Raw genomic sequence first — 144,179 nt, forward strand, 5'->3', positions numbered from 1 at the left:
ACACAATCAATCATGTCACGATTTGAGAATTGAGCAGAACACCTGAGACCTTTGCTCTGTGCAGACTGACATTTTCCTTCCCAGCTCTGTCTGTTTAATCAGTTTTCTTGCTGTTACCTGATTTATGACAGGTATTGCCACTCTGAGTTTGTTCAGTCAACTGATATATTCTAGAACCATCTGTGAGCCACTCCAGTGTGCATGAGACTCCAGAGCTAGAAGTGAGGACAAGCATTTGGCAAAATGCTTTCTGTAGGACTTTTTGAAGAAGAGTGTTTTTCATTCATTCATTCATTCACTCGTTCATTCATTCATATTTCCATTAATTCTTAATCTACCCATATGTCCAGCTTCCCATTATTAAGTTTAATTTTGCAGCAGGAGTGGTGATTGGCAATGAGTCAGGTTCTTTAATTTGGAAGTAAAGGTCATGAAGCAAAGAGGGGATAAGCTTTTCATTTTCCTGTCAGGTGGAGCTGCACCACAGGGGGGACATGTGGATTTCAGATGCTTCTCTTTGAGAGGAAGTAGCTGTTGTGAGCACCAGTCTGGACTAGTTTGCTCTTCATGCCTCTGGGGACATGAAAGAGTAGGAAAGCTGCTCCCAGGAAGAGTAGCAACCAGGGAGATCCTCCCCATATTCTAGGCTTGGGAGGCAGCTTTGGGGACTTTATAGTGAACACACAGCTCCCTGGTAACCCTTTGATAGTGGTCTTCTACTGCACATTCTTCAATGAGATGCTAGAGTAATGTGAAGCAAAATAAACACACTTCCTCTGAAGGGAGCATCTACATAAAACTCTAAACATTCCTGCCTATAATCAAAGCATTTACCTATAGTGTTACTCTCTGCATGCCAGTCTTTGATCTGCTTCCTCAAGCACAAGTTTATACTTTTATTCAAGGTATTATAGATTTGTATTTAGCTTTTTCAAAGGCCAGTCCTTTGCTGACCTGGCACCAGCACACTTGAGACCAACATGCATGGCCCTCTGGAATGGAGCTATTGTAAATCACCTTAGCAAAACATCAGGTAAAAAGGAACTTCAAGTGCATTGCCAAGTCAGCCAAAGTCCAGGTCTTAATGGAAAAAATGCATTTGGGTTCTGAGAAAAGCCCTAAGCCTAGTCTGAATTCCATTGGGAACCAGGCATGATTTGCTGGGCTATCACCTGAGGAGTGGAACATGAAGGGTGTAAGAGGGGAGGAGATTTGGATGATAGATACTGACTTTCCTCAGGTAGATGGCCTTCTGAAAGAATGTCACTCTTGTCCCTGAAAATAAAAGTAATGCAGGATAGTTTATCAGCCATGTTTGTCCAGCAGAGGTGTGTCCAGGCTCCTCAGGTCTCTGATATATGGAAGCTATAGGTGCCATGATTTGGAGTCAGGTATCCAGTTAGGACAAGAAGCCCCAGTGTTCTGGGATGGCTTCCTGCTTCAGAATACCATGAAGCACCAGGTTGGGGGCTTCTGCAGTCCCTGAATCATCAACCCATAGTATCTGGCCCACGCTGTGGAAGAACATGGCCAATAGAAATGTTGGAGCCCACCCCCGCCACCATAGCATGCCCACACAGGGTGGTTAGGAGTATTTTGCATTATTACTGATTTTCACTCAACTTTCTTTGCTTTATCATGGGAATAGGAATGCCAAAGTAATATTGCATGATAATTGTTAGTCTTTTGGCAGCCTACAAGGCAATTCCTCTGGCAGGCTTTCTCTGCCTACCTTTTCCAGAATTCTCCCCTAATCCCGCCTATCTCCCTGCCTCATTGGCTGAATAGTGTTTTGTTCATTAACCAGTAAGAGAAACATATATGAGAAGAACTTTCCCCCAGTTCTTGAGTCTCAACAAGAATTCAATACATGATAGTTACTGTGTATATTTTGAATTTTCATGTCATGATTTTCTCTTGTGCAAACCATGGAAATTAAAAACTTTATTGGCTGAAAGAAGAAAATGTTTACAAAGCCACCTATGTAGTTGGTCACTTAGAAAGACCTCTTGGGTTGTCCTGACTTACCTTTCAGTCAGAGTCACCTTCATGGTATTGAGAAACATCAGAAGCTAAGGGCAAAACACTTGGTGCTTACACACTAGGGCAGTGCTGCCTGATATCTGGTTATATCTCTTGCTACATCATCCTTGCCCTTCCTCTGATTTCTAACACTGGCATCTTCATCTTTCCTTCTAGATTTGCCTGAAGGCAGGCTGTATTTCAGGTAGGACAACTCTAAAGGAACTGTTTCCTTTCCCTGAGAAGTCCCCTGGGCCCCTTGCATCTGTTCCTGGTGGTCTCTGGAGTGGCTAGGCAGAGCTTCAGAGTGCCTAGTATTCCCTTGAGTGATTTTTGCATGAGCTGTCTTTTCTTATCTGGTGCACATCTCCTCTCATCTTCCACTGAAGCCCTGTATCATGAGATAAAGCCCAGGGAAGAACACCCATCAGCTCTGTGTCAGGCAATCACTAAAGGAATGAGAGACAGAGGCAGTGGCTTTGTCTACTTATTTATCTTCATTTTTTAAACATTTTATTTTTATTTTACTATTTACTTTTTACTTTTATTTCTTAAGGAAATTGATATAGATGTAAGCATGGGGGCTGATAGAACAGGGGGATGTAATTTAAGAAAAGAACATATTTCTAGAGTAGTTGTGGCTTCTGCAGAAAAAGTCATATACATGTGTCTTAAAAAATATTTTTGCAGGTGTTGGTAAGTCCAAGTGGCCAGATGTTCAGTGAGGTTTCAATGGAACTGTATCTTAGCACCTCTGGTGGGCACAACGCTCCCATGCAAGCAAGGTCATGAAGCTGTGGTTGGTCCATGAGGTCTCAGACATAACCTCTGAACTCTGTCATTGTAATTTGAAAGTAACCATAGGCACAGAAGGAGCATGACTGTCACCACAGTAAAGAAGTAACTAAAAGTCAGTGTGGAGGTGGTCTGAGCTTGCTGCTTTACTTATACTGTATACATACATACAGACAGACAGACTTACAAATATATGACTTATGTTTATAATTTTTAATGACTTGCTTTATGATAAGTAAGGCTTAGCTCTCTGAATAATCAGAGTTCTTTTGTATGTGTGATGGCAGATAAATGAATATTCACACAGAGCAAGATAAATAGTAAAAAAATGGGTATTTGTATAGTTTAGGGTATCTGAATATGTTATTGAATTGCATTCCCTTCTGTTGATTATAAACTTGTACAAAGTCATTAGTACAATTGTGAATTTGTTCATGTCTCTTTGAATCCTTGGTTACATTTTGCTTTGTGTATCTTGAAGGAGACAACCTTAAGTGACTAGAATGTTAAATTTGTATCAAACTAGTGGATTGAATTTTTTTTTATAATACTACAGTTCCCTGTCCTGCAAGATAATGTTTGCACTGAAGTCTTTATTTCAGGATATGAAGCAAGTTACGTCAAATTTACGTGTGTATTTGGCTTGTTGACAGTTCCATATATTGAACTTCTTTTTCTGCCGCCTGCAGTGCTGTTATGTCATGCACTATTTCACATATGAGCGGCACACAGTTGGAGCTTTAAATTCACAAACTCTCTAGAATGTGTATGTTTCTTGTTACTACTGATGTACTGGGGCTAAATATGTCGTCTTATTTTGTGCTTTAAAAATAGCATTATGTGTGTACATATTGTATGTGTGTATGTGTGTGTGAGAGAGAGAGAGATAGTTGTATATCTGTCTGCACATGTGTATGTGGGTACATTGTGCAAATGTGTGTATGTGCACGTAGTGGCCAGAAAGTAACCTTGGGTGTTAGTCTTCAGAAACCCTCTGCTTTAGATCTTTTTTTATTAGATCATATCTCTTACTGGGCTGGAGCTTGCAACACAGACTAGGATGGCCAGCAGTCTCCAGGGATATGTCTGTCTCTGTCTCACCAGTGTTAAGATTGCAAGTGTGTGCCACCATGCTTAACTTCTCATATCTTTATTATAGTTCATGTCATCATGTTGATGATAGTCAAACTTCCATTTTCTGAGATGATTTCATGCCAAGCAGACTCAGCTTGTCTGGGGATCAGAATTCTCAACCAGTAGAGGAGCACTTCAGCCCTTAGGGAAGCAAAGACGGATTTACACAATGAACAATTTAGAATTTTAGAAGGCAATTTCGTAATACCTCCCACAGGTATGGACAACTCTGTTTTTGCAGATGGAGAGTCCCAGAGCTAACTTGTTTAGGATACTGTAGATAGCAATCCCAGAAGCCCTTTGTGCATCCATCTATCCAAGCATTTGTGCTAGTATCTACCACTAGCCCATGGAAAGACATGTCCAGCTGACCTGTTTTAGCCAGATTGCCTTTTTCCTCCCTCTGAGCTCCTCTGGAGTGCAAAGATGGACTCTGAGAACTCAGTATTCATCTTCAAATATTCTTAATCATAAGAGGAATCATCTTATTCTCAAACCATATTCTGTAAAACAGGTTTTAAAAGGTTTATTTTGTTTTATATGTCTGAATTTTTTTTACAAGTATGTATTCATGCTATGTGTGTGTCTGGAGAGGTTAGAAGAAAATGTTAGATCTCCTGTATTGGAATTAGAAATGGTGAGTAGTCACCACATGGGTTCTGGGAACGGAACCCAGGTCCTCTAAAGCAGCAAAAAATGCTCTTAACTACTGAGACATCTCTCCAGCTCCACATCCTATTCTTAAAGAGGTTGGTGATCCAAGGGAAGAACCAGGATCCATGTGGTTGCTTCAGAGTATCTTACAGTTTAAGAACACTTCCAAGAACAGGGAATTCACCTGTTTCTACTAATTTTACCATCATTTTTGGAGTTTTGGAAAATCTAAGATTTCTTGCTGGACATAAGCACGCCTCATTTTCTCTTCCTTCCTCTCTCTCCTTCTTCCCCTTTCCTTTGCCCCTCCTTTAATTCATTCATTCCTTTTCCTACTTAATGGGAGATATCATTCTGTAAATATGTTTCACTTATTGGTTAATGAATAAAGCCCTGCTGGCTAAAAGGAAAGCAAGATATGGGGGACTAGGAGACTAGAAGGAGAGAGGAAGAAGAATAGGAGGAGATTCAACATGTAGGACTTGAGAGAATAGAGGTCTGGATCCTCTCTCCAGTAAGATAGACCACATAGAAATACTTAGATTAATAGAAATGGGTTAATATTTAAGACAGAGCTAGCCAATAAGAAATGCTAGTAACAGGCCAACAGCTTTATATCTAATACAGCATCTCTGTGTGTTATTTGGGGCTGGCATGGCTGCTGGGAAAACCTGCTTGTAACACCTACTCCCCTTACCTTTTGAATCAAGACAGATCACCCTAGCTTCCCAAATGTGCATGCACACATTTGCCTGTGTGTCTGAATTAATTTACGGCTCTCCAGCGTTGGACAGCAGTCAGCCATTCTATATTATGCTGCATCAATTCTGCCTGTCTTTGGAACTATGCAGTGAAACAGGACCAATTTCATTTTCCAAATGTTTCCTTCACCCTAGCCTTGTGAACACCATAAATTCCACTTGAAATGTGGTCTCCAAGACTTCTCCCAGCTAAAAGCCTAACATTCCTTCCAGGCACAACTAGATGTTGAGTCATTTTGTCTTAGCACAGGGCATGTAATGATATCTCACACTTGCAATATTCTGGGCATGATTCTGAGAAAAATTTAGCAAATATTTACTTGTTCTTTTTTTTTTTTTTTTTTTTTTTTGCATACATGTGAGTGTGTGTCCATATGTGTGCATATGGGGCCTGGAATTTAAATGGACATTGATGTCTTCCTTTGTCATTCTTTGCTTTATTTATTGAGATGGGGTCTTTTGCTGAACCAGGAGATTATCATTCCCAGATAGTATAACTAGCCAGCTTGCCTCAAGGATCCCCTGTGCGTGCCTCCTGTGTTGTGGGATAATAGACAGACACCATGCCTGTCCAGCTTTTACATGAGTTCTGGGAACCCAAACTCCAGTCTTCATACTCACCCAGCAAACAATTAATCTGTGAAGTGGCCTTTCTGTTTTGCCACTCTACAATGTTTAGTAAATGCCTTCCCTCTAAGCCATCATGGTCAAGAATAAATCATGGCACATGGGAAGTTTATGCAGATGCTTATTTCCATGGGCTAACTGTAATCATACCGTTGTGCAGTGTAAACAAGTCTGTGCCAAGGAAGCTCTCATTTGCACTGTCTAACTGTAGTCATATAGTTGTACAGTGTAAACAAGTCTCTGTTGAGGAAGCTAAAATGGAGGAAATTTAGAAGCCCCTGCCACAAAGCCATATTTCACAGTCATGGATTGAATGTGCACCTTGAAAGTAGTATGCTGAACTTAAGCTCAACACTGACAGAATTTTTGGAAGGACGTTTTGGAGGTGACCAGACCAGGAGATGTGGAATCCCCGTGACTAGGATTAGTGCTCTTATCAAGGAGGCCTCTGTCACCCACGCTTCCATGTAAGGGGTCAGAGGTTGTGGCTTATGAAGTTGAAGCAGGCACTCACTAGATAATGGCCTGCAGAATGCTGAGAAATAAGCATTTATTTACAAGACGCTACTAATCCATAGGCTTGTTATAACCATCTGAACAGACCAAGACTGCAATTAAAAGGAATGTCAATGATGAGCTCTATCCAAGCCTTGGCTACTGGAACCTAGAAGCAGTTAAGAAGCCCCACGATCTGCTGTCTTCTGGGAAGGCACAGGTCCTTAAGGTTTCCAAACTTTGGTAGGCCCTCAGGGGTAAGTGTAATATAATCCTGCTTAGTCTCTTGTCCTGAGAAGAGGCTGGCCTTACAGTGGATGGACATAATGTCTACTCTCAGCACACGGACCCTCTGCACATGTTACATCCATCCCACTAATGAAGTTCTTCCCTTACTCTTTAACTTTGAGACACTGGAAGATATGAGGTCATCTTGCCATGGCTACAGCCTGTCTCTCCCTCCTCAATGACATTTTAGAATAAAGTATCTGCCCCAGCTTCTTATTTGACTACAGAGATATGGACCCAGAAGTTCAAAGGTGCACTCACCTTCATATTGTCTGTGAGTGGTCCCTAGTCTTTCCAGCAGAGCAGTTATGCTGAGGCCGGGGTACCTAGCCAGGCACTGTAGCTTTCAGCTGCTTGCTTTTAAGGAATGCCCCTGGATGCAGTGTGACATTCCAAGCAAACTGAACAAGTGCCCAGCGTGCCTTTCCCTGGTGGTTGTTCTCTCAAGAGAACTTGGAAGATGCCAGCATAAAAAATGGAAGCACTTGCTGTTATTGTTTTGAGAAGAGGCACCCCAAAGAGCCACGAGAGCAGACAATTGCATACACACAGCAACAGGAACTCACTAATAGCAAACACGTGTGATGTGCTGAGACCTGGACATGTACTCCCTACACAGATGCCTTTGTGCTCTGAGCTTCCTTCTCAGCACCTGGGAGGCTTGCAGTGGACTGCAGCTAGGTTTATCACCAGTCTTTCCCAACATGTACATGCTCATGATAAATTCAGGCTATCAGGATACAAGATTGAGCAATTTCATTGGATTGACTGTTCAGACTGCATAAAAGATCAGTCATATTTTCAAAACAATTTTTTCACACAGGGAGGACAGATTAATTTTTATTATCCATGATCACGAGTATAAAACATTCTAGGAAATTAGGCTTACCATTACTTTTAATCTCATCACATTTCTTACCACATTTGTCTATTTTATGCTAAAATTTCTATCCATATTTACAGCCTTAGTATATGTACATTTTGTTACTTTGTTATTTTATTTTATAGCATATTAATTATTTGCTTGCTGTCACTTTGCCTCCATAACTATTATTTTTAATCCTCTTTATTGGAGTAGAAATGACATGATTGATGGATGTGTTTTTGATGCTCACTGTCAGATTTAGCCTCAATAAAACCCCAATGCATAAATTATTTTCACTTATTTATTCATGTCATTTCCCTGGGATAAATCTTCAAATGTAATATGACTACATCAAAGAGTGTGAATATTTTCATTGCAGCTGATAGGTTCTTTCCAAATTCCTTCTAGAGGACTTGTGCCTGCTGACAGAGAATTACTGTGTTCTTGCTAACATGATGAAGAATGGAACATTTTACTGTGACTTACATAAAATATCTCCTTGTTTTACACCACATTTTTGATTACTTGGAAGAGTGATGCCTATATATTTCCTTAGTTATGTCTTCTCTTGAGGATTTGCTATTTCTATCCATTGTAATCATTGCTAAACTCAGGAAAATTACTGTGCCAAGCAATGTGGTGGAAGATACAGCAGAAAGCAAGAATAAGATGGTGCTGTGGATAATAAATGTTCAGAGAGCAGACAGAAGGAAAACCACTGAGCAAACAAATGAATGACAGTGAAACTCTGAGCAAACAAATGAATGACAGTGAAACTCGTGCTTAGCTAGGGCTTTATGTAAGGTTGCTGAAGAATACTCCCTGAAAAGGAGATTTAGCTGTGACCCTAAAGTTATCACTGGTATAGAACCCCATGGCATTGGATGAGGATTGTGAGTGGAAACAAGAAAGTATAGAGATGCTGGAATGCAGTTAGTCATGGTATATTTTGGAGGCAGGGAGAAGTAGCTGGAGCACTGTGGGATCTGAGAACAACGGAGACATGGAGGAGAGGCTGTGGTGCTGGGCTCAAGCTGGGGCATCAAAGGATCCATAGGCAATGATAAGAAATGTGGGGTTATTTTAGCATAGACAGAAACAACTGAAAATTCAGGGATGTGATCACATTGAACACTGTGTGGAGAATAAAATTTGAGCGAAAATGTATTAGCAGGCCATTGCAGTGTCCTTAGCAAGAGATGATTAATCGTGGGTTAGGGTGATGAGGAGAGAGAGAGAGAGAGAGAGAGAGAGAGAGAGAGAGAGAGAGAGAGAGAGAGAGAGAGAGAGAAAAGAAGAAGTGCATGTATTCTTTTAGGTTGTACCTGGAGCAGAGACAGACAAGACCCAGAGCCAGAGAATTCCCAGAGAAGGGCCCTAGCAAGTGAAATGGGCAGCACAAGAAGAGAGATGGGAGGTGGCGAGTCCAGAAGGACGCTTTGGACCACAGCTGCAGCAAGCAGGACCTGGTGGCTGCTCTTACATCTTGTGGGTATAGAACACCCCCAATGGAGCCCATCCACCCCAACACCCCAACACTGCAGCAGTGTCACTCCTCTGCTGGCTTCAGACCTCCTGCTTTTTGCTGAAGATGGTTCATGCAACAGCCCGTGGGCATCTGATAAGCCACGTAGAGTAGAATTATAAAGCATTGGAGAAAAGCCTGGGGTGAAAAACTGAACAGAGGCAGCTGGCTAGTGAGACAACATGCTGCCAGGATGCAGATAGCTGTCCATCACAGAGGCCTGTTAAACCGGAGGTGACCTGAGTGCGTGTAACATGCGACACCGAAGAGACCTATGCATACATAAGGAGATGAGAAACATTTTTCATAGCAAAACATCTTTTCTTTTATCATTAGGAGTAGAAACTGCTAAGTGAGTCAGTCACATTAAAAGCAGATATCATAAACTAATGATGTCATCTATATGGTTGGTGTCTAGATTTTTGAATCACTTTTAAATACTCAAAAGTAAGATAAATAGACAAAGATTGGCTAACACACAACTATGTGAAAAAGCAAACAGTAAGATATTGGTAGAATGTTTATGTTTAGTATTAAAATATTTAGTGTATAATCTTACTTTTGTCCAGTTTCAAATTTTTTCATAGAGATAATATTGGAAAGAATCTTAAACTCTGAGGTTCTGTAGTTTCAGTGAAGACACCTAGAGATGGTAAATTTATATGTAACACTTTGGTCTTTGTTATTATCCTAAATATTTTTTTCCTTATGCAAAGGGAAAACATTGATCACCCATATGAAGGCATTTGAAAGGGTAAGCCACAAGGCAGGGGTTTTGCTTGATTTCTGTGGTATTGGGACAGTGGTCTCTTAAAGACGTCCATGTTTTGAGCTCTGATGTTGGCAAGTATGTTTGCTTGCACAGGGGAAAATCATCATGGATGTCATTGTATTAAGGATTGTGGAGTAAGGGATCAGTCTACATCAGTGCAGAACCACAGGGGTCCTTCTAAGTGAGAGGAGGGAGCATATCAGTCAGTGAAGATGTCATGAGGGTTGCTGATTGGAGATAAGACTAAGGGTCAAGTGTAAAAGAGTTGATTGGGAAGGTGAGTGGGCTTTCTTCTCAGGCCCCTAGAAGGGGCAAAGCCCTGGGGTTAGATTACTGAGAACTGTGTCAGACCATCAGATGTATCATGGGATAAATCTGTGCCTTTAAAGCCACTCAGCTATGGTAATCCACAATATGAAGTGAAATTGTTCCCATTCTCAGGACTCCAAAGCATTATGGGGGACAGTGAGTGACAACAAGTGGCACAGATGTTTCTAATTGATGTTTATTTTAGAGAGGCTCTGGGTTGACTCCATGGGCAAGCTCACAGCATAAGTTTTTGGTGATTTAATTTTAATGGATAAATAAAAAAATGATGATAGCAGGATTCTTAGCTACACCTCATAGAAACCCAGTTCAGCTTGATGCTCAGGCTTTGTGGAGGCACACCTGTGGTGGGTATTTTCATGTCAACTTGACACAAGATAAAGTCATGAGAAATGCAAGAAAATGCCCCTCTAAGAGCAGGCTATACACAGGTCTGTAAGGCAACTTCCTAATTAGTGGTCACCATGGGAAGGCCCAGCCCATTGTGGGTGGTGCCACCTCTTGCCTACTGGCCCTGGGCCCTATAATAAAGCAGACTAAGAAAGTCATGGGGAGCAAGCTGATAAGCAGCAACCTGCCAAGACCACTGCATCAGTTCCTGCCTCCAGGTTCCTGTGCTGTTTGAGTTCCTGTCCTGGCTTCCTTTGGTGATGGACCACAGTGTGTAAGTATAAGCCAAATCAACCCTTGCCTCTTCTACTTGCTGTTTGGTCATGGTGTTTTATCATAGCAATAGAAACCCTGACTAGGACAATCCCCATCAAAGAAGGCCCAGGTCTATGATGTATGGACAGGAGGTCACTTGGTTCTCAGGAAAGCATGATGCCGTCATCTCACATCACATACAGGACCTAACCTAGACCTTTCCTGTATTCAATCTTAGACTTCAACTACTTTCTTCTTCTGGGCACAGATGTTCCTACTGGACACTGAATTTTCATCAAGTGACCTCACCAGATGTTGTAGACACACTAATTTCCTGTCCACTGAATCTTTAGCTTCTGTCTTCTATCCCTATACTCCTTGCTTCTCAAGGCTTCTGACATCTGGTGCTCTTGTTTCTTTATAACCTTAGCCCATGTGCTTCTCTGAGTTTAGGTTTTCAATGTGAATTAAAAAAAAATCTTTCAACTACTTGATTTTCAAATTGCTCCTGTTTGATTTATAGAAGCAGGATTTTAATTTATTAAGTTGCTCTCTGTTTGGGAAGAACCTTCTGTCCTAAAGGATGTTATCAACACACAGGCTCAGCGGCTTCAGGATCAGGATCTCATCTTTGGTTTGACACAAATAATGAATTATTTGGGGAAAGGGAGAGGACCTTGAGGAGGCAGGGCAGCAGCTGCCATACCTGGCTTAGGCTTCAGCTGCGGTAGGTATATTTATATTCATATTTTGCTCCTCTTCAATGAGAATTTGGGAAGGTACAAGCAAAATTGGAACCAAGCATGTGTGCTGCTGAAATCCAGACAAAAATATGAATAAGACAATTGAAGAAGACCTCAAGGGACCAGAGAGAAAAGAGCACACGATTATATTAGAATCGTCGGTGTAGTGGCTTAATTGGGAAGGTAATTGTTTGTGTGCTTCCTTGTAATGAAATAAATAAAAAAACCAAATAAACAAATAAGCTTTGTTACAGGAAAGGAAAGGATTGTGTGCATTTCTCAATTTTTCCACACTTCCAGGATCATAAGCAGTTTCAGATTATCCTCATCTACATGAGCAACCAGTTTTGATGTAGGAAAGCTCTAAAGCATCTTATATTTATTAATTACTCCAAGTCCAGGGCTTGGTGATGGGGAGAGTGCTGACCTAAGCGTCAGGAGGGTGGGACTCAGCGCCTGCATCACCTTAGAGTATGATTTTGAGGAACATGAAGGCTGTCTCAGCATTTCAGAGAGCATGACCCAGAATAGTCCTTGTGAAGATACAGATTCAAAGCCTGCATTCCAGCCCTTCCAAGTGATGGTCACTGGGAGTGAGTCTCAGCTCTTCATTTTTTTAAACAGATACTGGAGTACTTAAAATTGCTATTCAATTTTTAAGTCATAATCTCAACTGTATGATTTATGGTTAATTTTTAACCTTCAGATGTTCTCTGGTGCACATTCAAGTTTGGAAATCTTTCTATTTGGCAACTTGCTAGAATCTTTCCTGCTCAATATAATTGGATCCACATTTCTGATTGTGTCTTTCATCCTGGTAGAATTTTCCAACTGTACAGTACTAGAAAGGGTTACAGAGTTAAGTAGATAAAGAGGATTTTCTTCCTTTTTAGATGTATAGCCAATTACTTTTTCACAACACTATCTCCCTCAAACTTCCAGGTAGATTTTGCATTGTTATTTTGGGTAGCTTCCATAATTGAAAGTTTCCTATTTGAAATATTAAGACAATGAGTATCTAGATGCTTGATACAAGGAGGTACTAAATGGAAGGTACTGCAGAAATGTTAAAAAACAATACAAGCCTAAAGACCCGCGAGAACCAATCTGGTTACCTACAGATGGTAACTGTGAGAGTCATTGTGATTACCCACAGGTAGATGATCATAGCCCCACAATCCTGAGGTCTTGCTCCCTTCTGCAGGCTGGGACTCTAGCTCTAGGGGAATTATGACCAATTTCCACAAAAGAAACTATGTACATGATCAAATAAATCAAATACATAATAAAACTAACAAAATGCATGATTTATATCTGTTTGCCCAGTTTATTGGATACCCTGTGGTAAGCAAGACTTGCTTTTTTGGGTTAATGTTCTTAAATTCATTTGAATACATAGTTTTCCCTTTATTTCTCTTTCAAAGACAAAAAAGACATCTACTCAAGACACTTTGAAGAATACTGTATTACACAATTTTAATGTGTTAAGCCCTATAATGTTTTTCAGTGGCTCCTGATGGTTGGGCAGGGCTTAGTATGGAGTGTAGGATAGACAGCATAAACCATTGCAGAGGCCAAGTAAGAACACAGTGGGTGTCTAACTAAGGATAGCCTTTCTGAGACACAGGAACCCAATTTGTGTTGGAACTGAAAACCTACAGAGTTTTCTTTTCTCTGATTGCCAGGAAACAGCTAACACTCCCAGATTGGCACTGAAAAATAAATAAAAAAGTCTGTCCTCTTGTGTGGACCACATCTCTGAAAAGATCTCTTCTCACCACAGCCCTGAGTCAAGCCCTGCAACCCTCTGCCCCTCAGAGGGAACTAGAAGTGCACCTGCATGGTTTTATCTTTTTTGGCAACAAACATGTTTAATGTTCAAGATTTAAAAACCAAATACCATCTCTCATAAAAGAGGTAGAGAATGAATCACAGTTTGTTTATGTAACAGATGGGACTCCAGGCATTAATATGCCATGTGGAGGACCACTTAGGACCAAAGGAATTTTCTGGTTTTCCACAGCAAGCTTCTCATCAGGTTTAAGTACAAATTAGGGAGAACTCTTAGGAGTGGATACAGACACACCATATCCAACCATATGGATGGAACTGAATGGATGCAGACACACCATATCCAACCATATGGATGGGACTGAATGGATGCAGACACACCACATCCAACCACACGGATGGGACTGAATGGATATAGACACACCATGTCCATCCATATGGATGGGACTGAATGGATGCAGACACACCATATCCAACCACAAAGATGGAACTGAATGGATGCAAACATACCACATCCAACCATAAAGATGGAACTGAATGGATGCAGACACACCATACCCATCCACAGGGATGGGACTTTGCTGCTTTGCTGAGTTTTAGCCCTAGTTCCAGTAGAAAGGATGTAGCTGCTGCTGTGTGGGTTAAGCCAAGGTCAGGTAGTGTGCCTGGGAAACGTGATCACCATGCACCACTGTCCTAAACAGAGTCATTAGAGATGGGTCACACATCCTATGTCCTAACATGCTGCCAAGCTCTTCAGTGGAAAACACTAGAGATGGTGAGAACCATAAAATAAGAAATGGTGCATTAGATTTGATGATGTCTAAATTGTCCCCATAAAGGAAATGAAAAAAGTGGGAGGAAGCAACTATAATTTGAGAGAAAATACTTGCAAAATATGTACCTGATGAAGGTCTCACATCTCTACATAAAGTTAACTACTCCAAGTTAACACTCAAATATTTAGCAAAACAGTAAATCTACAATTTAGAAAAATAGGCAAAGCATTTGAACAGGCAAGTCTCAGAAGAAAACACAGTATTATTAGGCATCAAGGAAAAAAAGAAGAAAATCCAAAGTGTAATGAGATTCTACTACACCTCTCAGCCAGGTTAAAATGGAAAAGATTCATAAAGTTTGATGAATACCTGGAGTGAATCATGCCCTTATGGTTTTTCACTGATGAGACTATAAAATGGTACAACTGTTATTAGAAAAGGTCTAGAAGATTATTATAGAACTAAGCATGCATCTTTCCAATGACCCAACAATTCCATGCCTATGTATTTTCCAAAATAATGTAAACATATCCCACAGAATACTTGCATGGCTATATTCATATTAGGTTCATGGCAAGCAAGCAGAACACTCCATTTCAAGTGGAAGAGTGAGCTTCATTTCTTCAACAACCACTAGCCACTCCCTGTTTTTATTGAAACATGACCCAGGAACAGGAGGCAGGAGTTTGAGTGGTCCTGAATTGGCTTCGAATGCAGGTGTGATAAAGAAAAATGTATCCTGTGAACTGTTAGGCACCATCTTATGCCTCTGCATAATTAAACATACATGTATTAAAACCAGATGCATCATAAGGAGAGAAATGCACTGTGAGTAAAATTTACATAATCCCAGGCTGTCAATCAAAGACAGGAACTACCCACACTATATACTCCTTGGCAACCTCCTTCCCTCAGAGCCCATAAGGAAAGGCTTTCAGTTATACTGGTGCTTCTGAGGACATCAATTCCAGGCACCCACTGCTTGCTGCAGTGTGTCTGACACACACTGTTGGTTTGCTTTGTAATACTGTTCCTTGCCACCTTGCAATTCTGTGTACTTCTTCAATGCTTTGAACAAGACACCATGAACCTGGAAGCACCCAGTTCAGGCAGTGACCCTGAATAGCAGAGTTGTTTACAGTATTTAAATCAGGAAATCATCTAAAAATACATCAACAACTAAGTGTATGCTTAGCTTTGCAGTGCGATACTCTTCAGCAATGAACAGAAACAAACCACGAACACACATGACAACATGGATGAATCCCCAAAACATCTTGCTGAGTGGAAAAACCCTGCACAAGTGAATACATGCCATAAGATCTAACTCATGTGAAACTCTAGAAAGGCAAATGAAAAAATGTGTTGAAACGTTCAGAACAATGGCTGCTCTGTGGGTGTGTGCGTGTGCTCACATGTGTGTTGGATAGGAGGGTGCCTCTGTGCATGTGTGTGTTTGTGTGCCTGTGTGTCGGTGCCTATGTATGGCTGTGAGAGGGTACCTGTGTGTGTGTGCTTGTCTACGTATGACTGTGTGTGGGTGTGGCTGTATGTGTGCGGGTACCTGGGAAGAGGCAGGAGGAAAAGTTTTGTGATGATGCGAGCATTCTAAATCTTAGTAGGATTTGGGTTACACAGTGTGAATCTGTTGGTAAAAAAGTAGTTCTCTTACATATGAATTATATCTAAAGTGTGTGTTAAATATTGAGCTATAGTTAGTGATGTACATAGTATTTGTGGTGAAACACATTGATATAGCTTACTTTGAAATTTATAAGAGGACTGCTGTTTATAGTGAACTAGGGATAAAAGTAGATATTTGATAAGGCAAACATGGTCTTTTTATTTTTATTCTTTGTTTCATACATGTATATATAGTGAATTTCAGAAAATTTCAGTCCTTCCATGAACATTTTATCTCCATTCTTCTCTCATTGAAACACTCCTAATAAATCCTCCTTCTACTTCCATGTCCTAGTGTCCTGTGTGTGTGTGTGTGTGTGTGTGTGTGTGTGTGTGTATCCCTCTCTGTGTCCCACTGGGTTTAATTAGTGTTGCCGTATGATCATAGGTGAGATGTTATTTACTGGAATGTAGCTGATTTATCAGTAGCTACAACACAGAAGAAACTGACATCCTTCCTCCAGTGAACACTAACAATCTGCAGCCCCTCAAGGAGGGTGGCTTCATGAGCTCCTTCCACGTTGAAAGGTTCACAGATCTAATTGTGTGCAGGTCTTGTGACAGCAATCACAGCTGCAAGGTGTTCATGAGTGCCACACCCATGTCAGGTCCCAAAGAAGTCTTTATAACATATCTCCCATTCTCTAGCTCTTATATCTTTCTGCTTCCTCTTCCGTGATATCCCCTGAGCCACATAGGGGATGGTATAGACCACTCACTCACTTAGGACTAAGGCGTTCTTAGCCTTTCAAAAGTTGAATTTTTTGTTTGTTTTCTTGTTTGGTTGGTGTTTTTTTTTTTTTTTTTTTTTTTTTTTAAACAGTGCTGGCTGTCCTGAAACTGGCTTTGTAGACCAGGCTAACATCAGACTCACAGAGATCCTTCTGCCTCTGCCTTCCCAGGGCTAGGAAGAAAGGTTTGTGCTACTGCTTCCCAGCTAAGTTGAGTCTTCTCATTAACTTCCACCAGCCACTGCAATATGGAGTTTTTCTGACAAGGTGGAGAGCAGCACTAATCTGTGGTTACAAACACAAGTATTTAAGAAGAAGTAGTTTGGCCACATGGCCATTTAGAGAAACAATAGTCACCAGCTCTTAGCCAACTTCCTATTATCAGGAACGAGTTTACTCCTGTGGAGTACACCTTGAATGCAAATCAGAAATCAGTCAGTTACCTACATAAAATTCATGCTACTATCACACTGCTGGATACAGCTTGCCATGCCAGTCATGACTAAAGCTCCCAGGATTCACAGCTGGGTAAGATGGTGGCTGACTATTTCCCACAGCAGCTTGGATACCACCTTGCAACACTACGAAAACTAATCAGTAGGGAGAATGCACGGTAATTCTTATTTGTAGATTCAAGGTGAAGAGCAAATGGTATTGACATTTGTAGTTATTCATTAACACTTTGGTTTTTTAAACCTTTATTGTTAAATGTAGTTGATTAAAAACCTCATTCAAAAGGGGCTTTGTATGATTAGTATAGTGAGGATAGGCTCTGTTATGCTGTAGTAGCAAGGAAGCCCCTAAAACTCTAGAGCAGTGGTCCTCAACCTTCCTAATTCTGTGACCCTTTAATACAGTTCCTCATGTTGTAATGATCCCCAACCATACAATTATTTTATTGCTGCTTCATAACTGTAATTTGCTATTGGTATGAATTGTAATGTAAATATCTGGTGTGCAGGATATTTGATGTACAGGATATCTGATGTATGGGATATCTGATAAGCAGGGTATTTGATATGCATGATATCTGATGTGTGACCCCTTTGCATCCCACAAGTTGAGAATCACTGCTCTAGTGTCTCCTTGCAGCAGAAATGGAATTCTCACAGCTGTCTCAGCCTGAGATGAGCCACATGGCGTTTTTTGATATGTCCTGTCCCTGGTTGATTCCTGGACTTTAGCTACTTTATTATTGCCATTGAAGAGTACCTTGCTTCTACTCCTGGCCTTAGCCATCTTACCACAAATGCAACATTCCTAATGGCAAAGGCAACAATAAGATCCCATCTCAACTTCATTTAATAGTACAACTGGGAAATAAAAATTTGCTGAGTGTATATGAAGAAGCAATACCATAAGTAAGCAAAATTACTGCAAAAATTGTAAACTCTGTTAATTAAGCTTATTTAAATATTTTAAATAGAATCTATGCATTTAATATATACTATTTCCTCTTAAGTACCTCAATTAAGTGTTTAAATTATTCTTATGAATTCAATAACTTAAATTTCTATGTATGATGACTCTTAAATATTAATTTAATGATCTAAAAGTTCAGAATATTTTAGTAAGCTTTTGATTTAAAATTATTAGTCAATGGGTATATAAACAAAGTCTTATTATTCTTCTAGAGGATAGAAAACAAGGTTAGTTTATGGAATAAGAACATTGGGAGAATATTATTTCTTAATGTATTTATTTTATACTTTAAAAGTTAACATTTTTTCCATAAAAATAACCATTAGGAGCCAATAACTGAGTTACACATTGATTTTTGAGTTAAAATGACAAATCAAAATTATTACTTTCATATACCAAATTTTGTTCATTATAAATTCTCATGTATATCAAATGCATATAAATTAAAAAATAATTCTCTGCCTTGGGTTTTCTTAAATCTTGCTGCATTTAGTTTCAGATTTTCTCTATGTTGAAAGATGAAACCAGCTAATGACATAATTATGCTAGGAGGAAATATTTAGTGTTTAGTAATTCTCGAGGTTATGCTCTTGGTTGGCTGAGTCTTTCACGTTGGTTCTCTGCACCCATCAGGCAAGTATGCTCCAGGCTTATGTGGCCTGATGCGCTGGTTTGCACTGGCTTCTCCAGCTTGGCTCAGTTCAGCCTCCTTGTGGATTCACTGTCACCATGTGTGCTTCTGTGGCTACCGCTGGCTGTCACTTAGACTTAGCCAACTTACTTTCTGTCCTCTATTGTTTCTGTGATGGTGACACACACCATTCAATATTTAAGAGTTTACATATCATATCACAATTATCTCTCAGACTTTGTGGAAGATGAACCCCAGCAGATTCCAAAATCCACGGATATTGGTGTCTCACACTTTAAAATAGAGTAGTATCTGCATGTAGCCTACACATTCTTTGCTATACTTTAGCTCATCTGTGAGTAACTTATAACAGTTAGTACAATGTAAATGCTAATGTAAGTAGGCATGGCATTGTTTAGACAATAATGGCAGGTGGGCAAGTCTGCACCTTCTCAGATCTGATGAATTTCCCTTTCTATTTTTGATTCATGGCTTGGTTGTATCTGAGGATGAAGAGAGCTTCCCTGTGTCCTGTCCACTCAGCTCTCAGTCTCAAACCAAGTCCAAGTGTGCTTGTCTTGGTTATAGTTTGGGAACACATGGCAGACAGGGTAAGCTAACAGTCCCCATCTCCCACCTGAAGCTGCTCCTGATGCACTTCTGATGAGCAGGCATTAGACCCCTCTCACAGGAGAGTACTCCAGGTCCCACACGTGCTCCAGGTCCCACACTGGAGGAAGATGCAGTCAGGAATCCCCACTGTGATTATTGCAGCCACTGCTCAGCTCTGTGTTGTCCTTCTGGAAGGGACATTTACCTCAGGCAGATACCTGGAGAGAGATGAGCAGACAGAAGAGGACCGCTAAGGCAAACATGTCTCCCATTCCTAACCAGGAAGGAATGCTCACACAGCCCACTCTCTGAGGGAGTCCAGTTCTCAGTCTTTGGACATAGACAATTCCAAGTTCACTTTGCTTTTCTTCCCCAAACAAAAACATGTTTCTTTAACTCAGACCTTGGGAGGAGGGTTACTAAAGACTCATTGAGAGAAGTCAATCATTTATTTTGACAACTAGGACTGCATGGAGAGACCCTGTCTCAAAAACATTTTTTTAAAAAAAGTATGTCTGAAATTCTACCACAATGCAGGAATTCAGGTGTGTGTGTGTGTGTGTGTGTGTGTGTGTGTGTGTGTGTGTGTGTGTGTGAGAGAGAGAGAGAGAGAGAGATCTCATATATATTTAATTTTTGTTTTGTTTTGTTTTTTTTGAGACAGAGTTTTTCTGTGTAGTCCTGGCTGTCCTGGAACTCTGTAGACTAGGCTGGTCTGGAATTCAGAGATCCATCTGCCTCTACCTCTCAAATGCTAAGATTAAAGATGTGTACCATCATACCTGGCTCGTACTAATATGTGTTTAATCATTTGAAACAATAAGCAAAAGACCTGTTTGTTCAAAAGAAAAGAAAAAGAATACAATTTCACAATTTTAATACCTTAGATACAGATGTTTAAAAATATTACACAATACTTAAAAGATGTTAAGGAAAAATCTTTTGAAATATGTAACAAATAATGTGAAAAATTCCCACAATTTATGAGAGAATCATTTAAGACATGGCTGGCCAGGTGCCTCTTTTTAACATAACATTCATAGCAACTGACATCACTGTGGTGTGTTTACTTCCTCTCACTGACAAGATCGCCACAAGCACAGTCCTGAACACCAATGTGTTCCCTCACACCCGCCCTGAAAGACCCTCACAAGACCTTACTGGGCTGACACAGCAGCTCTGTTCCCATTTCATGGCCTGGGAGAGACTCCATTTGTCCGTATTTATTATTTGTTTGTTGCCTTTTGCAACTGGCAGGCTCACCATGATGCTTCCTGCTCCCTCAAAGCAAGCAAAGCAGCATGCATCTACATTCCTGTGCTTGCCTCTCCTTCTGGCTATATCCAGGAAAACGTCTTCATTCTCCAGGAAACTTGGCTAGATTGGACCCTCCTGGGTAAGACATACATTTTTTATTTCAGTGTCATCAATCACATTGTCAAAGTTTTTATTCCTTTGGCCTCGTATTATAGATATCTGTCCCATAGTGACTAATTGGACATTATAACCTAGGATAAAGGAATGTTCTTTTGTTGGGCACACCCAGTACTGGCTTTATTCAGGCTGAAGGAGTGATTTGCAAGTCACTCTGGAGGTAGGAATTTTTGCTTCGAGGCTTGCAAGTTTGACTGTCCTCAAGGACTGACTGTGTTACATTACTGCCTCCATGGAGCTACTGTGCTGTGGTCCCACACTCTGGAGGACATGCTGCCTTTCTAGCTGGCTTCAGAGGCTGTGGGCCTTCAGGGACAGAGCGTTCTGCTACACTGATTCACATTCATTGGCAGACTGGGAGTTGACAGTGTCATTGCCTGATCTCAAATTAGCATTCTCATTTTCTGAAGCTGTTTTTTTGTAATCTTTATCTGCTGAAGCTTCCCAGGGCTGGAACAATGGGGGACACAGACAAGACAGGAATTTTCTAGTTTCTAAACCAAGTAAATAGTCAGTTATAGAACATAGAATTTTTTTTAATGTTCTTTATAGAAATTTGTTTTCAATGAGACATCCATGAGGTATGAAGCAAAGTTTTCTAAATGTCTATGATGGTTAGTTTTAGATATCAACTTGCTGTAACCTAAAATCAGCAGTCAAGAGAGTCTCAACTGAGGAGTTATGTAGACCAGGTTTACTTGTGTGCAGTCTGTGAGGAATTGTCTTGATTCTTACCAGTTTCTCGATTACCAATTGTCTTGATGTGTAGGAAGCCCCAGCCTATTGTAGGTGGTACCCTTTCCTGGGTAGGAGGTCCTGAACTATGCTGGACAGGAAAAATCTAGATGATGCAAGCAGGCAGAATTGGTACATTCTTTTCTCTCTGCTTTCACTGTAGATGCATCTGCTTTGGGTTTCTACTTTGATTTTCCTTCAGTTATGGACTGTGGCCTGGAACTATAAGTTCAATAAACCCTTTCTTCCACGAGTAGCTTTTTGTGGGGGTATCTTGTCATAGCAACAGAAATGAAATTAGAACAATGTCCTACGAACACATTTTTTTCAAATGTTAAAAGCACTTATTTAAAATTCATTAGAGAAAAAAACTAATACAGAATGTCTTGATTGTCTTGTTGATTTTAGAATTTAGTTTGAAGTTATTTTAAAAAGTGGATTATTTCAATAAAAAAGTAATCAAATCACCAAGTGGATAGCATATAGAAGTGCCAAAAATAATGAATAACAAATCCATGGTTAAGCTCTTGGGGGCATTGAATCAGGGTGTGGTGACTCTGAATACTGATGAGATGATGGAGTCAAGATTTACATATGGAAACAAAGAAGGAAAAAATGTCAGATACAGAAGTGTGTGTGTGTGTGTACCTAACTATCTAATTAATGTATCATGGTATTAGGAATGAGTTTAATGTTATAAAGAATGAGTAAAAGGGGTCACATTGGTCTTCTGCTACTAACAATGTTGACTTAGAGTTAGTGAGATGAGTTCATTTACTGAAAAATCTACACCTACTGCTATGGTTTGGATATGGTATGTCCCCAGTAATTCATAAGCAGAATCTTGGTCCCTGTTCAGTGATGGAGAGGAATGTTGGAGCCTTCAGAAGAGGTGTCTGAAAGGAAGATAATGTGGTCATGGGGCATTGCCTGTGATGGCATTAACATGGATCTCAAGCATCACTTAGCTCTTTCTCACAAAGGTTGCTGCAAGGTGAGACTACTGCATGTTGCTGGCTCACATTCAGCTACTTTGCCATCTTGTGACCCAGTGAAGGGTACCCAGAGACGCAGGAGATGAAGGGAACCAATCTTGGACTTTTAGCCTCACGAACTATAACTAAATGAAAGTACTTTTAAAAAGGGGTGTATAGGTTCTTATGCACACAGTGACGTATCCTGCAAGGAACCATAGCAAGGCCCCCACTCCCAAGGCCAAGGCTCAGAATCTGCCAGCAGTCACCAAACTCTTATTCTCAAAATGACAAGATATGTGGTGAGAGATTTTGGCTAGCTAGTACCACATGCTGATATGCAGATAAATGGCCAAAGGGTGACCCAGAGAGATCCACATTTCAAGGAGCACAAAGACCTGAAAACATGGTTATAATACACCTAGAAATGGGCTGTCTTCACAGCCACATTGGTCTGGACTCTTGGTGCATTCATCCAATCATTTTAATCCACTCAAGTCATTAAATCAAAATCAAAGCCTTTTATGTGATCCTAAGCTGCTGATTTTATGCATGCTCTGAAAAAAATAATGAGCAAAAACTTTCAACACCCATTTCATCCTTTGGCATAGCTAATTCTCTGCTTACTCTTCTTCATTGTTGTAGGAACTTGGATGGAGGCAAAGACAGGGAATTGACATCAATAGGAAGTGACATGTTGCTTGCAATAGATGCATAAACCACTGAGCATGGTTGCCATCAAGCTTGGGTCATTTTACTATTAGAACTTGAGTTATTAGGAGAAAGGGCAGCAGAGATGGCTCAGTGGTTAAGAGCACCTTTTTTTGCAGAGGGCCTGGATTCCCATATTGTGGCTCACAACTGTTCTTAGCTTTAGTACCAGGGGACATGATACCCTCTGCTGCTGCTGACTTTCATGGGCACCAGACATGCGCATGGTGCATAGACATACATGTGAATAAAACACTCATATGAAACATACAAAAACCTAAAAGAAAAATCAGAAAAAAAAAATAAATAAAAGAAAATGAAGGAACCTTGCAGACAGATTCCTGTTTTACCTTGGCATATTAGTCACTTTTCTCATTACTGTGAATACATACCTGAGAAGCAGTAACTAAAGAAAATAGGGGTCCATTGTGGTTCAGTGTGAGTGGACAGTTCATCCTAGCAGGGAAGCATGACATAACGACCATACTGCAAGTGTAGCCAGGAAGCAAGGAGAGGGAAATGCTGGCACTCAGCCTGCTTTCTCCTTTGTGTTCAGTCTGGGACCTCAGTCCACAGAATGGTGCTATCCACATTCGGGATGACCTTTCCTCCTCACTTAAGTCACATGCCAGGGGTCCGTCACTATAGTGATTGTGATGATGAATGTTAATTTTCAACCCCATAGAACCTAGAACCACCTGGAAGAAGGGCTCAGCAGTCTGGCCTATGGGGATTCTCTTAATGGTGCTAATTGGGAAGACCTGTTCACTGAGGGTGGTGCACTTCCCTGGCTTAGTCTCTTGGCAGTGTGAAGAAGAGAACTAATCATCAGCTCTGTTTTCTGACTGGGGCTGTGATGTGACCATTTACTTCATGCTCCTGTCCCTTAACTTCCCTACCATAATAGACTGGACCCTGGAAGTGTCATCCAGAATAAAGCCTTTGCCCCTGATGTGCTCAGAGTCTGGTCCCCTGAAGACCACCAAGAGACCACCAGATCTGATGCGAAAGCAAAGAGTCTTTTTAATTGTGAGTTCGAACATGGGTTTCTTGTCGGTCAAATGTAGCGCTGGAGCAGGAGAGACCTCAAATTGCATTGGAGCAGGGCATTTATTGGGCATAGAGCAAGGGGGGCCTGGGAGTCTGTAAGTTGCATAGTAACAGTCTCAGGATTGTTGCACCTCCAGATTGAGGGTGCCTGTCCTAAGTTGATTGATTAACTACAGCGGCAGGAAAATTGTTATGCATTGTGGCATTGCTGTGGTTACTGCATTCCATCCTTATCAGAAAACTGTGTCCAGGCCTGCTAGCTTATCCTCTGATTGGTCTTTACCAGATATTGTGTGTGTGTGTGTGTGTTTTGTTTGTTCTTTTGTTTGTTTGTTTTTGAGTAACTAGAGCAAGGTTGCAGACACAGCACATCCTGCTGAGTCAGGGGTCTACATCCTGCAGGGTCTTTTCTGCAGCCTGTGAAGTCTGCAGAATTGTCAATTGAGGGCCTGGGCCTGTCAGTCCCTAAGTTGCATTTGCAAGAGAGTTGGGTTTTTTTTTTTTTTGTTTGTTTGTTTGTTTGTAGGCAACAGCAGAAGAAATTAAGAGAGTGAAGACATTCCAAATCCAGTCATCACACTGGTAGAACATTTACAACTCCATGCAGATATTAGTTTAGATTGACACTTTTCTCTGTCAAGAAGTTTTTAATATTTGAGAAGTATTTTTAAATACTCAAAATCTGGGGTGACTTTATGGTGGGAAGGGAAGAAAAATCAAGCCAGGAGCATGCTAACTGTTTTAAAGGTCAAGAAGGAAGTTCTCATAGCATTGTTGAGCTTGGTTACTTGGGAAATCCTTGAGCCCAGAGCAACTAAAAGTTTTGAAAGTAAAGGTAACCTGATCTTTCTCAGCACCCAAGATGGCTGCTCCAGAGAAGAGAGTGGAAGAGCTGAACCTGGTTTCTGACAGGATCTTGGAGACAAAGAGAAGGAAAATAATGTTTTTGGACCATCAAAGGAGAAGTAACCATAGTTCTCAAGACTTTATTTGGGATTCACTACGTTTTTCTTCAAGAGTAAGAAGAAGTAAACACAAGATGTAAAAGTAACCAAATCAGCCACAGCTTCTGCCCAGACAGTCTTCTCCTACCTGCCAAACTGCAGGGGTGTTCCCTAGAGGAAGGTAGCCCTCAGGCTCCCACTTTCTCAGCACATTCATGATGTAGTCCAGACCTGGACCACAAATGAAAAACCAGGCACACACGGAGAACAGGTGGCAGTAAAGGAAGCAAAACCTCAGCTAGGCATGATCAGGTGATATTTAGCTCATCATGGGTGTTAACTGTCATCTGTGTTCACAGACTGAAAAGGTCTATCTCGGCAGAAAATTGGAAAGTGTAAGAATAGTAAAAAGGACATCTGAGAAATAAAATTGTCAGAGTGGAAATTTACAAATTCAAACAAAAGCTTTAATGCAAGATCCACAGCTAGCAAAAAATGAGCTAGAAGATAAATGTGGTTGTTGGAAATGCTGAGGAAAGGCTCTTTCATTGTGGTGAATTAGCTTAATGAATGAGTTGGTTGGCAAACTTACAACCTTCCGTACAGCTGTTGCCTGGAGTGCACACTAACTCACTCATGTTTGGTCTTGGAGTGAGGTAGCACAGGTTCGAGAATCATGTCCACTCAGTCCAGCACTGTAACACAGAACTGGGATGGTTTCTGTAGTCATTACACTTACAGCTTTGAATGTCACAGACGACCATGGGAACAGTGAGATGCTTGTTTGCCTCTGGCGACTGTTACAACTCACTACCTGCACAGGTCTTCCTTGTTTTTTCTCTTAGAACTTATGAAAGGAAATGGTCAGAAAATCTTCCCTGCCAGCCACACCCTTCTCTAACACAGTTGGTACCACCTTCTGCTTTTGAGATGTGGAGTCCATACCAGGTCCTAACTTTTTTGATATTAAAAAAACAAAACAAAACAAACAAACAAAAAAACCAAAAAACAAAACAGACAAACAAACAATAAAACCAGAACACTCTTGATGAACTCAAATTGCATTCCTTTATAACAAGTCCATTTGAGACAGTTACAGTTCTTCCTTGAATGCCACATCACTGAAACTCACTGGGGATGCCTTTTTATAGTTTTGATATCTTCCCTCAGGCAAATCCCTGGCCCACCAAACCCAGGAACCATTATTTTGTTTTAGGGCTGTCCTGATTTCCCCTTGAACTCAGAAAACATTTAGACAACTTGCAGCAAACATACTCATAATAAGTGAAGATCTTCCTGGGCATGTGGGGTCATTGACCAACTGTAAAATATTTCAATCATAAACTCCAAAAAGATGCAAAGGTTGTTGCTTGCTACTGTTTAACATTGAATTTATTTGGGAACAAGGTACAAGGGAGAGGTTTGGGTAACTGTGTACCCATGTAATTCGTAAAAGACAACATTCTATCAGAGCTATGTTCCAAAGCAGACCTCAGTAGAGATTATCCTCTAGCATTTACTACTGGTGACATCTTCCCAGGGTTGACGGACAACTAATGGGAGAGTCTAATGCACTGACCTGCCTGCATTGTGTGGGCGATCTGTCAATCATGTTTGCTAGCAGGTAAATGGTGCAGAAATAAATGACAATTTTAGTATTCTTCCCATTGTCCATCTCCTGAAAGATGGATGACAGTGGTCAGAATCATTTTTATCTTGCTGATATGATACAGCTGTTATGATAAGCACACTTCCATAAACTTCCTAGACTCCAGCACTCTATGACCTCCCAATTACAAAACATGAAGAAAACACATTTAACTTGTTTTAATTGAACTACATGTTATTTCTAAGTCTAAATAGATTCAATGCATCCCAAAGGGGCATTGAGTACTTTGTCACAAGGCTCCTGATCATGAGGAAGTGGCATGCACTTAGGATTCTGAGGACTGGAGTTGAATCTCAAATAGTTCCAGAATGCATGATTTGTGTGATTTGTTTTACTCTAGGAAAATCAGTCTTCTGAAATTTGAAACTCTATAGCACAGATTCATGGATTATTTTGAAAATTAATTAAAGATTGCATTTAAATCCACAGTGTGTGTTTTTGGGATAATGATTCTCCCATTTACTTTTCTTTATGGGGCTGTAGAGGTTATACCCTTTGTCTCAGAGAGAGCATATATCTGTACGTTTTGACTCACATACCTGTCACTAAACCAAGGCCAGTTGGTTGCTTCACAGAGGTTAATGGATGTGCTTGAGATGAAAACGAAGAATTAATCTTAGTGATGTACATGTGACACTTTATCCTGAGGCTCAGTTTGCTCCTCTGTTAATAAATGAAGCCAATGGCTGGGGTTAATGACACTACATACCAGAGTGTCAACAAATGGTCTGTACTTCAGTCACTTTCTCTCTTAGGAGAATTGGGACATGTTGCAATTTAGATCATTTCCCCTGAGTAACAATTTTAAGCCTGCTATTCAAGGGCATTCTCTTTTGTTGGAAATAACAAAACATTCTAAAACAACATACAGAATTCAAGATGGAAAACTGAATACAGATATCCATTTCCACCCATTAATATAACAGAAAGGGGATTTGAAACTGAAGTAGACACATAGAGTAGAAGCTGTTAGTGACCTTCCCAAATCAGGTTAGGCAGAGGATGTCTCCCCACTCCTCTGTGAAGAGTTATTGTCTGGGCTGGGTGTTTCCAGGTTCGTGGTGCTCTATCCAAAGAATGAAAATTTGTAAAGTGGCAACATTCAAAATCAAAGCCACAGTCAATGTCAGACACCCTGGAAATCTGGGCTTGGGCTATCCCTTTTAGGGGAGAAGTTAGTTGCCAGGGGTGTAGCTTGGTTAGTTCTCTGCTGCACATGCCATTTCCCACCATGCCTTTGATTTTAGTCATATGCCTGTCCAATTATGTATAAGTATAAGATGTCAAATTGAAGACTGTGGTGGCTTGAATGAGAAATATCTCCCATAGGCTTGGGTATTTAACACTTGCTTGCCAGCTGGTGGCACTGGTTGGAAAGGTGTAGGTAGTACCACCTGCTGGAGGAGGTGAGTCATTGGGGGTGTGCATTGAGCTTATTCATCCTCACCCTTTATGCTTGCAGTTGAAGGTGTGATTTCTGCTCTGATCACCTGCTGCCATGCCACGCTCCACCGTTATAGATTCTTGAACTGAAACCATAAGTCACAATAAACACTTTCTTCCCTAGGCTGCATTTGCTCTTACTATTTTATCACAGCAAGAGAAAAGCATCCAGCATGGGAATCTTTATCTCCTTCAGAGTATAGTTGGTCTTACCACAGATGCACCCCTAAACAAGTCAGGACTTGAGGTTCTCATTGCCCTTGTTTCCAGGACATGTTCTGAAATCACATATTTGAATAAAACAGTGTCATTAGGAGTTACTAAAGGTAGAAACCCAGTTCTACTCTTTAGGGCAGGTATGCAGCCAAACACAGGTAGGAGTCCAAAGTTGCCAACAGGTTTGCTGGCTGTGGGTATAGTCCAAGCCAAGCAGAATCCCAGGATGCTTGCTTGCCATTTCCCAGAGGTCAGCCTGATATATTATTTGTTTTTCCAGTGCTGTGACCTATGAAAAGCAACCCAAGGGAAGAGACGGTTGATGCTTACTTGAGAGGATACAGTCCATTATATGAGGGCAGGCCAAGCACAAGGGCCAGGCTGCACAGATCAGGAGGCAGCTTGATTGGAAGCAGGTGCTCAGCAGGCTGTGACCCCCTTTCCCTTATATAGGTATTTCTCTTGGATTTAATCTTCTCTGGAAACACCCTCCCAGAGGGTGGTCTACATTCAGTCAAGTTGACAATTGAAAGCACATCTGTTTAGGTCATCAGTTGATGGCAACTTCTAGTAAGGTTCTCAAAACAGAAAGTATATTAATAAGCTGAATCCAGTTGAAGCCAGCCCTGGGGAGATATTCTGGGGCTTAGTGTTGACAGGAGACAAGTGAGAGGAGAAAGGGCTGCTAACACAAAGACTGCATCCGTAAGAGCTGAGGGCCTCCCCATTCCCAGTGTTCCTTCCATCCTGTAGCATCCACAGCATCAGGGATGTTGGCATTTTTACCTGACCAAAACCACAGGGCTTCTCTAGAAACAAGATCCTTCACAGAAGAGCCACCCCTAGGGGCTCCTTGCTCCTAGCCTTGTACCTGCTTCCTGCCAATGTGTGTATGTCAATACAAGAAACTACTCTCTCTTGCTTATGTTAACCAACTTTGTCCTTTCTTTTAAGTATGATGGTGCAAAGATCACCAGACATCAGAGTGCTCCAGTAAATAAGTGTAAAATATGTCTGCAGGGAAATAATTGGATGGTAGAAGCAGAAAGAAACAGAACAACACCTGTCTTCAGTATGTGCTGATGTGTGTAGGATTAGTAAGCAAGCCTTACACAGCACCCAACATTTCCTGCTTAAAAGTAGCAACACAACAGAAAATTTCTGAGTGATTCCAAAAATAAAACAACCAGTAGGATGCTTGTGGGGCAATCTTTTGATGTTCTTCTAAGAGAGGAAACAGAAGGAAAAACTCAAGAAAAAGATTCATATTGTGTCCCATGCTGCTAAATGTTGCAGCCAACAGCCACACGTAGCTGATACAAATGAGGCCAGTCCTCTAAATGAAGCTAGTCCAAAGTAGAGTGTACTTCAGTCACAGGATATTTGCCAAATTTTGAAGTTTTAATACAAACTAAATTAAGTAGTGACATAATATCTTGGATAAAGTTATAAAAACAATATATGAAAGTAACATCATTAAAATGATTTTCTGTTCCTCTCAATTTTGTACAGTGAGATATACATGTAATCTCAGCCCTGGGGAGACAGAGACAGGAATTTGAGCCCAGCCAGAGTGACATAGCAAGATCCTGTCTCAGTAAACCAAAAGAATATAGAAAAGGAAAAGCTAAAATTCCATATGCAGTTCACTTGTGGTCTATACTCTCTTCCTGTTGGATGTTGTTAGGGATGGGGTGGGAAAATGGCAATTCCACAAGTGATGGAAGTTAAGATTCTGGGGCTAATTAAAAGTATCACTGTAGAAAGTTAAAAATGTCTTGATGAGAAAGGGGGGCTATTACAAACTGCAGGGGGAAGATGACACCTACAGAGCCACATAGAAAAACCAACTGCAAAGGCATCAAACTTACTTCTTTCTAGGGTGTGCCAGGAGATGAACTTCAAATCACAGGAAAAACTCAATGGAGCTTTAAAACTTGCCTCCCAGTAAGTCAAGGATGAGAAGATGAAAATTGTGTTTTGGCATGGCAAAGGTTCATAAAGTTTCTCACTTCATACTATTTTCCAGGGAGCTATGTAAAGATGGAAGTCACTAAACCAGAAAAGAAGAAGATCTCCCATGGTAGAGAGATGTGGGAAAAGGGGAGCTATGGAATCAGGTCAAAGCCCACTTGGAATCAGCTGTGAGCCATGCCTTTAAATCAAACAGGAAACACACACTTAAGTAGAAGATTAAGTTATATTCAAGTAAAAGCAGAATGGACTTGAAATTATCAACACAACACAGAAATAGGTGAAGCCAGTTCTGCTCTGGGGTGGAAAACACACTTCTATTCAGAACAAAAACTAAGGTGCACACTCCACAGGGCGCGCGCGCGCGCGCACACACACACACACACACACACACACACACACACACACACACACACACACGAGACTGAAGCTTGATATGTCAGAGCAATGAGAATGTTCTAGATCTATCTCCACAGGAAGAACTTTCTCCCCTCCAGCTGGATGATGGTGGACCATCTGTCACAGAGAGAAGGAACTTGGCTTTAACTTATTACATAACTAATTAATACTAATATAAACTGTATTTATCAATTTTAATTCCAAGGCTGAACCTCTAGACAGTAGGTGCTTTGAAGAGTTAATCATGGTGATGGCATAGAATCTTTATGTTATTTAACAACACAGAAGCTGATATATCGGGTGGTCCATGGGAGGTGGATGGAAAAAAATTGTAAAATGACTGAGGCTTCAAATTAGTGTTAAGCACCTTGCTTGTAGTAGTGACTTCAAGGCTCTCTTGAGAGACCATCAGCTTTCATCCAGGATGCCAGAGCTAAAACTGGGCTGGGGTGCCACCAGGTGTATGATTTCAATGATGTTAGGCAAGAGGTATCCCTGTGCAGAGGGTCTGGACCCATGTTTCCTTCCAGGCAGGAATCAGCAACTTCAAAACCTCCATCCACATCTCAGCTCATAAGACTGTCTGTGCCTTTTTTTTTTTTTTTTTTCATCATCAAAATTTTGACTTGAGAGCTAAATTTAAACCCAGGAAAGCACAGAACTTCTGTTTTTCCACCCTTGTGTGGCCCCAGGAGAGATGGCACCCTCAAACATTTTGGCATCACCAAATTCCATTTTCTACTTGAGGAAAACACAGCTCCCCAGAGCAGGGGCCCACCACTTGTGTAATAAAATGAAGGGTGTTATGAATGCCAGAATGGTCAATTTCAGGACAGAGCCAGGTTGCTTGGTTTGGTTGGTTTGTATTCAGTTTGCATTCTCCAGAATTTAATTTTTATTTCTGGAATGAATAACTTATTTTGAAGGTAGTCTTTTGTAGCCCTCAGACAGGCATTTCACTGGAGGTTCCTGATGTATCTGCTTCAGAGTGCTGACCATCAGCATTGTGTCTGGGCAAGCTGAGATCCCAGGGGTACTGAGACCTGCAAGGTTGTATCCAAATCAAATCATTGTCCTGACTCCCACAGTACTGGTTCCTATTTCAGACATAAATTGCTCCATGGTCTCTCACTCATTCTCAAGTCTCTTGCTCTCACAGTCCCTTAAGGCAACACTGATGTATAGGCCTTGTCTTCATCTTGCTGTGCATCCTGCCTGTTACTAACACCACGTGGTCCAGCCCACATTTACAGCCCTCATCATGCCGGGGCTCCTAGGACATTTGTATGGATGCCTGCTTATTGCTTTGCTCGTTAAGGAAAAAACTGAGTTGTGTTTGTAAGTGCAATTTCCCTCGTTAGGCATTGTTGGAGACTCTAATTTTTTTCTGCAGCTGTTTACTCCTGCGTCCTTTTCTTCAACCATCATACATTTTTCAGTGGCTGGACACCTAATGAGACAGTCAGAAGATGTCTCCAAGCGATCTGACTTCCCAGGCTGTGACATGCCAGGCTTGGATTTTCAATTAAAAGAAAGTTGAAAAGAGAGAGAAGAAAGCAAGCAAGTAATTAAGTAGCACCAGGGTCTTGGCAGAAGTTGTTAAATGAATTATTTAATGAACCAGTTTGATGCAAGAAACGTGGCTCCCCTGGCTTTCCCTTCCTGTGCAGCCGGGGTGGCAGCTTCCTGGAGCTTTGTTGTGCACTCATGGGAGGGGGGCACCATATCTGTGGGGGCATGAGGAATTTGCAAGATGAATGTTTTATAGCACAATGTGAATTGGGCGAAGGCTCTGTTTGGAAATGGCCTCTCTGTGTGAAGACCCTGTGCTTGGGAATGCCTGATATCCCAAATGATCCAATAAACTTAAGCAGCTGGAAATGAATAAGGCAGCATCTGGATCTCTGGATTTCTTGTTTAATCTCCCCCTTCTTTAGAAACAAATGCAAAACATGTTATCATACTCTCTGGCTGCCTGTTTGATTTGCAACCTCTTGGGTCAAGCATGTGACTAGAGGACAATGGGGAAAGAAACAGAAATCAGGAGGATCAGATGGTACATGGTGCTGAGTTTGAGCAACAGTGTCCACTGGTTTTGCATCTCAGCTGCTTCACCAAGAGCACCGCACCATACATGTGACAAATCTTACCACCGTGTCAGAGAAGATTCTTTCAGTGTAGTTGGGATGCCATATGACTGGCAGAGGAGGGAATGCTTTTGTAGGCTATTTTATCTGATCTAGAGGGATGTAGTCTGTGCAGATAGGGAAGTCAGGGAGCAGGAGGCTGGCTGGAAACATCCCATGAATGCTTAAGATGCACAGGAAGAGGGGTGGGCTATACTATCTCAAGGTCCACCCACATGACCCAATTCCTCCAGCAAGGCTCCAACTACTCAAGGGGACACAACTTTCCCCAACAGTCCACCAGTTAGGAACCAAGTGTCCAAACACAAAAGCCCTTGGGATATTTTGCATTCAACCAGAACAGGACCAACCCATCATCTTCTTAGCTTTTGATTTCAGATTTCTTTAGTTCCACACAAAAGTTTAGAATCACTTCAGCCCTTCCTTCCTTCCTTCCTTCCTTCCTTCCTTCCTTCCTTCCTTCCTTCCTTCCTTCCTTTCTTTCTTTCTTTCTTTCTTTCTTTCTTTCTTTCTCTAGGTGTGGCCTCTGTTAAAACTTAACCACCAAATGAAGTAACAGTTGCATGGCATGGGTCCCCCTGAGTCAGCCTTTCTGTTGCCATGGTTTCCCACCTGACCTGAGTCTGCCCCCTTCTACCTTCCAGGCTATTATAATAGCCCTGTTGGCCCTCTGCTCACTAGGAGTCCATTTCCAACGCACTTTGCACCTCTTGTAGTTGTGCAGGACCCAGGTAACCCAGATGCAACTTCATCTTTCTCTAAATGAGCCATGTGGACTCCCATTTGGACTCTGGCTCCAAGCCTCAGTCCGTCCTGCTTCCCAGTTGTCTCTGCAGTTTCTCCATCTCTGTCAGTCACATATATGCTTCCTGGCAAATACACTTTAAATTCAAGCTGGTTTCCTTTTCTAAAACACACCTTAAATCCCCCTCTTAAAATCTTATTCTCCTAAGTTCCTTTCAAAATGTCAGTTCCTTTGCTGGGCCTCATTTTTACTTTGGAATAGAGCTCTCTCCCTAGACTCTGAGCTTTTAAGATTTTTTTTCACAGCCTTTTAAAAATATATTGTGAAAGAGCCAGTTTCCTCTCTCCCAATCCAGTGTGACATGATGCACCTAAAAGTTACAATGAAAACAAAATCCTGAAAAATAAGATGAAGAGATTTACAGGGCATTAACCCCTGATTCTTGCTATTACTCTCATCATCTCGGTAGCCCATCTCATGGAATGCTTCACCAATGCTACACGGTTGTCCTCGCTTTCCCCGCCTCACTGACCGCAGGGGGCAATACTATCCATACTGGCCTGGCTCTGTGGACTCTACTGGAGGAAGGAGTCCTTCAAGACTGGATCCGCCAATTATCACAGTAACAGTGAACTAAAGGTGTATTTTGTGTATATTCCCTGCTGGATAAGTCATCAAAAGTGACATGAACTGGGTCGTAAAGATTTTATCTTGACACAGAATCTCCTGGTCTCATAAAGTTGGCCTTGAAGTCACGATCATCATTCCTCCAACTCCCATCACACTTGCTCTCAAACACTTGTTATAGCCCACATAATCCAGTGAATGCCCTATGACTCGTATTTTTAAAGTTATTGATAAACTGAAAGACTGACATAGACAGATAAAGATATGACAATGCCTGTTATTTGACACACACACAACTCCAAGAGAGATTTTACATCTCAGTGTTTACTTTGAACTTCATTACACATTTATTTTTTTCTGGTTTCTGAATTTCTTCCCTCCTCTGCTTAAATTAGGTTATTGTTCACCTCTCCCCCACCAGGTCAGGCTGTTTTTTTTTTTTTTTTTTTTTTCAGTCCTCACAGACACATCACATATTTATGTTTTTACTTGGAAAACAAATTTTAGTAAATGAAGTCTGATTTCTATTACAACCAGCATGTGGTGGATATTAATAGCAAATAAGAAAGAGTCTTTGCTTTGCTTTGCATCTATTCTTTTCAATTTCTATTATTTTTCCATTAAAATTCTTAATGCATTTGTGTTATGCAGCTATAGGCATTTATTCTTGCGTGCTCTAAGCAAGCACTGGCTCTTTCCTCTTCTCTTTGCGATGTGGAATAATGCTTTTGTACACTGTAAAGATTCGTCACTTCTATTGGTTTAATAAAATGCTCATTGGCCAGTAGCCAGGCAGGTAGTGTAGGCCGCGCAGCCAGACTAGGAGAACTCTGGGAAGAGGAGAGCCAGACACAGAGGAAACAAGACGAGAATGCCTTACTGAGAAAAGGTACAAGCCACGTGGCTAAAGATAGATAAGAACTATGGGCTAATTTAAGTTGTAAGAGTTTATTAATAATAAGCCTGAGCAATAGGCCAAACAGTTAATAATATAAGCCTCTGTATGTTTATTTGGAACTAAAGGTCTGCAGGACCAGACAGGATAGAAAATTCCATCACCACCTTCTAAAATATTTTAATGAGGTTTTAGGCTAGCATACACATTCCTGGTTTCAATATGGATCTTCACTTAGATGCTATTATCCTTTTATCTTATTTGCCTTGCCCTGACCATCCCTATGCTCCTTTCCCTACTCAAACTTATTTCCTTCTTCCAAGTAGTCCTCACATTGGCTTTTTTAAAAAATGCATGTATTGCATTCCAATACTATCTATTTTACTTAAGACTTTCTCTTCTTTCCTGAAGCCTTTTCTAGTTTCTTCATCATCATTATCATCAACACACACACACACACACACACACACACACACACACACATACACACACACACACACACAATTTAGTCTGTGACATTTATCTGCATCTGGTTTATGTCACTTAACATAATGATTGCTAGATGCACACATTTCCTGCAGATGTCAAGATTTTTCTTTACTTTTAAAACAGACTTCATTGGAAAGAGAAATTACAGATTTCCAGTAAAATTGAATGGCTAGCTACCAATGCTAGAAATCCACTTGTATCACCCTACTGTCCTTTTACTCTGTTAAAAGACAGGCTAATGGTGGTCAGTGTTTGTGCCCCACCCCCAAATCTCTGGAATAGTGATCCCAGTTCACATGTCTTTCTGTTTATCCCACTCACTTTTTCTTTAACTTTTCCATTATATGTTTTGAATACATAAAATAGAATATTTTTTTTACCTTCCAAACTTTGATTTACAAATAACTTCTGAAATAGAATAGTAGTATAATTTGGGAAATATGTATGCAGTTTTCAGTCAAGTAGTGAACATGGCTAGAATATACATAATTTTTTAGTATGATGGAAATATAGAGGAAGATAAATTTAGAGCACAGTGACAAGTTGCTCAGGACATCCTACACAGCAATGATTGCATAAAGTATGAATTATCTGTTAGCTCCTGGGCAAAAGTTGAACAATGACAATGATACATGTATTCTAGATGTGGTGAATGTTTTATGAGAAGATAAAATTACTGTGCATTGACAAAATAAGGTTCTTTTTATTTCTTTGGGCAGTTAATTCAGTTCTGATGAATATTCTTATACTTCTGGAAGCTATTTTTGACACTGGCCTCCAATAAAGACATGTCACCATTAATTATTTGACAGTTTCATAATTAATACACTGTTAATTTGTAATCAACCCTTTCATCACTCTTCCTATCTATTTCTAATCATGACAATGAATCCATGGTTTTTTCATAAAGTAATAATCATTTAAAAACCATACATACAAGCCAGGCATGGTGGCTCACACATGCAATTCTAGCCCTTAGGAGACTGAAGCATGAGGACTGTCCTGAGTTTGATAATAGCCTAGGCTCCTTGACAAATCACAGGACAGACTGGCTGTGAACTTAACAAACAAACAAATCTCAAAACAAAATTTTTTAATATTATGGTGGTTTTAAGGTAGGATGAAATAAAAAAAAATAGAAGTTTTTCACATTGTTATTTCCTTTGTGTTTAGGAATGTTGTAAGGAAGATTAAGTTTTGTTTGTGTGTTTGACAATCCCAGTGTGAATAAGGTTTACTGTATATAACTTTACTTCAGGTCACCTACTTCCCCTCAACCTGGATGTTGTACAAGTGATAAAAAAAAAAAGTGGAATGTGTGTCGGGCATTGGTGGTGCACGCCTTTAATCCCAGCACTCAGGAGGCAGAGGCAGGTGGATTTCTGTGAGTTCCAGTCAAGCCTGGTCTAAAGAGCTAGTTCCAGGACAGGCTGCAAAGCTACAGAGAAACCCTGTCTTGAAAAACAAAACAAACAAAAAGAAGTTATTGTTCCCTGGATCAGACCAAAAAGCCTCTAAGCCTTTGAGGACATTGTTCCTAGACTCTCATTAATAGGAGGTAGGGACAAGAGTGAAGATTTGCTATGGAATTAAGTTGCGGGGAGGTTGTTCTCAGCCATTATCCCATGCTTCACAAAACCATGTGCCTGGTGTCAGAGTCCAGGTTCAAATGCACTGTTCACATTTTCTTTTTCAGGCGAGAAAATAGTGTCACTTGATGTCTGTCTTATTTTCTCTGATAATGGTAGAGCAATGATTAATTTCTCTCCCATAAGTGGAAATGCATATGGATTTAAAGAGATAATTGGGAAATTAATGATAATTTTGATCCACATAATATTTGATTAATGATAATATAGCCAAATTAAGATAATTTTCAACACCATTAACAATTCTCATTTTCACCAATAAAGTCAAAATTTAATAGAAAAAAATTCTAGGCTGATAGTACCAAGTTGGAGGCCCACACAATTCCCCAATGCAAGACTGAAGATGCTAGTAACTTCTAAGCAGATGTCTACAGCTTGAGTCTGAAATGTGCCCCCACATGCTCAAGTCTTTATTTGCTCATCTACAGTATGTGCTATTTTGAGATCTTTGCAATCAGTGGGAGGTGAGGACTGGCTGGAAGAGATGGATCACTGGAGATAGGACAGTGAGACCTGAAGCCTGGTCCTGATACCACTCCTATCCCTGCCTCCTCATCTTCCAATATGTGAGTCAGATGCACTGCCAGCTCCTGCTGCGAAGCCACTCCGTCTGCCACCAAGTCTGCCCCAACAAATGAGCTGTAACCTCTGAAATAGTGAATGAAAATACACCTTTCTCCCCTTAAGTTACTACCATATTTCAACAAGAAAAGTAACTAACACACATAGCAAAACAATAAACTATCACAGTTTGAATCACTTGCTGACAAATGTCAGAGTTAAAGAGTAGATTTTAAAATTCAAAATTGACAACAAACCAAATCCAGATTTTGACCCAACCATACCTACAAAATGGAAAAGACTTTCTACCTAAATTAGCTTCAGTGTTCTTCGTGCTTTTATTATAGAACTTCTTGATTTAAACAAGCCAACATTTGTACTGAATGCATTTCAGAATTTAAAATATGTGGGCATGGGTTATGCAGAATTCCATCCTGTTTTCGGTTTTATGCTCTATAAGGTTCTTTGCCAGGGTAAGAGGAGGCCAGCACTGCTCCCCAAAAGCCCACATTCTGGATCCATCTAGTTCGCTTATACTGCCATCAGAGACAACGTAGGAATGCATGTAACTGTGAACATACAGCTGAGAAGCTATCCAAAATGAGCAGCCGTAGCAGAAATTGGTGCTATCTGTGGTTCTTGGCAAGGTCCCCACGTTATTGGAACTGGATATGAAGTGGACAGAGACATAAAGATGTGGACTTTATTTCCTTCTTTCATGCTTCCTTCTATTCATCCATTGTCTTAGTTTCTTCTCTCTTCCTTTTTTTTTCCTCTTCTCTCCCCACAACCCTTGACTAAATTCTCAGTTAGTTTAAGAAATTCTTTCAGATGTGACAGACCTTATAAAAGCGTGAATCATGGCTTAAGAGTAAAGTCTTAGTTTTTAATTTGGAGTAAGCATATGCTATCTCCATTTGCCATGACACCTGTCATTACGGTAGGAAAGGAATGTTATTCTGGGCTCTGGTAATGTTCTCTATCTGCAAGTGACTAGACTCACATGAACAATCTCTGTTCAAATGTGATCTCTATCATTCAATAGTGACATGGCCATCGCAGCTGGTGTTTGTGTCTCAGTTTCTGAGATAACACAGTTCTTGCAGTGTTGTTCTCAATGGGACAGCATGAAGACCCTGGCAAGGTGTCTTGTCCTTGGGAGGCTTTGGCTAAATAGTAGCTCACTCTTGTCCCCTCACCATTGTTGTCTCGGATAAGGAATTCTGAGCTTGATTGGCATAGAAGATGCCTAGGATAAGATGTGTGTCTTTGAAATCATTTTGAGAAGACAGTAGTATTTCAACTGGTGAACTCTGCAAAACAGATGTCATCCTTCATGTGGGGATGAAGTCTCAAACAGAACCCAAAGATAGAAGAATGGTGACTGCCCTTTCTCTAACTGATTTGACACATCACCTTCTGCTCCTCTAGGTTCCTTGGCTTTTGACTTGTCCTATCGGTCCCTGCCTCTCATGTCTTTGTACATGGCTCCAGACATGCCACATGTGCTCTTGTTTATCCAGCTTGCATTTTTTTGGTCTCTATAATGGCATTAATCTCTTATAGCATGTGATTGTGTCTATCCTATTGGTTCTGTTTCTTTGAAAAGTTCTAGTATTCCCCACTATCCATTTCTACCCCTCCCCTTTTGACACCCTTGACTATTTTAAGGAGTACTGATCAGATAATTTGTATTTGTCTAGCATCCTGTGGTTGTATGGCAGTTATAACTATAAGGAGTAATGTCTGGAGATGCCCTTCTCATCGGGTCACAGTGAAGGTGACATATCATGGCTGGTATCAACTGTGGTACCTGACTAACTTTGTTCATCTGTTTGGCGCTGACCAATAGAAGGATCAAGTGCAGATGTGATGAGGGTTAATCCCTCTGCAAACCCCAGGCTTCCTATGGTGACACTACTCCTTGAGATCCCCTTGTGTGTATTTTGGCTTCTGGCTTCTGCTTTGGGCATGGAGCATCTCAGTGTGTCCTGTACAAAGCCTCAGTCTATACTGCCAGAAAAACCAAAGTGGAACTTGTCTGTTAGTAGGTACATCTGTTCTCACTGCATAGTCCTATGGTGAAACAAACTAAGTTTAAATTTCCAGTTTCCATTTATGACATGATTTCCATCATATCCTCTTTGGCAGGCAAGCTATAATAATATCTGTTCTCAGAAATTAACACCAGCTTAGCGATTTCTTCATTCAATCTATGACATCAGAGCATGCCTCATTTCTCAATGCAGAGTTATAGAAATCAGTGGTTTTAGTGCTGCAGGTCACATGACTCTATCCTACTAGAGGATTTAACAGGATGGTGCTGTGCCACTCATCCCTCTCTAAAGCTATTTACTTGTCCCCTTCTACCAAATAGACCAGGTTTGCTACAAACAGTCATGACTCATGCCACTGCCTTGTCTTCTCAACAAGCTCAATGTTGCTGTCAATAAGAGGCTAATGCGAGAGAAAGTAATCCTTTCCTTTAGCAGGGAAATAACCGTTTTAAATTATAATTAGTCTAGTGACCAGATGAGTGGTGTATTTATGGCAGGAACGACAACCAGCTGAAACGAAGAAAACTAAAGTGTTTTTTTTGTTCCTAAAGAAAAATATCCCAGAATATTCATTTTCATCTTCATATGCTTATTTTTTCCCAATTTTATTGGAGTATGATTGACAAACGATGTATATTTAAGATGAAGAATACATACACAGAGTGAAATGTTTATCACTAACACATCAATCATTTTCCAACATTGATTTTCTTTGTGGTGAGAGTTCTTTAGGTCTACCCTTTCAAAAAATTTCAAGTGTGCATTGTATAAGTCCCAATGTTATAAATTAGGTCTAAAGAATATAATTATCTCATACATCTGTGCCCTTTAATAATCCTCTCCCCATTTCTCCACCACTATACCCAGTTCTTCACCATTCTTCTGTCTCTATGATGCTTTGTGAGTTATTCCTCCCAGTGGTACATGTATATTCCCCATAGAGTCATTATTTTTCCCATTTTCTTCGTGTCTTTTTTTAAAATCTAAGAAATAATGTGATTAATTTCTTATTACAATGGAAATATACACATAGCTTGGGCTGGAATATTCCTAAGTACATAGAAATTTAGCAATACATTTCTGGATCACCAATAGGTTAAAAGAGAAACCAAAAGAAAAATGTAAAAATCATTTTATGCTATTAATATGGTATGCACAGTCTTATGAGAAGCGAGCATTTGAGAAAAAAAAAAAAAAAAAAAGAAGAAGAAGAAAACTACCACAACCTTTCAGAGAGCTATGCAAAAATCACTCTAATCTCAACACCAGCAGGAGAAAGGCCTTAACAGGCTAGAATAGAGATAAATAAGACTGAGCACAAAAGCTATCATAAAGATCAGAGCATTTAATATTGGCTCTAAGAATCTAAAAACAAAATTGATGTTTATTAAAGTAAGTAACTCAAAAAGAGAGCCTAAGAGAGCAAAATCAAAAATAAAAGTAATAAATTTGAACTGACACCACAGAAAAGGAAGGTCTGGAAACAATTGTCAATATCTTGGGTAAATTAAAGAAAGTAGATAAATGCCTAGACACAAACAATCTACAAATACGGACTCATGGAGAGACAGAAAATGCATACAGAATACAATGAGCAGTAATATTGAATCAATAATAATAGTCTCCTATCACATAAAAGCTTATGGTTTCCCTGTTTGAATGCACTAAACTTGCAACAAAGAACTCCATCTATCCTTTTATAATATTCTTCCAAAAAGCTGAAGAGATTGCTTTAAAAATCATTCAATAAAACTTTGGAATACAAAATGAACACACAAAGCCTAGGATTTATGTTATGGAGCTTTCTTTGATTAACTACTTAGTTGGGTGAAGAAAAGAATCCACTACAATGAATTATGAATCGTAAATAAGAGACCTTATCTAAAGCACACAGTCAAGTATCTTGTTTTTTTTTTTTTTCCTCTCTTCCTGTTACTGTAATGTAATACCATGACAAAGTAAATTTAAAAAGGTTTGGTCTTCAGCATACAGTTCATCATGAGGAAAGTCAAGACAGCAAAAGCCTGAAGCAGTTGCTCACATCACATCCACAATGGGAAAGCAGAGATGATGAATGTTTGTGCTCAGGTCATTTTCTCCTGGACTCAAGCCCAGGAAATGGTGCCGTGATGGGAGATGTCATTCTGTATGTTTCTCATACTGGTTAATAATAAAGCACTGTTGGCCAATAGGAAAGGAAGATAGGAGGGACTAGGAGACAAGGAGGAAATAGGAAGTAGGAAGGAGGAGGCAAGATGGAAAGTCTGGAGAAAGCAGTATGCCTCCCGCTCCCCAGTAAGAGAAATACATAGGTCAACAGAAATGGGTTAATAATTAAGATAGACCTAGCCGATAAGAAACTAGTAACTGGCCAACAAGATAATATCAAATACAGAGTTTCTGTGTGTTATTTGGGGCTGGCGTGGCAGCAGGACAAGACCAGTTGGCGGGAGGAAAAACAGTACTCGTTACAAAAAGGCTTGAGTCCAGGAGACTATCAAGGAAGACAAGGAAGAGTCTTACAAATGGAGGCAGCAAGCAGACTTCACTTCTGTCTATATCAGTGAAACCCTAGACTAAATTTGCACTCTCTCTTGAGAGGTGTGTGGAGAGAAGTCTTAGCAATCATGTCTGTCCAGATGTAGGAAATACTAAATAAATTGTGGAGACATGACCTCATCTTGGAATTTAATTGAATACAAATAGATTGTGTGATATGACTACATGTTTCCAGGACTTGGGCCTTAACAAGCTACACAGGGCTTACTTAGTTCCCACAGTGGCCATGACCACTTTGCACAGAGCTTCCCCCTGCATCTCATCACTCAGATCTTGTTAAGCAGAGACTCTGTGGGAAGAATACTTGACTGAGTGATGCTGCCCCTTAAAAATTAGGATGAACTGGAAAATCCAGTTGCCTCTGTCCCCTAACTTTAGAGGGAGAAAAGAAGTTCAAGCCTCTTATCAGCCTGAAGTAGAATTACCTGATACTGATGAATAGAAGGCATGGATAAGGATGAAAATTGGGGCATTTTATGTAAATAAATATAATATTCATATGTAAATAAGTGTATATTTTATGTAATATAAAATACATGTCTATAAAATAAAATATATAATAAAATACAAATAAATGTGTACTAGTATATTATTAACCTAATAATGACAATAATGACTTTATTTGCTCTGCGTGTTTTGAGACTGATTTGTATTCATATCTCAGTGGTTCATTCCTGTTAGTTTTTAATTGCCAAGTACTGCCCTTTTGTGCAAGTACTCAGCAGTTTAAGAGTAATTGGATTATTTCATTTGCAGACTTTGGGATTTTGGGACTCTGGGGACTGAAGCTGCCTGGAGTCTTTAATACTTCTTTCTGCTAATATAGTTTTGTCTTCTATCTTGTGGGTAAATACTTAGGAATGAAGTTTCTATTCTTGGTGGAAACATGTTTTAAAGAAGTAGTCTAACATTCATGAGTTGGGTGGAGCATTTATCACCCACACTTGGTCTTCCATTTCTGTTAATCACACAATTCTGGTAAATTTGAAAGTGAATCTCATTACAATTCGGTTTGTGTTTCTTCTGTGGTAGCAAAGCTGGGCTTCTCACGTGTGTATTTTCTGTTCCCACATTTTTATAGTGAGCTGTCTGTGAACTTGCCCTATATCTTTTATCACAATGTTTGTCTAATGATTGTTGAGTTAGAGGAGTTCTTTACATATTGTGGCCACGTATTTCTGATCGAAATTACATGCTGCTCTCACACAATTTCTGTCGTCTCAGAGCATATGTACTCATCCTCCATGACTTCGTGATCTTTTCTTTTATGGTTTGTACTTTTTGTTTGTTTGTTGTTTGTTTGTTTACTAAAATGCCTTTACTTTTATTTGAGCATAAAGGTTTTCACTTGTTTTCTTTTAACATATTTCCATTTTAAAGTTTGTATTCTCTTCCCAGATAATTTCTAAACATTGGTTGTGATCAAGTTTCAATGTTCATTTTTCTAGTTATTTCATATATTTAATATGATCATTTTCTATTGGGTTTTCTTAGTACCCTTTTTGAAAAATTAATTGAACACACACACATACACACACACACCGGTCTGTTATATTTTTGTTTTTCTGATTTATGTTAGTGCTTCAATTACTGTAACTTTATACTAAATCTCAAAATCATCTAAGATATGTCTTCAACTTTGTTCTTTTACAAAATCACTCTGTGGGAGAAACTGTGCTTGTAATAATAGTTCCTTATGCTTTTCCGAGTGCTAATGTCACAAAACCCATGCCCTCTGGAATGTTTTACAATAGTGTTCCTGTGACTTAGATTTGTTTAAAAAATTAATACAAGGATGGACATTAGGATGGACATTTAACATTGAAATATGAATGTTATATACTAAAATTTTATAGTCAATAATTTCATAGTCAATCTCCTTCTAAAGAAGAAAGGGAGTATGATATAGAAATGATGGGAGATAAAAGTAGATCATTAAATCTATTTTAACACACACACAAAAAGAAAAACAAAAAGTCTATACATTTGTGTAGATTTCATTGATATTGACACAAACTTAAAGTTATTTTGTTATATTGCATATATATTTCTACTCTTGTTTATGGCATTATGATTATAATTAAGAAATACAGATTATTAGATAGTCATCTATAATAGCCAAATTATAGTCATGTTAGTTAGGGTTTCTAGGTATATTTCAGATAGATAGGTAATCTCCAAAAACTTCAGAGACCTACAGAATATGGCATTTAAAGTGTTTTAAGGATTTAGACATGTCTGCTACTGGCAGCACCAATCTACTTCAAAGAGATGATGGACATCAAGGAGAATTGCATGTGGAGTTTACTTTCTTTGTGTCAAAAAGTTAGCCATTGGGCAAGAAAGTGCCCTTTCTTCGACTGCTGACAGCATGCTGTCCAAGTGGGATGAGCTGGACACAAAAGAAAGAACTGTCAAACTTTGCTAAGACAAGGTAGGACAGCCTTTCAGAAAATATTGCTTCATAGAAAAGACTGTTGAATAATCTAGACCTGTAGGCTAAAGATGGATGCCCCAACCTTGCAAAGAAGCCTTGGGTGACTATCCAGGCAATCTAATGTCCCTGTCATTAGGTAACATTTCACCCTTCTAGGGTCTTTGATGTAGTCGAAGACTACATAGTTATACTTATGGTTTTCCTTAGTTATGATAAAAGATAAATTAGATATAAAACTTTAAATTCACAAAGATACAATAGAGTATTTTCTTTAATTTTGTCAAATACAAATAGACTAAATATTGCAACTGCAATTCTTGCTTGATAACTGTTTTGTTACATGTAATGTTGCTATGTTAAAACTTTCCTTTTTAAATAGACAGAAAACGGGATGATGTGGCATGTCCTTCTGTATGCTGTGAATATATCTTATTACCATTGGTTAGTAAAGAAGCTGATTTAGCCAACAGCCTGGCAGAAAAGAGCCAGGTGGGAAATCTAAGCAGAGATACAGAGAAAAGGGAGGCACAGTCTGGGAGATGCCAGCAGCTGCCAGAGAAACAAGATGTAAGGTAACTCCATGGCCACATGACTATACATTATAATAGAAATGTGTTAATTTAAATTGTAAGAGCTAGTTGATAAAAGGCCTGAGCTAACAGGCCAAACAGTTTGTTACTAATATTAAGCCTCAGAGTGATTATTTTATAAGTGGCTTCAGGAACCAATGGAAAGGAAGAAACTGGACCAGACAAGGAAAAGTATCCACCTACAAAAGATAGGTGTTTGATTTAGGTAGACTAAAATAAAGCATAACTTGAACTTGAAAAATCTGGTCTTGAATCTACTAAAAAATTAGTTTGTGAGTTACGGTAAATCATTTGACTGATTTTGAACTTTAATGTGTATATGCCAGATAAGATAAATCCTGTGCAGACGCCTGAATATTGAAAGAGAAATGTGCCTGTGAATGGGCTGCTAGTATAAGGGGTCACACAGTGATGGGCTGCGAGTGTACAGCACTGTGACCTCCTTGATCCAAACCCTCCATTACAGTCTTGGTCCTGGAATGTTTGGGAAGATGAATTTTCTCTGGAAACGGAAATGGGGTAACTTCTGGCACAGTACTTGTGGAGACCACTGCCTAGAGAATAGCAGCAGTTGGCAGAGAAAACCTTGCTGGATGTGTATTCCACACCTGTTCCTCTCTAGGAGTCAGCAAGCATTTTCTCCTTTCTCCTCCCCTCACTCTGCTGTTTTGTGATACAGCTGACTGATTCCCTGAGGGTGAGTGTCATTTTGGTTGTTGAAAATCAAATATCCTTTTTTAGCACATGGATGGATATGTACCCATTTGGTTATATGGTTACAAAAAGGATACATTTCATTTTAGGAACACATAAAGGGGAACTAAGAACCAATCATGTCTAATTAAAAAATATATACCCATAATATAAACATGGGAAAAAAGAGAAGCATAAACATGATTGAAACAAACAAGAGGAAGGCAAAGATCACATGACTAAAAGTCCATCCCAATGATATTCCTGGATGTGAATAGTCTCAACTCTCCAATTAATGACAGACAAGGTTGAGTAGACTAAGAAACACGACACAAACACCTTTCTCTACAAAGAACATCTCACTTGCAAAGACACTCCAAGTCTAAGAGTGAAAGGGTGGAGGCCAGTCCCCCTTCCCACCCTCAGTGGTGATGGGCACTTGCAGCTCAGCTTGCTCCCATCTCCAGAGATCAGAAGACACAGAGCTCAGCTGATAGGGAGGCCAGGCTAGAACACTCAAGTCCCACCTCTTGTGATTCATTACCCAACTGCACCCTATGTTTCACAGCCTTCCCAGACAGTGTTACCAGCTGTGCATCAACTGTGTTCCAACATGAGCCTGTCAGAAACATTCCAACAGTCAAATCATTAGTGATGTCACAATCATAATGTCAATACTTGGGGCAGGAGGATTGAAAAACCATGTACTGCTCAGTGGTGGGGAGTAGTGAGGCCAGGGCAGGAGGAGAGCTACCTTGGAAGGATAACTCAGAGAGAAGCTATGTAATGAGCATATGCAAAAGGCTGGGGCAATCCACACCCTCAAACTGTGGGAAAGGAAGCTCTTGTCTCTGAAATGCAAGGGGCAGCCAAAAGGGTAAATGCATGCTTATTACCAGAAGAAATGTCACTATTCAATCACCTCCAAAGCTCACATTTGGAGGAGTAAAGAAAGCCCTGAGTGTGTGAAGTCCAGGTTTAATGTGTGCTGTTGACTTGGGCACAGCCATGACAAAGACCTCAGAACCTCAGACACAAAGAATAATGGCAAAACCTTCCTTTAACCTGAGAGTGAGGCTCAGAGAGAATTGGCAACACTTTCTTGGCAAATCAAATTCCAGTGTTATCAGTGTGTGCAGAAAATGTCCACCATAGCTTGTCCCATCCCCAGATGTTCAAGACTGCTCCCTTACAGAGGCCTGAAGACCTCTTTCCTACTGGGATGAACTAACCTTGTCTGCTTGATCCAGCTGTACACTGTAAACATGACCTTCCTGTTTATAGTTACACTGTAGGCAATAACCATGCTTCCCTACTCAACTGTATAAAATAAATACACTGAGTTTCTGGGGTGCTGTGCTTTCTCCATCAGAAAGCTCAATCTGTCTTATCTCAGCTTTTCTGTCTTGTGTCTGTCTTTTACTCATTCTCTCATTGCTCACAGTCCAGTTCAAATCCCTGGAGACTAGGCAAAGGATGCAAACACCCAATTAACACATTTACTTTTTGTGTCCTCCCTGCCTGTATCTCTTCTGTTATTAAAAAAAAAAAAGTGATTCTCCATATTCTTGATCTCCCTTTCAACAAGGGACAATGCCTCAATGTTAGTTGACATCGGTAAATAATACCTAAATGTCCATCAAGGGAACATTGAAAGAGAGACTCATTTCACTTTTTAAAAATTGTTATTGTGTATCTGGTGGAGGTGGTGTGAATACTGTGGTGTGTGTGGAGACAGACAATCTTCAGATGTAAGTTCTCTCTGCTTCACACTTAGGTCTCCCGGCTTGTGGGAAAGTGCATTTAGTTATTGAGCCACCTTAAGTCTCCTGTTGTTTTTGCCCCCTCCTATTGCATATGAAATGTAGAAGGCATCCTTCTGTGTAAAGATGACTTCATATAGCAGGCAATGATGTCCCACAGGACTGCACATATGAATTTGAGGAAAGATAATACTAAATGACTTGTAAGCAGATAGCACCAAGAGATTCTGCCTTGAGCCTTTGCCACTAAGTTTTATTTATTTTATTTTATTTGTTGTTTTGTTTTGTTTTTAATATGAGAAGTTTTATTGGGAGGAGGGGAAGGAGTGGGGGAAGGGAAGAGAGATAAGGGAGAGAGAAAAGGAGTGTAGAGAGGTTGGCTTGGGAAGAAAGGTGGGGGAGGGAGGGGGATAATTGGGGAGGAAGAAGAGGAGGAGGAAGAGGAAGAGAAAGGAGGAGGAGAAGTAGAAGAAGGAGGAGGAGAAGAAGAAGGAAATCAAGGAGGAGGAAAAGAAGGAAGAGGAGAAGGAGGAGGAAAAGGAGGAGGAGAAGGAGGAGGAGAAGGAGAAACCTATGTCACCACATTAACTGTTCTTCCCTTTTTTAGTTCTCCATTTCCTGGCCTGGAGGCTAACTGCCTCATGACAAGTGGCAGTGATTTTTGCAGTTCCTTATGATTCTTGGAGCTGGTAAATTAGCTATTCTTGGAGCGTCTGTATTTATGAACAGAACCACCCATCTGCCTGCCTATTAAGCTGGTCCTGAACTTTGACTCAAGCTAAATACTTTGACCCAGAAACCCCAGCTAAGGATTGCTTTCCTGTGGCTCTGACGATGTCCTTGCCATGTTCCTCCTGTTTGCCTTGGCACAGTGATGGGTTATTATTGGCTGCCACAGATTGACAAAGATCATCCTACAGGGGAAATCTGGGGGAGAGAGAGATTAAGCTTCTGCAGGTATGTGGAAGCCTTTGAACACATAACTCAAGGGACTGTCAGTGGAAAGGGAAAATAAGTCTTCTAGCACAGAAAGCGACTTCTCAATCCAATCGATGTCTCTCTTGAAGAGCTTCACACGATGTTTCTTAGAGATACAAGGAGAAAACTTCAGCTCTGAGAGGAGATTTGATTGGCAAAGAAAGGTCATTACTGAGGAAAATTTAGAAACTCAATGACCAAAACTAAATTTTCTAATACTATCTGAGCAGTTCCTGAGTGTATATATCGTATAAAACATCTACCTCAAAAACTCTGTTTTCATTTCAATGTGTGCTCTGGAGAGTGAAGCTCAGTGTCAGACTGTGGGGGTCACATTCATTGTGTGTGCTCAGCAGACTGGAGTTATCAGTCAGATGTGAAGCACTGCCCAGCCAGAAACCATTCTGGAATTCAGTTAGTAGGTGAGATGTGGCACACCTGTACAACCGAATTCTAGCCTATATGAAACTGCTGCAGAACACACACACGGGGAATAACACTGATGGCTGAGGACTGTCTGTTCTCAGGGGAAGAGGACATGATAGTGTGCAATGCCTGCTTCCATCCATGGGAACTTCTTCAAAGGTTTCATATGCCCACAATCTTGGCACTCTTCTTTTCAAGAAAGGAGGACTGATTCTCCTGCCTTGAAGGTGACTGTACTTAGAGATTCCAATTTGACAGACAGAGCAAAGTACAAGTGTTAGGGTGCCACTTGGAGACTCAGCATGAAAGGCTGGAGGTAACTCAGCTATGAAGAACTGCTTCCTCTCCTTGTCAGAAAATATGGATGGAACTGGAGATTATTGTATTATGTTAAAGAAATAAGACCCAGAGAGACACATGCTGCTTATTTCTATGGCATATGGGAACAGAGTTTAAGATGTGGTATCTCTCCCCCGCCCCCCCCCCTCCACACACACACTGAAAATAGAAGGGAGAGGGACAATTTGGGAAAAGAAAAGGGACTATCAGAAAGAGGCATGGGGGCATAAGAGGATATTGATGGTAGATATGGTCATAGTGTATAGATAAGTGGGTGGTATATCAAAATGCCTTCATGAAACTTGTCACTTTGCTCAGTGAGTATATGCCAATGAGACTTGTTTAAAACCAGGCACTCGAGGGTTAACTTTGAACACTGGGTCTCAGCTCACATTGAGGATGAGGGATGCCCATTCATTAGAACATCCAGGATGCTATGGTGCCAAGCCAGGATGAGAGTGGGAATGGCTGTACTACAGTGGCTTATGGGTGTGACAGAAGTAGTCTAAGCTTAGACTTAGATGATATATGTTAGTATAGATATTTTCCCAGATCCTTCACATTTTTCACTTCAAATGAGTAAATTTATTGGTATAAAATGATAATGTGGTTGTAAAACTTTTAAAGCAGGGCAGTGATATTTTTGACACTAACTCAAATCAAATGCAAATAATAGAGTAGGAACATATCTCTGCTCAGTAACTCTGTCCTTAAAGCTTGGGTGAACATGAGGATGTTTAATGTAATCCAACCTGAGATTCCTGTTCAATTACTTAATTCCCGCTGGGGAAAGGGGGCATGTGCCTTCTGCCCTCTGTTTTCTGGATTCTCTACTACTAGAGAGAACTCTCATGGAATTCCTCCTTTCCCCTCCTTACCACAAATCATTTGAATAGTGACAGCTGTGAGGATGGGCAAGGGTACTTACAGGTGTCACCAATTTGTGGGAAAATTTGTATGAGACTGAAATCTAGAATTCATGGTACTCAGGAGTGGGTGGGCTTGGTCGCAATGAAGCATGCAGAGAGCAGAAGTTTCAGATGATCTGCAGTCAACTATGGGACTAGGGGTGACTGAGTTGGGGTGGCCCATGAGGGGCAAATCTCCTACCTGAAGGTAAGTGTTCCAAGAATGGAGATTTTCAAGTGTCTGTCAAGAATCATCACTTCCAGAAAGTATGCAGCACTTGGACCCAAAATTAACTTGAAGATGGATATTCAGAGTGAGTAGCTTGGTGACTCTCCTGCAGATTGCAGAGCAGACAGAATTTAGCATTAATAGACAAACAGCCAAGCATCTTTATAAAGGTCAAGAGCTAGAAGTAGGCTCTTCCACAGTTACGTAAACTGACCCACAGCCTTAGCCTGAACCTTCTCTACAGTGTACAAATAAGGCCTGTGTGTGTGTGTGTGTGTGTGTGTGTGTGTGTGTGTGTGTGTGTGTGTGGTCAGAAGGGACTTTCTGAAGTCGGAATGACAAAGAAACTTTAGGCACTGAGGGACGAAAGGGCAACCCCTTCTATCCTTGGGGAAAGTGGAGAAGACAACAATGGTGGGGCTCCGGTATGTGCTCTGGGGACAGTACCACCATTGTCTCTCAATATATTGGAAGTCAAGACTAGGGTTCAATAGATGATGAAGACAAGAAAATAAATGAATAGTAAAAGAAAACTAAGACTACTGGTGACTAATGGTAAAAGGATTTTAGCCTAGGAACTAAGAACAAGTTATAAAATAGATTCAGTATAAACGGGGATTTGCTGTATATCACTATGTAATGATCATTTACCAAGCTTAGATAATTTTTAAAGTTATTTTTCACAGTTTGACTGAGCCAGTCAGGAGTTTGAGATTAGTTTCCTTGGGTAATTCTGGCTCAAGGATTTGTAGGTGTGGTCAGCATGGCTTCCATCATCTGAAGTTTATGCTGGGGCTTAGGGACCTCTTTCCTGTGGCTCTGAACATGGTTGATGCAGGAAGTTATCATTATTCATCTTCCCCTTTTCTTCTCTTCCTGTCCTCTTTCCTATTCCTCTAATCACCCCTGCTTCACTTTTCTTTTCTTTCTTTCTGGTGCTAGGATTGAACGCAGAGCCTCATGCTCATTAAACAAATGTTCAGTCAAAGTTCTGCAATCTTGTAAGGAGCCTTATTTCAAAGGAGACAGAGAAAGTTTGTAGTTAGGTTTTATAATATAACTTATATAAGATTTGGGAGGTCAGAGGGCTGTGAACAGCAGAGGCCTGTCCAAACTTCTGCTAAGTGAGGAGACTGAGACTGGCTCCTGCAGAGCTTTTTTTTTTTGTTTTGGTTTAAGGTTTTCAGAAGAGATCCTTTGTCAGGGCTGGATGCCCAGTTCTGACAGGCCAGGCCAATTAAACCCGATATAGCAAGCTGTGATTTGGATGGTGGGTCCTGGTTCAGCCACTTCAAGCTGGATAATCAGATGCCCACTGCCTAGTTAGAGCTGCATGAGTCCAAGTTCAGGCAGAGAAAAGAGACACCACCAGATACTTCAAGGAATGGAACATGGCATCTTATCTTTAAAAACCTTACAGAACAACAAAATAATACAAAAGTCTTTGCAAAAATTGTTAAAAAAAATACAGACACAATTATTCTGGATGCAGTTTTAATTATAAGTGGATTTCATTGTGAGTGGCTTTTGTACCTGGAATGTCCTGTCCTCCAAAGGTGCAATGGTTGAAAGCTTGGTCCCCAGCTGATGATGCCATTGGTAGGAGTGACCAGGCTTGCCATGTTATACCCTTCCATCATGATGCTCTGTCTTGCCTCTGGCTCTGAAAGAAAATGGACCCAGATAACAATGGGCAGAGATAGCTGAAAGCATGACCCCAAAAAGAGCTTGTACCTGTAGCTGATTTCTTCAGGGTCTTTGTTACAATGACAAAAGTCTAGCACAATGAGTAATCAGTCGTTCCAGGTGCTGTGAGTCCAGAGGCATTTTCAGGTCATACTTACAGCAATGGCTGAGGTTTCATTGGTGAAGAATATTAAGCATGCCTCTTCCTTCCTCTGCATAATTTCACTCAGAGGATTCTGGAATAGCTCTTGGGAAGAGAGTGGTGCATGAGTTTGAAACTTAGTCCCCATGTGTCTCCATTGCAGCTTACAATGGCTTCTGCTGGTGATGAGGGGTAGCCTGGGCTTGTTGGTGGCACTATCTCTCCTTGGGCCCATCCTGTGCAGCACCACCTGTCAATATATTATAAGAGAACACAAGTCCTCTTTAGTGTTCTAGTTCTTGAGATCCATCCCTTGGATCCCTGGCGCCCACGAGAAGGGGGAATCTGAGGAAAGGCTGCATTCCTGTAGACCGACAAATCTTGGTGACTCTTCCTCCTGGAAGAACAAACCTACAGCAATTCTGTTTCTCTTGGTTGTTCCTGAGGGAAACAAACAAACAAACAAAAACAAAGAACAAGCAAACAAGCTTGAAGTGCTTGAAGGTGTGGTGAAAGAGAAAGTTTATTGTGGATACAAGGGAGAGTGGAGTCAGAAGCAGGGACATCAGATGACAGACTGAGCTGGGCCATGTGAGGAGAGGGAGGAGGTGAGAGGAACTGTCAACCAAGAGCTGTGACCTGGATCAAGAGACTGGCCTGGAGGGCAAAGGGTAGACAAAAGGGCCAGGTAATCACAATGTTTGCATTATATAAGGAAAGGCAGCCCCCAGCCCCTGAGCAGAAGTTTAGAGTAGGGGGTGGGGTATGCCAGTCATATGCTGTAACAAGTAGGGACTGAGGGATGCTGGGAGTATTGGGCAGTATCCACTTTGATATATTAACAAGCACCTCAGTTTGCCGTTTGTTCCAGGTTTGAGGCCTAACAATCCCACCTTGGGAACTGTTGTCACCACAACCACCTGTGTCCTGGGGGGAAGTGGCTTCTAAACTGTTTGGACCTCTGAGGGCCTTGGCTTTCCTATTTATACCTAGTTAATCAGTGTTCCATGTCACAAATTCTGTGACTCAAAATCTCTCTACTTAAGACAGCTTAAGTCATTTTTTCCTGATTGAACTGTCACCATCAGAGAGTGCCCCCTCTGGATATTTATCTGGATATGTATGTGTGTATGTATGTATGTATGTATGTATGTATGTATGTATGTATGTATTTCTTTAATTTAATATAACTTTTATTTTGAAGGCTGGATCTGATGTTCCCTGGGTAGTCCCGGGGGAAGGAAAACTTCTGCATTGTTCCCAAGCTGCTAAGAGCATGGAGGTAACCATGTGTTAGCTGGATTTGTAGTCTATGGTGATTTCTGCAACAGAGACTTGAAGCCAGGACAGGCTAAAGCCATTTGCCAGCCCCAGGAAGTTTCAGTTGCTTTGGCAGGGAGAGGAGGGGAAATCAAATTTGGTGTTTACAATAAATTTTGAAAAGTTTTTATATGTCAGCATCACATTGCTTAAAGGAAATATGCAAAACTAGACAAGTCATTGTTTATGACACAAAATTATGCTTTTTTTGGATCTGTTACAGATACAAAAAGTGAGTGTGACACAAGTGAGTAAATTGTTTGACTTTTGTTGTCTTAGGTGTAATACTTTTAGTGATACAAAGCAGCTCAGTGTTTATCCAATAACACAATGGAACACTAAACACTTGCTCAATAAACAAATAAATTACAGATTAGTTACTGAAAACTGTAAGTGCTAATTGATGCAAAACGTTCTCTCTGTTTGTAAATAATTAAGTAAATCTGGTGTCTGAGTGGGAATAATCAATAATTAACTATTTGTAGACTTACCCTTCAAAAACATCCTCTGTATAGCCATCATTCTGCAAAATTCTTTTTTCCTTTTAGCATTCAGCAAAGCCCTTGATAGTCCTTGAATATGTAAAGTTACTGTAAATGACTGCCATTACAGTGCTTAGGTTTAAACATATATTCTAGATTTGAAATGTAGGAGTGAGACTGGTTTTTGGTAACTCATTTTAAAATTTCTGGATGTTGGGCACCGGATTCCTGAGTTCTGGAATGCCCAACCACTAACTGTAAGACTTGGGAACCTGGAAGCTTGATATTCAGAGATACTGATGAGCAGCAATGGTTTTACACTGATGAGTTTCTAAAGGTCAATGCCCCATGTTTCCATTGACTTTGTGGCTTCCTTGGATATGGGTTGCACTGAACATGCTGTTTATGTTTAGGGAATAATTGTAACTGTTGAATGATTAATGAATGATGTGAGCTTCCTCAGTTCCTTGCTTTTGCCATCCAAGTGTGATAAGTACTGAGATGAGAGATGACCCCTGTGGTGTTGGAATCATGCTTGGTTCTCACTTTCCTGACTAGTCACCAGACTAGTAGAACCTAGAGTAAGCCAACTATGTAATGTGAGGAAGATCATTCGAGCAGCTTGAGTCCCAGTGCCTTCATTTATAGAATAAGAATACTGTTACAGTCAGTATTACACTGTTCAGTAATTATATATGAAAATTATGTACATTACAGAGAACAAAACTCATATGATGAGGTATTATTAATTTGCAGAGAGGTTTCAGACATGTTGGCCAACACGAACCAGGGAGCATTTGTGAATTCTTGAGACTTATTGCCGTAAATTTCAGGGTTGTCTGTGTCAATTCTTTGTACCTAGATGTATTCTATGCCCGAGTCCATTGCCACTGTGGTCAACTTTCATTCTGACAAATGTCAGGACAGGAGGAGGTGGGCCTTGGGCTTTGTCTCTGCTCACAAGACATGACCCTCTTTATGACTATCTAGTGAGGGGGATTGTTAACCTGATTGTCACTCCTCTGAGCTAGGAGAAGACGAAAAATGCTTACCAATTAAAAAATTGAAATTGGTAAAGAAATGATATAAAATGCTATAAGAAATCTCCAGTAATAGCAGGAGTTAACAGCTTCTTATTTAACAGTTTTTAAACTCTGGTACATTTATTAGTTTTCATTTCCTTCAAAATTGTAACTGGTAAGCTTGAAACTAGCATGGGGTTCAACCACACATAAAAAATACTCCCAGTTTTCATGCTAAATATACATATGCAACCTTTGGAGAATAATACTACTGAATACATTTGGGTAATTCTCCAAGACTCACCAGATAGACAAATACAGAAAATGAATTAATTATCACTAAGAACAATAATTACATACTAATTGTGTCTTCTACATGCAAGGTACTTGTTAAATAACATGAAATAACAGTAACAGGTTACAGAAATACTTCAAATCTCCCAGTTGGCTGTTTACTTCAGCAATGCCCCATACAAATGGCTGAATTAGCTCTATGAGGGTAGAGAGATGTTTTATATAACAGCTACACAACTGTCTGAGTTAATGAAAATATTGGAGTGAATGACATACAAGTCATTCACAATGAGTTTTCATTTTATCTGGTAAGAGTAATAACAAATAACTTACAGACTTACACATTTAGTTAATGTCCTGAGACATCAAGACACAGTCATGATCATAGTGGTAATAATTAAATAAGATTCTATTTTAAATCTGTGGACACTGAATTAACACACAGTGGCTGTGTGGTACACAATTGTTCTGCTTCCTACCACAGAGCTCATTCAAATGACAACTTTTAAAAATATTTTTTATTTACTTTTAATCTGTCAATCTATCATATCTATTTATCTATCATCAATCATCTATTCATCTATCTATCATCTATCTTTCTTTATCTGTCTGTCTTGAGCATATGAACACACACATGCACATACATGCCATGGCACACATGTAAAAGTCAGAGGATAACTCAAGGGATTTGGTTCTTTCCTTCTACCATGTAAGTTCTGGGGATTGAACTCATGTCATCAAGCTTGGTAGCAAGCACTCTTAACTACTCAGCCATTGAATGATTTCTTCCTCCTCAATATTATTCAGAAATCATTAGTCACCAATTACATGTGACTATTTTGTTTTGGTAATAAATGAGCTGGGCCTCTGACCATAAGAATGATCTATGTCCTATAATCTATAATTATGCATCTAGTACCTCATCTCTGGACCAACCTACTGAGAGTCCCACCACACACCCTAGACTATTCTCATGCTTTGTGCTCCAGGATCCAGTCTGCTTCTAGCCTGACCTTGCTAACTGAGCTTGGCTTTGAGAAGAAAAACTCCAAGGTATCCTTTTGGTATAAGGCCCATCCTGGGAGCTCTGAGTTCTCTGTTTTCTGGAATATTCATTGTATTCCCTCGCCTGTGCCAGGAGTCAGGCACCTGGATCTTATGGGAGAGCTGCTGAAACAGAAGAATCAAACAGCCTGAGAAGCAGTGGCAGTGGAAGGTACTCCTTGCTCTCTGTAGAATCCCTTAACTCCCCCATGCACCCAAACCCAAACAAAACAGAAGACAGCACAATCTCTTCTTTATCGTGGCCTCATTCTGTGACCCTGTCAATATCTAGCAGCTCCCAGTAGAGCTTCCTCTTCTTGAGAGCAAAGACTTGGAGAGGAAGAAAGCAGAAGGCTGTAGTGCCTGTGAGGAAAAGGACTTTTAAATTTGAAACCATAGAGCTTTAATCTGGGCAATGGTGGTGCACACATTTAATTCCAGCACTGGGGAAGCAGAGGCAGGTGGATTTCTGTGGGTTCTAGGCCAGCCTGATCTACATAGCAAGTTCCAGGACAGGCAGGCTTACATGAAGTAACCCTGCCTCAAAAAAAAAAAAAAAAAAAAAAAAAAAAAAAAGCATAAAGAAAGAAAACTGGAGCAAACCGAAACTTTGCTTTTGTTTTGACAGTTTGTGCAGATTGTGTGGTTACCAATGCGGTGGGAAACACATAAATAATTATGCTGCAAAATCGGGGGCTCTTCTGGGGTGAAAGCCGTAGGCATGTATGCAAGTGGAGTGTTCAGGCTGGAAGCCTGTATACATCATGTGTGATAGGAGGGAGTGGGGCAGATGGGGTCCCGGTCATGTGCAAGCTGCTGTGTGGGAGAACTGTTTCAGGAAATTCCATTGCATTCTAACATTCTCAGGCTACACCCTGTTAAAATAAACTTCATGGAACCAGCCAGAGCTGCTTATCAAGTGAAGTCCACCCCACACCAATATCCCAAACTGTCTAACTGCAAAATGTTGTGGCAGATAACACCCAGGATGTTCTGGTGTAGAAATTGCCACAGAAACTGGTAAGAGCTATGGTACTGCCAGAAAATGTACCTTTCTTGTCTTTCATTCACCCTAAAGCTGTCCCAATGGGTCAGTCCTTCCTCTACTCAGGAATAGCAATAGTCAGAACATTGGACAAGACACACGATTTTCATGCATGGTCACTCTTGAGAACAGGTTCTCGTGTCTTATCAGATCACGTGATGACTTCACCGCAGCAGTTCGAGATGGTCCGCTCCAAACAGCACCTAGAGCCTGACACTGAATATTGTTTAGTTCTGTCCTCAACAGGATAGATAATGAGGCACAGGCGAGCGAACACACAGGCTGTTCTCCTCTCCGACTCTGCCTCCTCTTACATTGGGAACTTCCTGATGTGACCCTGCACGTCTCAGTGTCAAGAGAAGTGATGGAGATGAAGAAAGAGGTCAGGTTGTTGTCACTAGACCGCCCTTTCCCAAGAAATAACACAATTAAAAAAACTTAAAGTCAAAGCAATTTGAAGATGGAGTAGGTAAAAATAGATGACATCATAAATAGAAAATATGTATTAGAGGTGAGGTATTCCAGAAGGTGCTGGCAAGAGCAGTTCCTTTTGCTCTCTGGGTTCACTCCATTCATAAATGGCCATCTATGCCTTTCCCTGTGGCTGCCTGATTTTTTGTCATGTGGGCTGGTGTTGATTAGAAGGGCATGAGTAACAGATGATGGGCAGGGTCAGACAGTGTGAGTCTGAGTCTTCATGACCAAGGATGCGGGCTGGTGGAGTTGGCATGTGATTACAGTGAGGAGAGAGGGAGGATGGCTCATCATGGCCCAAGGCCCAACACTGGGTTAGCTGAGCATGTCCTCGGTATGGGGACGGCAGGTGGGAGTTAATCTAGTCTGTCAAACTGCACTAAATGTCACAGGGGGCCAGAACCTCCTTTGATTCAGTGACTGCTTTTATCTTATGTCTAGGCTACTTGAAATGATGCAAATCTTCTTATCCCAGTGTGTGACAAAGTAGATAGGTCATCCTCTCTTCCTAAAATAGGTGCTGCCACCGATTAGGTGACTTCGTGGCCATTTCCAGACATCTAATTTCACTGTTTTTTTTTTTTTCCTCATTTCTTTCACAGAACAGCAGAGGAGACCCAGGACCCAAAGCAGCCTCAGCCCTGCCCACACTTCCTAACTGCCATCACCTCTAAGGTTAACAAATTTGCTTTAACTCTGCTTTGTTTCACAAAATGAGCATGTGCTGTTGCTTTAAGTCTGGAAGAGATGCTCTGAGGAGAACAGCCTCAGCTGAGGCCCCCCCCCTTTCTGTCTGTCTGTCTCTTACACACACACACACACACACACACACACACACACACACACACACTGAGACAGAAACACACACTTCTTTAGTGGAAGAGTGGAAGAAACAGGCTCATTGGAAACCTGTGAACAAGAGTTGTTGCTGCTGTTCTCTGGACATGGGATCTCTGCTTCTCAGGAGAAGTGTCAGGTTTTTTTGTTTTGTTTTGTTTGTTTTTGTTTTGAGGTCTTTAACTGATTGGCCAAGCCTTGCTTGTGTGTGACTGAGAACAATCTCTTTTGCTTAGTCTCAGTTGTTGATATTACCATCATCTCAAGTACCTCAATTAACATTTGGTTAAATGCAAGACATAGTGACACAGCCAAACCCATTTGTTGGGTCTGGAATTTTGGAAGTTCTTCCAGGAGTACACTTAGTGTACTTTTCTATGTATATATTATGCTTCTGTTTAAAAGCTTCTAAAATGTGTTTATGTTTTAACTTATCTGCAACCTAACTTGGAGGTGAGCAGGCAGGGATTTCTCATGGAGACTTGCCTCGAGGCAGCTCTGGCTTTTCTATAAAGATTTCTGGGATTTTATCTGGACTTAGTAGGTGGGGATGTCTTTGCCTAGATGCTGATATATCTTAAGCAAGTGTGAGGAGCCAGAGAGTTAGCCTGAATTTTCTATGCAGTTTTAATGATAAAGTTTGTAAAATGTAAACTTCTTTCTAGGTTAACATATCTTCAAATCTACATTTTCTTCTTAGTCTTCCTCACCCAGTACATGGACATCTCTGAAGATCTGTAGAGATGTCCAGCAACCTCACACATGGAAAGACATTAATCATAACACAAAAGAAGGTAAGAGTGTGATGCTATCAAGGCCCGCATGGTGTCTCTGTGTCCACCCACAGTGCAGCATCTCATATTTCCCTGGAGCTATGCCTGAAGTCCTCAGAGATGCTGCCTCTAGTTTGGACAAAATTAGCCCTGGTCTAATGCAATGTTTGATTAAATATAAACAAATTTAAGTGCAAGACTAAATGTTCAAATTGTTTCCAAGTAACTTAACTTATCCCAGAACAAAGCTCAGGAATAGTCATGGTGTATGTCAACACCTGGCATCTAGTAAGCCATGTCTCATCACAATCGCCAATCAATAATTAGTTCATAACCAAAGGTTAGCATGTTTCATTGATTTCAAAGCACAAATTGATTCAAGCTCAACCAGAGCTGCCATAGATGTTAGGATTAACAGACAGGGCATCAAAATTTAGTAATACCACTAAATCATGTTTGCTCAACAAAGACAGAAATGCTTCAGATTGAGCTCCTAATTACAGTGTTCAGGCCAAAACCTAAACTAGTGCAAAAGGTAGACTGGATATGTAAACAAACAAAACTCAAAGACCCTTAAAAGTGGACTCTGCAGGACCTGGGGGGATAGCTCAGCTGGTAAAGAACTTGTGTCAAGATGGGGACCTGAGTTCAGTTTATATCACCATGTCTAAGCTGGGCAAGCTGGTCACCCAGAGCTGGAGGCCAAAGACAGGTAAAACCCTCGGGTTTGCTGAGCAGCCAGGTTCAGTAAGAAATCCTACATAACATATGGAGTGGAGAACAATTGAGGAAAGATATCCATTATTGACCTTAGACCTCTATACACATGTGCACATTCATCTACATGCACACGTGAGTACATATGCCACGTATATACCACACACACACACACACACACACACACACACACAAACACCCAGCAGTAGCCTGTGTGACAACATGTAAGCAATCTAATGTGTGTCTAAAGAATCCCTAAGGGAAAAGGAAGAGGAGTGGAGATGGAAAACTGATCTGGAGACACATTTTTCAAATTTCAAGGTGTTTGTAGATTGGTATTAAAATGATTTCAAAGAACACCAAACAAGAAGCAGCTAGAAAATGATGGCAATGTGGAACAAAATCAAGTTATTGAGCTGTTACTAATGAGACAATCACAGCCTCAGCAAAAGGAGAGCAGGGCACATGTATTCCAGCTGCAATCAAAGGATATTAGGTAGAAACCAATAACAATATCTACACATAAAACTCAACCTTGGAGTCCACTGAGGTGGATCAGTGGGTAAAGGAACTTACTTACTGTCAAATCTGATGACATGAGTTTCATCCCCAGGATCCCCGTGATGGAAGGAGAGAACTGACTTCTTACATTGTCCTCTGACGAGCACATGGGCACCATGGAACAATGTACCCCTCCCCCAACAAGCACATGCTCTCTCACACTAACTGTAACTTTAAAAAATTCGAAACTAAATATTTTAAAATTGAAGACAAAATAAACGTTAAAGCTTCTAGTATGCACAAAACCTGAACAAATCCATGACCAGCAAATCTGCTACAGGAAACATAAAGGAAGTCCTCAAAGCAGCAGGGAAATCTTGTCATGGACATAAGGAACATTCAGAAGGAATCAGAAGTATTAGGGTAAATATATGAGTTAAAAATTATCCACACATAACTGTATATCTTCATGGAGTTCAGAATGCTATCTTCCAAATACAGACAGAACTGTCAGCCACCATCTATTCATTCTGATACCCTTCCCATTCAACTGAAATTCTGTCATATTGTAGCTAACAACACAAAAACACACAAGTAAAGATTTTATTTTTTCACAAATGCAGCTTATTTACTTTAATGGATTTTTGCTATAGGACAGAAGCACAGGGCTTCCATACAAGTCCAGTCTACACCTCCCTCTTCTAGACACCCCATTATTAGTGAACAGCGATGTGTTTGTCAAAAGTGACTAATGTACCTTGTAACTTCACTCTCACCTGCATTCATGGCTGACCTAAGGTTAACTTACCACATTGTGGACAGATGCGTAACATTGCATTTCCTTCTCGAAGGCTAAATGACATTCCCTTGTGCAGATGCTCTGCATCTGTGTTCATTTTAGGTTGTTTCTATTACTGGTAAAGGACATATACAGAAGCCCCAATGCTGTCACAGTGTTCAGGAGTGGAGGACTGAGTGCTTCCTTGGACTCATCAGGGTCTCTGAGGACATATTTAACAGCTGTGCTGTGACTTCCCTTTTGTTTCCTCATATTACATAATTTACTTCATATATTCTTGTTTTCCGCTAGGAAACATGGGTTGAATGCTCTTTTTCTAGGCTCTAATCCACCATCTTTTCTTTACATATCACCCCCTTTTGCCCCTCCCCCTTTGGCCTTAAGATGTTGATTGTTTACCTGCATTGCCTTTCTCCTTTCCTTACTTCTGTGGCAAATTCAAACTTAGTGTCAAAGTAGGAAATGCTTTCTGTCACATCCGTTTCTACTTTTCATTTCTCTTGCACCAGATTTAGCACCTTTCAACTTCTTTTCCCTCCTCTAGTTTATAAGTTACTACATTTATTTGTATTACAAAGCTAATAGCTTAGATTCTTTTCTAATAGTTCCTACAGAACTTTGAAAAGTTGCTTTTCTAGTATGGAGTACAGGTATCCCCATGGAAACTTGAAGCATTTCTCCAGCACCACCTTGCTGCTTAGGCTTTCTAACTGTTGATAAACCATCCTCATGCACGCTGGAGAATTGAAAAAGTGCCAAACACTGTCCTGAGCACTGGGAACACATGCTTTGAAATTATCAATGATTACTGGAAAGTCTTGATTCAATCTCGAGTGATTAATATCTTTTTATGCCTAGCATCTGCCAAGAACAACTCAGGGGATTGGGTGGGTGTTTCCTGCTCTCCAACACTGTCTAGCTTGTTTGCTTCAGACTCACTGTCTGAGATTTTGAAAGAAAGATCCGGTAGTCCCAGTGGCTCTAATGGGTGGCCATGGTGCCCTGGACCAGGGTGACTCCAGGATTCAGAAGTGAGTGCATTGAATTTGTGAAATTTTAGTTCCTAGATTAATGACAGGGAATTTAAAATTATTGCTATATTATTTAGTATTATGGAATTGCCTTGTCTCAATGTACGTGGGACCTAGGGCTGGCCATTGAGAAGTGTATCCCCACTCCTAGAGCTCTAGTCTCATGTTGTAACCAGTAGACAGGCACAGGCCTGTGCCGCTGGCTCTGCAATCTGATGTCTCAAAAGCTGAATATCACTTTGAAAGTATAATTTTCTCTTTATTTCCTGATTTTCAAATAGCCTTCCATCCAGAGAATGGCTGGAAACACTCAGCTCATGATTCTTTTCCAAGTGCTGTCGTACAGGTGTGACTGTAAAGGTCTCCAATGGAGTGGCTTTTGATCAGGTGTATATTTTATTCATATTCTTGTTGGAAACTCTGTGATAGTCTAGATGTGGAAGGTGAAGTATGCTTTCTCAAAAATGGGATTTGCGAGAAATGACAATTGTAGGGCTCTAAATATGGAGTGGAGACTTACAACCACTTGGAATTTAAGTGTGGTCATAAACTGCAGAGGGAGGAGATGGAACAGAGGAACTCTTGATCCTGAGCGAATGTCTGTAATAACTCTGCCCCCTTGTCTATCTGTATGATTGACCCTTCCCCCTTACTATCTGTATGTAATGACTGTCTCCTTGTCTGTCTGTTTGTATTAACCCCACCACCTTGTCTATCTGTAATAATGCCACCTCCTTGTCTGTCTGTATGAAGTGACTCTGCTCCTTGTTCAGCTGAATGCAGTAACCCCATGCATCTCTGTTAAGCTCTATATGAAAAGCACAGTGAGCTTCCAGGATGCTGTGGTCTCCTGATCCCAACCTGTATGTGTGTCCATTTGTCTGTCTGTTTGTCTTTTCATTCTCTCATCATTCCAGCCAGATTAAATCTTGGGAAGCTGAGCAGGGACACAACAATAAACCACCCACGAATGTGAAAGGGAGGGTCCCCTGATCTGATGGACAATGCTGCTCCCTGGGGATGGGGATTTGGGGTCCAATGCAGAGGCTGCTCCATGGCTCTGTGATGCTGGCTTCTGCAGCACTGGGACAGTAAGCATGGGCAGATGGGAGGTTTATTTTGAAGGAAGAGCTCAGCATCTGGTATACACAGGACTGTTAGCTGCTAGTTAAGAATAATAATCACCTTAACATTAAGAGGGACATTTAAGAAAACTATCTGCTTTCTTACCCTCATCGTTGTTTCATTTTTTGCATTTTATAACCATTTAAAACCATACAGTGTTTGTTGCAATCTTTATGCTTCCATATGCAACATTTGTTTCATCATTGCTTGCGACCTAAGCAATGCAGATTTTCTTATGCTAGTTTGTATAAAGAGACTGAACTTCAGAGAGAATAAAGTGACCGTTTACTAGCAAGCAAGCTATAAATCTCATGTTCTTCTACAGCTGGATCTGTAGAAGGAGGTTTGATAAAGGGCCTGTACTTTGTCTCTTCCTTTGTCTTCCTTCTGAAGTACACCCCCCTCAGCAATCTGTATTGTTATCCCGAGGAAACCCCTGCAGTTGGGTACTTTGCTCCCAGTCTGGCAGGTCAAAGGCATGGTGGCCACACGTGGGAGGGATACATTCCAAGGTAACACATAGGGATAGACAAGGAGGCAGAGTATATATACAGACCCCCGTGGAATGCTCAGGGTCTGGATCACTCTGACATAACAACCCTTTTGACAGAACTAGCTAGGAGGCTCGTGGGAATTACTACAATCCCTTCTGAAACAGGGCCTCTTACACCTTTGCAGTAGGTGACACTCCTGAAAAGTCCTACCCCTCTTACCACATTGGGGTCAAGCTTCCCAAATGTGAGACAGTAACACCCAAACCACACCATGCCCTCATTTTCTCCTGTTCCCCGGAACCATTTTTTTTTTTTTTAAAGCAGAGACCAAAACATTCTCTTCTCTTTGCTGTGATTGTCAGAGCTGTTACCACAGAGAGCCAGAACAAGTTCCTTACTTCTTGATCCCATCAAGACCTAGCTAGGAACTCATTCCCTAGTGCTTTGCTTTGCAAAGAGTATAGAAACAGAACTCACAGGGCTGAGCCTCTATCTTTGTTGGTAGAATTCTTGCCTAGCATTCATGAAGCCTGGATTTGATCCCCAACACCAATTAACTGAGGCCTGTAATCCACCACCTAGGTGGCACAGGCAGGAGGATCAGAAGTTGATGATCATCTTCTACTATACAAGCAAGTTTGAAGACAGTTCGGGCCACATGAGACCCAGTCTCCAAACAAAGCCCTACAAACACACACACACACACTCATGCACGCATGCATGTGCACACACATATACAACTCTCATAGTTCACACAAACCTTCAGACAATATTTCTTGAATAGTTAGTAAACTCCACGTGGAGAATCTAAAGTAGCCAGCGATGCTCAGGGAAGATGAGAACTTGGGGGAGAAGGCTGAAAAAGTAAAAATACTTTAGCAGTTAATTACCTTGCAGAAGTTAAATGCCTCTAGTCTGACCTAGTCATCATTATGTCCAGCTCTATCATAAAAGCCCACACTTCCCAGAAGTGCGCTTTTTGTCACTCTGTCTTCCAGCAGCAGTTAGCAGCAGTTGGGAGAACAGTTTTTTTTTTTTGGGGGGGGGGAGAGTCAGAAGGTAAGGTAGATAAGTGACAATAATAGTTTATAAATCATACAGTGTCCTGCCAAATTGCTATTGATTTTATTGTTTAAGACATTTAACTAGGAGTGGCTTGGCACAGCCCCTCCCCACACACCCCACTGTGCCTGGAGCTCAGCATTGCTTTAGGGCAGACATTTTCCACTCAGGCTCCCCTGTGCTCCAAAGAGTTAGCTGCTTTCCAGGAACAAAGTGGGCCAAGTTCTCCAAATGACACTTTTCTTCCCAGCTTTTCCTGCAAGCACCTTCCCAGGGAGGCCTTCTGCAGATGTCTGTGATGGTTAACTACCTGTCACCTTGGCAGAATCTAGACTTCCCTGGGAAGAAGGGCTGTGAACATGACTCTGGAGACTGTTTCACTGATGTGGGAAGATTCATTTTCACTGTGGGGAGGACCATTCCCTGAGCAGGGAATGCTGGATTGTCTAAAGTACAGACCACAAGCTGAACACTAGTAGACAAGCATGGCTTACTCTGTGCTTCTTAACTTAAAACAAATGATGTAGTTTGTGTAGATGTTTTTGCCTGTGTGTTATCTCTGAGGCACATGAGTGCAGTTACACAGGGGCCAGAAAGAGCATCAGATCCCTGTAACTATAGTTGGAGGTGTTGGGGCTGCCATGTGGGGGCTAGAAATTCACCCATGGTCCTTTGGGAAAGTAACAAGTGCTCTTAACTGCCGAACCACCTGTCCAGCTCCACCGTGGATACATGAGTAAATTCATCCCTGCAGTGAAAAGCTTGAGCACGCACTCAGCATGTCTTGAGCTATGTTCCACGTGATGGTAAGAGTGGCACTGACTGTGAAGGGACACAGAGGATGAGTTTGAGACTCGTGATGGAGGGTGTGGTAAGGATGTGAATAAACTAATATCCACATCCGAGCTCTGACTTGAGCTGGTCAGGCAAAGGAAAGACATGGCTAGAGTAGGACAGGCTTCACTTGGACTTGGTCAAGACCTAAAAGGGAGGCATTCCTGTGCATCATACACAGAGAAGTAAAAGGGAGGTGAATAGCTGAGCTGTGAAACCCAGTGTCCGATTTCCACCATGAGACACTCATACGGCTGAGACACCAGTGGGCAGGAGCCCATCCAAGGATGGCAGTTTATGACCTCTGTTTTCCTTTGCGTGGTTTAGTCACAGTTTATCATCTATGAGGCTTCATTTCCTTTTGACAAGTTGTTCTCTGTGTTTTTTGGAACCTTGGATGTGTGTGAGCCTGTGTTAGGAAACCTGGGTTCTCTAGACTTCCTTTCTCTGCATTTTCCTCACCCATTAGCGGCTACCTGAATTAAACACAGTTGTCAACTGTAAGGACTTACGGAGGTATCACACCTATTTAGAGTCAAGGCGCCTAAGCCTGGCTTTCTCAGCATCCCACTGACAGTGGCATCTCGTGACATTCCAGAAGAGAGCAGACCTGTTCTCTGCACCCCAGGCTACCTCATTTCCCTGAGGAGATGCCTCACAACAGGTGTTCCTGTTCTTAAACAGTAAAAGAACCTGAGTGTTTCATGGGCTAAGGGACTCCAGGAAGAAACTGAAGAGGGAAAAGATGCCTCTCCTTTTTGGTTCCTCCCTCTCTGGAGGGACTGAGCTCTGTTTTTTGAGGGAGGTGCAGCAGGCAGACATCTCCACTTTATAAACTCCTCATCCTGCACAGAAGGAACCAGTCTTTTCTCAGAGTTTGCAGACAAACTAAGAGAACATTAATACATGGATTTTCTCTGAACATCTTCACAGTTGATCTGGATGTGTCCTGGTTACGTTTTTTGTCTCTCTCAGCTGACCTGCCACCACCCTCACTGTATCACATCTGAGCCCATTTAAGCATCTTGACATCAAATATCTTATGTTAACAGAAAAAAAAAAAAAGAAGAGAAAAAGAAAAAGAAAAAAAAAGAAAAAGAACATGCCCAGTCTTTGCATTTGCCCATTAAATCAAACAAAAGAATAGCTCTTAATCTACCCTGAAGTGTAGCTTAAAACATACTCCATGGTTGGTTCTGTTCCCACCTAGACCTACAGGTGAGCTGCAAGCTACTAGCTCGGAGCTTTCCTCCATCTGCAGAGACCCATCTTCTAGTCCTGGCTTCAGCTCTGCCTGCTTCAGTCTTTATATAAGCGACTCCTCTACTTCACACCCAGCAGCCAGAACAGGCTTTGACCTTTAACAAGTAGCTTGTTTCCTTGACATTTTCCCATGATCCTTGCTCCCTATGGACTCAGTGGTCTGCCAAGGGCAGGGAGGAGTGTGGTCATCCCCACACCTGCTGTCTGAGCAGACCTGTCCACACTCTGGACTTTTCTGAGCAAGCAGCTCATGTCCATGTCCAGGGTGTGCATCTTCTCAAAGGGTGGTTATCCTGTGTGACTTTGCTGCATTTCTGTAAGCCAATACCAGGGAGATGAGGAACGTGCCTGTACATCCTGCCTCTAGTGAAAGGAGAGCGCTGGGTGTGGGGACAGCAGGGAGTGGCAGGCAGGCTCCAGTGTTGATGTACCACAATGGATAGGACCAAGGGTACCTACCAATGCTCCACTTCTGCATCTGAGAGCAGAGCTCACATCTCCTATATCAGTTTCAGTGTGCTATAGATTGAGCACTTAACAGACATCAGAAAACCAAACTGCTGAACACTGATGCTTATAACAAGAAAGAAGAAACAACTGTGCAGTTTATTTGAATTAATGTGTATATACTTTAAGGGTATACATTTATATGTGTTCTGTTATACAAACAAATATTTAATAAATACATTAAATATAATTTCATTTAAATGTTTTTTGTATACTCAGTATATTTTATTGTATAATCATACATGATATAAATCAATATATTAAGCATAATAGGACTAACTTGTAACATAATAGGAACTAATATCTGCATATTAATTTCACTCTCTTCAGAAAGTTACTTCAGTTATCCTGAAAGCAGGCCAGCTTTCTCCTCTCACACAGGGGAAGGGACCACATGGTGATGGATAGCTGGAACCTTCTCCATTTCCAGGAGTTTTGTGCTTCTAAACAAAGTGCCAAAGAGGATGTCCAGTTGGTAGTCTGGGGTCACCTTGCCTGAGAAAACTTCTGTTCCACCCAGTCTTTTTGGAACATGTGTGGTTGCATATGCATGTGTATGAGAGTATGCACATACACACTGGACTGGGTCAATTGACCCTGTCTATAGACAATGTAAAAAGCAAAGTACATAGGTGCCTCCTATGCAAACATGCCTGTGGTGATTCTTAAAGAGCACAGCATTGTGTTTTGGGAACTTTGCAGGGTGTGGAAGAGGGAAATAATAGCAAAGGCATGACTGTGTTGGGATACTCTGCTAGTGGAAAGATATACACTCAGTGTTTTCCTTTCACAACTTACCCTACAGTTTTTGTTGTGCTGTGGCCAAACTGTATCTATCCTGTGCTTTCTGTAGGATTTGGCATGCTCTGCTCAATCAGGCTGTGGTAGAAAATATAGAGAAGGAGAAGGTGTGAATTTATCTCAAGGGACTTGGCCTGAGTTAGGTGTGTTTTCTAGCTGTTGCCTGACAAGTGCAAGTTAGAGAGCACAGCAGCAGGTGTGTGAGCCCTTGAGGAAGTGCCCGGATGTTTTATGTCAAGGCTGAAGGAATAAGAAGGGTGTCCAGCATGTGGACATGAGTGCTTTCTCAGATACATCTTAATATTTCCCAAAGGGAGGGTGGTACAAAGAAAGCCTGCAGGGTGGATGTGTGCTCAGCTGGGAGCTAGTGAAGGTGACCAACAGGACTGGTGTCTGCAGGAAAGCTACCAGTGTTTGCTAGCTTACCTATCCCTGTTAGGTGAGTGTGGGTTCTGTTAGCATTGAGTCTGTGCACAAATTAATACACAGTTTGATTCCAAAGGTAAAAATATAAATCCACAGGGCGAGCACACATTATAGGAGGGGGATAGTTCTAAAAGCTTATTTTATTAAAGACACATGTAACTCAGGATTAATCCTTTGGAGTGAGGCTGGGTTCCATCTTGCTCCTCAATAGTGGAGGGTCTCCTCTTCCCTTTCTGCAGATTGGGCATAATAATAGTTCTATTGGGCGGGATTTTCTTTCCTGTTAAAAATAGATAGCTCCAAATCCTTGAAGCACTTAGCTAGTGTTCAGTAAGCTTTAATTTTAATCCTAACAATTATTATTTTTCAGCAAAAGTATCAACCATATGAGAGCAAGGTGTAGGTATGATGGCAAATTCTCTAGGCTTACCTTTTTATTCTCTGTAAAATTTTTATTGGGTTTCTAATTGAGAAAGAGTCTCATTTAGGATAGCCTGTTATCAATTGCATACCCTCTGGCTTCAACCCCTCCAAGTAGCTGGAACTATGACACAAGTAGCTAAACCTAGCATTTTAGGCTTAATTTTGAATTAGAGAATTCTTTGTAATATTTTAAGTTGAGGCTGTTGCTATATTTGAAACTGTGCAAATTAAGTGAGAATGTGTTCATACTTTATATTAAACAAATTTAGATTTGCATAATTAAAATTTTTCTGATTCTAATTTGCAAAAGCTATGAGTAGCTGTGCATCTCACTGAACTTTGAGAGTATTAAATGTGCTAATGTATGCTAGTAATTTAGCCTCAGGCCTGACATTATTAATAATAATGATCTCTAGGCAGCAAGAGCTGTGAGTGGACACTAGGGATGGTAAAAATGACTATTTCTTTCTCCCATGATATCTCACAATAATGCACCAGTACTTGACTGTCTTTCTCATTTATTGAAGAGCTGGTGTAAGTGGGAACAGGAAAGAGGAACTCACTACCTATTGTCAACATAGACCCATTTCAGGGGGTGTTTCAGAAAACTAGGGCAAAGTTAAGAACTCCATCCAACTCTCTTCCTGTTCTGTTGTGAGAGATGCCAATTGCTGGGATGTTCTTATCTTTAAAATGTGCAAAAACATGTAGAATTTGAGTGCAGAAAAAATATTTTAGAATATGACAAGATGGTGAAGTCCTCAGGGCTCCTGGTTTCATCTCATGATGTTTGTAACTCATGGATATCCATTTCAATTTGGTAGATTCTAACATCAACCTACTTACTAAGGATAAAAGTCAGGTGAGAGTTTATACAGAATCTCAAAATGAGCCTTGTTTGCCTTTCTAGAATGAATCTATCTATCTATCTATCATCTATCTATCTATCTATCTATCTATCTATCTATCCATCATCTACCTATCTCTATCTCCACCATCACTGCCACCACTGTAGCCCTTTATATCATCATCATCATCACCTATCAGTGTCTGTCACCTATCTCTCTGTATCCACATTAGTTATTTTGGGTATTGCTATAACCAAATATCCAACAAGGAACAACTTCAGAGATGACAGATTAAATTTGTCTCATGGTTTGAAGGTTAGTATTAGTTATGTTTATTATTGCTGTGATAAAATACCCAACAAAAGCAACTCAAAGTATAGTGTACTACATCATGCCATTGTAAGGGCATGGTGGGAGGACTTCGAGGCATCCAGGAAGCAGAAAACAATGAATGCTGTTGATACCCCATTTCACTGCTATTCAGTATGGAACCTCTGCATCACCCTGACTTAGTAACCCTCTCTGGAAACTGCTGTACAGACAAGCCCAATTGTGCCTCTCTCCATTCAGGTTTGCAGTGAAGATTAGCTACAGTAAGAGCACAGAGTCTTTTGTGGTTAGAAGGCACTGTAGCAGGGAGACCTCGGCTGGGTCCCTCACCTGTATCTCGCAGGATAGTGAGAAGTCACTGTAGCAGGGAGATCTTGACTAGGTCCCTTACCTGTATCTTTATAGGACAATGAAAAGGCATTGTAGCAGGGAGACATTGGCTAGGTCCCTCACCTGAACCTCTCAGGACAGGAAGTAGAGACAACTCTCGGAGTCTCCGGGTTTGTTCTGCTTCCTTCAGGTCCCCTGGGCTCCCACCAGGATAACAGTTAAGCTCTACTTTAACTTAGCACTTCTCTAGACTGCAGCTCCAGCCATTCCCACATCACTCTGCAATGCAGTCTCATAGGCCAATGAGTGGCATCATCCTATAATCACATCAACAACCCAAGTTCCTGACGCAACTTTTGTGTTAGTTACTTTTCTCATTTCTGTAACCAAAAGCCAGGTGAGGAGAAGCTTATAGGAGGAAGGCTCACTTTTGGCTGTGGCCTGACAGTATAGTCTATGAAAGCAGAAAGGGTTGATATTGCATTCTGCTCTTTTTTCTCACTCCTTCACATCTCAGCAGGACACGGAGCAGAGACAGGACAGGAAGCACAGTTGTACTATAAACATATCCTAAAATGCTCACACACCAAAGGTCCCACAACCTCCCAAACAGAGTCACCAGCAGTGGGGAAAATATTTTCTATTCTTATAATAAGGCCAAAAGTGTAAGGCACTGAACATGAATGATTAATATAAGTCAACAATGCTTAGGAAATATTAAAATTAGCAATTGGTTTTTCCATAACTTGTCTCTGGGCATTTGACAGGGTCTTCATCATTTTGAAAGCAAAATAGCTCACTAATGATAACTTCCTTATTTGTTTAAAGAGCTGTTTTGTGTTTTTCTATCACAGTCTAGGTAGAGACTCATACTCTACCTGGGGCTATAGAACTACTCTAACATCTTTTCTCATCTGTCAGCCAGTTCTAGCCAGCATGAGGAAGGCTGGGGGTGGGGGTGGTGAGAATGAACTGCTCAGTTCATGTGTGGACTGGAAGCACAGAGATATCACGCAAAGATATCTGTACATGTCCCATGGGTACAGAATGCCTACAAACCTGGCTGGCCTTGATCAGGTCTGTGTAAACATGAGGTCATAATGAATTGGCCAGGTTACAAGAAGAGGCCAGAAGACACTTTGCTGAGCATTCCTGAGGCTGAGCATTTGAGCAGGCTGCAGCTTACATCGTCCCCATTCTCACTGTTCCTGCGCATGCTCAGGTTATTCCAGAATGAGAATTCAGTGTGCCTATAGGGAAATGGTCCAAGGTCCTTCATCTCACTATTAAACCTCTTGCTTCGGAAACCACTCTCAGAACAAAGTGCTATTATCAAGAGAACCTGCCTTTGTGAATGATGGTAGGCTCTGTAGCAACTTCGGAGTTTTTGATGAATTGAAACATCCATTTTAAAGACAACCAGAAACTTGGACTCCAACAGTGAAACATGAGCCTGTGCAGTTTTCATCTGAGAATGTCTCTCCACTATAAATTAAGACCTCTGTGCACATTTTGGCCTTTCAATCTAGACACTGAACAATGGATGTAACTGTCAGGCCTCGCTGAGAGTTGCCAAGATTGTCTCTCCAGCAGCGCCCTATACCCCCATTTTATCCTGACACATAGATTTTAAAAAGGTATTTTCAGACCACTGGGTATAATGGAAGACAACCTTGAAAACAAATCCCAGAAGTCATGTTTCATTAACACCTTTCATGGCAGCAGATAGGACTGGTGACAGAGTATAATTTTACCTACAAAATCAAGCAGAGAAGGAAGTTCTCATTGTGATCTGTATCACTGAGCATGTGTGTTTTAGGCCAGTCAAGGACACAAGCTCTGAGGAGCATTAATTGCTACAAGAAGGAAAATAGCATTATTCTTTGTAATAGGAGTGAGGAAGGATCCTCACAGGATCCTTCTAGATCCTTTCTAGAAGGTGGCTCTGGGCTGTCATGGTGAAGGCTTCTACAGTGGCACACTCATCCTGACTCCATGCTCTCTGTTTAGGTATTTACAGCTCAGGCTATGGAAATGTGTGCTGAGACAATACTACTCAAAGGGACCAGAAGAATCCAAATCACAGTCCAGGTCCTGCTGTGTCTATTGGAAGCCACACAGAATCTACCCAGCATTTCCTAAGTTCCTATAGCATTAAGAACTCTCAACTAATTCTTAGGGAGCTCCTCACCCTTGGACTCATATAACCTAGAGTTAAAATCCCATCTTTGCTATTTATTTTGCTAAGGACAATTCATTAAATATCTTATATTTTAAACTTCTTGCCTAGAAATGACCAAAATGGTACTTACCTTAGAATTTAGTTATGAGAAATCACATGGCATTCATAAGACACACAGTCCCATTCCAACATATTATTTACTCACATAAACTTGTTTATTTACAAACTTAGTCAATACAATATTTGACCTAAATATTTTCATAGAATAAAATTAAACACCACTTGGATACATTTAGAAACCACTATAAAAGGAATTTTCTAGGACAGTAACCAAATGTAACATAGCATCATCAGAGGCCCAATAAGCTGCCACTCTGCTCCATAGAAATCCATGCAAAAACCCACAAGGCAAAGGACAACCTTGTGTTGTTTTCTCTTAAAAAGAAAAAGTCTCCCCCAAACCTCCAAACGATTGAACGCTAAACCCCCTACACTTTAGTAACAAGACTTCCAACCATCTTTAAATGTAAACCATTTCATTGAAAAAATGTCACAACATATAAAGTAGCTATTATTTATGCACACAGTATATTTTATAGCTGCTAAGTTTACTTTCTTTTCTTTTAGTGAAATTTTTATTTATTCTTTGATAATTTCATATATGCAGTATATTTTGATTATGAACACTCCTTATGTCCCTTTTCTAACCACCCTTGTCTCTTACTTTATTTTGTTAAACCATCCTCCTGGTTAGTTCTACCCATATGTGCATGGGTGTGGGATCATCTGCTGGAACATGGGTAACCTCCCATTGGTTACAATCCCAAAGAAAAATGGGTCTCCTCCCCCAGCAGCCAAGCATTCATTCCTCACCTAGAGGTGGTATCTCGTGAGCTCCTCCACCATTCACCTTAGAATTGTGGGTGGCTTGCATTTGTTCAGGAGTTAGACAGGTAACCACAGCTGTTGTGAGTTCAGAAGTGCAAACAGACACATCATGTTCCAAAGTGGGTGTTTCACAGCTTTCCTCTCCATTCGTCAATGCTTGCTGTCTCTCTGTGCTATCGTCAACTACGTTCACCTCACTCAGGCCTGAGGACTCCACAGACAGGTACTATCAGTGATCTCACTAGTTATGAGCTTCTGCTTGAACTCCAAAAAGAAGTATGTGTAACCAAGCTGGAGAGAGTATTAATCTAAAGGTATGAGCATAAGTAGTTACAAGGTAGTTTGACAACATAACCATTTAGTCAAATGACAATAGTAAGTTTACTCTGAGGACATATGACAGTCCATGGGCTTTTGACCAAGATTACAACACTAGATATGAAATTCCCTCCTGTGAAGCAGGCTTCAAATCCAATCAGAGAGGTGTTAGTAAGATACACTCTGGTTAAAAGTTGTATTTTCAGCCCTTAGAAGAGCCTACATTGTACCAAAATGGTAGGGTTTTCACCTGTGGGTCAGGTTGTTAATAAAAATGGACCTCAGGAAGAATGTTCTTTGGTCTCCAGGGAATGATTTGAGTGGGTTATAAAGCACTGCAGTATGTCAAGGGCAAATCATGAAAGAATAGAATTACCAAAGTCATAAAAGATGCACATGAAAATGAGATAAACGGAGAATATGATGATGGATGTTCTCATTAAAATTCATTATTATAAGCCAGGTGTCAGAGACTCATATCTTTAATCCAATCACTCTGGAGGCAGAGGCAGGCAGGTCTCTTGAGTTCTAGGTCAGCCTAATCTAGAGTGAGTTCCAGGACAGTCAGGAATGTACCCAGAGAAACATTGTCTAAATTAATGGGGAAAAAAAGAAAGATTCATCTTTATGATGTTTGGCAGAATGTACTAATAGTGACCATGTGATTTGTAACATAGGTTTAATGACCATCTTTACAGATTTGTAATCCCTATCGAGTGTCACTGGATATCTCTATGTCACTGACCAGAGATGTAGAAATTCAGACTCTGGCTGTTTGTGTGTATGTGTATATGCTGTCTCTTTACAATTGGTTTGGCAGCAAATGACAGGCTAATCCTAGTTATTTTTGCCTTGTCTTATTTTCTTTGGTTAGGTGACTGTTGCATGTCACAAAATGTAGGTCAAATTCCAACACCATTACTGACCTATTCTCATATCTTAAAAAGAAACTAGCTCTGTAGATCAAGCTGGTCTCGAACTCACAGAGATCTACCTGCCTCCACATCCTGAGTCCAGGGATTAAAGACATGTACCACCAACACCCACCTATATCACATTTAACTTTTAAAATGTTTTTTATTTATTTTATATTCTGACCACAGTTTCTCCTCCCTCTAGTTCTCCTCCTGACCTCAGTACCTTTTCCCACCTCCCCTTTGCCTTCCCCACATCCTCCTCCTCCATTTCTATTTAGTAAAGGGCAGGCCTCATGTGGACATGAACAAAACATGACATCAAATTGCGGTAAGACTAAGCCCCTCCCCTTCTTTGTATTAAGGCTGAACAAGCCAACCCAGTATGAGGAATAGGGTCTCAGAAGTCAGCAAAAGAGTTAGAGACAGCCTCTGTTCCCACTGTTAGGAGTCCCACAAGAGGATCAAACTATACAACTGTCATATATATGAAGAGTGCCTATCTCAGTCCTATGCACACACCCTGGTTGTCAATTTGGTCTCTGTGGGCCCCTACAAGTCCAGGTTATTGATTCACTGGGTTTTCTTATGATATCCTTGACCCCTCCGGCTCCTATAATCCCTCCTCCTCATCTCCAGTGAGCTCAGCCCAGTGTTTCACTGTGTGTGTCTGCATCTGTTTCTATCAGTTGCTGGATGAAGCCTCTCTGATGACTACTGGGCTGGGCACCAGTCTGTGAGTACAGCATTACCTTGACATTTTCAGTCCTGTTTGGTTCTATCCTAGGTCTCTGGGCCATCCAGTCTCTCGGTCTCAGCATTCCAGGTAGTGTCAGGAGTGGGTTCACTCTCATGGCATGGGTCTCAGGCTGGACCAGTAGTTGGTTAGCCACTCCCACAATTTCTATGCCACCCTTACATAGCACATTCCCAAAGCAGAATAGACTGTCAGTCAAATGTTATTTGACAGGGTTTGTGTCCCTTCACTGGTAGTCTTTCCTGGTTATAGGAGATAGCCAGTTCAAGCTACATATCTACCTATTACTTGGAGTCTTAGCTGGGGTCATCCTTGTAGATTCCTGAGAACTTGCACCAGGTTTCTAATTGACCCTGAAATGACCCCCACCTTTCCAGTCTCTTTCCAGTACTCTATTGCTCCACTCCTAAACCCGATCCTTCATGTTCCCATGCCAATATCCCTTCTGAGGGAGATCTGAGTGCTCCTGCCCCCTTGTGCCCTCCTTGTTACCTAGCCTTTCTGGGTCTGTGGATTGTAATCTGGTTATCCTTTACAATATCCACTTATAAGTGAGCACATAGCATGCTTGTCTTTCTGGGTCTGGGTTACCTCTCTCAGGATAAAAAAATTTCTAATCCCAACCATTTGCCTTCAAATTTCATGATGTCATTGTTTTTAACAGCTGAGTAATACTCTATTCTGTAAATGGACCACATTTTCTATATCAGTTCTTCAGTTGAGGGATGTCTAGGTTGTGTTCATATTTTGGCTATTGCAAATAAAGCTGCTATGACCATAGTAGACCAAGTGTCCTAGTGGTATGATTGTGCATACTTAGGGTATATGCCCAAGAGTGGTATTGCTGGATCTTGAGGTAAATTGAGTCCCAATTTTCTGAGAAACTGCCATACTTATTTCCAAAGTGGCTGTACATGTTTGCACTCCCACCAGCAATGAAGGAGTGTTCCCCTTACTCTACCTTCTTTCCAGCATGGACTGTCATTGGTGTTTTTCCTTTTAGCCATTCTGACAAGTGTAAGATGGTATCTAAGAATTGTTTCTATTTACATTTTCCCGGTGTGTAAGGATGTTGAACATCTCCTTAAGTGTTTCTTGACCATTTTAAATTCTTCTATTGAGAATTCTCTGTTTATAACTGTACCTCATTTTGTAATTGGGTTATTTGGAGTTCTTAATTGGTCTAGATAATAAAAAGCCAGAGTCCAATGTAGAGGGAAATGCTGAGACATCAGAGAGAAGGGGCAAGCCACAGCACACCTTGCCTCCTAAGCATCTCAGCAGAGAAAAAAAGAAGTTGCTGTTTCTCTCTACTTATATCCTGCCCTGCTCCCTCACTTATTGTCTGTCTGTACAGACATCCAGACCCCTATGGTTAGCTAGTTGTAAGCATCATTCTCTGACCCCCCCCCAGACAGACTTTATTTGTGCAAGAAAGATATCACCACAGATGTCTACTTTTTTGAGTCATATATATATTGGAAATCAGCCCTCTGTTAGATGTGGAGTTGGCGTAGGTCTTTTCCTGTTCTGTAGGCTGCCATTTTGTCTTGTTAAAAGTATCCTTTGCCTTACAGAAGCATTTCAATCTCATGAGATGTTCTATTGGGGTTTTACTCAGGAAGTGCTCTTCTGTACCATGGTGATCAAGGCAATTCTGTACTTTCTTTTCTATCAGGTTCAGTGTATCTGTATTTATGTTGAGGTCTTGGATCCACTTGGACTTGGGTTTTGTGTAGGAAGATAGATTTAGACCTATTTGCATTATTCTACATACTAACATCCAGTTATGCTAGCACCATTTGGTTAGAATGCTTTATTTTTTCCATTGTATAATTTTGGTTTCTTTGTTAGAAATCAGGTCACCATAGGTGTGTGAATTTAAGTCTGGGGTTTTCAATTGTAATCTGTTGATCCACCTGCCTGTTTTTATGCCAGTAACTCTAGTATATGTAGCAGAGCTTGAGATTAGGGATGGTAATACCTCAAAAAGTTCTTTTATTGTACAGGATTGTTTTAACTAACCTGTTTTTGTTTTTCCATATGAAGTTGAATATTGTTCTTTCAAGATCTGTGAAAAATTGTGATGAAATTTTGATGGAGATTGAATTGAATCATAAATTACTTTTGATTTACTATGTTAATCTTTCTGATCCATGAGCATGGGAGATTTTTTTCATCTTGTGTTATCTTTTCCAATTTCTTTCTTCAAAGACTTGAAGTTCTTGTCATATACATCATAGATCTTTCTCTAGCTTGGTTACAGTTACCCCAAGATATTTTATATTATTTGTGGCTAGTGTGAAGGGTATTCCCCCATAATTTTTTTCAGCCCACTTATTATTTGTATATAAGATGACTACTGATTTTTTAGTTCATCTTGTATCCAACCACATTTCTGAAGCTATTTATCAGATGTAGGAGTTCCCTGGTAAAACTTTTGAGGTCACTTATGTATACTATCATATCATTTGTGAATAATGATATTTTGGCTTTTTCCTTTCCAATTTATATCCTCTGGATCTCCCTTTGTTGTATTATTGCTAGAGTACTATATTGAATAGATATAGAGACAGCCTTGTCTTGTTACTGAGTTTTAGTGAAATTGCTTTGAGTTTCTTTCCATTCCATTCAATTTGACACTGGCTATTGTCTTGCTGGTTTTTGTTTCTATTATTATGTTCAGGTATGTCCATTGCTTCCCTAATCTCTTCAAGACTTCTATCATGAAGGAGTGTTGGATTTTGTCAAATGCTTTTTCGGCATCTAGTAAGATGATCATACCTTTTTTTTTTTCTTTTTCAGTTTGTTTATGTGGTGGATTACATTGACAGATTTTCTCATGTTGAATCATCTCTGAATCTCTGGAATGATGCCTACTTGATCATGGTGGATGATCTTTTTGATGTGTTCTTGGGTTTGGTTTGTGAATGTTCCATTGAGAATTTTTGCATCGAAATTCATGAGGAAAATTGGTATGTAATTCTCTCTCTCTCTCTCTCTCTCTCTCTCTCTCTCTCTCTCTCTCTCTCTCTTTGGGTCTGTATGGTTTGGGTATCAGGGTGACTGTGGCCTCATAAAGTGAATTTAGCAATGTTTCTTCTGTTTCTATTGTGTGAAATAATTTAAGGAGTATTATTATTAGGTTTTTGAAACTCTGTAGAATTCTGTGCTGAAACCAATTAGCCTTGTGGTTTTTTTTTTTTTTTTTTTTTTTTGTGTGTGTGTGTGTGTGTGTGTGTGTTGAGCTTTAAATGACTGCTTTTTTCCCTCATAGGTGTTATAGGTCTATTTAATTATTTAAGCTATTATATGTTCTTGACTTAACTTTGGTGTGTGATATCTATCAAGAAATTTCTTCATTTCTTTTAGATTTTCTAATTTTGTGGAGAATAGGTTTTAGGGTGCATGTGTGATTTAAACTTTAGTAATATTTCTTTTACAAATGTGGGTGCCCTGTATTTGGGGCATAGATATTGAGAATTAAGGCATCATCTTGGTATATTTTTCTTTTGATGAATATTGTTCTTCCCCATATTTTGATTAATTTTGGTTTGAAGCATATTTTGTTAGATACTAGAATAGTTACATAAGCTTGCTTCTTGGAGTTATTTGTTTAGAAAATCTTTTCCCAACCCTTTACTCTGAGATATCATGTATCTTTGATATTGAGGTGTGTTTCTTGCATGCAACAGAAAGATGGATCTTGTGTGTGTGTATGTTTCTTTTTTGGGTTTGTGCTGGTGTGAGATCATTTATTGCTTGAGTTTTTGTGGAAGTAGTTAGCCTCCTTGGTTGGCGTTTTCCTTTAGTATCTTCTATAGAACTGAATTTGTGGATAGATATTATTTCAATTTGACTTTTTAATATAATACATTATTTTCTCCATCTATAGTGATAGTAAAGTAGTCTGGGCTGTTGTCTCTTAGAGTCTATAGAATGTCTGTCCAGGCCTTTCTGGCTTTTTGAGTCTCTACTGAGAAGTGTTTTAGTTATTATGTTGCAAGGCACTTTTCTTTTCTAGTCCAATTTATTTGTTCTTCTGTAAGCTTCCTGTACCTTTACTGTTGTGTGCTTCTTTAGGTTGGGAAAACTGTCCTCTATGATTTTGTTAAAAATATTTTCTGGGACTTTGAGCTGGGAATCTTCTTCTAGTCCTACTATTCTTAGCTATGTAATTTTCATAGTGTCCCAGATTTCCTTGGTGTTTTGTGTCATGAATTTTTAGATTTAACATTTTCTTTGACTGATATATATATTTCTTGTATTGTGTCTTCACTGCCTCAACATCTCTCTTCCATCTCTGGTGTTCTATTGGTTACATCTATGGTTCCTATTTGCTTATCCAGATTTTCTGTATCCAGGATTCCTTGGTTTATGTTTTTTTTTTTTTTATTGCTTTTATTTCCATTTTTAGGTCTTGAATAATTTTATTTCCTTCTACTATTTATTTGTTTTTTATTGGTTTTCTTAAAATTCTTTAAGACATTTATTGATTTCTGCCATTTTTATTGTTTTTTCTTGGTTTCTTTAAGGGATTCGCTCATTTCCTCTTTAAGGACCCATTGCGTCATCATAAAGTTGGTTTTTAGATTGCTTTCTTGTGATTCAGTTGTGTTGGAATATTTAGAGCTGGTTGTGGTCCGATTGCTGGGATCTGATGGTTACATATTTCCTTGACTGATTTTGTGTTCTTACATTTAGGTTTAGGCATATGAATTTGGAGTGATTGCAGGTCTAGATTTCAAATTCGTATTTGTCTTTGTGGGGATAGGTATTTTTTTTTTCATAGTTTCTGTTTCTTGTCTGGTCTTCAGGATCCTGTGGCCTGTGGTTGAGTAAATGGTTTCCACCTGCCTTGAGGGCTGGACTTATGATCATCTGGATGGCCTCTGGTTCAGCAGCAGGTTGCTGCCCAAGTTTGTGCCTGAAGTTCTGGCTTCTGTGTGGCCTCTGATCTTGTTGGAGGTTGTCTGGGGTTCATACACTGGCCTGGTTTCTGGTGGGGTGAGGTTTTCAAAGACCTGGCCTAGTGTCTGGTGTTGTGGAATATTATTTTAACTAGACTAAGATGTGTAATATTTGTTTATGACGTAGAATATTACTTTAACTACATTAAAGTGTATTATATTTGTTTGTGTTACATTTGTTTAATTATGTAAAGATGTGTTGCATTTGCCTGCCTATGGCACCTGATTGTTCTATTAGAATGCTGAATGGCCAATATTTAGGCAGGACATAGACAGGCAGAACTGGCAGGAAAAGAAAATAAGGATGAGAAGGAATGGAGGTTTTTGGAAGAAGAAGGAGGAGGAGGAGAAGCGAGGGGGAGGGAGAGAGAGAAGAGAACAGGGGGGAAAGGAGGGACACACCTGGGGCCAGAAGCCAGGTTTCCACCAGCCAGCCAGCCAGAAGAAGCAGGAAAGTAGGACATAGAGAAAGAAAGAAAGGTAAAAAGCTCCAAGGCAAAATGCAGATGAAGAGAAACAGGATAATTTAAGTTATAAAATCTAGCAAGAAATTAGAGGTAAGATAAGGGAGAGAATTCATAGCTAGAAAGAAGTCTCCATGGCTTGATGTTGGAACTGGCAGCATGAGAAAGCCTGATACAATCTGGGGTTCAGGATACTGGCCTGCCTTTGATGTGGTGGAAGGGTTCCCCTGGCTGCATGCGGCAGGATATGGTGATGAGGAAGTAGGGGCAGTTGTAATTATGCTGGGAGAGCAGGGTCAGTGTAGGGGACAGTTTTCCCTGAGATTTGGGATGCTGGTCTGACCTGTGTTGGAAGATGAGGCTTGAACCAGAGGTGTGGACAAGGATATGGTGATGGAGAGGAGGGGCAGTTGTGGTTATGCTGGGTGGGTCAGATGGAGCTGGCAGTGGGGTTTTAGCTTGCCTGATTTTCAGGAAACTGGCCTGGTCTCTGAGGGTGTAGAAGGCCACACAGATACATTTTTTTTTTATAAATTGTATTTATGTGTATATATGCCTATTTATGGGTATTCATGCCACATGCGCACAGGTGCCCATGGAAGCTGGAAGAGGCCACCATCACTCTGGAGCTGAAGTTACAGATGGTTGTGAGCCACCTGGTGTATGTGTTAGGAAGTGAGCTGCAACCTCTAGAGGAGCACATTAACCACCAACCCATCTCCAGCCCGCCTTCCTATATCTTATTAAATAGAGACTTGTTTGTTCTCTTTCATACCACTGATTATCTGGAATTTAAAAAATAATTTACTATCCTCTTTGTTATCTTTAAATTTGAGCAGAGTTTTTTAATTATAAAAAATCTAGTAAAATCTGCAGGCTTTGTCAATTCAATAAAAGAAGTCTCCTATGCTTTCTGTCTATTAATACTCTTTTCCTTTCTTATTATTATGCAATTATGAATGTTTCTATTCTTTTAAAATTCCACATAGATCAACTTAATAGTACATTTTTTTCATTCACAATCTAGAATATATAAAAGGTCCACAGAGCAAAACATCTATGAAATTGTCAATGTCTCCTTGCAGCAGGGTATATAGAATGTGCTTAACTCTTTGCTCAATGCAGCTATTAGGCCTGGGTGAAAGAGGTATTGTTTTTAAAAAGCATCCCAATGGAAAAACGTGATGAAAAATCTTCTAGGCCTAAGATGGGGTAAAATTAATCTTCATGGTAGAGAAATACAGATGCTTTTCCTAGGAATCATTACTGATCTTAAAGATGGAGTACAGAAATAAGACAATTTTATTTTATTATTAGATGCCCAAGAGGCCAGAAGACCACATCAGATCCTCCAGAGCTGGTGTTACATGGAATTGTGAGTCACCTGATGTGAGTATTGGAAACCAAACTCCTATCCTCTGTAAGAGCAGCAAGTGCTGTTAACCATTGAACAGTCTCTCTAGATCCAAGGCCATCTTAATTTTAGCGAATGGTGAATGACTCCTCTAGTGTCAAAGCAGATGTTCCAGAGGTAGCTGCTTCCATTCCTGGTTATTTGTGGATATATAGAGGCCAACAAAAACAGTATGCTGTCCTATCATGCTACTTTCATGCCATTGTGATCACAATTGCTAACTTAAGTACTTAAGGGCTCATGGTTTTACTTTATTGTGGTGGAGGTAGTGTGGTTTATGTCCTGGTGGCAGAAATGTGCGAGAAAGAATATCACACAATGGGAAGTGGGGTGAAGCTAGGGCCGGACTATAACCTGCAAAGACACACCTCCAGTGTCTCACTTCCCCCAACAAGGCCACACCTCCCAGAGAGCACCACCAGCTGCAGAACAAGACTCCAAAGCAGGAGCCTCTGGGCTGGGGAGGCAGTTCCCATTTGAACTCTATCTCTCCACAGTGCACCCACAATGGCTTTTGTCCATTTCATGGTTCAAAACTCATGCAGTCAAGTTTCAAAAATCCCCATAGTTTTATAATCCCAACAGTGTCCAAAAGTTTAAGTGCTACTAAATTCAAAGCAAACTTTTAATTATTAGTGCCTACAAAAGAAAAGATGCTACACATTTACAGGACACAAAACCACAGAATGAATATTACTATTCCAAAATGGAAGAATGCAAGAGTAGAAGAGAACAATAAAAACACATTAAGACTGAAACCCACAAAGCAACGGTTAAACCCAGTAACCCCATTTCTGACACAGGAGGGAGGATGATGGCGTTTTCTGAGTTACAATATATCTAGGCTGCCCCATCCCTATTATCTTATGATCTTACCATTTGCAGCTCACATGTTCTCTTTCTTGGTTTGCATGAGCTTCCTGTCTACAGCTTTCCTAGAAAGATTCTTCTTCTTCTTCTTCTTCTTCTTCTTCTTCTTCTTCTTCTTCTTCTTCTTCTTCTTCTTCTTCTTCTTCCCCCTCTTTCTCCTCCTCCCCTCCTCCTCTTCTTCTTCTGCTCCTTCTTCATCTCCTTTTTTAATGTGAACATTTGTTTGTCTGAAGATGTTGGATCCCCTGAAACTGCAGTTACAGATAGTTGTGGGATGCCATGTGGATGCTGTGCTGGGAACTGAACTTGGGTCCTCTGGAACAGCAGCCAGTGCTCTTAAGTGCTGAATCCATTTCTCTAGCCAAAGAGTCCCATATTCTTGACTTCAAGTGCTCTGGAGTTTCCATTGTGACTTAGGTTTCAGCCACAGACACCACACATTTTCTTGCCAGGAGCTACCTGTAAAGAACATGACACTGTACACATACCTGGTCTTTTGGAATTTGCTTTGCGACACTGATTTCATGACTCACATTCTACATGCCCCCCAAACCAAAACCACCTGCATGCTGCTGAATTCTGCTGCCATCATGAGCAATAGCTAGCCCCCTGCAAATTAATTTTGACTTGTCTCTATGTGCCTAGGCAGCAGAACAATGCAAAGCACTTCCTTTGTATTGTTTTGTAGTAGGGTGTCCTGAAAGCTCTCTTTTCATAGGGAAATCTTCAAGTGATTCTGAGGTTTTATAGCCTAGATTCCTCAATGGGCATGTCTCTCAACTCCAGGAATTACCTTAAGTCATTCTCCCTATTGTTCCAGGACAAATTTCTTGGCTTCTTTTGATGCCACTCACTTCTTTGTAACTATGGATACTTTTCAATACTTACTCTGTCTTTGAATGCTTATATATTTTTCAAACATCATTTTGGATCTACTTATTTTTCTTGATTCTCAGTGCAAACCTTACTAAAAGTTGACAGTAATAACCATGCGACAACCAAATACTATGTTGTTATAAAATTTCTTCCAACAAATTAGGCCATTATCTTTATACTCCCACACACTCAGGTTTCACAGTATAGAGAAACAATAGACAGATTCTTTGCTTGGATGATTACAAATTGCCTCTGTTGTTCTTTTGCTATAATTATTGCCTATGAAACACAAACATGAGACTTAGCGCCCACATGGAGTTTATTGATAGAGAAGAGAGAAAGGAGGGTAGCTGGTGGCCAACCCAAAGCAGGAGAGAGAGAAGAGAGAAAGAGAGCAAGGGAGAGAAAGATAGAAAGAAGAGAAAGAGCAGGAGAGAAAGAAGGAGCAAGAGAGAAGCACGCTTGGCATGCTTGCTTTAAGAGGGAAACTTGCACATGCATAACTGAGTCCCCTGGCAGCCAGGTAAAGCTTGAGCAGCCAGGTAAGTCATGACTTAGAGAAGACATGGCCATGAGCATCCTGCCTATCATCAGGGGGCAGGGTTGGCAGACTGCTGGTTCCCAACAGCCTCTAGTTCAATTCAAGTAGAGTTCTTGTTCCCATCTGAAGTCTTATGAGCTTGTAGTGAGATTTCCACCCTGCCCACACCTGTTGCATTAACAATGCCCATTGGGGCATGGGGATAGATGTGGGCATGACCTGGGGGAACTAGGTCTGAGGTCCCGGACCGCAGCACTCTCTCCTCTGGTCAGAGACAGAGAGCATCTGGAAGCATCCTCGGGGCAGGGGTGGAGGGGAGGAGGAAATGTCATGGATCAGATGCCACAGCCTTGGGTGAAACCTAATTCCCCAGATCCCAGGAAAATCTAGATCCCACTTCTGACACCAGATATTGTGGATAAATAAGAATCTGGGAAAACGAATAGGCTGATGGATGTTTACTCAGGGAGAAATGACTTAAACCAGAAGCAGATGACCACCAGCAGGTTCCCGTCTTGTTACCGAGTAATAGAAAATTCTTTTTTAAATCTTTGCTGTTCACATGGTGTTTTTTTTATGAAACTCCTGAGGCCTCTAGCACAGTTCTTATTAATAACCAATCAATTTAATTATTCCCTTGTGCTAGGCAGACCTGTATTATATATATATATATATATATATATATATATATATATATATATATATGAGTCCTATTCCCGATAGTATCCTGTAATTATATAAACAATGAAGTTAATTCTGTATCATCAAGAATAAATTCCACAGTCTCTACAGTCTCTTTGTGTAAGATGACTCTGCATATTCAGAGTCAGTAACTATATTGAGAGGTTCTATAAAATCCATAAATACCATGAGAATGGAGTACAATTCTGCCTTTTTTACAGAGTTATAAGGGCTTTGAACTACTTTACTTATTGTTCCTGACTTGTATCCTGCCTTTCCTGATTTGTTTGCATCAGTGCAGAGTGCAGGGACTCCAGAGATTGGTGTTTTTCTTACAATGCATGGAAGGGTCCAAATTGTTTTCCTTATGAATTTGATTCTCTCACTTTGGGGATAATTGTTGCTATTCATTCCCAAAAAGTTATTGCAAGCTCTCTGCCAATATTCATTATCTTTCCATAAGGAGGAAATTTCCTCATTTGTTAAAGTTACTATAATTTCTGCTGGGTCTTTTCTTGTCAGTTGATGAAGTCTTAATTTACCTTTTAAAATCAAGTCAGAGATCTTTTCTATGTGTGTTTTTGGTTTTTTATTCTATTTATGTGGTAGAAATATCCATTCTAATATGATATCTTCCCTCTGCATCAAAATCCCTGAAGGATATTCTCTAGATGGTAATATAACCAGAATACAGCCTAGTTTTTGATCTACATGGTTCATATGTACTTCTAGTATCCTCTTTTCTATTCATTCTAATTCCTTTTCATCTTTAGATGATACTATTTGATACTATTCATGCACTATTTAAGCTCTTGTCCCCTTTTAGGGCCATTTTCAAGGTTTTCAAATCATACCTTCTATTGTACTTGATAGATCTTTCCAAGTAATTTTTGAAGATCATTAAGAGTCTGGTAATGATCGCTCCTAATTTGTACTTTTTTTGGTCTAATTTTCTGTAGAACTATTTTATATCCTAAGTAATTGATAGAATCTCCTTTTTGTATTGTTTTCAGGTACAATTTGTTATCCCCAGCGAGGTAAAACTTCCTTTACTTCCTCAAACATTTTTCTAATATTTGTACTTTAGAACCAGCCAACAATATATCATCCATGTAACGGTAAATTATGAATTGTGGGAACTATTTACAAAATATTTCCAAAGGGTTTTGCACAAAATATTGGCACAGAGTGGGGCAATGAGCATTCCCTGTGGCAAAACCTTCCATTAATATCTCTTGACTGGCAGAGAATTATTATAATTAGGTACTGTGAAGACAAATTTCTTTTTATCTTTTTCTTGTAAAGGTATAGTGAAGAGGCAATCTTTTAAGTCAATAACTATAATAGGCCATTCTTTAGGTATCAGAGAAGGCAAGGATATTCAAGGCTGTAGAGAGCCCATTGGCTGGATACTTTATTGATGGCTCTTAGGTATGTAAGCATTCTCCATTTACCAGATTTCTTTTTGATAATAAATACAGGAGAGTTCCAAGGGCTAGTAGATTCCTCAATATGTCCAGCATTTATCTGTTTCTGAACCAGGTTTTCTAAAGTCTCTAGCTTCTCAGTGGTCATAGGCCATTGCCCTACCCAGACAGGTTCATCTGTTAGCTATTTTAAGGGTAGGGCTTTTGGTTCCTCTGTTTATCACTTGTATTCTGTTATTTTACAGCTTGGATATTTGGTGTCTGTCTTATATAGTCCTTTACAATATTTTTTTTCTACAACCATGAGTTCATTTATGGTTCATATCTAATACTGGAGGAATGTTAACCTGTGTATTACATTGTTGAAGTAGATCATGACCCCATAAATTTCTTGCTATATCAGCCAATATGGTCTCAACCTTCCCTCTGTCCTTCTGGTCCTATACATTCAATCCATCTTGTGCTCAGTTTTACCTGAGCTAGGGTTCCAATCCTTAAGAATTGAACATTTATCTCTTTCATAGGCCATCTTGGAGGCCAAGATTTATTAGTTATAATGGTCACATCAGTGCCAGTATCAAGGATCCCTTCTACCAATCTGTTATTCATCCTCAGTTTTAATTTAGGCCTTTGAATATTTATGGACATTTGCCAAAAATACACTTTCCCCCCTCCTTTATGTTTGATTTCTCTTCCATAGCTAATCTGTCATACAGAGCAGCATGATATTTTATGATAGGCACTGGATTTTCTAATCATCCTGGGGAAGATTGTCCTCTGCACTGATTGGGAATGTCTGGACCACCTTTGATATGGGGGTCTTCAAGAAACCCCCCAAAGAAGTTTCCTATTGTAAAGGGCTCCCTTGCTTGTGTCTGGTCCATCTACATTCATTGGTCCAGTGTCGGGCTTTACATAGTCCAGAAAGTCCACTTCTACATAGTCCAGAAAGCTGAGGCCTTCTGTTTGATTCATTCCTAGGAGTGTTATTTCTAGGAATGGTTTGCCTTATAATTCCTTATTAGATATCCTATCATACCACAATTAAAACATCTGATATTTTGATGTCTTTTCAAACCTTTGGCGATTGCTTCTCCTACTCAAGCTTTAGTGTCATGGCCGTTATACTCAATGTTGGCTGTATACAGGACCCATTCATCCAATGGAGCTGATGTGATTTTTAAAGACCAAAGCACTTGTTTGCATTGTAGATTTACATTCTCATAAGCTAATGATTCTATGCCTAGAATCTGTGTTTACTACCTCTATTTATATTGCTCTAGACAATCTTTGTAGAAATATGCTAAAGCATTCTCTTGGTCCCTGCCTTACCTTAGTATAGAATACTATCCTTGTTCCAAGGAATCAAAGCTGCTGTACTGCATAGAGACAAGATGTGTTCATCATATGCAGCTTGAGTTACTGGATCAGCATAAAGACTCTCACCAAGAATGTTATCTTGGGGAGCTTTATAACTTTTCTTTAAGCCCTGAAGTTCAAGAGCTTTTGTTTCTTCTCTCCACAAAGCCCTCCATTCTAATTGAGATGAATTTTCAAGGACAGCTGATATTAATTGATCCCAATTCTTAGGGGTTACCTTATTATTCCTTGCCCAAGATTCTACTGATTGTTTAATATATGGTGAGTACATGCCATAAGAGACTACTGCTTCCTTTATACCTTTTAAATCTTTCATACTTACTGTTTTCATTGATATGCAACAAACTCTTTTGGGTGGGTTTTTTGTTGTTGTTGCTGGTTTTCAAGTAAGAGATACAGGGAAAGCCACTGATGATGGATAATGACCTTAGACCTGAAGGGTGTAGGACATTTTAAATCTCTTTAATGCCCTATTACCTGTACCTCTATTTCTGATGTATCCGATTGAAGATCTTCTAAGGCTTACAATCTATTCACTATTGTTTCTTTGAGTGTTTGAACTTTTTGAATCACATAACTTTCCAGAGACTTCATTGAATCAGTTTCTTTTTTTCTCCAACTATGAATGATTTTATACTTTTAATATTCTCATCATTAGATATTATCTGAATGGCATGTCTGCCTTCCAGAAACAATGTTCAATATGCTAGCTTGCCATTATCCTCAGACATGGAACAAATTCTATCTGCCAGTTTTTCCATCTGATGTTCCAGTTTTTTAATCTTATTATTCAATTGTCAGACAAGGAATGAGCTGCTTCTGCTAGTGTGTTAATACATTGCATTGTTTCTGTTTTAGTCATTGAAGCAGAGGACATGAAACAAATTCTGTTTTCTAGTTGATCATTTTTATGTTCCATGTTTTGTATTCTACCTGTCAGATCACCATTTCCATCTTCAATATTCTGAACTCTTTTATCTAAGTGTTCTATGTTTTGCATTCTTTTTTTCAGATCTCCATTGTCATTTTCAATGTTCTGAATCCTTGTTACTAAGTGACCCATGGTTTGTACAAGTTCCTTATTCTTCGCTCTAATCTCAATCCCTTTCTTTAAGAATATTATATCGATGATGAAACTAATCTTTGTTAGGAAAATGTATATTTTAACTAAGTCATGGTTCTCTTCTAAGATCCCCCTCCATATAAGAAACAAACATATTTCTAATGTTCTGCATCATAAGATTATCCACCATTGGTATGGAACAATTGATCTCAGTTATTATATTAGCTTAAATTGCGAAGGATGTTGTAATTACCTTAGATATAATCCTGCTGTCCTGGAACTTTGATGTTTTTAGTTGCAGATCTCAACTTGTAGTAATTACACCTGGCCAGTAGGTGCACAGGTGTACTACCAAATAGTATCCAGCAGCAGGAGATCCTTTGATCCCGATCCCTATACAATAGGTATTAAAATGCTAACAAGTGAAATTTTGTTAAATGGAGGGCCAACAGGTCTCACCTCTGCTAGCAGAACGACTGGAGACTGGAACACACAAGTGCAGCGGGCTCAGGTCTCAGTGAGTGGTCTCAGTGCAACTGTGGAGAGATGTGCAACAGCGGCTGTGAGTGTAATCTCAGGGCCACTGTGGATCGAAGGGAGTAGCAGCACAGAAGGAAACGTCCCACTAGCTGCAGTGTCAAGAGAACCTGGTTTAGTCTAGGGACTGCCCGTGTTCGGATATGGGTTGTTGGTGGTGGTAGCAGCTGCGGTGGCAGTGGCAATTGGTGGTGGCACGTCACACCTGAGCTCTTGCTGGAGCAGAGAAACCTCAGAGCAGAGAGGAGACCACTGGGACAGGGGATGTAGCCGAATAGCTGAGGTGGGGAGAGGAAGCAGTGTGGCTCAGATGCTGCCACCTGGGTGAAATCTAATTCCCCAGATCCTGTGAAAATCTGGATCCCACTTCTCACACCAGATGTCGTGGATAAATACGAATCTGGGAAAACAAGTAGCTGATGGATGTTTATTCTGGGAGAAATGATTTACACCAGAAACAGAAGACCACCAGCAGGTCCCTGTCCCAAGGATGCCTCCTGATGCTCTCTGTCTCTGACCAGGAATCAAGAGAATGCGCTAGGGTCTGGAACCCAGACTTAGTCCTCCAGGTTGTGCACAGCTGTCCCCACATCCCAACAGGCGTGGTCAGTGCAACAGGTGTGGACAGGGTGGCTATCTCACTACATGAGCCTTCCCTTTATTGTCCATATTTCCAGTCTCCTAAATACCCAGTCAAATCACAGGTAATTAGAACTTCCTACATCCTAGGATTTCTCCAGATCATATTTCCAAAGTATTCCAGTTTCCCCTGGAGACCATTTCTAACAGTCTAAGAACTGCAAGGTGAGGTTTAGTCACAGTAATGATCATATTTCTTGGTACAATTTTCTGTATCAATTAGTTTTTCATCCCTGTGACTAGAATATCAGACAGAAACAAGACAGAATAAAGGACTTTAGTTCTCTCATCGTCTTAGAAGGTTCAGTCATTGCAGACTGCGAGGCCTAGTGTAGCAGTCCCCAACAGCAGGATTATATGGCAGAGGTTCACACTGTAAGGGACAAGGAAGCAGAGACTGAAACCAGATTGAAGGTCCAGGCATAATATTCAAAGGGCATCTTTAGGATGCTGAGAAGTGCCAAACTTGTAGTTCATGGACCACATGTCACTGATGATAATTATGACTTTGATCTAATACAAACTCTAAACTTACTTAAAACATGAGATTTGGGGGGTGGGGATGGAGTGGGATGTGTGTATATGCCAATGGTATAGGTTTTGAGTATGCAATTTGTAGATGACAAGGTGGTGTCACAGTATCAAAAGGTTGGGCACACAGCCTCCCAAAATAGCATCATTAGCTGAAGAATGAACATACAAACATGAGCCTCTGTGGCACATTTCAACTCAAACCATAGTATCTGGACTGAGAACAAAATGAGACCTGCTTGGGAACATGAGTATGAGCTTATTTAAGCAGATTGTCTAGAAATGTTAAAAAAAAAAAAAATCTAAGCTTTGGTTCTGTTTACTGTAGCCTCCAGTTCTTAGGAAAAGATAATCTTGCAGGGCGGTGGTGCATGCCTTTAATCCCAGCACTCTGGAGGCAGAAGGAGGCATATCTCTGTGAGTTTGAGACCAGCCTGGTCTACAAGAGCTAGTTCCAGGACAGCCTTCAAAACCACAGAGAAACCCTGTCTTGAAAAATCACAAAAAAAAGTAATCTCCACATTTCCACTCCAGATATAAGAAAATAAGATAGAAATTATTTAGATATAAAATTATTTACGAATTATTCCTTAGTATGATGACCAGAAACTATGAACAAGTTATAGACATCCTCTAAGAGAAGCTAATGTAAGTTCGATTAAATAGAAAGGCAGACATGAAGCCACAGGGTCTGTCAATTATGATTATCTTATCAAATATATAAAGGCTTCTCTTTCTGTGTTTGTAAACTAAAATGGGAAACTAACAAAGACAATAAATGCCACATTGTGAAGCATTAAAATGACCAAGACCAAATTACAGAATTAACATAGAGCAACTTTAAGAATTCTAAAACTGGGCCAAGGTTAAACACAACTGCAGAGAACATGGGTTATCTGGGAAGTAGGTTTTAAAAGATTATTTCACCAAAGCATAGTGTGTTAAAAGGTTTGAAATTCTGAAATTCATTGCAGATTGCAATGAAATGATTTAACCAATGATAATATTCTGAAAAGTAGAAAAGATAAGAATTTGGTCAGAGAAAATGGGGGGACATTATTTTAGGACACTGGCTCTGAGCTTTCTAGAACTTATAAAAGATATTAATTAATTCATTTGTTTGAGATGAATGAAAATATATCATCAAAATTGGGTTATACAGACATGTATTTAAAACCATCTATTTATCCTTTCGACAGTAAAACCAAATAAAGATAATTAGAATAATTAGAAGAATTTTAGTTTCTATTCATTTGCACTGGTAAGTCTTTATTCTGCCTGCATGAAGAAGGCACAAGATCTCATTATAGGTGGTTGTGAACCAGAATGTGGTTGCTGGGAATTGATTTCAGGACCTCTACTTCTAGTGCTCTTAACCTCTGAGCCATCTCTCCAGTCCCTACACTGGAAATCTTAAAGAAGTTCTTTGGCCACAGGGGAAATGAGTTGAAATGATACTCCGAAGATTCCAGAGTAAAAATAATTAAAGAAAATATAGCATTTATGTAAACATTTGAAGGAATTTTGATTGTCTAGAAACAATGCCATATATATGTATGTACATATACATGTTTAGCAAAATGATATGTGATTAATAAATTGGCTATATAACAAATTAAGCAGCACCTAAAACAAAAATGGTTCAAATACTTTTCTAAAGTTCTTGAATAGTTTTATTATGTAAGATGAAGATAGACATAAAATATATATTAGACTGATGAGACTAGCTATATGGCTTTTAATTTACTTTTTATTTTATTTTTTAATATTCTTATATATGGGTACATCTTACTTTCCTAATTTTCACTCTTCCTTATCTCCCATTAAACTGCATCCCTACTCCCTCTCTAAGTCATGATCTCATCTATAATTATTATTGTTGCTCATATATACATATTAACCAACTGAGTCCATTTTGTATTGCTCACATGTGTTTTGGGCTGACCACGTGGATTGGATAGTCTATCAGGGGACTTGTCTGTAATGAGTACTGTTTTTCTGCCTGCTGGTTTTGTCCCACCGCCGCACCAGCCCCAAATAATGCACAGAGACTCTGTATTTGATACAATGCTGTTGGCCCGGTTACTTGTTTCTTATCGGCTAGCTCTGTCTTAAGTATTAACCTATATCTGCTGATCTATGTATTTCTCTTACCGGGGAGCTGGCCGGCATACTGCTTTCTCCAGACTCTCCATGTTGACTCCTTCTTACTACTTCCTATTTCCTTCTTGTCTCCTAGTCCCGCCTATCTTGCTTTCCTATTGGCCAACAGTGCTTTATTATTAACCAGTATGAGAAACATATATACATAATGGCATCTCCCATCACTTGTCTCTCAGGAAAATGGATTTTCCCTCCCTCAGTAGCCTGTAATTCTTCATCTAACAGTAGGCCTTGTGACATTTGCATATTGACAGTTGTGATTGTTATGAAGGCATTCTTTAGAGAGTTCAAATGTTTAGATTTTGTGGATACAACATCTTTGTCCGTTTAGAAGGCATATCCAGCAGCACGTGTCCTACCCCTCTGGCTCTCACAGCCTTCCTGCTCTATCCTCTGTGAAATACTTTGGCCCTCAGAACAATATTCCTATCACAGTAGTGACCATTCATTCCACATCAAGCAAGAGGAGACTGGAGCCATCCACTTTCCTAACTCTGTTTCTTGGAAGACATTTCCCCCTCCTCTCTTTCTTGTCTCTGTCTCTCAACTCAAAAGTCTCTGTGTCAGACCTTGAACATGAAAATGTGAAAGAAAGGGCAGAATGAGTAATATCTAAACAGAGCATGGCTACTCAACAAAATCACTTTAGCAAGCACAAGTACATAAAAGCCAGTCATCAACATTGGAGGGATACCCATTCTACTTCATCATAGTTTTTAAACCTATGAAATTTGACTCTATTGTGTACTTAATCAAATCTCAAGGCATTTAATTTTTTTCTAGGAGCCATAAAGTTAAATTATAAATCAGCAGCATATTGTATCTCTCTATTTAATCTGAAGTTTGCATTGAGCTAATTTATTATTAAATAACAAATGTGGAAGAGAAATGGGTGAGCAAGACAAAGTTGTATATGTATAGTTGCAGACTGACTTTGTGATGAGTTATCTTTGTTGCATAATCTGTCAAGAGATAACTATCACCCTTTAGTTTCTTAGAATGTCTGACTGGCAGGATTTTAGTGAGGGGGGAGCAAGCAGGGACAGATGCAAACCAGAGAGACAGAGAGAGATTAAAGAATGCTGAGCCTATTAGGGATGTTATCCCTATTAAGGACCCAAGTTACACTCTTGGGTTAAATGGCATCATCAGGCTTTTGTTATAAAAGCAGTGGGAAGCCCCCAGAGGGTTTATCTGTCAAGCAGCAGTAGTGAACACATTTTCTGCAGGATGTGTGCATCACTGTCCATGAACTGGTGTTGTTTCAATGCATCAGTGGTTAGTCAATTGAAGGGCTGGAAATGAATGAAAGGGCTAGACCATTCTGAAAGTCTGATTTTTGAAATTCAATCTGGAACATACAAAGACAACCAATTTAATTGAAAAGTATTTTATGTTTATTCCTAGAGAGAAATACTTTCAGTACACAGTCATTTCAGTCTTAGGAAGAACACTTTCTATATGTGTTCTGTGCCATGGGCATTAGCTTCTGTCCAGTCTCCTGTGTTCTGTGCCATGGGCATTAGCTTCTGTCCAGTCACCCATAGGCGTGGATGTTACCTAGGCAAGGGTGTGGAGCTTTCTGAACTCTTCTGCAGCAGATACATCTGCCATATGGGTATCACTGTGTCCTCAGAGGAGGCAATTTTCCCAAAGGTCTTAGCTCTCTGACAATCTACTTGTGGAGGCTCTTCCACTGGCCTCTTCAATGGCCATGAGGTGGCTAATCAGAGAAGGAAATCTAATGCTTTGTAAGCAGCCTGAAAGAAGCCAAGAGTGCCAACCATTTACATTAAGCAGCTTCCTAAACTGTCATTTAAAGTTTCTGTATGCTAGTAACCAGGATTATGACATTCTTCTCTTCATTGTATTTTACATAAACGTTTATTAAGAAATTTGCTTGCAAATTGTAAGCTCTTGTTCTCTCTCTCTCCCTCATTCTCTCCTTCCCTTCCCCCCTTCCCCTCTCTCTCTTCCTCCCTCCCTCTCTCCCCCTTCTCTTCCTCTGTGGCTTTTCCCTCTCACTGATGTTAAATGCCACATTACTCTGTAATTGGATGGTGCACTAAGATAATTGGATTTTGCTTTCACAGGAAGACTCAAAGCAAAGTAGGAAGCAGTATTTTCTTTTCTGCCATTCAGGCATAGGCAGTGGAAGGAAGATGCTATGATTATGCCCAAGTGAATACTTTCTGGCATACTTTATCAGCCTTGGTAATTGGCAAACCCTATTTAGAAGCTTTTTATATATAGTAGTTACTTTGCATTATTTCTCATGCTACACTCTATGGCTTCTTCCAGTGATTTTATGAAGCTAGAAATCAAGGGAAACAAGTACTCTGAGAAACATGGCATGTGGTGCATTTACTTATTTCCTTCTGCAAACTGCTTTCTCCTACACCTTTCTAATAATTTGTCCATATTTTTCAGATTTATAAAAAGATAAACACATAAATCTTAAGGTTCAAAGCAAACAACAACAACAAAAAAAAAAAAAAAAAAAAAAAAACCAGGAATGGTGAGTTTCCGTGTTCCTCTTAGAATGCCAGCACAGAGGCCACAAGTACCCAGCCAGGGTCGGGAGACCACAAGGCCATAGCTACCCAGGCAGGGTCAGGAGAACTGTTCTGTAGCGTACTGGTCCCTCAAAGCACCTACTGTTGGTAATGTTGAGATGGAGTGACAAAAAAGTTATTTATATATAGCATGACGAGTTTATATTAACTCTACACTCTCACAGACCTGTTACAATATTGTCTTTTTGGGTTTAGGATTTGGGCTCAGCCTTTCTAAGTGTCAGCATCATAGGTAAAGCAAAGAAAGACTGATTGATCATTGCTGACAAGGACATTTATGAACAATTGCAGAGTAATGAGCAGTAGTTTCAGAGCATCTTAGTTCTTCAGATGCAAGCCAGTCAGAGATATTAAATAATGCCATGCCTGTTAGGGAACTTTCCCCAGACATCAAGCAAGGATGGATGCATGCATGACATGTGCCTATATCAGCATGGTCTTACTTGACTAATGACATGGAGCACAAGTCATTGTTTTCCTGCTTTGGACTTCCAGACTATCCTTGGTGTCAGAAGGGAACTCTGAGATCTGGGGAACGCAAACAAGGATGTAGGTGGGATCCCAGGAGATGCTCTAAGTGGATAGAGCTGGAGATTTACCTGGGCTATGGAAACCTCTCTATGTATAATGAACTGTGCATTTCCACAGTTGCTTCTACACATTCCTATATACTTGTACCTACAAAGGCTGGAACACTGACAACGTACTTCTTCATGCTGTTTGTTTACAGCATAAGTAAATCATCTTCATGGAGAAATTAAATCAGCCTATTCAAGTGTCATGGAGAAACACTGATTTCATTCTTTTCCCGTGAAATATTCCCTCTTGAATGTCTGCAAATGTGTTTTAAACAACTCTATAGGAAAATTTACCTTCTCATTCCTAGGTCTCAAACTTATTTTCACAAAAGCAACATCAGAGAGATGTCTGAACTTCCAATTGAATTTGTTATAAAAGGAAAATGCTAGAAGCAACTCCTTATGAAAAGAAATAGGTCTAAGAGTCAGGTAAAGCCAGAAGGCAAAAGGAATGCACCATATTGATGCTGGACCATAAGGTATATCAGAGGAGAATTAAACATCATTGCTGCTTTGAAGTCATGAAGCAACAAACATCTTGGCTTTGATGCTGGTTTCTCATGGCCAACTCATGCACAAACACACCCGACACCTGGAGGCTATGCTATTTCACCACACGTGTCTGCATTCATTCCATGTCATTGCTACATCCCAGCTATGTGAGGGGTCTTCGTTTCTGCTGGTCCTGGCAGGAAGGAAAAGGACGGTATTTCCTAGGGGAAGTATTAAAGGTTAGGGGACAAGACCCTTTTGATATTTTTGGCCTTCCAGTGTGTGACCTGAATATCTTAGATACGGTACAGAGAAGGAGGCCATTTTCCTTCTCAAATTGAGATCTATTTTAGGAGCAGGGAACAGCCTGTTTGTATCTTCAGATTAATTTTTCTTTCCAAACATTTTTCCCATAGAATTATTTTTCTGGACCTTTTCAACACACTATCTGATTAAGTCATTATTTTTCATTATAGACTTGCCATTTTTCTGTATCTATCAAAAGAAAAATGATCATTTAATGCAGTTGATGGTTGGAAATGTTTTTTACAAATCTTTGCAGCTGCTCACAGCTTCCTAATTGGACTGTTGTTACTTTCCTAGGTGCTAATTGTCTTATTTTACATTGGGACAATTACTTCAAAACACAAATGACTTGTAATAGTTCAGCCTCAGAACATTTCTAGGTGTAAAATTCCTTGATTCTTCCATGTAATTTCATGTTGTATAAATGTGGCTTTAGGAAAGAATCCAACAAAGGTAACAAAACAACTTCCCTGTGACAAACACAATTGTTTTTAAAAGAAAATATTCCATATTAATTGATATGAAATGTGTATATACATACCCCAATTTATATATTGAAGCCATCACTCCAAATGTAGTTGAAAATGAACCTTTATGGAGATATAGTTAAATGAAGTCACCAACTCTCAGGCCCTGATGCCTTAGGGGAAATATACTTTCTGGTTCTCAATTGTTGAAGTGTCTGTAATGGCAAGATGTGCAGACTGAGTTAGAGTTGTATGGTTTTATATTCTATTCAGGTAAATGTATATATAATAAGCACAGGCCTTGTTCACAGATCCACATTCTTCACTCCCAACCACAGCCAGAACACCATATAGTTAGACCTCAGAACAGGATAGACTGCTGCCATCACCTGTATGTAGAATTTCCTTCTGAAATTCCAGCTGTGTTTTAACAATTTTCCCCAGGTCAGTGTTATTCATCTTTCTACCCATGTAAATGTACTCAATGTGATTCTTATGCCTATACCCTTTCATTTCAAAAATGGACATGAGATTTTTTTCCCCATATAATTTCTTGTACAAGAAGTATTTCTATTGGTGGGTGGAATTAAACTGTATTAATGCGTCTTAAATCGCCACTTTTGGTAATGATATGAGGAAGACTCCAAGGGTTCAGCTTCTGCAGATAAGGCTATTTGTAGAAATTCATAGAGGTGTTTATTTTTTCTTCTGTGTAAATGTCTACAAATGAAATCATTCCTAAGTCATACCTGTGAGTGAATTTAAAGGAAGATGCTGTTGTTAAGATGTCTGTGTTGTTTAGTACTGCCACCTGAGCATGAGCTGCTGCACATTCATGACAATAGTGGTGATGTCACTTTCAAATGTTTAGACAGTCTGTAAAGTTATACAGGATTTACCTCCTGACATATTGATGTACTTTTTAAATACACTTAATGTGAGTATAATTACAATGTTTTGCCCATTTGTATTGGGTTGTTCACCTTTTATGGATGATTTGTGAGAATCTTTTTAAAAAGTCTCATACGAAAGTTCCTAGTCAGATATTATGAAATCCTCTATTATCTATCTATCACATTATGCAAGTTACATATTATACCACAAATAATTTTCTGTACTCTATGGCATCTTCATTTCCTTAAAATGGCTTTGCTAATGGGATATTTCAGAATGTGGGGAACTCTAAGCTACAGATGGTTTGGACATCTAAGAAATTTTCCCCTGAGTCAAGAAGACACCCTTATCTCTTCTTTCAGTTGCTTTATTTCCTTTATCTTTTTCCATGTGCATCTATGATCTGCATCAAATTAATTTTCAAGTATGGGATGATAAGGGATCAAATTTAATTTGTTTCTCAGGATGATGTCTAGTTTTAACAATAACACTTTGATTTTCCTGTTGAAATGATTCAATTTCTTGGTTTATAAAACTGCTGACAGTGTATGGGAGAGATGATTTCTGCTGCTCCACTGGTCTGATTGGCTAGAATTATGTCTGCACCTTGATTAACTGAGACCTCCAACAAGCCTTGGAATTTGACAGCACAAGTCTTTCATTGTCATCTTGTTCATCTAAGATAATTTGACTATTCTACTTTATTTTTTCCCCCATCTTGCACCAATTCCAATAACTGCAGAAAGATTTTTTGGGATTCCAGCTGCCATGACCCATACTCTACTGATCCTTTGTTTTCTACCAATCACTGACACAAGGTTGTAGATTTTTCTATTTTCCCCTTTACTTTTGTTAATCTTCACAAGCTAAGCTTGTTACCGTATTAGATGCATGGATATTTAAGATTTTTAATGAGTTGGTTTTTTAACGTTATTGAATGTCCGTATGTCTAAAAGCATGCTTTGTTTGCAGTGTGCGGGATCTAATACAAACACAGCAGTTTGTCTGTGCTTGCTGCTCCCATGATGCATCTTTCCTCGCCATTTCACCTTTAACATGTCTGATGTGCTTGCTTCTTTGTTCTCTGGGTTGTTTGGCTGATGGAATTTAGTGAGCCCTCTCTCCTGTTGCTCTGTTTATGGCATTTTTCTTCTCTCCCCGCAGTCTCCATCCATTTGTCTGCTGATTTTGAGCAGTGCCCCACAGATCTTCATATCATTTCTTTCTGGCTATTTTTTTTTTTAGTGTTTCAGTTTAAATAAACAATTTTAAGCTCTTGACTTGTGTTTTTATATCTGATTATTTCATTTGCTTTTGTTCTTTCTATCAAATGAATTGTTAAATTCTGGTTCTATACTACTAACTTTTTTTTTTTTTTGGTTTGGTTCAGTCTTTATAATTTTCAGGTATCTTGTAAAATTTACATTCAGTTTTAACTATTCGTTGTGTTGAATAGTTACTTACATTACGTTTTTAAAATTTCTGGTAAAATTCCAACATCTGATTAACCCCCATATATGCATTTTTTTATTCCTTTCAAAATTGAAGTTCCAAAATATACATACCATGTATATGACATGACATTGTGGGATAAATATAGCTGAAAACATCAACCTTAATCTATCTCTCACATTACCTAGCTATCCATCTTTGTGTTTTATCAGAAGCAGCTGATTTCTATTTATTTAGTATTAACATATTAACACCTTGTACAGAGATACTTAGTATGAACAAGAAGCCACATTTATAGTATGTAATAAGAGGACAATGAGTAGATCACATCTATGATGGCTACAGCCTGCTGTGCATTTACTATACTGAACTGGACCTCTACCGGGGCTTGTAATAGTAACATTTGCTATTCCCATCCCCTTTCTCCTTTATGACTTCCAACCCCAACCTTTTGTATCCTCCACTTCAAAGAGTTATTCTTATTTATAGCATGAATACAAATACATCTCTTTGCTGTCTTTCCTCCAATGAAACCATATCCATTCCTCACATTGAATGACATCCAAAACCTTTTCTATTGTGAACTTCTTGTCCCCACAAGCTTGTGTCTTGAGGAGAGGCCAAAGTTAGGACTCTGGAAGTGTCTGGCTTAAAGGAGCTTGCCTATGGTCTGGAGTAGCTGCTGGGTCTTGGTCTCCTTGTCAAGGTTTCAGTGATAGGGACCAAGGCTAGCTGTAGTGGCCAGCTGTAGTCTTCCCCGGGTGTGAGTAAAGAGGCTGGTAGAGGAGGCCTGCAGCGCTCTGAGCTCTCCCCTTCTCCCAATTGGACTCTGTTACTTCTAAGAATAATTATTATGTTGGTGTACTTTGTGTGCATCCTTGGGTCTTTGGAATATTTTTAAATGATTATATAGGGTTCTGGGTTGTTTTTCATAGGGCAGTGACAGTTGCAGCCTGTGCATTTCCTCATCCTTTTTAGAAATAGACATCCTAGTGCTGTTAAACTAAGATTTAAAGATGCTTTTTATTTAGATGCATTTTTTAGAGCTTCACAGTGAGATTTGCTAACTGTAATTTTCTAGCTGCAATTTGTTTTACTTTCAGATAACATCCACCCACTGGACAGTGTATCACCCCAAATGCAAATTAATAGATAATGACTTCATTTTTCTCTGTGGTCCATTTTTTTGGAGCAAAGACATTGGGCTAGACTCAGCCAGCACTACTTCAAATTACCACCAATATGTCTAATAGGCTCTGGCCATTTGCTGTTTTTATTGTTGTTGCTCTTTACCTTTAGTTAGATGAATGCTATGTATCATCCTATTGTATTAACATTTTTCTTTATAGTTACATGTGCCTGTGTATGTCAGGCTTACAGTATGATTACACACACACACACACACACACACACACACATCCTTTAAGGAAAAAAAAACTCAGAAAAATCAGTCTATCTGGGCATAGTGGCACATGTCTTTAATCCCAACACTTGGGAGGCAGCGTCTGTGTGTTTAAGGCCAGGCTAGTCTTCACAGGGAGTTCAGGGTCTGCCAGAGCTACACAGTGAGACTCTGTCTTAAGAGAAATGAAACCTCTATGTAATGATATAATTTAATTTAAAAATCATCCTTAGCTTCATGTTGAAGATGGTATTTGGGGTGTTTACTTCATCTCTATTCCCTGCCCAACATGTAGGTTTGATACTTCCCATGACTCAGTTTTGTTATTGGGTATGTGCCTGGCTTCATAAGCTCCTCATCACTTAACCTTTTATCAAATGATGTCTGAACACTACTGTGTTCTTACCTATGCTTCCCGAGACACTGCTTTGCTGACATCATACCCATTACGTTCCTGTGCCAGGCACTGGCCACAGTTGTTCAAGTCACACTGCCCTAGGCTACCAAGGAATCTGTCACTGACTTAAGCTGTTCCTGTCATACTGTCCTGTATGCTCTACATTCCCTTCTTCACCTCTACAGCCTGAACAGTGTCCATCGGGCTGAGCATCAAAACCTAGACTCTTGCTTTCCAGCAGCCATTTGTAGAGGTAAATTAGAAACAGAATTTCCATGGAATCTATAAATACTTACCAATTTAATATCCTCTGTTACAGGGAGTTCCAACCTCATACCTGGAGGATAGTCTTGTATCAAACGGATAGCTACTTTTTCCATAATAACAGAGCTCTGGAACCACCTGGTTATCTTCTAGGGGAGGAATTGCTAACAAGTTGGCAGGCCTGCACTGTCTTATCATGTACACTAGATCAGACCCCTTTCTTCTCTAGTTCATCCTGGGGGAAAGACAGTCCTGTAGGGCAGGGGTTGGATGCACTCACCAGTAAGATATTCACTAGCCCTCACTCATTAATATCACTCAAGTGAAAAATACCCCAGAAGCTTTACAACGAGGTTGGCTCTCGGAACATGTGAGAGCAGACAAGACAGCTTTATCTCTGACACCTGCATGCTTGGTGCCTCTGGAGATCGGTATCAGCTATTTGGGAGCCCATGGCCTCCTGTCCTGGTTACTGTTCATTCTGTAAAGTACTTAGTCAGAAACACTGCCAAGTTTGTGAAGCTTATTTAAAAATGAGAAGTAAATGGTTTGCTATTGTGGGCAACAGATGGTCTTTCAATTTATGACCAATTCTTCATGAAAGCAAATCTGATAGAGGCTTGGCATAGGATGAGAGGAGAGTGTTGACAATTAGTAAGGTTTGCGTTAAATTTCCAAACCCCTACCTTTGTTAATGGATCATCCTTTTAGAATTTTACCTCTCAACAGAGGGTCATCAATTCTAACTTTGAGCCATTTTGTGTACAAGGTGGTCTGTGACACAGATTTTTCATTTAGGTCATGGAGTAACTGAAATGTAGCCATCAGGCAGGACCAAACTGAGCTCTGCCTGCCTGCCTGCCTGTATGTTCTGGGGTTCTGAGTCCAGGCCCTCCTTACACAGCAAATAGTCTGCCCACTGAGTGCCCTCTCTAGCCTGGCTTTCCTCTGAAGCATTCAGACATATTGTAACATGCAGTTACCATTTATTCATTTTTTGTTAATGTGTAGTAAAGTGTGACTACACATAAATTTATTTATTCTATTTATGAAGATTTTAATTGCTTTTGCATTTGGCTGTTCCTTTTATTAAGATTAAATTAATTTTAACTGTAGTTTAAAAACACAAAGTATAAATGTTAATAAGCTAACACAGCATTTTTTGGAGGGTAGAAAAACCTTTTTAGTTAAAATAATTCAATGATTTATTTTTATTTTATGGGCATTAACGTTTTGTCTCCATATGTGTCTGTGTGAGGGTGTTGCATCTCCTGGAACTGGAGTTACAGATAGCAGTGAGTTGCTGTGTGGGGGCTGAGAATTGAACCTGGGTCTTCTGAAAGAGCAACCAATGCCTTTTACTACTGACTGATCACATGTATTAGGTGATGTGTAAATTGTCCTTAGGATGTTCAGTATTTGAAATGAGCAGTATTATTTATCTGACTTTAGTTAGAGAAACATAAATAAATTACAAAAAGCTGAATATTATAAATGATGTCATTAACATGTTTAAACTGACTTGCATGAGTATTCTGGGGTCACTGTACTTCACCTCAAGGTCATGCCATTGGAACACCATTGTTTTTTGTCATGAGTGACCCCTGGCTGCACCTGTCACTGCACCCATGACATTGTTTACCATGCCTGGACAGAGCCACCATGAATCTTTAGGTGAAAGAAGATCATATGGTCCAATACTTTACATAAAACAAGAAATGTTTTAGCAACCTAAGCCATTTTAGTTGAAATACAAAAATCATTGCGGTTGGGTTTTCCTTGAAATGTTGTATAGGACCAAATTAAGTGTAATATCTACTTTGGCCTAAGGGCAAACTGAAAACAACTGGGATCTTTAACATTAGGTCACAGTATAAAGAATAGCCAGCGGTCTCGCTGTTTATTAGGACAATGACCATGACAACTACATCCACTAGAAATTTATTGTATGTATTTACAACAAATAATACTCTTTCTTCCCTGGGATGTAGAGAACCTTGTAAGTTGACTCAAGACATTCCAAGAATAAGTTCTCAGACCAAAGGAGATTTGTTTGCCCTCAAGGGACAGAGGCCAGGGAATAAGAGACAAAGACAGGAGATAGAGGATGAGAAAAAAGAATCCAAGAACACATCAAAAAGATCATCCACCATAATCAAGGTGGCTTTGACCCAAAGATACAGGGATGGTTCAACATAAGAAAATCTGTTAATGTAATCCACCATATAAACAAACTGAAAGGAAAAAACCCCACACGATCATTACATTAGATGCTGAAAAAGCCTTTGAAAAATGCAACACCCCTTCATGATAAAAGTCTTAGAGAGTTCAAGGATACAAGGACTGTACTGAAACATAATGAAAGAAGTATACAGTAATACAATAACTAACAACATATTAAATGGAAAAACACTCAAAACAACTCCACTAAAGTCAGGAACAAGACAAGGCTGTCAAATATCTACATATCTATTCAATATAGTACTCAAAGTTCTAGCTAGAGTGATTTAGATAACAAAAGAAGTTCAAGGGGTACAAATTGGAGAGGAAGAAGTCAAGGTATCATCATTCACAAATGATATAATAGTATACCAAATGTTCCCAAAAATTCTACCAGGGAACTCCTACAGCTGATAAATACCATTAGCGATGTGGCTAGATACAAGACTAATTTTTTTTTAAAAATTTAGTAGTCTTCTTATATACAAATGATAAATGGGCTAAGAAAGAAATCAGGTCTTTATACTAGCCACAAATAATATAAAATACTTTGGAGTAACTTTAACCAAACAAGTGAAAGACCTGAATGACAAGAACTTTAAGACTTTGAAGGAATAAAGATATCAGAAAATGGAAAGATCTCCCATATTTATGGATCAGTAGGATTAGCATAGTAAAAAAGACCATTTTACCAAAAGCGATCTACAGATTCAATGCAATCACCATCAAAATTCCAACACTGTTCTTTACAAACCTTGAAAGAAAGAACCATACAAATCTTCAAATGGGAAAACAAAAACCCAGGCTAGCTAAAACAATACAATAAAAGAACTTCTGGAGTCATCATCACCCCTGATCTCAAGCTCTATACAGATCAGTAGTAATAAAAACAGCATGGTACTGGCATAAAAACAGACAGGTGGATCAACAGAATCCAACTGAAGCCAAAGAAGCCAAAGTTATACAGTGGGGGGGGGGGGAAGCATCTTCAACAAATGGTGCTGGTGAAACTTGATGTAAGCTTGCAGAAGAATGCAAGTAGATCCATATCTATCTTCCAATGAAACACCCAAGTCCAAATGGATGGAAGACCTGGACATAAATCCGGATACATTGAACCTGATAGAAGAGAAAGTGGGTAATTACCTTGAGCACAATGGCACAGCAAAGCACTCTCTAAGTACAACCTCATTACTGTACACACAAAGACTGAAAATTACAAAATGGGACTTAGTGAAACTTGAAGGTAAATGAATAGAACTAGAAAAACATCATCCTGAGAGAGGTAACCCAGCCCCAGAAAAAGAAACATGGCATGTACTCACTTCATGGATATTAGCTGTAAAGTAAAGGATAACCAGGCTACAATCCACAGACCCAGAAAGTCTATGTAACAAGGAGGACTGAGGTGAGGGGTGCACATGGATCTCCTGGGGAAGGGAAAATAGAGATTTTGTGGATGGACTGTGGATGGGTCGAGATGGCAACCTGAGGGATTGGGTTGAGGGGTGGATGGAGAGGGAACATACTGAAAGAGATGACTGGAAAGGGGGGAGAGGCATTTTGGGGTCAGGCAGGAACCTGGTACAAGGGAATCCCAGGAATCTACAAGGATGACCCCAGCTAAGACTCTTAGCAGTGCTGGATGTGTAGCCTGAACTGACCATTTCATGTGTTTGATGGGACTCCCAGTGGATACTGGGCACTGGCCTAATCAGACAACCTTTGATCTGTTCTGCCTATGCAGGGGTGGGGTGGGGGTAAGTATGGTGCACAGATTGTAGGAGTAACCAACCAATGATTGGTCTATCCTTGGACCCATTTCATGAGAGGGAACCCATTCCTGACACTGTCTGGAGTGACCCAGAGGCTGAGTGGACCAGATACCAAGGATAGAACCAAACATGATTGCAGAAAAAATATCAATATAATGATGCTTAAGGATATTCTGCTATACTCATAAATTAGTGACTACCCCTATTGTCATCAGTGAGCCTTCATCCAGTTACTGATGGAAAAAGATGCAGAGATCCACAGCCAAGCATTGGCTGGCTCACGAGATTCTATGTGAAGAGAGGGAGGAGGGGTTATATGAGCCAGGGGTTCAAGGACATCACAAAGGAACCCACAGAAACAACTAATCTGGCCTCATAGGAGCTCACAAGATCTGAATCAGCAGCCAGGGAGCCTGCATGGGACAAACCTATAACTTCTACAAATGTGTGATAGTTGTGTAGTTTATTCTACTTGTGGTACCCCTAGCAGTGGGAGCAGGAGCTGTCCCTAATGCTCTGACTGGCTATTATTCCTCATACTGGGTTGCCTTGCCCAGCCTTAATACAGGGGAGGAGTTTACTCCTATTGCAACTTGTTATGCCATGTTCTGTTGATACCCATGGGAGTCCTGCCCCTTTCTGAACAGAATCAGAGAAGTGGATGGGGGGGGCGGGGCAGAGAGGAATGGGAGAAGAGGAGAGGAGGGAGGGGAAACTGCAGTCAGGATGTAAAATGAATAAATAAATTTAACTAATTAAAAATGTGATCTATGGAGTAGCTTCAAACTGTTTTTATAAACAGTAGATTTTGTGAATCATTTGGTGACACTTGTTCTCTGGGGTATAATGAGCCTCGTTTTAATAATCCCCAAGTGCCTTTGCAGCATTCTTTATGCAAAGGGGAAGAGCTCAGCTATTTACTAGGAACAGTTTACATTCTTTTTGATGCTGTGGTTAGGACTCAGTTTCAGCTTCGACATGTCTACCTTATTTTGTTTTCAGTCCTTGAAAATATTATCTAGGTGCTCACCCTAGGTGATTCACCCTGAGTAAATCCACTGACAGGAGACTCTTACATCACTGTTTTCCTTCTGCAGACATCGGGAAACCCGTTACTTTACTACCCCAGAAATCTAAACTTGAATGGCTAAACTCCACTTAGAAACTAGGAGTTAGGCAGATGCCGGATAGACAGACAGGGCAAGGGATCATGACTAGATAATGAAAATGGTGAACTTCTAAGATGGTTGGCTTGTTCCACACCCTCTGGGCCTCATCACACAAAAGCTGGCAGCTTATAACAAATGCTAGACAGATCTTTTCTGCCACCACTAAGGCTCCACAGCCTGTGGACTTGTCCAATAAGTTCCAGGCCAGTAAAGATCTGTTTATTCCAAACTTTGGGGCCTATCAGCTTTCCTCTTTTCATTCAAACTGACCAACCCTCAATTGGGAGAGGAAGACCACCATCAAAGTTCCTAAAAACCCTACCTCTCAAGGAAGCACTAGGCTTGCAAAGTTTTTTTTCCACTGTGTGCCTTGCCGTGAGTGCATCCTCACCTCTGATAAAGCATTTCTGATTATGTGCAGTGCCATCTGCCTTGTCTGAGATTTGCCCCTCCTGTCATCTGCCCTACTTGAGAATTTTCCAGACCTTTAGTTCTTTAACTGACAGAGAAAATGAACCCAATCATGATCCCGAGACAGAAACATTCACCAATTCCCAGCTGGTGACACTTTTACTTTTAACTACAATTATTTATATGTTTTAAGTTGCATTGACTCTGCTTACACACCCCTCATGAAATAGGAGGAATGTCTACTATGTTTTTAATAGGAATTAGCAATTCCACACAAATATTTTAATTCCCTAGTGAATTCCATGCCAATCAACAATGGTTTCCTAATAAGTAAATTTAAAGATGTATTGATTTTTATGTGTATGAGTGTATTACATGCATGTAGGTGCATGCACTTTGTATGTGTGTGTGTTCAGAGACAAGACGAGAGCATCAGATCCCCTGGACCTGGAGTTACAGACAGTTGTGAGCAGACATGAGGTTGCTGGAACCAAAGCCAGGGCTTCTATGAGAGCAAATGAGTGCTCATAACTACTACGCAATCTCTCTATCCCCAGACAACTAAATTTTAAATACTAGTGCTCTATCTCATTTTGGTTGGTCTTTACATAAGGTTGCGAGGTGAAATGTCATTAGCCCCTTGTCTTAAGGGGTAAAGGGAATGGGGCCAAGGAGACGGCTTGGTGATGGCAACTCAACACTGCCTCCTCTAGCATAGTTCAGTTACCTGGCTGACACAAAGCTGGAAGCTGGAGATTCCATCTGGGTTATCTAAAAACAGTGTGTTCCTTTTCTCATTTCTCACACTCACAGCCTGGAAGCTTTCTTTCTTTCTTCTTCTTCTTTTTTTTTTTTTTTTTTTTTTTTTTTTTTTTTAACCTACTGCCTTTCCTTATTGCCAAACCTGGGGTACCAGTTGCTGCTTTCTGACTAATCTTTTTTTTTTTTTTTTTTTTTGTCTCAAAGTAAATGTTTCTGTGGTTCAATATGCTCAGCCTAGGGCTGACATCAACATCATCCTCAGAACACAAGTCTGAGGACATCCTCTAACTTAGAGCTTCAGATGTGGTGGCCCCAGCTCCCTCCCAATTCTGCAGCACTCCCCACACACACCTTCCAGGAGAAATGACGTATGGACAGAAACAGGCCAGTGAGCACTGAGCACCTAGAGCCTGTCTCCACCCCCACATTGCTGTTTTCACAGTTTAGATCAGATTAAACACATCTATCTCCCTGAACATTGGTTACCTCTTTATGATAACCACTGGGGGGGGGGAGGTTGGGTCATAAGTAGGGAGAGCCTGCTTAAGAACTCAAGAGATGGTGTATGCTGCCTACCACCATTTTAAGTGGTTCATGTGTAGCTGGTATTTAAACAGCATGGGTTGTCATGTCTAGAATGCATGGAGTTGGAAAGGAAAGAGACTGTGCCATAGTTTTCTCTATCTTTGCCAAGTGTTTGGAGTTCAGACCAGCCAAATGTGTTACAGAAGGAACATGGTTAAGTTTCTCTTTCTGTTTTCCACACACAGAGTACAACATTTACACTCCTTTCTTGATGCTGCCTTTTCTTTCACACAATGAATTGCTCTAAAGTTGTTAATAAAATAAATTTGGGGTGCTTTTCTAGTCCTTCAAAATCTCTTTTGACTTTCAGTGAAGGGAAAACCTATTCTTCTTTCCTCTGCAATTGCTTGGAGAGAATCCTATCTCTCCAGGCAGGCTTTGCAAATGAGTTCTGATTGTGGGCTCTGAAGGTAGGGGCTTCTTTTAGCTGGCTGAATTTCTTCTGTTCCTACAAACATCAGTAGCTTCTGGAAGAACACTTAAAACAAACTGCTATTAATTCAGTACTTCTGATAACTGATAAAATTTGATCAACTCATTATTTTCTCCCACTGAATTGCTTGTAGCAATAACTTATTATTCATTAAATTATCTACATGTTTAGAAAACCAGTTGTTGAGGTTGAATGGGAAGTAGGACTTGGCTGTGACCCTCAAGTCCTACCCTCAGTGACCCCTCACTCTTCAACCAAGGTTCCATCTCCTACAGGTCCCAGGACCTCCAAAAATATCTCCACTTGATGGAGACCAAATAATCAAACACACAAACTTCTGAGACTTTTTACATCCAAACTACAGCATCATGGTGAACAGAAGTTTGAAATAAAAAATGCAACTTGCAATATTCATTTATGGACTAAGTTCTAATTTTATAAATATACTCAAAAATATAATAAATTATTGATTTAAGTCATTAATATCTCGTATTTTTGGTTGTGAGCCTAGCCTTTAACAGCTGAGCCATCTCTCCAGCCCAAGTTATTAATATCTCAGAAGGGAAGACATAACAGAACTTTTCCCTTAGAAATCTAGTGAAGTATTTGCTGAGTTTAATTTTCTCAGCATAAAATCAATAGCATTGATGTTTCCTGAAGGCTTCCATTGTGTTGAGAGATGATCTTGCTATGAGGATTTATCATAATTAGTTAAGCAAAAATAATCAAAGCTACCATTTATTGTTATGTGAGTAGAGCAGGAGGCTAAGGAGAGCTATGACTGAACAATAACTAAAGATGAAGAGTACATTGGGGGATGCTGGTTGCAGTTTGTCAGAGATCTTAATCCAAAGAAACAAATCAAATAAATGGATTTTCTGACATTATAATGTATAATGAGAATATCAAAATTAAGATCTGTCTTCTTAGTCAGACAGACAGACAGACAGACATCCCTACACAGAAAACGAAATGGTTCTGAGAATACTTTGCTCCATAGCTGATAAGTAGATGACAGGAAAAGAGTTCATGTCTGAGTTATTGCTTTTGAATGGCTGTCACTAAAGGTAACAAAACTTAAACAAGCCAGAAAATATAGATTCTTTTAATAAAAAACAAAACCTTGAGACAGGGTCTACTAGTAGCCCTAGTTGGCCTCGACTTTGTAATTCTTCTGCTGCAGCCTCTTTGTTTCTGGGATTACAAGTTTGTGCTACCATACCCAGCTTTGAAATATTTCAATAACTCAATATATTATTTCCCATTGCAGTTGTAGCAATGATTTATGTCCATCTCACACAAAAAATAAATTCACTTCATCACTGGGTCCCCCAAAGTCTCATTTTAAGAGTATCATCTCAAAGTCAAAAGTTGAATCAAAATCTCACAGGTTCCAAAGTCCCAAATCTAATCATAGAAATGACTTAAGTTAGGTATAAAGGAGAATCTGTGTTTATTTCATCCAGGCACCAATTCCTCCCCAATTGTGAACCTATGATCCTCAGGACTCAGGTTTGACCTAATCAAAATACCAGGATGCATTGGGAGCATGGATACACATAACAGTGATGAGACAATAGTGACTATATAGATTTGTGTCTCAGAATGGAGATGAGAAGGCAAAACAGGCCTAAAGCAGTTCTAAGTTCAATGTGGCATATCACTTGTGGTTTAACCCTGGGTTCTTGGACCTGCCTTCTGGGCCACGAATTTTGCCTTCAGGCTGGCCTCTCCATACATATAGAACAGCATGGATTTGGAAGTTAATTGCTTGATCAAGCCTCTTTCCTGTCTGTCCTCAAGAATTTGAGAGTCTGACCTTTTCATCAGATCCTGTCAGTTCACACTGACAGTTTTCTGAAGGTATCATGAAACCCATGGGTTCCCCTTACAACTCAGAGACTCATCCCATTAGACCAGGTTCCTGTCCCAAAGAATTGGAGCATTGCATTCTGATGTGCAGTTCTGTAGAGAAGGCCCAAGGGACCCAGGACTCACAGGTGTCACCACTTCAGGGGGCTTCTGTGGGAATGAGTCTGTCTAGGACCCAGCCAAGGCTGCTTCTCTCCAGAGCACTCTTCTAATAGAGCATCTCTGTTGGTACCCTTTGCAGTCTAGATGAGTGAAGCCATTCTCAACCCACTGAATCCCTGTTCCTGTTGGCCAGTGGTTCTTTAATAATCAAAATCTCATTCAGTTTACTGCAGGCAATGAAGAATGCAAGCTCCACCGTCATGACTCTGCTGGGAAATCTTAGAAATTCTCAAGGCCACTGTGTGTGAGTCCTGCTTTCTTTCCATGGAACAGTGAGATACTTTATGGAGAATTCTGATACTGTGAGTCTACAAGGATATTCCCTGCTCTCTTTGTAGGGTTTCTATTTCACTGTGCCTTGACAGCACAATGTTGATAACCATGTTTTTATTAACAGCTTTCTCTTTTAAATGCTTATTTAAATAGTTTGTGTGAGGCAAGCTTTCTTTTTCAGGTTGTTTCAGTCCAAGCCCTGGCTAAACACATCTTCAGTAAAAATATTTCCATTGGAAGCATAGCCCGTGGAGTTTCTAATTCACATTAGAATCATCCAGCCTTCTGTAGGCTGAATATTCTGCCCTGACAGCCAGTTCCCAAATAACCACACAGAGACTTATTATTAAGTATAAATGCTAGGCTGATAGCTTAAGCTTGTTATCAACTAGTTCTTACAACTTAAATTAACCCATATTTCTACTAGAACATAGAATGTTCATCTTGCCTCTCCATGTCTCCCTGCAACTCCATTCTTCTTTATCCCTTCTCTCTTTTTCCCTGTCTGGAAGTCCTGCCTAATTCTCTTCCTGCCTAGCTATTGGCCATTAGCTCTTTATTAGATCAATGAGAGCAACACATCTTCACAGTGTACAAAAAGACTATTTCCTAACAGCCTTCTAATTATTATCCAGCTATAAAGCCACATTGATATTTTTAACTATGTTTAGGTACTCTTTTTTCAGATATTTCCTTTCTAGGGACTAAAATTTGATTTAATTTTAAATTTTCTGTTGTAACAAATTGTGTCTTAAAGCAACACAGTCAAATGTTCTGTCTACGAGCTGCACCTGCACCACCTTAAAACGGCCAGATATGTCTGTGTATACTTCTGTGAGAGACAACTGAGCTTTGTAGGTATAAAATTGCATTGACTGGTTTTGTTCCTGCTGGTGTAGATGAGAACAGGCTCTGCTAATTCTTTTCCTTCTGGCAGCATGGCTGTCCTCTTCTCCTTTTAGTCTTGGCCATATTTTACATGGGATTGTCTCCTGCTTCCAACTCTACTTCCTTACCACTCACTCTGGACTTCCTTCCTTTTTCATTGACCTGTGGACAGTGACACAAGGATGACCCAGATACCCTGGGATGATCCACCATCTAGAATCCTTGAATTTTTCCATAGCAAGTCCTTTCTGCTAGGGAATGCTGTGGATTAAGTTTCTTAGGGGAAGGCTATGGGTTTTCTTTAAAGATATCTTGGCAGAAGCAAAGAATACAAATGTATTAGTGGTTTGGCCCAAATTACACAAGAAATTTTGATATCTTTCTTTTAATGCTTCTTGTTTCCTTTGGATCAGGCAGCTCACCAGGGTTAACAGGGCCAGCCATAGCGGACTCAAGATTGCTGAGGCTGCAACACAGCCAAGTAGGCCTCCTCTCCATACTCTACAGCTTGAGCACAAGCTGTGCTCCTTGCTCAGATGGTGCTGGCTCCTCAGCCCAACACTTGGTTCTGTAATGCTCACATGCTGGTGTGGAATCCTTCCTGCGATAGTCTACAGTGTTGGGGGAAGATGGAGCTGAAATCTATCCTTACGCAGTGGACCAATTCCATGGACCAAAGGGCTTGCTGAGCAAATGTGTGTTTATCTGCCTGAAGGGTAAAGGGCAACCAGTTAGTTTCAGACTCCTTAACAGATAGATATCTTGGCACTCACAAAGCCAGCATTGTAGGCACAGCTGTCACTATCCTGGTAAAGCATCTCTGTGACTCTCTAAATATCATTTTCTTCCTTCTGACCAAGTGACAGTGCACTGTCATTCCAGTTTCCAGGAGCTGATAGCCATAGATAGCCAGACAACTGCAGCCCTGCTTAGGTCTTCATGGCTTCTCTTCTGCTTTCAAACACAGGAGTCTGTGGGGAATAGTTCACATTCAATCTAGAACACCCTCCCTCCACATTCACACACACACACACACACACACACACACACACACACACACACACCATGACTCAACTCGCAATGCATTTTGTGCTGGCTAGAAACCATCAGCATTTTTCCTATGAATAAGGAAATTTTCCACTCACTACCCCAGTTTGGCCCCTATTGTCTCACCAGAAAAACATGGGCCAACCTCTGGCTACTGCTTTCAACTTTGCATTAGTTCTGCGTTACCAATAAGCAAACCATCACTCCATAGGGAGAGGTGGGATGGTTCTGAAAACACTTTTGGTCACTGAGTGACATCTGCTGGGGCATCAGTCTCCAATCATCCCATCTTTACAGGTGGATACAAACCATGCGTCTGTCTTTCCACCCACTCTCTCTTCTTTCTGCATCTGCTCTGCTGTGGCTATGAAATCATTCCAGGCAGCTAACCTCAGGATGCTACAGCTGGAGAGTGCCCCATATACTGTCCTGCAGAAGTCAGTGACCAGTCAACATGATCTTCTGTGCCCTGGACTATTTGAGTCTTTTATTCTTTTAGATGAGGGATATATCTTTTCTTGGGGAAAGTGTTGATCATAAAATTATTTGAAGGAGTTTTGTCTCACTCCTCAAATTGCTTTTTTCAAACCTGTCTAGATAGATCTGTTTAGACTTTTTTTTAAATTATAAAATACATTTAAAACATTTTTTATAAAATGTTATTATAAAACATGAATAAATTGCTGTCTGAAAAGAAATAACTATCTCTAATACCACTATCTCAATATGGAAATGTCATCTTAAGTATTCCTTCTCAATCTCATTAAGGAACCTTTCCAGTCTCTGTGTCTATTTGTATGGTATGGTGTGTGTGTGCATGTGGCCCTGTTGTGTATGTGTGGTTGTGTACATGTGATGTGTGTGTGGTATATGTGTGTATGTATGTATAAATGATGTCTGTGTGTGTGGTGTATGTGTGGTGTATGTATATGTGTTGTATTGTGTTGACACATATATGTATGAGTGTGGATATGTATGTGGTATGTATGCATGTGTTGTATGTGCAGTATATGTGTGTGGTATATGTGTGTATGTTTATGTATGTATTTGTGTATATGTGTGTGTGTTGTATGTGTGGTATATGTGTGTGTGTTATATGTGTGTATGACATATATGTGTATGAGTGTATGTATGTGTGTGGTATGTGTGTGTGTAGTATATGTGTGTATGTATTTATGTGTATATATGTGTGTGGTATATGTGTGTGTGTTGTGTGTATGGTATATGTGTGTGTGTTATATATGTGTATATATGTGCGTGTGTGTATATGTATGTATGTGTGCCTGCATGCCCAAGATTTCTCACCTTGGATCACAGGGATTTTGAACAATATACTCTGTTTGGAAGGGTATATAATAGTGCATGGAGAGCAGACAGGAATGCTCTTTACTGGTGACTTTTACAGAGACTGTGGTCAGCATAGGACTGAGTGAAAGATAAACTGAAGGATTTGTGGGACACCCTTTTGTTCTGACCTCTGGTATTTTCTTCTTAGAAATACAAAGATGATCCTGGAGAGGCTGTCCTGTATCATGAAGTTATAAGTGAGAACAGGCTGTGTACACACCAAGGATGGCAGGTCAGGAAGGCAAAGAGCCTGGATTGCTGAGCCATCGTCCTACACTGTCCAACCCGAGATTTCATATAGCAGTGACAAATGAGCCATTGTATTTTAAAGCTAGAGTTATATTTCCAGTATTTTCAGGGAGGATTATTCTGTAATGTGTAGCTGAAAAGCCAAAAGACTCTTTTGCAGAAGTCACATCACTGAGGACGTCTGAATGTGACACAGTGGTGTCAATGCACAGGACGTAGCTGTGGGAGCAGCACTTCCCATGGGGGGGCTGTGTTTGCTCTCTGTTTCTCCTTCTGTGATGGGGGCTGCAGACAGAGGTTGGCCTGCTGCTCAAACTCTTCACTCTGATGGTTTAGTCAGGGTAGGGACATCCCTTTACTGTTACCCAGATCAACAGTTGTTAGAACCTAAGTTCCAGTAGCAAGATCTGGGAAGAGAGGAACTACAGAAAGTATCTGATGGTGCTCCTTTTAAATGAATTTATATATTAAATGAAAACCCACTATGAGCACAGCATTACATTCTCCTTTGGGTTGCCTGAAAAAGTCTTTTAGCTTCTAACAAAACATGTTGAAGCAACAGAGAATGTAAGACAGAATAGGGATAAAGCCAAGATGGCCAAGACCCTTGGCAACAAGGAAGCAGGCACAGAAAGAAACCAAGCATGGCTGCAAAGGAGACAGAAAAGGATGAGGCAGGTCTGAAGCCAAAGGCAGATGACCAGAGGAGAAGGCAATGTGGGGCACAACCAAACACATCATTCCTATTTTCTAGAAAGCCAAATATGTATTCATGCACAGAGGCATTCCATAGTAACTGCAGAGGTCTGTGAATTTTCCCAATTGGAGGGTTTATGCAGTGACAGCCAGGTCAGCGAGGAGGACCTGGCTGTCATGCTGTGACGTTCTTGCTACCTGTCCCCACAGTTGTTCCTGGTAAATTGCTATCTCAACATCATGAACACAGTTTGCCAACTTTACTACTGTATATTTGTGAGACAACACAGCCACAGGTTCTTCTGTGTGATTCTTCTGCTAAGAATTCCTCCTGTCTCATGTAGTGACCACTTCTGGTCATGGCTGTGTAGCTTTCTATTTTGTAGCTGGCCCACAAATTCTTTCCCATTTTAATTAATTGTTTTACATTTTATTTATTTAGAGTGTGTATGTGTGATGTGTGTGTGTGTGTGTGTGTGTGTGTGTGTGTTTGTACACCCAAGTGTCGTGGTGCATATGATGACGGCAGAGAACACTTGGATGGAAATAAGGTCTTCCCTTCCATCATGTAGGTTGTAGCTAGGCCACAGCACAGGTGTGTACCAAATCACTAGGTCATGAGAGGGGTGCATTTAGTTTTAACAGTAATTGCTAATGTTTATCAGTACGCTTCTAAATGTTTTTATTTTTAACAGTCACTCCTCTAGCCCTTGTCATTTTTGCCAGGTAATTTTCATTATATTGAAGTTAGCCTCTGTGGTAAAAATAATATACTATTGTGTGTATTTATGTCAACACTGTATTAAAACATTATTTAAATACAGTGAAATGGCAGAACTCCTGAATTTAAGGAATTTTGGCTAACACACACATGTCTGTCTGTTGAACAGTAATATGAACTATTTCACGTTCAGCTTTCTTCGCCTTCCACACAGTGTGGCCTGACTTAACTGTTGTTGAAATTGTTCCTCCCCACAGCAGTTTTATTTTGGTGGCAGCAACTTGGTGTGTCCCATCACTATCAGAAGGCTTCCTCTGCCCTCTGACACTGACTTCCTGTTTCTAGACCTTTCTTCCTTCACATACTTTGGTTCCTGTCTGCTGGATTTACAAATTAAAGCTTGCCACCTAAGTAATAATGTCTATGGGAAATTGCTATTGCTACATGTGGCTTCTGGAATTTTGATCCAAGACTAGTCATTTATCTCTAGAACAATAAAGATTCATGGCTCCTGTCCCAGCAAGGCCCCAGCAGTCCATCCAGGGACACTTCATTCAAACAGATGTTCCCTTTGCTATATTTATTAGTGTTAGTGAGAAGTTCAAGTTCTTTAATGAAGATGTTTACCCTCCCATGGCTCCAAATGCAGGTTTTTCCCATTCCCACAAGTGCAGAGCAGTGCTGTCATTGCCCTTGGCATTACCTCACTGTGGCAGTCAGGACTGATGGCAGGTGGTCATCACTGGGATCGAATAGAAGCCACCTGGGCAAAGGCATGAAGTACCTTCAAAATACTGTCCTATCAGGTGCTTAAATGCTTGTCATGGCCCTGTATTTTCTGCTCTTACTCACGTGTCTTTTTCTTCCCTCCCTCTAAGTTTTAGAGATTTATTTCTTTCTCATTATTATCTGAGTGTTATGACTCTTCACCCCGTGTGTGTCTGGTGCCCTCGGAGGCCAGAACTGGAATTACAGATGTTCTCAGCACAGTGGATGCTGAGAACCAATTCCACCTCCTCAGCAAGAGCAGTCTATGCTCTTAACTATGGAGCCATCACTCCAGTCCCTCCAATTCTGTTTCTACATGGCACATGATGAATGCACCTACTTGTGGAGTGCAGTGTGATGTTTGAACTCGCGAATGCCTCTGTGTTATGTCAAGTCGCAGGTGTTATCTGGTAGCATCATTTCCAGCATCTGTCACGTTTTCGTGAACAGGACACTCCCAATCCTTCTTCTGGTTATTCTGAAATGTACACTAGAATACTGTCAAACACTCCAACACAAGTGAACTGAGTTGGCCTTTTCCTGTAGGACCAGCTTCATCCCAGGCTCCAGGGATAACTCTGCCCAGTCACACTGGTCTGCTTCAATGAATTCACCCTAGGCTCAACATATTCCCACTGAAGTGCAGGGTGAGTGGTTCTGTTTTGCTTTGCTGAAGCTGTGTCTTGGTGTTATTCTCACTTTCTCTGACTTTCCTATATTTCATCTTCACCCTGCTTTATGCCCCAATGGATAGGCATTGCACATGCGTGTGGGAAAAGCCTCCACCTGCCTCTCTGCCTATTTTAGACAGTTTCCTGTGGAAACCCAAGGCAGTCATATTTCTGATATATTCCTAGAGGGTTTAGATAGCACCATTGTCTCCTCTAGTAGCCACTACCCCATTTCTTAGTACCTGCCTGGAGGAGAGAGGTTAAGAAGACAACAAAACCCAAGATTACTATGAAAAAAGATTTCCGTTTTTCCTGCAGATGTTAGCTAACAGGAAAGATTATCTAGATAATATTAAACTTCATCAGTGTTTATTAATATAAATTCTACAATCACCTATCCTAATTTAGAGCTCTACTTAACCAATATTTGAAAAGATAATTTTATGGATCATCTGAAAGTTTCATAGATTGCATTTTGGTCATCTTCACCCCCAACTCCTCCCAGGTTCACCCTTACTCTATGCCCACATGAATTTGTGTTCTCACTGTTTCTTTTTTAAACAACTTGTACTGCCTACTTTCTTATGTGTGTGGCTATTAACTAGACCATGGGTGATCTTGTATGTCCAAAATTAGAAAAATATAAACCTTTCTTATTCAAAGGGATTCCAGCTAATACTCTTGTCCTATTTGGGATTCTGAGTGTTAAACAAATATTTTAGCCTCAGTTTATAAATTTGTACATTACATTTCTCCTGATAAAAACTGACAAGGAAACTAATGCAGAGTGCAGAAATCTCTGATCAAATGTGAAATGTAAAGTCATGTAGACGGAAGCGCTGGTCTGTATTACTTACACTGCATCTTAGCAAGTGACTGAAGTCCCCAGAGACGCATTTAGGTTAGCATCATGAAACCAGGGTGCTACCTTCAAAAGTGAAATTCTTTTAAACATTACAAACTCTTTAAATGCCCCAAAATATATTTACTATACCACATTAGCATAGCAATACTCTTACCTATGTCTGCATTTATTTTTAGATATACCAAGATTAAAAGATCCCTCATGGTCACATCATTTCTGAGGCTGCTCCTATCTTTGCTCCATGTAAAAGGTCACATAGGAACTGGGATGCTGTGTAGGACTAGAATTAATCTTTTATTTCCAGGCTTTTTGTAGCCATTGTGGCAGGGACTGTAAGTCTTAACGGGGCAGATGCCTATCACCCTGTGTGAGTCTCATCAGTATTTTACTCTTCTGTTAGTTAAAGGGACTTTGTGATCCACACAGGCTTATAATTTGGTTAAACTGAGTGATATGATACCATTCTCCATTATCCTTATGCTTAGGGCAGGGATGTAATAGCTCTGTTTACATTCATGAATCTTTGCTTGGTTGAATAGAAGGAAGAGGGTATATACTTTTTTAAATGACGGGAGGACTCAGGATGACCAAATTATCCTCAACTAGTATGCCTGGAGGTGGTGATTTCCTCTACTAAGGTCAGAACCATGCCACCTACAGAAGAGCCTTTCTCATTCAATGGCACATTTATCTATACACACTTCCTAAGCACTTGTTAATATCTCCTGCTGTCAAGTGCCTAAACCAGATATAAACTTAGTGATGGCTGTGTCTAGATTGTATATACCCTGAAATGAAGACTAGGAAGGGTTGTCATTTAAGGAATTGGACAGGTCTGGGTCCCCCCATGCCAGAACTCTGACTGAGGGACATGTGTAGGGAGCTAGGGATGTTGAAGAGGAGAAGGATAGATAGTCTTAGGGAATACCAATCTTCCCTAAATCACCTGCAGGTTCAGGGCACCCTTTTAGGAAGACAAAGCCATAGTCTATACAGTGAGGTGCAGAGTAGCTGTCATACAGTCCTCAGGTAAAGCCTTGCTTTTAAGTTGCTGCTCATGATAGCCCCAATGTTGTAGCATGCTCTAAGACTGTCGAGGTGTAGCTTCATAGTGGGGATGGGGGGAGGTTTGAGAAAGTATAGCCTGCTGACTTTATCTAGCCTCTGATTGGAGTAGGCAATTGTCTCAATGATCTCTTAGCAAATTTTCTACCCAGAAGGCTCTGAATTCCAGGGACCTTGTATCTTTTGTTTAAGCAAACATTCCTAGGGTAGTTTGAGTATCAGACAGGCTTGAACAGGCTCTTCACTGACCTCATTCACAGGTCCAGCTCTTTGCTTTTGTGTCCACCTTCACAGTTGTTATTGGTCTCTAGATAATGAAAGGAAGGGTAAAGTCAGTGGAGGTGGTCAGTACATGCTGCATAGGAGCCTCTTACTGATGTTCTGAGTTTTGATTTGTGTGATCATTATGGTTAGTGATTGGTTTCAATGGGCCACCAGCTTCTGCCAGAGTCATGGAATTCCTTATGTCTTCATTATAATGTGCCTTAACCTGAAAACTGTACCTTCTACATACCATACATTTGTCATTCTCAAGCTCCATTACAGGTAGAGAAAATTACTTGAAGAAAGCTGGTGAGATGTGAGGATGCTGAAGTGTGGATTCCTGAGGGCAGAGTCCATTTCTGTCACCTACTAGGTGTGTGATTCTGTGCAAATTATATCAACTCTTGGTGTCTCAATATCACACTGTAAAATGAGAACAATCATATCATCTACTCTAAAGTTTACTATAAGACTGAAATGATCAAATATGTCTAAGGCATCTTGAAACATAGGTAGCACTGGTAGAGGTTTGTCCAGCCTTACTTTCCTGAAGCAAAACTAACTCGTCACCCTTGGACTTAGTTGCAATTCATTAGAAGGAACAACACACAGGATTTATTCCATTTGGCTTGTATTCCTGGTACTTCCAATAGCTATTCTCTTCTCCACTCTGTATCTCTTTAGACTTTGGCCCTGGAAGCATCTTGGTCTATCCAGCAAGACATAGCTGTCCTGAGTGGCCTGCTCCTTGTAGACCTGCTAGAAAGGTGAATTCAGGGTGTTGATTTCTCTAGATGTGCGTTACTTCTAGATTCTGCCCTTATATCACTTGCTAGGCTCCACTTTGTGAATTACTGAGTCACAGACTCTGAGTAAATGAACAATAAAAGGATGTATTGTCTGAGAATTGTCTTGGCCAGAAGTTTGACCAAGTGGGAGGTTGGGGAATGAGGAATCTGAGCACCATCTGTCTACCAGCTCCCTTTAACCTATTCCTCTTTAGCAGGGTTTTCCTTTGGGTTTCTGGCTGAATCTGTTGATGGGTGAAGGCTGGAATCATCCATTCCCCCCACCACCACCATTTTGTTGCAAATGCTGCCTTCATTACCATGCTCTGCATACAATGGCAACTGTTCTGGTCCAAGAGGCCATGCCATGTTACTGACTATCACAGATGGTGTGTAAGCAGCGACTGGGAGTTTTCAGCAACAAGGACCAGCTACATTATCTCTACCAGACACTTGCAATAGAAAGTTGTGTAGTGCTAGAAATAGTGTTTAATCTGCCACCAATGTGATGCTCACTAGCCATATGTGGCTCTTGACATCTGACAAGTGGAACTGAGAAGGTGAGTTTGAGTCTATTGTAACTTTATTCAAAGTCACTAGGAGTTTATACATTGAGCATAACAGAATTCTTTACTTAGTTTGTAATTGATAGTTAATGCCCAGGGTTGGTGCAGAGCAAGGCTATGGTTAGACATCAGCATACAAATCTCATAGTCATAGAGAGACCCTTACATTTCTTTGGGGAGTTAGCCATCTTCTACAAGGAAGCATCTCTTCAGCTTTCTCTATGACCTGGCACAATAATCTGTGCACCCAGGCAGCTGCTTCTGATGAAAGGAAGGATGAGCTCTCTGTTGCTGGCCTTGCATTTGTGTTCCCTGAGAACTGCAGATAGTGAGGTGTAACTGTTTTCTAGAAAATTTCTAATGCAGCAATGCCTGGGATTTCTCAACAGCCTTGGGAGACTCCTAAGAATGCTCAGCACATTTCTAACTTCATTTTTTTTTTCTCTTGGGTATTTATTGATTTCTGGGTATCTATTAAGAACATTAGCATTCATGGAGAGAGACATCTGAGAACTTGAGAAATTGGTAGAGTGTGGCTATGGGCTTTAGTCCAACAGACCAAGTTTCAGCTGAGAGATGAGAAATTGCAAAAACAACACCAAGAGCCCCACTTGTACCCCTGCCTAGACATGTGCTATGAGGTAGAATATGTCAGTTGTCTCCCTTTTCAAGACAGCAACATCACACCTTAGGGCTAGACACTTGCTTCTCCTGGGCTGCCTGGAAGAGCTGACCAGATACAAATAGATGGTGGTTGAGTCCCTGGACAAATCTTTCCCACTCTCCCTCCTGCTGTCTTCATAGTTTTCTTGCAACCAGACTCAACAATTTCCTAACACTTTCTGTTTCCCTCAAACTGTTCTTCCTCATGGAGACAATTTTGTTCCCCTGATGTGCTGTAAACACTTGTGATACACTTTTAATGATCTATGATTGTTTTACATGTGCTGTTTTCTATCTCTCAGGGGGAAGCTTGGATGCCATAAGGAACCACAGACCTGTTCTATGGGATTCCATTCTCAATAGAATTCTTAGCTCAGTAGTAGACTGTGAGGGGATCTTTACCTTACCTCAAGCCAAAGGCGGTACTCTTCTAAGCCCGGATAGCTAAGTGTGAGAAACAGGCAAAGCAGGAGGCAGGGAACAATGAGCAAGAGAAGTTTAAAATCACATAAAGCATTCTTAGATATAAAAACTCTTAGAAAAGGAACTTGTGTATACAGGCAGAGTTTATATATTTATTCTAAAAAAGTTTGAGTTTCAGTACATTTTCATATATGTACATCAAAACCTCGATCCTATTCATAATCACGTGTTCTCACACCACTTTCTAGTCCTCATTCCTCCCAAACAGTCCCAGTTTCATCTATTTTCCTAAAATGGTATACTTAATCCTCTTTATGTCTGAACAATACTGTGCTGTGTATATGTACCACATTTTCTTCTTTCAAGTACTGATGGATGTCTAGGCTGATGGAGTCTATTTCAATTTGCAGGGATAGAAATTTGCTTCTTACTCAAGGGCAATCAGATATTCTGGTTACATGATGCCATGTAAAGTTGTGATATCATGTTAGAGTTCTCTGTGGACCAAAAGACACATGATGAAATAGATTTCTGTCTTGAACTTCTTGATGGAAAGTTATACCCCAGTGCTCATGCAAAGCTCTTTTCTTCCAAGTCCTTCTCAGAAAACAACTGTCTCTGCACAGGGCTCCTGTGTAACCTACAGCCCCTGCACTGGAGGGCAGGTGGACTCAGAAGTGATGCTAGGCATAGTGCTAGGAGTGTGCTGAACACAACAATGATGAAAAGTCATACACAAAGGATCTGACAATAGAACAAACTGCTATACATCAGAAGGCCTGTATAGGCTACAAAGAGCTATACAACAGTAAATTGTTTTAATAATTTTTTTACATATAGAGATTAATGGTCAGTAGTATACATAGAATCTTGAGAAGGTGGACTACTGGGTGTGGTTTGGATAGTTCATATATTATCTTGGGGAAATAAATACAGTCATATTTCAGTGAGCTGATCCTCTAATGTGAGATTTAAAACTGGCACAGGTGGTCTAATAACTTTAAAATAAAACATGTTAATCCCAAAATTACAAAATACAAAAAGCAACCTGGCAGTAAGTTATGCAGGGAGTGAAGCTCACAGGTGATGCTGATGTTGCATTTGCAGCTGGGGGCATGAATGTGTGAAATGAGAGGAGCCAGTGAGTGAGATGAATCAAGTTAGCTCCAGAGACTAAAACACAGCAGAGGGAGAGTCACTCTTTCCTCAGGGAGTCTAGAGTTGTGACACTGAGTCAAACTGAACAGACATCTGGCTGGGCTTGCTCAGTAACAATGAATAAAAGACATTTCATGTGAAGGGAAATCATATGCCTATAACAGAATGGGGACCTGTGGAAACAGATGGCACTAAAGCATGAATGGCCTTGACACCATGTGTAAGGAAACTCTTTCTTTTCTACCAGGTACCTACTTCTCCTTCCTGAACCCTTGGCCAGATCTGCAGTAAGGCATGGTAAGGCTTATGGGTTATGGTGGAGATATAAGCCTACATTCAGAAATGACTCATCAAACAGCCCACTCAAATCGCTCATCTAAAGGTTGTTCTTCTGAACTCTAAGGATTGATGGAGGCTGGAACCAGAAAGTGTCCTGGTAGCATGGAACAAAACTAATTTCCTTCAGAGATTTTTGGATTGGAAGCTAGACATGAAAATAGATTTTTGATAGCAGTAGCCACTCACATGGAGGGGCTATTGTGACATCAGCTTACCCTGAGGAGTGCAGACACTTGACCCAGACAGAGTGCTAGAGAACTTTAAGTAGGCCAGGCCCAGCTTCATATTCTTGAGGTCTCGCTTGTCTGGCTAAGCAAGCAAGTACAGCCAGGGAGCACAACCTTGCAGCCCAGCCTGGCTTTAGCAGGACCCCATTGCTATATGAATGGCATCTGTTCTAGAGACAAGGAATGGAGTATATGTCAAACAGTCAGATGAGGCTCCCTCCTATTATGCAGGTGATGTAGATTTTAGGGTGAGGTTTGAAGAAAATGGACCAGTAATGGCCCAAGCATAAGATAGGTACCTTTCTGTCATGACAGTGTCATTTCATACAAGCACGAAGCCCTAACTGGAAAGTGTAAATTACCCAGCCTTACCTATTTGACTGATGGCAGAGCCTGACTATTCAGATCAAAAGTTCAGTGAGCCTCCCGGTGCTTCTTGCCCATGCTGGAATCTAGTCCATGTGCTAATGCTCATGGCAAATGAGGATGGGAGTGTGCTAGCTGTGGCTCAGCATCTCACATTTCACATCACAGAGGTGATGCACTCTCAGGCTTCTAGACTGCACACTTCTTTATGGAAGATGAAATTGGATGTAAGGACAATGCAAGGAAATTGATTTCTGGAACTTCTGGAGAAAATAGGCAGGTCTTCCCAGGACAAAACTGGGGAGTCCTTACAGATGGGAAGAAAGCGATGTATATATCTTCCATCAGGGAAGACCAGCTTGGGGAAGCCAAATTCTGGCCCTACTGCTGAGCCCTGCACACCACTCTGCGTTTGTACTCTAACAGCACAACTGACTTTGGATCGGATATCTGGGCTTTTGTCTTGGATTTGTAAGCACCCTTGGGAAACTTCTCAGAGGATTTTCTGACAGTGGATGCTCTGTGCCTATGAAAGCCTGGGACATGGTCGGTAGGATACTGCAGGTCTTCCTTAGAAGGGTGGAGTAGGAAGGAGGGCAGTTTGGGGCAGAGTCAGGGCTAGCTGGGGTGGGGCCATCAGAATCCCTCTGGCTATTCATTGGGAACTGTGAAGAGTGGATGACATAGCTGGATGAGACCTGAGCTGCACATTTTCCCACACAACAAGAACTGAGCTCCAGAAGGCACCTTCAGGAGAGTGCAGCCTGGTGAACCATGGCTGGCTTTGCCATGCCCAGTGCTTCATGGGACTTTGGGCTCATGATGTCATGGTTTGCACGGGTAGCACTGTGTTTGCTTGGTTTGTGTTTGTTCTCAAGTCTCCCGAACAAATGGCAAACTTTTCATTTCTGGAAACATGCAAAAGAGATCAACCAAACCCTTTGCAGAGTAGGACATGTTTATAAAACACACACTGAACTCCTTCACTAGTCCTCCTGGAAGGGTGCCACACTATTCATTTAGGGGTTCAGGAAACATATTTTGATATTAAGTTCTCATGGGACCAGAAAGGACCCTAAAAAAACAACAGGCCCTTCCTGGTTTCAGTGATCATCCTCCAGCTTCTCGTGATTGCTCTCTAATGTGCTAACACATACCTGTTCTGTAGAAGTAAATGGTGCTCTCCATTGTATTTCATCCTTTCTTGACAGGCAGGGTTTTAAAGTATAACCTTGTATTTTAATTTTGGATTCTCAAATCCAGTTGATCAGAATCCTCTGTTGGTTTTGTTGTGACAAGCTGGGTGGGAATTTGGCAACAGAGTTCTCTGCCACTGGATTCTATAAATCCATTGGTGATGTCTCATATACAAAGTGTCATAAAAAAGAAACAGAAAGGAAAGAGGTGTTTGGATGGATTGCTCTGCAGCCAGCTACTTCACATAGTTGATTTCTCTAGTCAATGTGTTAGCCATCCTTGATGGATCATTTTGTCACTATTTTCAGAAGCAGACAATCAGAGGCAGAAAGAACACACCCAAGATCAAGCAACGAATGCAATCTACAGCAGGATCAGGGTGACTCCAGTGGCAGACCTCTTTGTAAAAAGATACTTCCAGAGCTTTGAGAGAACTTGGGGTTGGGGCATAAAGAAGCTGGCTCACTGTTGCCTTTTCCTACAGTTCTCCTGAACTTGAAAACAGTGTCATTTCTTACAGAGATGCCACCACACCTGCCTTTACTGTACTGATAAAGCTCAGGCTGCTTACTGCCCACAGCTGAGATGATCAATCAGAGAGTACAGGCCAGAGCCAGAGCAGTAGAAGCAGCAGGTTCCCTAAAGTATTAAATAGTGCCAACTTACTGGGCTGGAGAGATGGCTCAGAAGTTACGAGCATTGGTTCTCTTCCATAGGTCCTGGGTTCAATTCCCAGAAACCATGTGGTAGCTCACAACCATCTGTAATGAGATCTGGCACACTCTTCTGGCCTATAGACATGCATGCAGGCAGAATACTGTATATATAATAAAAAAAATAGATAAAAAAGGATGCCAACTTTGGGCCAGTGGGAATGCTTGACAGGCTGAATCTCAGTCCCCAGTATGTGCTTGTGTTTAGTACTGAAACCTGTGGCATATCTTTTCCATCAAAAGTGTGACTCCACTCTGTGATGGGGCCTATCTTGCTTGTGGCTCCAAGTTTAGTGTTTTGAATATAATCAGTGCTCCTTGCTCACTCGATGTGGATTGGCCAGACAGATATACTTACTGCTGGAGATTTCAGATCTCCGCTGAAGCTCAGTCACATGTGGACAGTAGCTCAGCTCTGGTGGCCATTCTTCAATGGCCCATCTCTGTTCACATAGTCTCTAACTCTTTAGCAGTTTGGCTAACCTGTTTGCCTGCCAATGACAGAGTTCCAGTGGAGAGAAAGAAACCAGGTTCGTTTCCAAGGCTGTGGTTGCATGCAGGCAGCTTCTGTTCCTTTGAGAAAATCAAGGCTGAAGTTGCTTGCAAGAAGCTGCAAAATTAAAAAAATATGCCCTTATGTGACAGAAAAAAATTCAGGACAGGATAGCATTAGACTGTGGAGTAGTTAAAGCTCACTGCACTTATATGAGTCTACTTTGAGAGAAAACAACAATCAGAAAGATAAGAAAAATGGCGATTTGGTAAGGGTAATAACATATGTGGGTTTAAGATTATAGAAGAAGGTGGTTTGTGTAGAAGGTATAACTTTTTAAAGCATGGAGTCCACCAACACAGGGACCACGTATGCTGTAGGCAGCAGAATAAGGAGCATGGTGTTGCTTAAGGCTGTCGGAGCCCAGATGATTTCATCAAAAGTACCAGATGCCAGATTTGATGTTTATTTTGATGTTTGGTTTCAGTCTCGTTCTGGTTTACTATTTCCTCACTAGTCTCCTGTTCCTCAATTTTGAAATGGGGATGTTTATTTATAACATTGTATGCTGGAAGTATGTGACTTGTTTTCTACTTTATGATGGGGGCTTATAGTTATGAGACTGAAGAGCTTACAGTGATGAAATTGCCTGGAGTCTCAGAAGAGACATTAAAATTTAGACTTTTAAATAGTATTGCCTCTATGGGAAAGTTTAGAGATGAACTAAGTGCATTTTGCATTATGAGAGGAAAATGAGTCTTTGGGGTCCTGATGTAGGATGCTAGGGTTTAAAACGACAGGTTTGATGTCAAGTCAGCAAGTGGAGTGTGCCTATTGGGTGTGCCTGAGAGTAGTTCCAGACAGTTTTGCAGAGGGGGAAACAACCACCCTAAGTGAGGTTGTCTCGAAGGTTGGGGTCTCAGACAGGGGAAAGAAGAAAAAGCAAAGAAGCACTGATAGCTCTACTTCTTTTTCAAAAGATTTATTTTAGTTACATGTATGTGTGTGCTTATGAGTGTATGCAGTGTGTGTGTGTGTGTGTGTGTGTGTGTGTGTGTGTGTGTGTGTGTGTCCACAGAGGCAAGAAGAGGGTATCAGATCACATGGAGCTGGAGAAGCAGTTGTAAGCCTTTCGACATGAGTTTTGGGAACTGAATTAGGATCCTCTGGAAGATGAGGAAATGCTCTTAACCACTTAGTCATATCTTCAGCCTCCTCCCTGCATATCTTCCTGAGGATACAATATGGCCAGCTGCCTTAGGCTCATGTGTCCCACTTCCCCTCCATGTGTGGTGACACTTCCCCACCACAGGACTGTGCCCTCACACTCTCCATTTCAGGACAAAACCTTTTATAACTTACCTTTGTCAAAGCAAGACACAAGTAACCAATACGGCATGTTAACACTCACCCCCACATGAATATATCTTTCTTACTTTTATGTAATGTACTTTGTCTAGTAGGACATAAGCAGAAAGAAGATGTGCTGGTTCGGGGCTAGGCCTCTCTGGGTGGGACATTACTTAGTCCTTTTGCATCTTCTCTGTATCCCATTTACAGGTTTTCACCTCAGTTTGTATCATGATGGTTTAAAGAACTTAGATTATCTCATCCCAATACTCCACAGAATCCAGACCACTGGACTCACGCTGAAGCCCCATGTCACATACACCAACCCATATCATCAGGACAGTAGGTAGCCTGCAGATGGGTAGGTGAGACCTGCAAGATAAACAAAATGTCATAGCCAATTTTCAGGTGCACAAGAAAGATCTGTGAATATAGAACAATACCAAAAAATGTGTGGCTATTTATTATACAACCTATGGCAATCCTTCACCTACTCACACCTGCAGTGCCCCTTCACCTAGTCACACCTGTGGCAATCCTTCACCTACTCACACCTGTGGCAATCCTTCACCTAGTCACATCTGTGTTGATCCTTCATCTAGTCACACCTGCAGTGCTTCTTTACATAGTCACAACTGTGGTGATCCTATCTCCAAAGAAGATTTTGCTCAGAAGAGTTGGGGATGAAGGCTCAGCCACCATCTTTGAAAACCTACTCAATGCACTACAGCTCAACACTTCAACAATTAAATGGTGTTTTCAACTAGTGACCTACTTTATAAATTGGAAAAATTAAAGACTTAACAACTGGATGGCATTAGAACAGCATCTCAAGTTTGGTACATGAGCAGCAAACATCATAACCATCCTTATTAATCAGTTTTTGAATGCTATGAAATCATTTGGACACTTATAATGCCTTACCAACCTCCTGCCGTTATGTGAAGATAAGATGAGACAGTCATTGGCAAAAATTCTTTTTTAAATGTTTTGAGAGCATCAAAATCATTTGAAATGTTGTTTCTAAAAGTTTCTCATGTGGATATTTTTTTCTGCAGAGAAATTCCACCAAGTTGGCATGGAGAGCTAGGCAGAGAGACGCAGATAAATTGTTTATGGAGCGCAGGACACCCCATGCCATGTGTTTGTGAGAGTCAGACCTTGAATCAGTCACTTGGGTGAGGAAGCACGTCTGCTCATTCTGCTGCCTGCTCAACATACTTCAGACACATGGAAAGTGAGACTTAACTAAAGTAACAAGCCTACTGTGGATAAAAATTTGAATTTCCAAGCATAGCACACATGGTGGTATGTTTGTTCTATCTGTGACCACAGCACTAGTCTGACGGGATTAGGGCTGTGTAGTGGGGGGAACATGTTATCATTCAATAAAATAGAAATTCCAAGAGGAAGGTCTAAGGGGTTGACTTTAATTTTGACATGTCTGAGTATCTATTGAGCTTCTGTGTAAACTTATGGGTTAATATGTTAAATATGGGTTGGAGTTTTGGGACAGATGTGGAATGGGTAGGAGTGTGTCAGCCAAACACCAACCTTTAATTCTTGCCTTCAATCAGTCATCCTCTTCACTAACTTATCTTCACTTCATCCTGTCCATAGTCCTGAGTTTCATAGTCCTGAGTTTCACAATGGTGGCATTATCACCATCATTATCTCTACTTTCCAGCAGAGGGGGTGCTGAGGTAAGCATGTCTCATGTTCCAAAATTACTTGATGCAATGCTAATGAGGCATAGGCTTTTGGCACTGGTCTTGCATAGATCCAGTCCAAGGCTTGGTACATTTCATTCTGTGGATGACGGTGGGAAGCAGAAGCTGGGGCTGTTTGCTCCTTTGGGATCACTTCTACACCCTACAGGTGGCCTTGGATTTCCAGCTTTATCTGCCCATCCTTAATGATATTGGTCTCTTGTATCTGCTACAAGAACTAAGCATCAGGATTCTGCCTTTCTACAGAGAGAAGTGTCTGAAGGAGATGTTGTCATAGAGATCTGTTGTCAGGCTGCATGAAACATGGAAGAGAGGAAGTGCAGGGGCAATGCAGATCTGTCTGAGAAGCCAGGGGCCACCACAAGAGACATCATACATCATACATCTAGAGGTATTTGCAGGTATACTAGGTAATTTTTAACTGCTTTGAGCAAATGCCAGAGAAGAGGCAGCTTAAAGGAGAGGAAAGGTTTATTTTGGCTCAGTTGCAGAAGACAACATCCATTGTAGTGGAAGGCACCTGGCACCAGCCCCTTGAGACAGCTGGTCACATTGTATCCATAGTCAGAAAGCAGAGGGAGCAAGCCGTAGATTCTGTGAGCCACTTCCTTCCATGAAATTCTACCTTCAAAAGGCCCTACAGTCTTCCAAAACGGCACTGGCTAGCAGTCAGCCAATTATTCAAACACATGAAACCAGAAATGACATTTCACATTCCTTAACAAAAATCTACATAATAATTTATAGTCTTGGCATTATCTATCCAAGTGAAGACATTAGAAGAATTTGCTTAATTATGAGAAATGAAAAAGTAATTACATGTAGCCACAACAGAGAAAGTTGTAAAGTAACTTTCTAATCTCTTTAGAAGTAAACTACACAACTGTTGTAACAGGGGACTGGGAAGATAAATCGGCCAGTGAAATAGGTTTGATTCCCTGAACCCATATAAAAAGCCAGGCGTGTTGGTATAGACTTGGATTTCCAGAGCTAGGATAGCAGCAAGAAGATCGCTAAGGCTTGCTGGCCAGCCTGCCTACTGTATCTGGCCAGTCTGAGGCTAGTGAGAGACTGCTTCAGAGCAGATGCGGATGATAGTGCCTGAGGAATGGTACTAGAGGTTATGCTGTAGCCTCCATAGCAGCATGCACACTCACTTGTAGGCATCCCTCCACACACATATACCTCACAGAAAAACATGTAAAAACACACAGGGACACAATCAGGTGAGCCCCTCTCCCCGCCTCTCCCCGCCTCTTTCCTCAGGCCTGCTTTGTTGGAGGCAGCTCAGTTGGTAAATGCTTGCTTGTCAAAGCATGTGGATGTAAGTCTGGATATCCAGCATGCCTGTAAAAAAACATCCAAGTATGGTGGCACACATATCTGGAATTCATTGGCCAGACAATGTAACCAAATTGGTGAGTTCCACATTCAGTGAGAGACTCTCAAATACTGCAAACAATCAGAACCCACAAAGGCAAAGTCAGGACAGCTCTCCCATAAGTGTGAGGCAGTTTTGGCAGATCCCCCTGGACAATTCCAAGGGCATGATTCTGTAGGAAGCTATGTGACCTTCTATCTCTGTTAGAAAGGAGTTGTGGTGAGGACAAAAAGTTAAGGGACTGGTTATATCTCCAGAGTATCTGTGCGACCTTGGGTAGCAGGCTTTCCCTTGGGCCATCAACCAACTCCTGAATCACGACACTGAGACTTATGAGTTATGAATGCTCAGTCTTAGCTTATGCTCGTCCCAGTAGCTCTTATAACTTAAATCAACCTGTTTCTCTTCATTTTATGTTTCTTTCATTCTGTATGTCCTATTCCATGTCTGTCTGGTTGGTGACTGACTGGCTGGCCCAGGATATCTCCTTCTCTTTCTACCCCATTCTCTCTTCTCTCCCATTCTCCTCTCTCTTCTACTGCCTGCCAGCTCTGTGTATCCCTCTACTATTGTCCCTTCAGATTTGTATAGACCAATCAGGTTCCTTAGGCAGATAAGAAGAAACAGTAACACATCTTTACATAATTAAACAAATACAGAATAAATGAGTGTAACACATCTTTATATCATTAAAGTAATATTCCACAACAACCTTGGTCATTTATTTCTGAGACTAAATTTTCTCACCTGTAAAGTCAAGGAAATGGTCCTAAACATCTCAAGGAGTTTCTCTGTGATCCATAGACAAAAATCTAACAAAGTTTTTGCTTGCTGCTCATGCACAGCAGTGTCAGAGACTACCTATACTGTGTTCTCTTTCTACAGTACTGAGTGTCTACCCAGGGGCTGCACTCCCAAGAGCACTTGCATTTAGAGAGTCTCCTAGGACGTCATTAGCATCTGGATACCAGGTATGACTAATATGTGCCACCTTTGGTCTTCCATGTAGTATATTTCTGTGATCCTTCCTTTCACTTCTTCATTCCAACTCTTAACTGGATGATCCATATGTTATGGTTATGAAATGCCACCTCCTATTGGCTCATGTGTGGAGTGCTTGGTCCCCAGGTGACTGCTGTTTTAGAAAGTTTTGGAGCTTGAGGAGGCAAGGCTTAGCCAGAGGCAGGTATCACAGGCTTTGGAGAAAGATATTATGGCTTTTGTGTCCTCAGATAAAGAATTTGCCAAAGGCATATATATTATAGCAAGAAAAGCAAGAAAATTTATTAAGAGAATTTATGTCGGTGTCAGTAGGGCAAGGACTGGAGTCATGGTACCACGCCACGGCCCTGAGGCACTCTTTTCAGAGACCTCTACTGAAGCAAAGCCAGAGTTGTTGGCTTCACAGCAGGAAAGAAATTCAAAATAAGCAGGGCTAGAATGTATTAAAAGAAATTTTAACACAGACTTAAGAACAAGGGTTGACAGGGAGGCTCTCAGGAAAAAGATGAGACGTGCCCATGTGTGGGTGTGGTTTCCTCAAGAGAGTACCATGCTCAATTGTCCCAGAGGTGCGGTTTTGGTGTGTTGAGAAGTTCTACTTAAGTGAAATCATAGGCTGGTTCCTGAGGGGCATCTGGACAGGGTTACAATAGAAGACGGACAACCCCAGGTCATAAGAGATGCAGGGGAGTTAAAATGCTTTTACTGTAAACAAAATTTTATATTCTTGCTTTTGAAATGTCCAGAAACTTGCAGATACATCTGGGAAAAGGGTAAGGTTGTATGTATTTATTCACAGTTTATTTATATTTTACATCCTTATTAAAGGACTATTATATCATCGCTATAAGGACAACATTAATAGCAAATGTTATTGACTATGCTGGAATTCTTATTTCTTAGCTGGTGGGAGGCTTCAGACTGATGCCAGGGCCATTTTCTTTTACATGTGCCATATGCTCCCTGACTTTCTGTCCTTCTTTAGAGTTACTTGCAAGCAGGGACAGTATAGTAGAAGATAAATGTCTAAGGAGACATCAGGCCTGAGCAGAAGCTCAGTTCCTCAGTCCCTCAGCTTTCCCTATTGATTTAAAAGCTGGACTTTCAGATAGGTGTGTGTGTGTGTGTATGTGTGTGTGTGTGTGTGTGTGTGTGTGTGTGTGTGTGTGTGTGTGAGCACATAAGCCCTGCTACATATATGAAGGTCAGAGAATAACCTGAGGGAGTTGGTCCATTAGTCCTCACCTTCCATCAGGGACTGAGCTCAGCTTAGATTCAGTGGCAAATGCTTTTACCCAGTGCTGTCTCACCAGCTTCCCCAACTCCAACACATTTTAGTTTTTTAAGAGTTGGGACTTTACTTTAACATAGGCTTTTAAAAATTCATGTTCACACTCCTCCATTGCTGGTGGGAGTGCAAACTTGTACAGCCACTGTGGAAATCAGTATGGTGACTTCTCAGAAAATTAGGGATCAGCTTACTTCAACCCAGCAATACCACTGTTGGGCATATACCCAAAGGAGGCACATTCACACCACAAACACATTTGCTCAACTATGTTCACAGCAACATTATTGCTAATAGTCAGATCTTGGAAACAATCTAGGTGCCCTTCAACTGAAGAATGGATAAAGAAAATGTGGTATAGTTACACAATGGAGTACTATTCAAGGTAAGAAACAATGACAATCTAAAATTCATAAGCAAATGGGCAGAAGTAGATAAAAATCATCCTAAGTGAGGTAACCCAAAAAAAAGGAAGACAAATATAGTATGTACTCACTCATAAGTAGATACCAGATATAAAGTAAAAGATACCCAGTCTACAATCTGTAACCCCAGAGAAGCTTGAACCCTCTTCCAGAAACAGATGGAAGCAGATACAGACAAACTAACCAATGGGCCACGCTTCTGGAGTACAATCAAAGTGAGAGAGGAGCAATAATATGAACAGAGGAGTCAAGACCATGATGGGGAAATCCACAGAATCAACTGATCCAAGCTAGTGAGAGATCACTGACTTAGGGGAACCTGCATAAGACCAAACTAGACTCGCTTAATATAGGTGACAATGGTGTGACTTTTAGCCACAGGTTATTTGCCACACTACGGAGAGCCTCTGTGGCTATTCTTGGTTTCACATGTACATTCCACAATGGCAGTTTTTCTAATGTTTTGCAGACCTCATATTCTCCCCTTCCTTGTGGTCTCACTAGGGGTGTGTACCTTGCCCCACAACCCCCACGTGTGTGTGTTTGTGTGTGTGTATATCTCTGTGCCTGTATGTCTGTCTTTCTCCTTCTTTTTGTCATGAATTGAGCAGTCCTGCAACAGATTTCCACTGCCATGAAATTCCTCATTGGAGCCAATGGAGCCAAAAGAGCCAAAGACTAGGAACTGAATCTCTGAAACCAGGAGCAAAAGTAAACAACCCATTCCCCTTCCCTCAACTTGTTTCTGTCAGATGTTTGGTCAAAGATGAGAAGTCTGATTATCACACCTTAGCTGAGCCTGAAAGTGTTGCTTATAATTCTGCCATAACCCACAGTTTATAACCCACTGAAAGGAAGTTGAGAATAGCCTTGCTGCGCACAGAATGAGCAAGTGCCCTGATTCTTTCTGGATGAAAGTACCACACCTACCTCTTACTTTTGGAGGCTGAGCTGGCAAGGCTGGGCCCTAGGCACCACAAAACTACATTAGGATCTTCTGTCCTCTCTGCAATGAATCTTACCGGTATCAAGCTTAGATTGCATTCAGCAAACCCATTCTCCTGGGAGATCATCACATCTCAAGATATTTTATCACACCTGAAGACCCCTTTCCCAGTTTTGTTTTGTTTGTTTGTTTGTTTTTTTTTTATTAATCTGTTTTGCACATCCCACACCAAGTGCATGGGGGTCAGAGGACAATTTTCATGGGCTGGTTCTCTTCTTACATCATGTGAGTCCTGGATATCAAATTCATGTCATTAGTCTTAGTGGCAAGTTCCTTTACCCACTGAAAGGCCAGAGCCTTTTCTCATGTAGTATGATGTGCTCATAAATTCTAGGAATCTGGGTGCAGGTATCTTGGGCCTCCTGAGGAGACAAGTCTTAGATTGTAAGGACAAACAGGAAATAGTCTATAGAAAGTAAATAGCAGTTCTCACCTCAGATGAATGAGGATAGCACAATTCCTCTGAGTTGACATGAGACCACCTCTGACTTTCTTTTAGCCTACGGATTGGAATTGTAGAAGAAATGCTCTTTTAGAAAGTCAAGGGAAAATTAAACAGGGCTTCAACTTGGAAGAAACAGGACAAGTTTGGAACACTTGGCATGAGTGGGTAACACTGGGGGGGGGGTGACAGAAATTTGACAGTAGCACATTTCTGCAGGCTCCTTGGCTGGTTCTCTTATCTAAAATAAGTGGAAGTGTCACTGTCATTCACATTTCTTCCAAGATGTAGGTGTGATTTCTACATGGTGCCTGCAGGCCTTAGATATGAAAATCCAGGAATCCTACAGCCGAGCATCCCCATAGCCACAAAATCTGTTTAGCTCCATGCTCATTTTATAAGGCATAATTTAAAATACCTCTGTTTGCAAATTAAAAGGCTTTCCTACCACTAGTTAAAATATACTCATTAGCTTTTGGCAGACAACTGTTGTTCTTAATTTGAGGAAATATATCTAGAAGAAAAGTTTAGAAATATTTAAAGAGGAAAAACAGACTTTACCAAATGAGCAGATATGTCACTGAATTAACTACGTCCATGGAATGAGAACACCAATCATGCTTCAACTCCATCATAATCAGCAATCACACACTAGGAAAAATAAATAACCCCTCTCTTACCTTTTCTGGGTTTTAGGTTAGTCTGAATTTGGTGGCTTTTTCTCTCACTTAAAGACATGATGAAGTTGCCTTAATCAAGGATCCTGGTGATAGACAGCACCTCCTACAGATGTTCACCAGGAAACACACAATGCTGTAAGTAGTTCATGAGGAGTCAGGGTTTTGAGATCACCCCATGAAGACCAGTACACAAAGTAAAGTGGGCCAGATCAGAGTTGTGTATCAGAATTTATTCTATTGTTGCCCCACTACTCAGCAGAATGACACCAAGGCCTGGTCCTTGTGTGCTTTCTGTGGTCAGAGCAGCTTTGCACCTTCTTAACAAAACAATCTTCTGATTGGAACTGCATCACTCAACATCTGGACAGTAAAATACAGGTGAGGTGTGGTTTCCACCTTCAGGACAGTGTACAGTATGATTTTAGCTTGAGATACATTCTGCAGCTCAGGAAGGGTTTGAATTTTCAGTGGGTCAGATCATCTGCAGTAGAAGCTGTAAGTATGTAATGCTCTTTGCTGGAGTGCATCCACTACACTACTACAGGGGCACATGTCTGGTACTGTGTAATGAAGAATAATAAGGATCACAGAGACTATGGGTACTAGACCATTTGCCACCCCGCAGTGATTCTGAACTCAGATCATCAGCCTTGGCTGTAAGCACATTTACCTGCTGTCCCATCTTGTTGGCCTCTTTATCTATCTTCTTATTACCATTGTGGACAAGAATCATGCATGGCACTTGCCAAGGAAATGAGAAGCTCTATGAATATTCATCCATAAAACTCAGAAACCTTTAAAAAGTACTGTCTTGAGTCATTCTCCAGTGTTTCGAGCTGTGGAGTGACTGGAGAGAAAGGAGGCAATGGTCATCTTCATGTAACGGACATGGGAACTGAAGCTTGGAGTCAGCTCACAGTCACAGGTCTGAAGGATAATAGTAAGTGAAGACACTCAAATTACATCCCCTGACTGCAAGCCTAGAACTCTTCAGACCATCAAAATCTCATTATAGTGGGGAGAAGGAGGAGTAGATGAAATGTAGGTTCAGAATCTTCTTAGAACACTGAAACTTTTTCAAAACCACCCCTTAGATACACATCATTACAGACAGAAACACCAGGTCACTCAGAATTCACAATCAGCTTCAGAACAGGAGATCTCCTCATGATCCATTCTTCACTGAGAAACTATTTGACAGATTCCTGGCAAAGACAACTTACAGGTAACATGATACACTGAGCAATATATATATATATATATATATATATATATATATATATATATATATATATATATATATATATATCAAGAGGGATATTGGAGGGTTTGGGATTAGGAAATGGAAGGGGGAAATGATGCAATTATGAACAATTATGAATGGGCATTTTGTTATAGAGAGGGAAGAGTGATGAGCAAAGGGGTCAAGACCAGGCAGGAGAAATCCACAGAATCAGATAACCTGAACAAGGGGGAGCTCCTGAACCCCAGTCTGATAGCTGGGAAACCAGCATAGAACTGACCCAGAACCCCTGAATGTGGGGGTTTGTTTGGATGACTGTGCGCAGTCTATGCAGCTTCTAGTAATGGATAAGTATTTATCCCTGGTATACAAATGGACTTTGGGAGCCCATCACACATAGGGGGATACTTTCTCAGCCTAGACACATGGGGGAGGGTGTAGGCCCTGCCCCAAATGATATGACAAATTTTGAATATTCCCCACGAATGCCTCACCCTCCCTGGGGAGCAGAAAGGGGATGGGCTGGTGTTTGGTGGGAGTGACAGGGGAAGATGGGATGGTGAGGGAACTGAGACTGACATGTAAAAAAATCTTGTGTCAGATGTAAATCTAAAAAAGAAAAAATAAAATTATAAAAAAATGGGTAGTTTATTTGAGAATCCATCAAAACCTTGGGGACCTGATATTTGACATAACAAATTCACTGCTATGCATATGCTCAACAATATCTGTACATACTCATTGTGATGATAAATTAATGAACAAGTTGGGGATAGAAATTAGCCATGAAAAGAATTGAAGTTCTGAAGAATGCTGTGGACAGATGAGCCTTGAAAGCATTGCATCAAATGAATGAAGCCAGATATCAAATAGCACATATTGTGAACTTCAATTTGTGCAAATGTTTAGTAGGAAATCTATAAAGACTGTCCAAGAAGAGAGGAGAGAAAAGGAAAGCCTAACAACTGGTATGGAATCTGTGATGGTTTGAATGAAAATGTCCATCACAGGTTCAAAGGGAGTGGCACTATTAGGAGGTGTGGTCTTGTGGAAGAAGATATGGCTTTGTTGGAGGAAGTATGTTACTGGGGTTGGGCATTGAGGTTTCAGATACTCCACTCAGACCCAGTGTCCCTCTCTTCCTGCTGCCTGAGGATTTGATGTAGAACTCTCAGTACCCCTCCAGCACCATGTCTGCCTGCTTGCTACCGTGCCTCCTGCCATGATGACAATGAACTAAACCTCTGAACTGTAAGCCAGCCCCAATTCAATTTTTCCTTATAAGAATTGCTGTGGCCATGGTGTAGTTTCACAGCAATAGAATCCCTAACTGAGACAGTATCATTCTAGGTCACTCAAATCTTTCTGAAATTGGATGGGATGATAGGGCCTCAACTGTTACTCTAAGAAACTATTGACTGAGTCCTCTGTTGTAAAGTGGGTAATGGTGCTTGCTGCCAAGCCTGATGACCTGAGTTTCATCCTAGGGCTGAGATGGTAGAAGGAGAGAAATGACTCCTAAAACTTGTTCTCTGATAGTTACATGTATGACATAGTACATGTGAATTCATTAACATGTGTACAGGAATGAGAGAGAATAAATGTAAAAATTTAAAGCTGTAGTATATAGCTATGTCTCCATGAAGTATTATATGAATTATTGAAAATAAATACAGCCTGTACAAAAAAAGAAACATTTCAATTATAAAAACCAAATATCTACGGCTACAATCCTCATTTCAAAACCTTTTATTGTGCCATCTGAATGCCTCTCAGAAAAGTCTACATTTTAAACTTCAAAGTCATAAAGTGAAAATAAATTCTTGAAAACAAAATTTGCTTTGGAAGAGAAATGTATGTTTTTTTTAATCAACATGTTTTGACTTAATTTAAACAGTGGCCTTTAAGAATTATTTACATTTAGTTTCAGTAATTATTTATTAATTTTTGTTTTGATTGTGAAAAGTCTTCCATAGACTTTTTTTGTTTGAACAAGTGGTCCCCACCTTGTGGTATTTTGAGGAAGGTCGTATTTTTAGAAGGCAGAAGCTCACGGGAGAGGGGAGGGGAGGGTCTCTGGGTAGAGTCTAGAGGCTTTAGAGAGAGAGAGACAGAGGGAGGGAGAGAGAGAGAACACTTCCTGTTTGATCCAGGCTTTCTGAGTTCAGAAGTGTTATGATTAGCCATCTTTCTGCTCTTGCCACCCTGCCTTCCCTAACATTAAGGCCACTATCCTCCAGGAGTTATTAGCCAAAAGAAACCTTTAAGTTGCTTTGTTGGGGTATTGATATCACAACAACAGTCAAAGAAACTATGACAGTTGTTGGTGATAAGAAGTGTGGCAACTGCTGTGGTCAGTATAAACATGGGTCTTTGAAACTACTTTGTAAGAGCAATGTGGAAGAGTTTGGAACGTTTGAATGGCAAACCCCTAACACATGGGATGCTAACTGGACCATTCTAGTGGGAGTTCAGAACACAGGACTGCAGAGAGAAATTTAGACATTGGAAACTGGGTTCCTGAGCTTCCAGAGGGGGAACAAGGATTCAGTTTGGTTACAGTCCATTCAGATTATATTCCAGCGAAGAGTCTCGCTGCATTCTGTAGACATTGTGTAATCCTGAGTCAATAATGATCAAGTTTGTTTGGCATATGAAACTGTAACTGTTAAAGAGATTAGTGCCATTAAGGAGAAGCCTCCTTCTTTGCATTGGAGCAGTAAGAAAGTATCTCAAGGACAGGAACACATCCCTCAAAGGTTACAACTTGTGAAAGTGGAAAGTCACTTGAAAGGAGAGGTCATTTGTTAGAATACCAAAGGGGTTTCTGGAAGCAACTGCCCAAGGAAGCTTCCTTAGTGTCAGTGTACAGAAGTTGCTGTGACTATTTTTCCTAGGACCCAGGCTCAACCCTGAAATGGAAAGGGGGCTTGATAGTATCATCCACATGGTGTTGGTTTTGAAGATATTAAAGATTCAAGATTGGGGGGGGGTCATGGAATCTTGTACCACAGTTCAAGGGTCTGCCAGGCCAAGCAATGTGAGGCAAGGTTGGAATCCCTAAGAGCTCACTGCGAAGCTGTGAAGCAAAGTGTAAGTCACAATGGAGATCCAGGGATTGAAGGGAGCAGAACCATGGGATGTCTACTGGAGAAAGCTGTGCATGCAGAGTGGAACCTGACCAAAGGACAGGAGGAAAACAGGAAAATCTTGGAATGGAAGGTTTCCAGTTGCTGGATATGGGGCTGGAGAAGTTGATGTTTGTCCTGTGGTTTTTGGTCTTGCTTTGGTCCAGTATTTCCTTGCAAGGCCACCAGTCTTACATTTTGTTATGAGAATCTGTACTCTGCCTTTGATTGTTAGAGGTACATAATTTGATTTTTTATTTTTACAGAATGTTGCAATTAAGTGATTGCCTTGTATAGCTGTTTGAATAAGAATGCCCCTGATAGGCTCATATATTTGAGTGCCTAGTCAGTTCTAGTTGAGAAGGACAATGAAGCGTGGTCTTGTTGGAGAAAGTATGTCATTAGAAGTAGGTTTTGATGTTTTAAAAGCCCATTCCAAGCCCAGTGTCACTCTGTTCCTGCTGCCTGCAGATCTAGATATAGAACTCTCAGCTACTCCTCCAGTACCATATCTGCATGCATTCTGCCATGGTTCCTGCCTTGATAATCATGAACTAAACCTCAGAAACTGCAAGCAATCCCTAATTAAATGCTTTCTTTAATAAGCATTACTGTGGTCAATGTGTCTCTTTACAACAATAGAATAACAACTAAGACAGAATTTGGTACAGGAGTAGGGTATTACTGTGATAGGCCTGATTGAGCTGTTTGTTGGAGGAATATAGAAGACTTTGGGACTTGGACTAAAATAGCCATTGGATGCTTTAACCTGGGCTTAATGGATCATCTTAGTAGGGAAATGGAAGACCATATTGAGGGTTATTTGAACTATGAGATCCAGCTCAAGAAATTTCAAAGGGAACAAATATTAATAAATGTCATCTAGAGACTATCTTTGTGATATTTTGGCAAAGAATGTGGCAGGTTTTGTTCCCCTTGTCCAAAAATGCCTGAGGCAAAATTGAAGCATTTTATATTAATGGCACTGGCGAGGGAATTTCAAGTCAGTCTAACATTGACATCATTGTGTGGTTATTAATGACCATTCTTATGCTGATCTATAATGAAAAGGAGCAAGCTGGGATAGGATAAATACAAAATGCAGAGTATGAGGAGAAAAGGAGCATCGGGAAGTGTAATGGAACAAAGTTCAATGCTCAAAGTGATAAACAATTTAAAGAAAAGCTTGAGGCTAAATGAAATAAAAACACCCTCACTTAGCTAAGCTTCCAACTTGTAAAAAGGAATTCAAGAAAATCTGAGGAAATTATCAAAAATAGAAAGCTGATGCAAATGTAATTGAACAAAGGGGGAGGGTCTAAGTTCCCATGTCATTAAGTGAAACCTGGCAGCTTTGGGTACATGGTTCTAGCTTAGAGTCAAGGATAGAAGAAAGGCATTATGGAATACCCCTCAACAACTAAGGTAAATTAACAGGGAGTGCAACCATCAGTCAACTAAGCTGAAAGGGATTAGAGATCTGAAGAAGGCTCTGACATCAGAGGTGGGGATGCAAACTTGGAAATTTCCCCAGCTGGTTTTTAGTCTTTCTCTGGTCCAGTATTTCCTCAATCTGCTCTCTTCCCTACATTTTGGAATGGTAATGTATATCGTGTGCCATTGTATGTTGGAAGTATGTGATCTGCTTTTTGATTTTGATTTTACAGCGGAATAGAGGTAAGAAATTTCATGAATCTCAAACAAGATTTTGAATTTTGGACTTTTAAACATTGTTCAAACTATGATAGACTATGAGGACTTTTAAAGTTGTACTAATGCCTGTTTTTATTATTATGGTATGATGACAAGTCTATGGGGACAAGGAAGTGGAATCTGGTAGTTTGCATAAGAATGGAACCCATAAGCTCATGTATGGACCAAATTTAGAAAATGCCCCTTCAGATGCAGTGATGAAAAAGACTACCACCTCAGAGTGGGAAAGGACGGCATAGGACAATAATTTGAATCTCCTAACTTCCATCATATTGGTTTTCATGTAACACATTAAATATTAATAAATAAATTTAGGTGAATGTATAGCCACTGAGATAAGTTTGTTTTAGAGGGGCAAAGGTGAATTTGGACCACTGGGTTTCTAAGACTTCATGGATAGTACAGAGCCTAGGAAAGCAAGAGATGAAGGGAATTAAGTCATTCCAAAAAGAATACACATACACATGCCATAACTACCATATATGCATCTACATATACCAACACACACAAACAATACAGTCTCTCCTATTCCAAATCACAAATATACATAAACCATAGATATATACACCAATACACTATATCTACACTCACACACATACACAACACACTCATACCATAC

The sequence above is a fragment of the Phodopus roborovskii genome, unplaced genomic scaffold (assembly GCF_943737965.1).
Source record: "Phodopus roborovskii unplaced genomic scaffold, PHOROB, whole genome shotgun sequence".
NCBI lineage: Eukaryota > Metazoa > Chordata > Mammalia > Rodentia > Cricetidae > Phodopus > Phodopus roborovskii.